The sequence below is a fragment of the Mustelus asterias genome, chromosome 6 (genome assembly GCF_964213995.1).
Source record: "Mustelus asterias chromosome 6, sMusAst1.hap1.1, whole genome shotgun sequence".
Classification (NCBI taxonomy): Eukaryota; Metazoa; Chordata; class Chondrichthyes; order Carcharhiniformes; family Triakidae; genus Mustelus; species Mustelus asterias.
In genome coordinates, this window is record NC_135806.1 from 40,766,407 (window position 1) to 40,910,585 (window position 144,179).

Below are 144,179 nucleotides of genomic sequence, written 5' to 3' on the forward strand. Positions count from 1 at the left end.
GGTGACTGACACCAGCTATAAAATCACTTACCACCTCAGTGCCAACAATCCAGTTCCTTCTTGCAAACAGATGGGTGTCTAAATATCTGACGAGAAAATAAAGAACCTGCTGAGTGTTCCTTATAACATGAGAAGCTGTCTTAGCCATTGCACTTTAGTGTACATTGAAATACTGTCATATAACAGAGAAAAATGCAACCAATCGAGAATGTGAAAACTCCTTTTTTGGGGACTTGGCTACAATGATCCCACAACCAGTGTACTGTATTTCAGCAATAATCATAGAGTCTTACAATTTTATAACAGAATGAGACCACTTGGTCTATCATGCTGATACCAGCTCTTTGAGCTATCCAATCACTCCTACTCCCCTACCACATCACCACAGGCCTACAACCTTTCCTTTTCCAAGTATACATCCATTGCTTTTAAAAGATTTATTGAATTTGCTTCCGCTATCTTTTCAGTAAATGCATTCCAGACCATAACATGCTGCATAAAACAAAACTTCTCTTCATCTTCCCCCTGGATATTTTACCAATCATCTCAAATGTATATCCTCTGGTTACTGGCCTCCTGAAGACAGTTTCTACCTATGAAAATACTTCTTAATTTTGAATAGCTCTATTAAATCTCCCTTTAGCCTTCTCTGCTCTACAGAGAAAACTCCAAGATAATTTACAGAGCATGATCAGAATCATAGAATGATACGGCACAGAAGGAAATCATTCAGCCCATAATTGCCTTTGCCAGCTGTTTGAAAACACTATCTAATTTGTCTTACTTTGCAGCTCTTTCCCCATAGACATTCAAATGTTTGATTTTCAAATAATTATCCAATTCCTCTTTGAAAGTTTTTACCAAATCTACTTTCAACACCTTTTTTGGCAGCGCATTCCAGGTCCAGAACAACTCATAGAAACCTCGAAACTGGAAGCAGGAGGAGGCCATTCAGCCCTTCGGGTCTGCTCCGCCATTAATTTTCATCGTGGCTGATCATCAAATTCAATATCCTGATCCCGCCTTCTCCCCATATCCCTTGATCCCTTTAGCCCCAAGAGCTGTATCTAATTTCTTCTTGAAATCAGACAACATTTTGGCCTCAGCTACATTCTGTGGTAGTGAATTCCACACATTCACCACCCTCTGGATGAAGAAATTTCTCCTCACCTAAGTCCGAAAATGTTTACCCCTTCTCCTCAAACTATGACCCCTAATTCTGAACTTCCCCACCACCGGGAACATTCTTTCTGAATCTACCCTGTTAGAATTTTCTAAGTTTCTATGAGATCCCATCTCAGTCTTCTAAACTCCAATGAATATAATCCTAACCGACTTAGTCTCTCCTCTTTTGACAGACCTGCCATCCCAAGAATCAGCCTGGTAAACCTTTGCTGTACTCCCTCTTTAGCAAAGCCATTACACAAAGGTTTTTTTCCTCATGTTGCCTCTGGTTCTTTTAACAATTATCCTAACTCTGTGTTCTCTGGTTACTAACTGTTCTGATGTGGAGATGCCGGCGTTGGACTGGGGTAAACACAGTAAGAAGTTTAACAACACCAGGTTAAAGTCCAACAGGTTTATTTGGTAGCAAAAGCCACACAAGCTTTCGGAGCTCTAAGCCCCTTCTTCAGGTGAATGGGAATTCTTTTCACAAACAGAGCTTATAAAGACACAGACTCAATTTACATGAATAATGGTTGGAATGCGACTACTTACAACTAATCAAGTCTTTCAGAAACAAAACAATGTGAGTGGAGAGAGCATCAAGACAGGCTAAAAAGATGTGTATTGTCTCCAGACAAGACAGCCAGTGAAACTCTGCAGGTCCACGCAACTGTGGGAGTTACAAATAGTGTGACATGAACCCAATATCCCGGTTGAGGCCATCCTCGTGTGTGCGGAACTTGGCTATCAGTTTCTGCTCAGCGACTCTGCGCTGTCGTGTGTCGCGAAGGCCGCCATGGAGAACGCTTACCCGAATATCAGAGGCCGAATGCCCGTGACCGCTGAAGTGCTCCCCCACAGGAAGAGAACAGTCTTGCCTGGTGATTGTCGAGCGGTGTTCATTCATACCGGTGTACATACCGGTACCAGGTACACGGTACATACTCTTGCAATTCGGCCAACGTTGTCTACCTGATACGCTGCAAGAAAGGATGTCCCGAGGCATGGTACATTGGGGAAACTATGCAGACGCTGCGACAACGGATGAATGAACACCGCTCGACAATCACCAGGCAAGACTGTTCTCTTCCTGTTGGGGAGCACTTCAGCGGTCACGGGCATTCGGCCTCTGATATTCGGGTAAGCGTTCTCCAAGGCGGCCTTCGCGACACACGACAGCGCAGAGTCGCTGAGCAGAAACTGATAGCCAAGTTTCGCACACACGAGGACGGCCTCAACCGGGATATTGGGTTCATGTCACACTATTTGTAACTCCCACAGTTGCGTGGACCTGCAGAGTTTCACTGGCTGTCTTGTCTGGAGACAATACACATCTTTTTAGCCTGTCTTGATGCTCTCTCCACTCACATTGTTTTGTTTCTGAAAGACTTGATTAGTTGTAAGTATTCGCATTCCAACCGTTATTCATGTAAATTGAGTCTGTGTCTTTATAAGCTCTGTTTGTGAACAGAATTCCCACTCACCTGAAGAAGGGGCTTAGAGCTCCGAAAGCTTGTGTGGCTTTTGCTACCAAATAAACCTGTTGGACTTTAACCTGGTGTTGTTAAACTTCTTACTGTACTAACTGTTCTGCCACTGGAGACAGTTTTCCCTATTTACTCTTCAGGAATTTAAACATCTCTATCAAATCTACTTTTGATGTTCTCTTCTTTAAGGAAAGACACCCCAGTTTCTCTAGCCTCTGCACATGGCTGAAATCTTTCAACCTTGGTACCATTCTACTAAATCTCCTCTGCACCTTCTTTAAGGCTTGACACCATCCTATATAAGATCAGAAGAAATAGGAGCAAGAATAGGTCAATTGGCCCTTCGAGCCTGCTCTACCGCTTGATCGTGATGATCTAATTGTGGTCACAACTCCACTTTCCTGTTGCAATCCCCCACCATTACTTTTGACTCCCTTGTAAATCAAAAATCTGTTGAACTCAGCCTTGAATATATTCAATGACTCAGCCCCCTCAGTCCTTTGGGCATGAGAATTCCAAAGATTAGCAACCCTTTGAAAAGAACGATTCCTCCTCACCTGCATCTTAAATGGGAGATCCCTTATTGTTAATTCCCTAGTTCTAGATTCCCCCACGAGGGGAAACACCCTCTCAGCATCTACCCTGTCAAGCTCCTTCAGACTCTTATACAACTTTCTTTCCCACATTTGTATCATCATAAATTTGGCTACAATACTGTAAATATTTGAGGCCTCTGCACTGAACCCTTGGCATTCCACTAGTTACATTTTGCCAACCTAAAAATTGATTCATTTATCTCAACTTTATGCTTCTTACTTGTTAGCCAATCCTCTATCCATGTAAATATTATCAAATACAAGGACATCTACCCTTTATCCACCCTGCTTCTTATACCCTCAAAGATCTCCTAAAGACGACCAACCATCTTCAGCTGCTTCATCAAATACCTTCCTTCCATCCCGGCTAGGAATACTACGGCGAGTAACTCCCTCTTGGCTCCCCAAAACCTATCCACCATCTACAAGGCACAAGTCAGGAGTGTGATGGAATACTTCCCACTTGCCTGGATGAGTGCAGCTCCAACAACACTCAAGAAGCTTGACACCATCCAGGACAAAGCAGCCCGCTTGATTGGCACCACATCCACAAACATCCACTCCCTCCTCCAAGGACGTTCAGTAGCAGCAATGTGTACTATCTACAAGATGCACTGCAACAATTCACCGAAGATCCTTAGACAGCACCTTCCAAACCCACAACCACTTCCATCAAGAAGGACAAGGGTAGCAGATACATGGGAACATCACCACCTGCAAATTCCCTTCCAAGTCACTCACCATCCTGACTTGGAAATATATCGCCATTCCTTCATAGTCTTTGGGTCAAAATCCTGGAATTCCCTCCCTAATGGCATTGTGGGTCAACCCACAGAACATGGATTGCAGCGATTCAAGAAGGCAGCTCACCACCACCTTCTCAAGGGCAACTAGGGATGGACGATAAATGCTGGCCAGCCAGTGACGCCCATGTCCCATGAATGAATATAGTCAGAAGTGTGAATGTTCACTGATGATTACACAATGTTCAGCACCACCGGTGACTCCTCAGATACTGAAGCAGTCCATGTCCAAATGAGCAAGACATGGACAATATCCGGGCTTGGTCTGACAAATGGCAAGTAACATTCATGCCACACAAGTTCCAGGCAATGACCATCTCTAACATCTAACCATCACCCTTCACATTCAATGGCATTACCATCTTGAATACTCCCTATTGATATCATAGGGGTTACCATTGATCAGAAGCTGAACTGGATTAGCCATATAAATACTATGGCTACAAGAGCAGGTCAAAGGCCATGAATCCTGCAATGAGTAACTCACCTCCTGACCCCACAAAGCCTGTCCATCATAAACAAGGCATAAGTCAGGAGTATGATGCATATTCTCCACTTGCTTGAGTGGGTGCAGCTCCAACAACACTCAAGAAGCTTGACAATATCCAGGACAAAGCAGCCCGTTTGATTGGCACCACATCCACAAACATTCATTCCCTCCACCACCGACAAACAGTGGCAGCAGTGTGTGCTATCTACAAGATGTACTGCAGAAACTCACCACAGCTCCTTAGACAGCACCTTCCAAACCCACAACCACTACCATCTAGAAGGACAAGAGCAGCAGATGTATGGAAACGCCACCACCTGGAGGTTCTCCTCCAAGTCACTCACCATCCTGACTTGGAAATATATCATCATTCCTTCAGTGTTGCTGGATCAAAATCCTGGAATTCCCTCCCTAACAGCACTGTGGATGTGCCTACACCACAAGGACTGCAGCAGTTCAAGAAGTCAGCTCGCCACCACCTTACCAAGGGCAATTAGGGATGGGCAATAAATGCTGGCCTTGCCAACGACACCCGCATTCTGTAAATGAGTATAAAATAAAGTGTGATGCTCAGACTGGCCACTGCTGAATCCTTACTAGTACTTCACAAAGTTTTAGCATAGCTGCATTGCTTTTGTACTCTATCCCTCTATTTATAAAACCAAATTCAAGGATGTGTAGACATACATCCCCAGTTCCTGGACCCCTTTTAAAATTGTTCTGTTTAGTTTATATTGACTCTTCTCATTCTTCCTATCAAAATGAATCACTTCACAATTCTCTGAGTTAAATTTCATCATGCCTATTTGGCAATCTGTCTACGTCCTCCTGAATTCTGTTACTATCCTCTTGCTTATTAAATTTCCACTCCATTAAAAGCATTTCCTTTCAGATCCATCCAACCAGCAAACTCATCCTGCAGCCCAAATGACCCACACAGACCTGAAACCTCACAATCCAGGAATCAAAATCTGTCGGATAAACACAGGTGACGAAGGCCATTTGGCCCATCTTTATTCATCCATCCAGAGAAATCCTACCCATTGTAATGTTCAATTGTTCCTCAAGACTTTTGGCTCCACCATTCTATCTGGAGAAGGTAGCATTGACACAGGGAGAGTGTTCCCACCCTAGGGTTGGATTCTGGAAGAGTAGAAATTTCCTCCAACTAAATATTGGGAAGACTGAAGGAAATGTGCAGAATTCTTACTGACCTGACCTAATCTGCAGGGGCAATGGGCGGAGGGGGACTTGCAATTTGGGATTTCCTACATGCTATGGGGGTTTAAACTTCAGAACCTGTCTCTGATGGCATGGATCGGTTCCCAGCCCAGAGGCCAGCCTGATTGACAGATTCAGCCTTCAGGTTATTGATGGCCACAACAAACGTGAAGTTTACGCTGGGAACTGAGAGTCAACAATGTGGGATCAACAGGAGTGGAGGAGGATTGGCCCTAGTCAGAGGGCAGTGATTGGTGAGGGGTGATCGTGGGAGCTGCCGGGCCCAGGGGGGGGTGGGGGTCTGCTCAGGATGTTACCAAACAATGTGGCTCCCTCAGGCAGGCACCTGCCAGGAAGGAAATGCCAGTTGAACTTGGAACTATCTGGTACCCGTCTGAAATGGTCTTGTATGTCTTAAGTATACTAGTACCAGTCATTTCCAAGTTCAACTGGGTGGAAACAGGAAGTAAGTGTGAAGGCACCTTCTCAATCCACCATCCTGACCTCAGTAAAGCTGCCAGGATCCCCCACACTCAGAAAATTGGGCTGATAGCAATTAAATTTCAAACGGTGCATGACAGTGAGGCTCATTTCATATTTAAAGTTCCAACCCACCTACCTAGATTGAGTTAGTCAGCCAGCCACCTTCCAGCCTCATTTAAAGCCAGAAATGAATGGGAGTTTGGTTGGAAAACAGATCTCTGAGGCCTTAACCCCTCACCCGACTCAAACATGTCCAATGTTTTGTGTTAACATTCAGGCCATTAGCCGGAATTTTACTGCCTTGCCCGCCTAAGGCTCGTAAGATTCCACCCGAGGCCAACGGAGAATGCAAGCTCGGGGTGGACATGCCGGTAAACTTCTGGCCATTGTCTTTGATCCTTGTCTTAAACTCTGTTCACTGGCACCCCCTGCTGTAAGTTGTGTGATGCTGAACCAGACCAATCACATCCTCAGTAAAGTATTTGACTTTTAAATGATCTTCTGATCATATATTTATGCCATTACTAAGACTGCCTATTTTTGTCTGGGTGACATTGCCCAACTCCATTGCCCAGCCGTACCCCTGCCTCACCTTGTCTGGTTATTTGCTGTTGAACCCCTCTCGTTACCACTAGACTTGACTATTCCAATGCATTTCTGGTTGGTCTATCACATTTGACTCTCCATGAACTTAAGCTCATCCAAGCTCTGTCGCCCGTATCCTAAATCACAGCAAGTTCTATTTGTCCATCCCTGCCTGTGCTTGCTGACTTCTATTGGCTCTCAGTTAAACGACACCTCAATTTTAGAGTTTTCATCCTTGATTTTAAATTCTTCCATGGTCAGACCCCGGCCCATCTTTGTAAACTCCTCTAGCCACACAAACCTCCCAGACATCTGCACTCTCCAATGCCAGCTTCCTGTGCGTAACCGATTTTACCCGTTCCACCATTGATGGCCGTACATTCAACAGCCTGGTGTCTAAGCCTGGAATTCCCTCCCCAAACCTCCCTGCCTCTCTTGCCCCCTTGAGATGCTTCTTAAAACCTACCTCTTTAGATCAGCTCTTGATCATCTGCTCAAATCGTAGGTCATAGAATCCTACAGTGCAGAAGGAGGCCATTCGGGCCATTGAGTCTGCACTGACCACAATCCCACCCAAACCCTTTCCCCAGAACCCCATAAATTTACCTTAACTAGTCCCCCTGACACTAAGGGGCAATTTAGCATGGCTAATCCACCTAACCTGTGGGAGGAAACTGGAGCACCCGGAGGAAACCCACTCAGACATGGGATGAATGTGCAAACCCCACACAGACAGTGACCCAAGCCGGGAATCGAACATGGGTCCCTGGCACTGTGAGGCAGCAGTGCTAACCACTGAGCAACCATGCCATCTAGCGGGATATTCCCAAATATCTCCTTACGTGGATCATTGTCAATTGCATTTGTTAACACTCCTGTGAAGCACCTTGTGCATTTGCTTTTTTAAAGTTGCTATAGAAATGCAAGTTGTTGATTGATGATTTGTATTGCAGTGTTAATGTAAGCCTACTTGTGACAATAATAAAATAAACTTTAAAGAAATCTCTCCCTCGGGGCATCTTGGATATGTTGAGCTTGGACTCTACCATGAGGGAAAGATCTATTTGAAGTTAATTTTATTATTTTCACAAGTAGGCTTACATTAACACTGCAATGAAGTTACGGTGAAAATCCCCTAGTCGCCACACTCCAGCGCCTATTTGGGTACACTGAGGGAGAATTTAGCATGGCCAATACATCTAACCAGCATGTCTTTCAGACTGTGGTAGGAAACCGGAGCACCCGGAGGAAACCCATGCTGACACGGGAGGACGTGCAAACTCCACACAGACAGTGACCCAAGCCAGGTTCCTGGTGCTGTGAGGCAGCAGTGTTAACCACTGTGCCACTGTGCTGCCCTATTCACGATTTATTCACAATTTATTCACATAGAACTTCTCCAAGTAGATTCAGCAGGGCAGGCAATGTCCTGAGCTGTTACCTACACAGTCCCAGAAGCATTCTCAGTGATATCAATGGAAAGTTCCTCCCACTAGCTTCTGCCAACTTCATCCTTAATTATTTCAACACTAATCATGAAGATTATGTGACATCTATTTTCCCTGTCTGTTTGTAGCCTGTTATGTTTGCCTGCATTGAATATATTTCTCACATGCAGGATTGGCCAATTTGAACTTTTAAGCCTTTACTTTTAAGGTTTGGAAAGGGTTTATTCTGAGCGATGCTACATCATTGATAGATTAATCCTGAATCAGAACACCAAGGTCTGTTGGTATCCCAAACTCCAGATCATAGAATTGAACATTTACATTGATCAGCTTTCCTTTGAAAAACTATTATGAATGCTGCCTCCAAGCTGGTTTTTAGTTGACATTCTTTGTGGCAGTATCTTTATAGTAAGAAGTTTAACAACACCAGGTTAAAGTCCAACAGGTTTATTTGGTAGTAAAAGCCACACAAGCTTTCGGAGCTCCAAGCCCCTTCTTCAGGTGAGTGGAAATTCTGTTCACAAACAGAGCATATAAAGACACAAACTCAATTTACATGAATAATGGTTGGAATGCGAATACTTACAACTAATCAAGTCTTTAAGAAACAAAAGAACATGAGTGGAGAGAGCATCAAGACAGGCTAAAAAGATGTGTATTGTCTGCAGACAAGACAGCCAGTGAAACTCTGCAGGTCCACGCAACTGTGGGGGTTACAAATAGTGTGACATGAACCCAATATCCCGGTTGAGGCCAAATAAACCTGTTGGACTTTAACCTGGTGTTGTTAAACTTCTTACTGTGTTTACCCCAGTCCAACGCTGGCATCTCCACATCACCAGTATCTTTATGCCAGTAAAATAATATTCTATCCCCTTGTTGGATGACGATCTTACTGCTTATCTTCTCTCAAAGTCAACCCTCTGAACAATGAAAATAGTTATTTACTTTATCAGAACATCTTCCCCTCAGTTCACCTCTTAACTTTCTCAACCCTAGGATCATCTTAATGAATCTCTCCTGCACCCAGGTCACAGGTGTGACATCCTTCCTGAAACAAGGCACAGATAACCGGCTTCAATCTGACTCCATTTCTGAGCATGTACTCCTAATCGTCTACAGTAGCCAGTGGCTGAACTGTGGATCTATCAGACATACTGGAGGTGATGCTCCACCTTGCCACATCTGGCACAGATCACACCCATCCCGGAGAATAGTGTGCAGGCCTAAAAATCAGTTTCGTGTCTGGGGCCAAACAGTTTGCGAATCTTCCGGCCCTTTTCCAATGGCGTGAACCAGATCGTGTGAGGCCGATTAGCATACGTAAAATAGCATTTAAATATGAATTGCCCAATCAACTCCCAGCGCACGGATTCTCCGGCCTTCGGGTGCGGCGCGATAATGGCAAGAACCAATACTAGTCTCCACCTGCGGAAACTTGGCGCGAGGCCACTAAAACCCCGGGTGGTTGGGGGCATGGCCAGGTCGTGCCCATCAGGCAGTGCCTACCTGGCAGTGCCCACCAGATACTCTGGCAGTGGCCACCAGGCACGCCAGCAATGCCAGTTGGGGACTGCCAATGTGCCAGAGGCAGTGCCAAGGGGTTGGGGCCTGAGTGGGGGTTATAATGGAGGGGCTATGACAGAGGGACTATGCAGGGGGGCGGTCATGATGGGGGGGATGATGGGGGTCATGATTGGGGGCATGACGAGGGTCATGATCAGGGACCTGTCATGAGGACGCTAATGCCTCGATAGCGGCGATCCAATCAGGGAGGGGAACATCTTGCCAATGAGGGGTGATGGAGAATCCCAATGTCAATTGGAGAGGGAGAGGGTCTCCCAGTGCTCTGTGAGATCGGGGTGCCCTCGCAAAATGGCGCTTGAGCGCTCTGCAGTCAGGCTTACCGGAGTGTTTAGAACCCCCACCCTCCCTGTGCGAACTTGGGAGAGTTCTGCCCACTCTTTTTGTCATTTTCTTGGATCTTCTTAGCAGTTCTGTTGAAGTTAGGGTGGGTGCGCAGAAATTCACCTGGAATATGCCAGCTGTGCCCTTACCAATGATGAGTGTCAGTGCTGCATTACCTCTCTGCTCTTGTATCGTTTGCCCCAATTTATAAAACAGTAAGAAGTTTAACAACACCAGGTTAAAGTCCAACAGGTTTATTTGGTAGCAAAAGCCACACAAGCTTTCGGAGCTCTTAGCCCCTTCAATTTATAAAACCCAGGATTCTATATGCATGTTTTACCATCATTAATCTGCCCTCCCAGTGCAGAGAATCACAGCTTACAACTTGCTGCCTAATATAATATTGTTTTAGTTCTTTTACCAATTCTTGTAAGCCTGTGTCCTCTGGTTACTGATCCTTCTACAATTAGAAATAATTTCTCTTGATTTACCCTATCACAATCCTTCATGATTTTGAACACCTCCATCATCATATCTTGACAGATTTATATATCTGAGCCTTAGGTTCCTCTGATTATCAACTCCTTTTAAACATGTAGGACCCTATTTTACCATTTTGATTCTAAGTGCTCAACGGACTTGAAACTGGGAGTGTTTCAGATCCGACTTTTAGACCCGTTCTCAGGCGCTCCCATACGCACTCTGCCTGAAAAAATATCAGCAATTCCGAATCACGCTGCAGAAGCCTGTGGGCGGGGCTTAACACACCCAAAACCCTGCAGCTCCAATTGGTGCCTCCAACTGCGCATGCGTAGAAAAATGATAGAATGCGCTCCCCTACCACATCGCTCCTGGGCCGGATAATGCCTCCCCCTGACCCCCACAGACATTGCCCCACCCCCACAACATTACTGACTCCCTTATCCCCCCACCCCCTCCGCCACCCAGACCGATCGCGGGTCCCTCCCTCCTCACTGATCACAGGCAGAGTGGCAGCGGAACCCCTTTCCCCCTCACTGATCACAGGCAGAGAGCAGCAGACACCCCCTTCCCCCTCACTGATCTGAGGCAGAGTGGCAGCGAACCCCCCCTTCCCCCCCGCACTGATCTCAGGCAGAGTGGCAGCAGACCCCACCTTCCACCCCACCAATCTCAAGCAGAGAGCCATCAGATGCTCGGCACTTACCTCCTCACTAGCTGATGTGTCCCAAATCGGACTTTTGTGGAGCATGTCTGTTTCACGCCAATTCTTGGTGGACGAATGCAGTGGTAACGGGGGACATGCAAATGCATTTAAATTGTTGTCTTGCCCATTTTGGGCACAGTCCCAATCACATCCATTTTCCAGCCTTAAAGGGGGAACTGGCACAGAGGCAGGTGCAGATCACACTACTCACCTCATGCCCAACTTTACCAAGTTTTTGTGCCCAAAAACAGGTGCAACTTGATGGTGAAATCAGGCCCATAATTTATATTTCCTCCCTTTAATCTGCTTCATAACAGGCATCACCTCATTTACCTCAGCATTAAATTGAATTTATATCTCGGCCTTTTGGCTAAGATCAAGTGTAGTATCGACATGCTGTGCTTGGTTGAAGTCATTAGGTTACATTTTAGCTTCCTTTGAAGCAATTTTTAAAAGCAGCATCTCGGCCTTTTGGCTAAGATGCAAATGAGATCAAGCCTTGGAGGAGGTGCAATGCCTACTCCAATCAGCTTGGATCATGTAGATCAAGTCCAAGACAAGAGGTGAGAGCCCTGTCTTGTCAGCTTGGACCAGGAATGTCTCAACTTGTTGAGACTCTGAATTGGACTTGATTTGATTGAATTGGAATAAAAATACAAAAAAAAATTTATATCTTTGTCCAACCTAATAACTTGTCCATGTCTTGTTGAAGCAACTCACAATCCTCTTCACAGTAAAACATGCTCTCTATTATACATCATCTACAAATGTTGACATTATGTGCCCCCATACCTCAACCCAGATCAGTTATATAGTTGAGAAGATCATTGGTCCCAACACTAGACCCTGGGGGAGACCATTGTTTAAATTCTTCCTGTTTGGAAAACATCCAGTAACTGCCACTCTCTATCTTCTATCCTTGAATTAATTTACTATCAATTCTACCACACTCCCTTTAACACAGGCAAATACATCTTAATTTTATCAATAAATCTCCTATATGTGGCACCTGCTGACTAAGATCGCAAGAATCTACGAAGAGTTGTGAATGAAGCCCAGTCTATCACGCAAACCAGCCTCCAATCCACTGACTCCGTCTATACTTCCCGCTGCCCCGGAAAAGCAGACAACATAATCAAGGACCCCTCGCACTCCGTACATACTCTCTTTCACCTTCTTGCGTCGGGAAAAAGAAAAGTCCAAAGTCACATACCAACCGACTCAAGAACAGCTTCTTCCCAGCTGCCATCAGACTTTCGAGTGGATTTACTATATATACTCTAGATCCTAGCTATGACTGTGACACTACATTCTGCACTCTTTCCTTTCCTTCTCCCCATGTACTCTATGAATGGTATGTTTTGTCTGTATAGCGTGCAAGAAACAATACTTTTCACTGTATCCCAATACATGTGACAAGAATAAATCAAATCAAATCACCTTATCAAATGACTTTAACAAAATCATTTATACATCTACTGTAAGGCGAGAGTAGAGCGAAGTGTTCGACATTATAGAGAGTTACGATGGAGTAAATAAGGAGAAACTGTTTCTAATGGCAGAAAAGTCAGTAACCAGAGGAACACAGAATTGTGAGTAATTGGCAAAGAATCCAAAACAATATTTTCATTCGCAGTGAGTTGTGATCTAGAATGCACTGTCCGATGGGAGAGGGGAGTGTGTGGGGGAGGTGGGAATGGTGGTAGGGAATGAAGGACTCAATGGTACATTTCAAAGGGCAATTGAATAAACACTTGAAAAAGAAGAATTTGCAAAGCCGCGGGGAGAGTGCTGGGACTAATTAGGTAACTTTTTCAAAGAGACAGCACAGACACAAGAGGGCCGAATGGCTTCCTACTGTTTCTCTGGTGTTGTCCTTTATAAATGTTTTAATTTCTCATTAAATTTGTCAGACACAGCTAATCTTTTATTGATCCATTGCTGTCATTAATTTGGGCATGTCTTTCTGGCTGAATATTAATCTTATCCCAACGTACACACATTAATCAGAACATTGCATTAATTAATTACAGACTAATACAAACTTTATATTCAGTGCTGAGAGGCCAAGAGATTATAGAAGGGACTGGGTGCCAGTATATTCTGGGCAGTTTAATTACCGGATCTGCCAGTCCCCTCCCACTTGGCATCAATAAAACTTTATCTTGCAAAGCTTAGTTTAACAGGCAATAAAGTGTTGATAACTCAACTTTATAGGACAGCAATTCTTAACAGTTAAATAAAGTATATAAAACTCATCAGTCATCAACTGGTTTAATTGCTGACGATGATAAGAGGTGACTGTGGGGAGAGCTGTAGCTAGGAGTAGGAAACCTTCTCTGCTCAATGTTGTCTGAGTTTATCTGTTCAGTAGATGGCGCTGGGTTATTTGAAATTGTTCTGAGAGTATTTGTCCAAACAGCAGGTGGGGTACTTTACTAAAGGGAGAAGCTGAAACATTGGCTGCTGTCCCCAGTCGGATAATGTGGCTCAGCTCCACAGAATCTATAGTAGGATCCTTGCACTCTTAACAGTTTCTTCCTATCTTAAAGGATCTGGATAGTTCCACCAACTCTGCGAGGCATTTATGTCTTTACTGGAACAGAGCCCGAGTATTAAAAAATCACAATGAAAATCGGAAAAGGTCAGAAGCGAGAGTTCAAGCAAAAGCTTTGTTTCAGAGATGGATCCTTCTACAAAATGGGTGCGCCGCCAATACATTCCAGCTGCTCTGTTCTCCCATTGATTTTGTATGTTACATGATAATGTGTTACATTAACAGAGCCATTCTCTTCATATACTTACTGACTGATGTTTTACCAGCACATTCTGTTCTGTTTTCAGATTTCTGCCACTTAGATTGTTTTGTTGTATTTTGTTTAATGAAAACTGAGAATTGAGATTTTATAAAAGCCAAAACATCCCAAAGTCATCCCAGGAGAGAAGGGGATGCTGGGCAGCAGGAGGAGCAAACAGAAAATACGATTGAAAAGTTTGGCAAATGTCAAAGAAACTCAGTGATGCTCAAGAGCCTTGGACGCTCATCGAGGCAAAGGTTCTTTCTACCTTTTTAAAATTCACTCATGGGATGTGGGCATTGCTGACTTTGCCAGTATTTATTACCCGTCCCAAACAGTTTGCTTTAAGAGTTAACCACAGCTGTGGATCTGGAATCACATGTAGGCCAGACGAGGTAAAGGTGGCAGATTTCCTCCCCTCAGGTTGTTTTTATTGATCATTGACCATAATTTCATGGTCATCATTAGATGTGATGAGAGTGACAGTCCTTGACATCAAGGCCGCATTCGACCAAGTGTGACATCAAGGAGCCCTGGCAAAACTGGAATCAATGAGTGTCGGGGGCAAACCCTCTGCTGGTTGGAGTCATACCTGGTACATAGGAAGATGGTTGTGGTTGTGGAGGGTCAGTCATCTCAGCTTCAGGATATCTCTGCAGGAGTCCCTGAGGGTAGTGTCCTAGGCCCAACCATACTTCATCAATGACGTTCCCTCCGTCATAAGGTCAGAAGTGGGGATGTTTGCCGATGATTGCACTATTTGTGACTCCTCAGATACTGAAGCAGATCAATGTTCAAATGCAACGAGATCTGGACAATATCCAGGCTTGGGCTGACAAGTGGCAAGTAACATTCAGACCACACAAATGCCAGGCAATGACCATCACCAATAAGAGACAATCCAACGGCCACCCCTTGACATTCAATGATATTACCATAACTGAATCCTTGGGGTTACCATTGACCAGAAACTCAACTGGACTCATCACATAAACACAGTGGCTACAAGAGCAAGTCAGAGCCTAGGAATACTGTGGTGAATAACTCATCTCCTGATTCCCCAAAGCCTGTCCACCATCTACAAGGAACAAGTCTGGAGGGTGATGGAATACTCCCCACTTGCTGGATGGGTTCAGCTCCAACAACACTCAAGAAACTTGACACCATCCAGAACAAAGCAGCCCGCTTGACTGGCACCACATCCACAAACATCCACTCCCTCCACCACCAACGCTCAGTAGCATGTGTACGATCTACAAGATGCACTGCAGCAATTCACCAAGGCTCCTTAGACAGCACCTTCCAAACCCACGACCACTTCCATCTAGAAGGACAAGGGCAGCAGACACATGGGGAACACCACCACCTGCAAGTTCCCCTCCAAGCCACTCATCATCCTGACTTGGAAATATATCGCCGTTCCTCCGCAGTTGCTGGATCAAAATCCTGGAATTCCATTTCAAATGACATTGTGGGTCAACCCATATCACGTGGATTGCAGCATTTCAGGAAGGCAGCTCACCACCACCTTCTCAAGGGCAATAAATGCTGGCCAGCGACACCCATGTCTCACAAGTGAATAAAAAAAGATAATTCCAGTTTGTTATTGAATTCAAAGTTCACTATCTGCAGTGGTGAGATTCAAACCCAGGTCCCCAGAGGATTACCTCGGGTCTCTGGATTACTAACCCAGTAACAATACCACAATGCCACCACCTCTTACTTGCTCCCATCATCTCTTGATTGCTGAAAATCGCAATGGTATAGCATCGACAACTCTCTGGAATAGAGAATTCCAAAGCTTCACAACCCTCTGAGTGAAGACATTTCTTAAATGATCGACCCGTTATCCTGAGGATGTTTCCCCCTGTTCTGATACCCCAGCCAGAGGAAACAATTAGTTTTCCTGCCCACCTGCAGCCTCCAGTTAATGCTGCACAAATAGCAAACTACATTTAAAAAAAACTTCCTTAATGTAATTCACTTCAATTGCTAAAGTGCCTTCTTGTAGACCCACCTCCCCCACCCACTGCCAGAAGGGACATCTCCTACATTTACCGTCAATTTAAAGCTCATTGCAGTTGACAATGGCAAGACCTTAAGGACAAGGCTGAGATTGTATTTTTTAAATCCCTTCATGCATTTAATTACTGATATGAACAATCATCCTCTTTGAGAATGTTTTTGTTATTCATTCATGAGATGTGGGTGTTGCTGGCTGGGTCAGCATTTATTTCCCACCCCTAATTGCTCTTGAGTGGCCTGCTGGGCCATTTCAGAGTTTACCACATTGATGTGGATCTGGAGTCACATGTAGTCCAGATCAGGTAAAGACACCAATTTTCTTCCCTTGGGTTTTTATGACAGTCAACAATTCAATTCCAGATTTCTATTGGATTCAAATTTCACTATCTGCTATGGTGGGATTTGAACCTGAGCCCCCAGAGCATTACTCTGGATCACTAATCCAGTGACAATACCCCACCGTCTCCTCCACATTATGATCCTGGTTAGATGTGCGCCGTCCTGTTGGCTCTGCTGCAGACTGAATGACGCCCAACGATCTAAGTAAACAAGCCTCCTTTGACACAACCTTCCAAATCCGCAACGTCTATCGCCTTGATGAAGAGGGTCAGCAGATGCATGAGAACACCACCACCTGCAAGTTCCCCATGACTTGGAACAATATCACTATTCCTTCACTGACACTGGATCAAAATCCTGGAACTCCCTCCCTAACAGCACTGTGGATGTATCTACACCACATGGACTGCAGCGGTTCAAGATGGCAGCTCACCACCATCTGCATAAGGGCAGTTACAGATGGACAACAGATGCTGGCGTAGCCAGCTACACCCACATCCTATGAAAGAATTAAAAGATTTTCCCTGAGTAACCGATGGTTTCCATAGCAATAAATGACATGCTTTGCTCATTCTCGCACTAATATTACATATTGGGATGAGTGAAGGCATTGTCCTTGAATCTGGTCAAAAACTCTGCTCCCTAATCATCGACTACATCCTTCCCCAGGCAACAGTCTGAGGATCAACCTTAGTGCCACATTTGACCCCGAGATGAGTTTTCGATCACCTATCCACACCATCACCATGCTGCCTATTTCCAGCTGCATAAAATCGCCTGATTCGTGCCTGCCTCAGTTTATCTGCTGCTGAAACCTCACCCATCTCTTTGTTATCCCCAGCCTTGATGAATCTAGCACACTCCTGACTGTCTCCTCACATTCATAAACTGAGGTTATCTAAAACTCTGCTGCCTATGTCCTAACTCACACCAAATCATGTTCATCCAACGCACTTATGCTTGCCAACCTACACCTATACTTTCAGCCCCATTTTCAAACCCCTGCAAAGGCTGGCCACTCCCTATCTCTATAATCTCCTCCCACCTTGCAACCTCCAAGATAGCTGTGCCCCTCTCAGCATCTCCAATTTTGTTCGACCATTCGTGGCCATGCCTTCAGCTGCCTCACTCTAAGCTCTGGAAATCCTTCCCTACACCTCTCTGCCTCTCTACTTTGCTTTCCTCCTTTAAGATACTATCACTTTGACCAAGCTTTTGGTCTCTTTTTGTGGCTCGATGTCATATTTTGTTTTATAATGCCTCTGTGAACAGCCTTAGGTCATTTTATACAAGTTCTTGTTGTAACAGGCACAGCAAACCTGATTTCCTACCCTTACCTCTGCAGGTACGAAGAATTTCTTCTTCTGGGAATGTAATCCACAGCCTCGCCTGAATCAGGCAGCCATTTTACAGAAGTGTCAACACCCACTCCAATGTGACCGTCTGCTCCTGAAGAGATCGGCATTTCAAGACAATTAAAATATATTCATATATAAAACTGCTAACCGTTCACATTTCAGCTCATATGGTTGATATCCACAAACTGTGGCACCCAATAGAATGGGTTCAGATTCCTTGGATATTCAGCCTGAATCCAAAGAGTTCTTCCAAACTATACACACATTCACAGAGTGTGGGACTTTCAGAAGGGATGATTAACCCAGCCTTACTCTAGTTTGTTATGGTCTCCATGGCAGCAGCTTTCTGAATCACTCACTTGCTGCAGTGTTACAATGTGACAAATCAACTCCAGCCAAAAATTCCATGCCCCCCTCCTTTCCATAAACATTGATTTGATTAAAAGTGTACAATGAAGGTTTGTTTTCTCAGCTACCAAGGTTACATTTTATATACTGTGGGATATTTTAGGTATGTATCTTATGTTGGGGAAGGGGATTCTGTCCATACTTGCAAGGGGATGGTCGAATGGGGGAACAAAAGACGCCCTAGCGCACATGACAATACAGTTCTCTTTTCTAACTTGAAGACTCAGTGCAGTATCATGGTCATACAGATGCGAGCAAGCAGAGCAGCTCACATAGCTCCTGTGCTGTCTGACATGAAACAGGAGTTTCATTTAACTGATTCAGTGCAATGGCCAAGGGTGCAGCTCCTTTACCTTTCCAGAAGCGTTTGAGGCCACAAGAATTAGAGATTAAACTCCAGGGAGATTTCAAGTTTGTCTACTGCATTTCTGGAGTGATCTATGAAAATGAGTGTAAGGATCATATATTCAGTCTCAAGTTGCCACAGTTCTGAAGATTTGTTTTAGTTTCTTTTCCATTCCTCTCTACCTCTGTAAATTAGTTGGATTTGAACATTGCTCAGTTAGTTTAGTTGGCTGGATAGCTGGCTCATGCCACAGAGTGATTCCAACAGGGTGGGTTCAATGCCCATACTGACTGAGGTTATTCATGAAGGCCCGTCTTCTCAATTTTGCCTCTCACCTGAGGTATTGCAATCTGCAGATTCAAATCACCACCAGCCTATGGTCATCTGGGACTATGGCAATTTTACCTTTTTTTAGGTCATTCAGCCCATTGTACCTGTGCCGCCAGCTATGCCCTTCATTGGAAATCACCAATGAGCAAAGAATAAAACGGAGTATACAAATCACTCCTTGTGCTAAACAGCCCTGGGAACAGCTGACCATCAGCTATGCAAATTCTTCCAGAGATGTAAACACTAACCGTATGTATAGCCCATTCCCATTGTTTCAGTTTCGGCATGGTTCGCACAGCGCCAGGAACCCAAGTTCAATTCCAGCCTTGGGTCACTGCCTGTGTGAGTTTGCACGTTCTCCCCGTGTCTGCGTGGGTTTCCTCCGTGTGCTCCAATTTCCTCCCACACTCCGAAGATGTGCAGGTTAGGTTGATTGGCCATGCAAAATTGCCCCTTAGTGTCAGGGGGACTAACAAGGTAAATAAGGGGTTACAGGGATAGGGCCAGGGTGAGATTGTTGTTGTTGCAAGCTCAATGGGCTGAATGGCCTACTTCTGCACTGTTGGGATTTTATGATGTCTGCAGATACCTCAAGTTGTTGATACTAACAGATCTCAGTGCTTTGATTTGAGCTATATCTACCAATGAGGCAACAGTGTTAAGAACTGACATTCTGGCCTTTCCAAACCCACAGAATTTACACAGCCATCCAGCAAATGAGAAATTTAAGCACAAATGGAATTAAATGACCTGATTTTGGGTGTCTGTTTGGTGGGTCTGGGCTGGGCCTTATGTGGCCCATGGGTCACAGGTTGGGACAACCTTTGTTTATATAGCACTTTTTACAATGGAAAACATTCCCAGGAGAAAGTAAATAGATGAAAGGAGAGAAACTGTGGCCATAAAAGTGTGCGATTTAGAAGAGATTACCAAACCCTGGTCCAAAAAATGCTTTTTATGAGGTTAGTAAAGAGGGAACAAAATAGAGAGATAACAAGAGATTGTGTCATTAGTGGGACAATGGGAAGGGGAGATGCAGAGAAGTTCAGAGGAAGAAGATAGAAGAGTGAGATTGGGGACAGATAGTGGAGGACAGTGATGCATTTGAAGATACTAAGGCTGAGGACAACCTTGACTCTAGCCACTGGAAGCTTTTTCCATTGATCTCAGTTGTGCTAGCAATTTACTGCCAGACTTGATCAAAAGCATCCTTGATATTCAGGACAGCAATTCCAACCTAACCTCTTGCATCCATGTCAGATTGAAGTGTGATGATCCAAGTGATTCTGGCATCAGTGAGCAGGTATTGCTTGATTGTTTGTTTAAAGATTTCTTGTCAACCTTAATTCAGTCGCATCACTATTACCTCTGAGATAGAAAGTAATGTGTTCAAGTCCCAGTCCTGAGACATGAGCACACAATCCAGGCTGATACTTGCAGTACAGTACTAAGAGAGTGTTGCACTTTGAGGGACTAATTTTTGGAGGTGACATTAAACCAAGCCTGCTCTCTGTATGTAAAATTCCTATGGCACCATTCAGAGAGAAACACAGGAGTTATTCACCATGTCCTGGCCAACATTTATCCATCAGTGAACATCATTAAAGAAACAGGTTGTCTGATTGTACTCTCATTGCTGTTCATAGAACATAGCTATTCACCAGTTGGCTGTTGCCTTTCATATATTACAGCAATAACAATGTATAATATGTATTTATATGGCTGTGAATGCATTCCACTATCTAGTGGATCATGAAAAGTGCTCTATAAATTCAAGCTTTTCCAGTTTTCCAACACTTTGCTTGTTAATTGGAGGAAGCCAGTTAGATTGAGGACGAGGGGATAGCTAAGGAGTTTTTCACATTTTTGGGTAAATGCTAGAGTCTTGGCTGCACAGCAACAGCTTGAGAAGGGTGATGGCAACCCTTAAGTCTTCACTCCCTCCATCACCAGCGCACACTGGTAGCAGTGCAGACCATCTACAAGATGCACTACAGGAACTCACCAAGCGTCTGTTAATAGCATCTTCCAAATTCACAAGATCTATCACCTAGAGACCAATGGCACATTGGGAACACTATCACCAGTTACAAATTCCCCTCCAAGTCACACACCATGTTGAGGTGTGGACAGGTATATCACCATTCCTTCACTGTTGCTGGGTCAAAATCATGGAACTCCCTCTCTAACAGCATTGTGGATGTCCCTACACCATGAGGATTGCAGGAGGCCATTTGGCCCATCATGTCTGCACCATTCGCCGATTGAGCAACTCACCTAGTGCCATTCCCCCACTTTCTCCCCATAACCCTGCACATTCTTCCTTTTCAGATAACGGTCTAATTCCCTTTTAAACATACAATTGAATCTGCCTCCACCACACTCTCAGGCAGTGCATTCCAGACCCTAACCACTCATTGCATTCAAAAAAATCTCATATCATGCTGTGCTTAATGTTGGAGGAATGTTAGGAATGTATTGATTCGAAATCCATAATCATTAACAAGAATGTTCACATTTTAACAGAATTATCTCCTGCTATTTTACAACTCACCCTTCTCAAGGACAAAGCATATATCACAGAAAATGACAAGGGCTTTGACATCAGTATTAACACGCACATGTGAGTGGTCGTGACAGGTTTTCCTCATCATTTGTTTTTCACAAGTCTATGCTGGCAATCCCTGTTTCAGGCCACTTTAAGCATCTTCTGGATTCTTCCATTGCTGTAACATTGGCTGGAATTTTACCAGCCCTTTAACTACAGGCTGGGAGGCAGGAAGGCTGAAAAAATGGTGTGGGATGATGTTGGGGGGCGGGGGGCGGGGGGAGGGGCACCCATCCTGCTACCAATGCCATTTTGTAAATGGGCATCCTTGGTTGGAAGATGCCACCACAATTCTACAACCAGTCAAAGCAGGGCGGCCTCCCACTTTCAGCTCCAGTGGTGAAACCTCTGCAGTCCCAGTAAAATTCAGCCCATCTCCTCTGTACAACACTCAGTATTGCTTTTGTCCAGTTATGTTTATACTTGGGAAATTTGAAAAGTCTTTCCTTCACAATGAAAAACACTGCTGGTGCAGGGTCAGTGAGATCATTGGTACCGGCCTTTGTACCACCCAAGCTGAAATAGGCATGGGCAAAAGTTAGTGCTAAATTCATTAACACTAATAAACTTATTACAAATGTGTACACTCAATAATAAAAACAGAACTGAATATAGACCTGAATAGCTAAGATTTGCAGGGCAGTAGAGGAAGAGCAGGGGAGTGGGACTCATTGGATCACTCTTTCAAAGTACCAGTACTGGCATAATGGGCTGAATGGCCTCCTTCTGTGCAGAAGTAGTCCATGGTTTGATGATCTAATGTTTGATTTAGCTAGAGCAACCAGAAACAACTAAAAGAAAAACAGAAAATGTTGAAAAGCATTTGTAAAGAGATTTGGGGCAGCACAATGCCAAGCACTGCTGCCTCACAGTTCGGGTTCGATTCCCGGCTTGGGTCACTGTCTGTGTGGAGTTTGCACATTCTCCCCATGTCTGTGTGTGTTTCCTCTGGGTGCTCCGGTTTCTTTCCACAGTCCAATGACATGCCATGCTAAATTGCCCCGTAGAGTCAGGGGACTAGCAGGGTAAATACGTGGGGCTACGGGGATAGGGGTTGGGTGGGATTGTGGTCGGTGCAGACTCGATGGGCCAAATGGCCTATGATTCTATGAGATAAAGGTAAAGTCCAGAACACATTAAAGATTAACAGGATTAAATCGACAGTGTCAACAAAGCTACTAAAACAGCAAACACTGGGAATACACAGGAGATCCACCAGCATCTGTAAAAAGCTAAGAAATTGTTTCTGGTTTGCCACCAATTGCAGAAGTCCTTGTCATGTGAAAAAAGGAGCACCAATACATACAATGAGCAAATAGCAAAAAGGAGAAACAGTTACAGCAACAAACTGAGCAACGCAAGAGGGAAGTCAGCTTAATCACAGGCACATCTCTTTGTCAAGGGATATCGTTAATGATGTTAAGGCCTGGATTAAGTACCTGGTGATGAGTAAATCAGATTATCATGAAGGTTTAACTAACTCACCAATGTCCTTTAGGGAAAGAAAGCTACTGGCCTTTGCCAGTCTGGTCAATGTGTGGCCACAGATCCTCGTCAGTTTAGCTACCTCTTAACTGTCCTCTGAAGTGGCCCAGCCAACAGTTCAGTTGAGTCAAACCTCGACCAGCACTTCAAAACGACAGCTACCCACACCTTCTGAGGGTATCTCTAGGAAAGGACAATAGATGTTGGCCAGGCTAATGACACCCACTCACTGGATATTAAAACATAAAATCAGGTTTAGTGCCAGCCATGACTGGGTTGCAGTGGGGAAGCTTCAATTGGTAGAACTATTATTTGAAATATTGGTTTGTGCCCCATGTTGTAGTCAGGGAGCATGCTGGCATTACACATAAATGCTTTGTGGTGTCCATCATGCATTTATGAAGATTTGCTGATACCCGCTTCCCACTTCTCAAGGAGGCAAACTTATCATTTGATAAATGGTCAGCTAGTGACTAAACTCATTATAAAGGGTGGAAAGCAAGGACAATATTGTGATTTAGGTGGGATCATAGAATTACAGTGATATTTCAACATAGAAATAGGTTGTTTGGCCGTGTTGGGCAGTGCAGATGCCAGGAGTGGGTTGTTGCTGCTTAGTGCACACTTATCTCTCACCTTTTTGGGCCAAAGCTGTTGATTAAAACAGCATGTTGTCCAATACACTGGTTTTCAGGTCCCATGGACAAAAGGGCATTAGCAGCCAGGGACTTCCATCTGTTGGGCCATGGTTATGCTTGGCAAGGTTTGCCGTTATATTCTGCAGGTTCTAGCTGACTGGGAAACATTCCTCTTCTTGCCATTTGCCAGAGGCAAATTGGAAAGATTTGCTGGTTGAAAAATCAGCCTGTTTAGCCACATAATGAACGCACCTTCCTTGACCATCAAGTTATGGAGTATATACATGTTCTGAACCAATTTACACTCTATTCTCACTACCAATTCCTACATGGGGAGGAGGGTGAAAGAACACACTACAGCATATTCCATAGCCTTCTTCATTCATGTGTCTTGCCAACAACATCTTAAAATGGGGACAACATTCAATTTACCAAATCCGTGATTTGTGAACTGGCATCAGAGGATAAGAATGCCCTTGCAAAAAACTGATGTAAAAACCCAACAACCTCACGAATGTTACTCAATCTGGCCTATATGAGATAAATAACTTTGGTGACTCAAGGTCCTATTAAGTGGCCTTACAAAGTACCTCAGTTGTAAAAACAACGGCTTCACAGTAACTAGGCATGGGTAAGAAATGTTGCCTTCTGAGACTCATTACATCCGTGGAACAAATGTTTAAAACAATATTTACCAAAGCAACTTCCTACAGCACTGGAAAACTTATAAACTTGATTCAATCGTTGCACATAGTGTAGCAAGGATTACAAAACGGAAGCAGGAAAATTTTCCACGATCCTTTTAATAAGTGTCATTTATCCAAGAGGAGTCGATGTGCAAATGTTTTAGTTCCATCACAATACACTTTTTTTTCACAACACGTTAGAAAAAGGATATTTGTAAGCTGCGCTGCTTTTCCTCCTTTTCAGATGTATTCTTTATTTTTTTTAAAAATGTTTTTGAAGATGCACAACTTCAAAAATGCCTTTGCATCAGAAAGCATGTGTCTTTCTAAATTGTCTGATCATGTTCAAAGTCCCAAATGGTTCACATTCAACAGAATACCTTCTGAAACGTAGTCACTGCCTTGAGTGCAAAAACAGTCAATATTTATCACACAGCAAGATCCCACAATTAAAAGACCGACAGGTTGTTATTATTTCTTTTGATGGTGTTGATTCAGCAATGAATGTTGTCCAGAACAGCAAGGAAACACTCCTGCTCTTCTTCAACTAGTGCTTTTGGATCTTTTCAACAGGGAGGGCAGATCGGGTCTCAGTTTTAAAATCTCATTTGTAAGACAAACCAACAGTGTAGTCCTCCCTCGACACTACACTGAAGTGTCAGTCTGGATTATGTGCTCAATGTCTGCAGTGAGGCTCAAACACACAACCTACTGACTCAGGAATGAGAGTGCTCCCACAGAGAAAGGCAGAACATACACTGACAGCTGGGCTGAAAGAATGATGTAGATTTTGTATGCATTATTTGAGATATATTTTTTGTAAAAAAAAAATGCATCTTCCAAACAGCTCTTGTTCCCCAGGATCCTATTTTAATGAATACCCCAGATAAATATATAGAAACAATGGGACCTTGCAGTTCTAACCCAATTCTTCATCCGTAGGGCGATCTGGCAGATATATCAGGATCAATTGGAGGTCTGGCTCAACTGTGATTCAGAAGAAGGATGAATATAACAAAGTGAATAGGATTGCTTTGTCACACTGAGTATTGCACATACAGTTCCTGGAAAGCTTGAAATTAAATCTTTCAGTGGGTTTAAAAAAACAAAATAGCGCTGATGTGCTTACATAGACTCTGTGACATCTGTGTTCCAGACTCGAGGGCAGAACAATCATATTTGGCATTTCATTCCTATAGCCTTTAGACAACACTGAAAGTATGGCTTTAGTAAAACACTGCAAAAGAAAATCCCTGAGGAGCCACGCGTTCCAAAAATGAGTGGTGGAACACCCTACATCTGCACTGTTCGCTGGAAGAATGGGTGTATTCAGGTCAACTTGCTTTCAAATGATGAAATCTCTTGCTACACATCCAAATGACGGCTGCTTAGAATGGACGGGAAAACCGCTCCCCATGTTTTGTTCGACAATTAGTCGTTTAGTCAATCAGGTGCAATACTTCCAATGTCCTGTGCCCATCCTGGAACCGCTTTGATACCAAAGTCAAAGAGCGTCTGCAGGTTAGCTCTTTCCTTCCATATTTCCAGGGAAATAAACATTCCACGACTGGTCACAAACACTTCAGCTCAATATCAACCTAATAAAGAGAACAAAAAAGAAATGAACAGTCTTGACGTAAACCTGCACTTATAACACAGGTGTAGCATTGATACAAAATAATTATGGAGGAGGAAGGTCATTCGGCCATCTCAGTTCATCTATGCAAAAAGATGTTAAAGTCCTCTAACTACTGCATCCAGTTGGGTTTTTTTTCCCCCAAGGTTTTTGCCTTCATTATTTTCTTCGGAGGTCCAATCAAAGCAGCTCTTCTCTGCACTGCCGCACTGTGGTCAGAATTGGATGCAGTGTCCAAAGCAATCAGAGAAGTGGTACAGTTTGATTACTACTCCCTATGACTGATACCAATGCGAGACTGCAGGAGGAAGCCTTGCTCAGATGACATCAGGTCAGGCCTCAACTCTTGACTTATACAATCTGAAACCTTTAACATTTGCTAACTACTTTGCACTAACGTTTAACCTCTGCAAGAAGGTAATTGGATACTGTAGAAAAAGTGATAAATAGCATTTACATGCCAGTCTAATGGAAGCTCATTTACCCCACACACAATTTTCATTGCAGCAGTTAAAGCATAGAAAGTTTCATATACCTTTAAAACGCTGATTTCATGCTAAGCTAAAATGAGGACTGACTGCTCTCACCAGGATGCATCCACTTGGCTGGGATTTAAAAGAATTAAAAGTAAAAATCCTTTTCATAGCTGAAGCTCTCTGATGCACAGTCATGGTCGACAGAGACTCTGGGGTGTCTATCCACCCAATCTGAGTCAGTGGGACATTACAACCTGTAAACAGGTGCAAGAAGAATAAACTTGCATTTACATGGCACCTTTCACATCATTAGAATATTCAAAATATTTCACAGCCAATTAAGTGTTTGAAATGTAGTCACTATGTTTTATAGGCAGTGATAGCAAATTGAACTCAAAAGATACCAATGAGAAAAATAACTAATTAAGATTGAAAAGGAAAAGATTTGGAAAGGCTTCAAGGAAAAAGGTGAGTGGAGCAAATTGGATAACTCTTTTCAATAAGCTGTACATATAAATAGTTCCTGAAGACAGAAACTTGAGATACCTCTACTTTGAAGGAGCTTGTGCCCTTTCTAGTCCATGATACACTGTAAGGTAGGGATAGTTAGCTCAGTTTGCTGGATGCCTGGTTTATGATTCAGAGCAATGCCAACAGCATGAGTTCAATTCCTGCACCAGCTGAGGTTATTCACGAAGACCCGTCTTCTCAACCTTGCCCCTTGCCTGAGGTGTGGTGATCCTCAGGTTAAATTGCCACCAGTCAGCTCTCCCCCTCAAAGGGGAGAATAGCCGATATAGTCATCTGGGACACTGCAAGGTGTAGCATATTGGACCACCAATCTGCATACACTTTCAATCAGCCAAGCACTGCATCTATTAAACTTTGGCCAAATGATTTAGAATTGATTGGGCAATTCTGTGGAGATTGAGTCTTTGGAATTGGGGGACTTGGGGGACTTGAAAAAGGTTGTAGCTTCAAACACCAACTGATGCAACATGAGCTTTACTATTTAGGTTTTCTTTGCTGTTTCACTTTAAATTGAAAATAAACTTCAGAAAAGATAATTTGTAGCACCAGACACGATATTTGCATATCATGGTCATTGTGTACTCTGTACACACAGTTTATGATAGGATAGCCTGCAAGATACATTTGCACAGTTGTATATAGTGGAGTGTACAATGTCAAAGTAAGGAATTTAGTCAGTGTGGAACCACTGTGAGTCACTGAGGTATCGTTGACAAGGTAAGCTCAAAGTCCAAGCTTACAGCAACACCCAGTATGTTCATAGATACAAAACCTAGGTTATTGAATCAGTCACAAAGGCGATAAGTATGTTTACTGAATAAATGAACAGATCCTAAAAATTACACTCCAACCAAGAATAATTACTAGCTATCCACATAATCAGATGGTGATAAAGGATGGTGATAAAGTTGTCTCACAGTTACACCCATACTAATGAACTCTTCTGGTACCTCTTTAAAGACTCTGGGGCAGAGCTAAGGGCCAGTCTATGGAGTAAATGCCAATATAGTACAATACAATGGGGCAGAACATACCTTCACCCCAGAGTGGAGTCTTCAGTTTGGAATGTTTCAGTGGGGGAGCATTTTGGGCTTAGTGACCATAATTCCATAAGATTTTGCGTAGTCATGGATAAGGACAAGAGTGGCCCTTGGGCGAGTGCCAATTACATCCAAATTAGATAGGAACTGGGGAATGTGGATTGGGAACGGCAATTTGAGAGTAGATCCACATCTGGCATGTGGGAGGCTTTTAAAAGCCAGTTGATTGAAGTGCAGGACAGGCATGTCCCAGCAAACATTAAGGATAGAAATGGCAGGATTCGGGAACCATGGATGGCGAGGGAAATTGTAAACTTAGTCAAAAGGAAAAAGGAAGCATACGATAGGTCTAAGCATCTAAAAACTGACGAAGTCATTGAGAAGTAAAGTGAAAGTAGGAAGGAGCTTAAACGTGGAATTAGGAGACCTAAAAGGGGCCATGAAATGTCTTTAGCAAACAGGGTCATGGAGAATCCCAAGGTTTTTTATGCATATATTAGGAGCAAGAGGGCAGCAAGAGAAAGAGTAGGCCCACTCAAGGATAATGGAGGGAAGTCATGCGTGGAGCCACTAGAGTGGGTGAGGTCCTTAATAAGTACTTTGTATTGGTATTCACCAAGGAGAAGGACCTGACGAATGTTGAGGTCAGGGATAGTGTGTGAACGCTCTAGAGAATGTCAATATATCGAAGGAGGAAGTGTTGAGTATCTTAAATTGCATTAAGGTAGACAAGTCCCTGGGGCCAGATGTGATCTATCCCAGGTTACTGCGGGAGGCAAGGAAAGAAATTGCTGGGGCTTAACAGATATCTTCACATCCTCTTTGGCCACTGGCAAGGTTCTAGAGGACTGGAAAGTAGCCAATGGTGTTTCCCTTGTATAAGAAAGGAAGCAGGGATAACCCAGGAAATTATAGGCCGGTGAGTCTGACATCAGGGGGGAAGCTTTTGGAGAAGATACTGAGGGACAGGATATATGCATATTTGGAAGAAAATGGACTAATTAGTGACAGGTTTTGTACGGGGAAGGTTTTGTCTCCCAACTTGATTAAATTTTTTGTAGAGGTGACAAAGATAATTGATGAGGGAAGGGCTGTGGATGTAGTTTATATGGACTTTAGTAAGGCGTTTGACAAGGTCCCACATGGCAGACCAGTACAAAAACTAAAATCACATGGGATTCGGGGTGGACTGGCTAGATGGATACAGAACTGCCTTGGTTATAGAAGACAGAGAGCAGCGGTGGAAGGGTGTTTTTCAGAATGGAGATCTGTAGCTAGTGGTGTTCCACAGGGATCAGTGCTGGGACCTTGTTTGTAGTATATATAAATGATCTGGAGGAAAATGTGGGTGGTCTGATTAGTAAGTTTGCGGATGACACAAAGATTGGCGGAGCTGCTGATAGTGCCGGGGATTGTCAAAGGATATAGATAGATTGGAGACTTAGGCACAGAAATGGCAGATAGAGTTTAATCCGGAGAAATGCGAGGCAATGCATTTTGGAGGATCAAATTTAGGTATGAATTACGCTGTAAATGGTAGAATCCTTAGGAACATTAACATACAGAGGGATCTGGGCGTGCAGGTCCACAGTTCTTTAAAAGTGGCAACACAGGTGGCCATGGTGATTAAGAAAGCATATGGCATGCATGCCTTCATCAGCCAGGGCACTGAGTACAAGAGCTGAGAAATCATGCTGCAGCTATATAAAACCTTGGTTAGGCCGCATTTGGAGTATTGTGTACAGTTCTGGTCACCATATTACCGGAAGGACTTGGAAGCTTTGGAGAGAGTGCAAAGAAGGTTCACCAGGATGTTGCCTGGTCTTGAACGTGTTGGCTATGAGAAGAGGTTGAATAAACTAGGATTATTTTCACTGGAAAGACGGAGGCCTGATAGAGGTCTACAATATTACGAGAGGCATAGACAGGATAGTCAGAGGCTTTTTCCAAGGGTGGAAGTGTCAATTATAAGGGAGCACAGGTTCAAGGTGAGAGGAGGAAAGTTTAAGGGAGATGTGCGGGGGACGTTTTTCATGCAGAGTGGTGGGTGCCTGGAATGTGCTGTCAAAGGAGGTGGTGGAAGCAGTAACATTTAAGAGGCATCTGGATGGGTACATGAATAGGGAGGAAATAGAGGGATACGGACTGAGTAAGGGCAGAGGTTTTTTTAGTTTAGTTAGGGCATCATGATCGGCACAGGCTTGGAGCGCCGAAGGGCCTGTTCCTTAGCTGTACTTTTCTTCATTCTTCTTTGTTCTTCTTCTACTGACACAAGCCTGTAATATAAAAACTAATCAACTGAAATACCTATCATTTGAAAGCAAACAAAGTAATTTTCCTACATCCAGAAAACCCAAAGTATTCTCCAATGAAATAATCTAAAGTGGTCATGACATCCGGGGGTATAAGGAATCAGCCTCATCACCCGTGCACCAATATCTATTTATGGTTGTTCCCTGCAGAACCTAGAGACATTACATTTTATTCTTACCAATAACCAGCTGAGAGAAAGGTGGGCTATGTTATGGGAATCACTGATTCGGACTGCACAACTCACTCAGTTCTAGGAATCTTCCCACAGACTGAAGAAAAGTGTACTTGGCTCCTAGATTTCAAAAGGATAGTAAGTCAGAACAAGGAACCCAAAGTCCTATTTGTTTAACTTCAGTTATTGGCCAGTTGTTAGAAGGGATCATAAGATAATTAGAAATCGGAACAGAGTCTAATTGGCCCATTGGGCCTTCCCTCCACTTTCATGTCTGTCCCCCATGATCCTTCACTCCCTTGTCAATCAAAAATCGAACCCAACCTTAAATATATTCGATAACCAAAATTCCACAGCTCTTTGGAGAGAATTCCAAATATTAACAACCCTCTGAGAAGAGAAATTCTTCCTCATCTCTGTTCTGAATGGGAGATCCCTTACTTTTAAACTGGGTCCCTTAATTCCAGATTCTCCCACAAAGGGAAACATGCTCCTAGCATCCATCCCGTCAAGCATTCTCTGAATCTTACGTTTCAATAAAATCATCTCCCATTCTTCTAAACTCCAGTGATTATAGGTCCGGATTGCTCAACCTTTCATAAGACAACCCCTTCATCCCAGGAATCAGCCATGTGAACCTTCACTGAACTTTCCCCAAGGTAAAGATATCCCTCCTTAAGTAGGGTGCAACCCAATACATTTGCAACAAGGTTTTCCTATTTTTATACACTACTCCCCCTGAAATAGAGGCCAACAGTGCAATGATCTTCCTAATTATTTGCTGTACCTGTATGCTAACTTTGTGATTCATGTAGGACACGCAGATCCCTCTGCAATGCAATATTCTGCAGTGTCCATTTAAATAAAATTCTGCTTTTCTACTCAAAGTGGTCAACTTCAAACATTATACTCCATCTGCCAAATTTTTGCCCACTCATTTAACTTTTCAAAAGCTCTTTGCTGACTCTTTGTATCCTTGTCAGAAGCTGCTTTACTACCTATCTTTGCATCATCAGCAAATTTGGCTACAATGTCGTCAGTCAGTCCCTTCATCCAAGTCATTAATGATGTGGAGATGCCGGTGTTGGACTGGGCGCAGTAAGAAGTCTCACAACACCAGATTAAAGTCCAATAGGTTTATTTGGAATCACGAGCTTTCAAAGTGCTGCCCCTTCCTCAGGTGATCGGGCCACCAAGTCATTAATGTAGTTCATAAATATTTGAGCCCCAGCACTGATCCCTATGGAGCCTCATTAGTTACATACTGCTAACCTAAACATGACCTATTTATCCACCTCTGATTCCTGTTAACTAGCCAATCCTTTATCTATGCTAATATATCAGCCCTAACACTATGAGCTCTAATCTTGTGCTGAAATCTTTCATATGGCACCTTATTGAATACCTTTAGAAAACACCATATCTACTGGTTCCTTTTTACATATCCTGCTTGTTACATCCTCAAAGAACTCTAATTAATTAGTCAAACAGCAATGTGGTTGACTCCTAAATACCTGCTGAAATAGCCTAGCAAACAACTCAGTTCAAGGGCAATTAGAGATGGCCAATAAATGCTGGGCCAGCCAGTGACACCCACATCCATGAACAAATATATTTTAAAAATTCATGCAAAGTTACAGATGTAAGGCTGCTGAGTGGGAGAAGGACCAGGGTCAGAGTTCTGGAACTCATGTTCAGGAATCATTGAAGAATCATGACCAGTGCTACTGAAAGCTAATTGGGTGGCTAGAACAATTAAATAATAAAATCAGAAATTAATAATACAATTCCTGTTAAGAATGTAAACAGATTCCAATTTAAGTACCAATTTAATTTTTCTTATGATGCCAGTGGACCAGTATAACCTGTATCTCCTGAGACATTTATGCTCCATTACTTAGAGTGAACAGTGATCAAACCAAGGAGATTAAATCAATACAAGCATCAATTGGAAGCATCTTCTCTCTGGTGGATTCATTAAAAAAACCCATCCAAAACCACAGATTTAAGATAACTGGCAAAAGAACAAGTAGGGAGATAAGAATTTTTGATGCAGTGAGTTGTGCTGATCTAGATTACGTTGCCTGACAGAATGGTGGAAGAACATTCAATAGTAATTTTCAAAAGGAGAATGGGATTTAGACTCGAGAAGGGAAAATTTGCAGCGAATTTGCGGGGGGGGGGGGGGGAGAGAGAGAGAGAGAGAGAGAGAGAATTGGGACTAATTGGAGAATGTTTCCAGAGAGAGAAACACCAGTTAGATGAGGTGGTGATTTCCTTCTGTGTTGTATGATCCTATGGTTCCTAAATAAAATTATTTCCTTGCAACTTTTAGAATAGTGCCATGTTCTTATTACCTCCATGCTTGTTGATATTGAGGCCTTGAAGAGGATTGTTTGATAGATACATAACTGGAAAGCTTTTAATAGCAAGACAGAATTTCCCAAACTCGTAAACTCCATGATCTAGAAGGACAAGGCAGCAAGCGAACAAGAACACCACTACTTGCAAGATCCCTTTTAAGTCATACTCCAACCCGAATTAGAAATATATCGCCATTCATTCATCATTACTGAATTAAAATCTTGGAACTTTGTACTTGACAGTTAACTATTAATGAATATAAAAATGCTTATAGACCAGGCTTTTGACCTTGGAAAGGCAGACTTACATTAAGTCTGTGTTTCAGTGTTTGAAAACAATGCAGGTATTATATCCTGTCTGAGTGGATATTTGGGCTAGGTGGGCAGGTGGAACTAGAGGCATCAGTAAAAGTTATTGAAGCAGGAAGTTAACATAGAAATACAAATCACTGACCACTAGTTGGCCTGAAATGGAGTGACTTAATGCAAATGTTCATAAGGTAGCTGGATGTGTTTGTGCAAGTCATTGAAGTGGTGAGAGCTAACTGGACTGGCATCACCAGGAACTGTGCAACCCTTGATTTTTGTTTGATTACTTCTGGGAAGTCCAAAGGGGACTTGCCTGAAATTTTATTTTTCTAAGATGGCACTTTTCGCTCTTTGTTTTGCCTCTGCAAGGGGATTTGAACTGAATGACAGCAGGTGAGGAGGGAGCTTCGATGGTGCTTGTACTATAAGACAGATTTGACCAGTTGTTCTGTTGTCCTTTTTCAAATATTTGCTTGCTCTCAAATTCATCTGGTACATGATAAATCAAATCATTTGATTATGTTTCAATTGGAAAATCAACTTAAATAAAACCCCAAATCAATTTTGTTTGTGATTTAGACTCAAGATCCTTGGGAATTGCCACACTGAATCTTTAAGGGGGATTGGACAGCACGCTACAAAATCCATAATTTTAAGCGCGCATACCCTACCTTATTCTGGCCAAAACCTTGTTGTCTGCCAAATATTTGAACAGAATTTTAAAGGTATTGTTTCTGATGAGCACTAGCAGGGAGGCCCACTGCTCACTTACAGCAGGGACTGATCACAGTGGGGGTCGGGGGATAAACCAGAGCCACGTCCACTCGCTCACTCCCGTTTTTGGGACAGATGATCTCAGTCACTCCTTCCGGCCTGGACTGGGTCAAAAGCTCCCCTGTTGGTAAAAGAAAGAAAGAGGTTCATTAGTTAAAGTGATTTAATCCCTCCATTTTAGACTCACATTAGCATTTTCATTTGAAAGATTAATAAATAAGTAATCCCGAAGTTGGGCAGGTACAATACATGAAGCTCCTACTGATTGACAGCATTGTGGCTATAAGCAAGACACCTCAATTCCCAAGCTCCTTTCATAGACAGCTCGGGAAAGCAAACCTTCAAAAGGCTGAAAAAATGTTTCTGAATTTGGATGGAGATTCCCATTTTGGGAGTAACTTCGGATTGTGTAAAAGAGGAACTATTGGGTTGACTGACCACTATACATCCTGCTCGATTTTCCTTTTCATATATCCTGCTTGCTCTCTGCCAAAGGTGAACGTTAAAAGTACCCCCTTTGGGAAAGGTAATTGCCAATGAATAGGAAAATTAGTGTCTTATGGGGTATTTACAGTTGAAGACATCTTGAAGTAAATTGATTTCTTTCCTTGTTACATTATTGAATTATAGCACCAACAACCCAGGTAACGGGCTTTTCAGATATCATAGCTGACAAAATAGTTATATGTTTGCACTTAAATCTCAATGAGAGAATCCCCTGTGAAAAGCTGTCAGTTGGGCAAGGGAGAGAGTGCACAAAACTTTCCAATAGACATTGCCAAAATCCAGCCCAGCATTATTAAAGGAATTCAGATGATAATCGAACAAAATTGTTTCTCTAGGTTGGCAAATGCCAAGTACCAGACATTAAATCTCTTCTCTAACCAGTCAAGCAATCATACTGACAATTTGTAGCACTGGCCTGGATTTGATCAGCAGGTTCAATACTCAAGTTTCCTTCCCTTCACACGATGGACAGAGAGAAGAAATTATCTAAGATTGCAGACAAGACCCACATTCAATTTTTAATAAACTTCAACCTTCTTCATTGTCCCTCATCCAATAAAAATGCATAAAACTCTAAGATTTGTATGTATATGTTTCCTAGATTAAGACACTGAATGCCTCAATGATTGCAAAGCATTTTGGGACTTCCTGAAATCGTGAAAGGCAACTATATAAAGGAAAGGCTTTTATTCATGTGAGCAGTCTTTAATTAAGCAGATTATATGCAATGACTGTTCTAATGCAAGAATATGTTTGCTCTATGTCCATGAGTTGACTTTGTTCCTCTCTTGTCAAGAAGGATGGACAAGCACAGCGATATCATGAGAACAACCATCACCCAATTCACAAACACTCTGCTGGGCATATTTAAGTTTTTAAGTTTATTTATTAGTGCCACAAGTAGGCTTACATTAACACTGCAATGAAGTTACTGTGAAAATCCCCTAGTCGCCACACTCCGGCAATTGTATCTTCGTTCCTTTGTTGTTAAAGGTTATAATCCTGGAATTTTTTACTGAACACCATTGTGTGAGCACCATCGCCACAAGGACTCATGGAGAAGGCACATCACCTTCTCAGGCCAACTGGTAATGATCAATGAAGGTAAGCTACAATGGTGCCGCATTCGAAGAACATAAGAACATAAGAAATAGGAGCAGGAGTAGGCCATCTAGCCCCTCGAGCCTGCCCCACCATTCAATAAGATCATGGCTGATCTGACGTGGATCAGTACCACTTACCCGCCTGATCCCCATAACCCTTAATTCCCTTACCGATCAGGAATCCATCCATCCGCGCTTTAAACATATTCAGCGAGGTAGCCTCCACCACCTCAGTGGGCAGAGAATTCCAGAGATTCACCACCCTCTGGGAGAAGAAGTTCCTCCTCAACTCTGTCTTAAACCGACCCCCCTTTATTTTGAGGCGGTGTCCTCTAGTTTTAACTTCCTTACTAAGTGGAAAGAATCTCTCCGCCTCCACCCTATCCAGCCCCTGCATTATCTTATAAGTCTCCATAAGATCCCCCCTCATCCTTCTAAACTCCAACGAGTACAAACCCAATCTCCTCAGCTTCTCCTCATAATCCAAACCCCTCATCTCCGGTATCAACCTGGTGAACCTTCTCTGCACTCCCTCCAATGCCAATATATCCTTCCTCATATAAGGGGACCAATACTGCACACAGTATTCCAGCTGCGGCCTCACCAATGCCCTGTACAGGTGCATCAAGACATCCCTGCTTTTATATTCTATCCCCCTCGCAATATAGGCCAACATCCCATTTGCCTTCTTGATCACCTGTTGTACCTGCAGACTGGGCTTTTGCGTCTCATGCACAAGGACCCCTAGGTCCCTTTGCACGGTAGCATGTTTTAATTTGTTTCCACTGAGATAGTAATCCCATTTGTTATTATTTCCTCCAAAGTGTATAACCTCGCATTTATACAAGAGACTCGGCTCAATGAACCTCTTCTCTGACCAAATGGTCAATCATTTTAGCGTTTTCCTGGCCCCGTCCCTCTGAAGTTGATCATCAGGTTAAATATTCAACTCAGGTTTTTCCCTCCTTCACACCATGGATAGAGGGAACAAAGACCTGCATCAATATAGCAACTTCCCCATTTTCAAGAAATTCTAGAGCACATCTCAACCAATCAATTGCTTTAGAAGTACAGTCACAATTGTACACAGCATGGTTCCACAAATAGGAAACAAGATGAATGATACTTTGGTTTGGTAGTGTTGAACTGGGGATGAATGTTGACCAGTACATTGGGAGAACTAGCATACTCTTCAGAGGATAGTGTGATGCCACATTTTACACAAGCCTGCTCAGAGAGGTGCTGGTCTTGGCTTAATGAGCATATGAAAGACAGCACTCCCACATATGGTACCAAGACGTCAGCCTGGAATGAAGCTCAGTCAGTAGGAGCAGGGAGGAAACAAGACAACAGGAAAGCTAGGAAAAACGGTTAGGACAAAAAGACAAGGTTAGACTTGGTACTATTGGGTAAAACTTGGGTGATTGTGGCTATTCATGAAGGAAATCATGTTGAAAATCACATTGTTCTAGAAGGGCAGCAGGGATAATCCAGGAAATTATAGGCCAGTGAGCTTTATGTCAGTGGTAGGAAAATTGGAAAAGATTCTTAGGGACAGGATTTACTCACATTTGGAAACAAATGGATTTATTAGTGAGAGGCAGCACGGTTTTGTGAAGGGGAGGTCGTGCCCCACTAACTTGATCGAGTTTTTCGAGGAAGTGATGAAGATGATAGATGAGGGAACGGCAGTGGATGTTGTATACATGGACTTCAGTAAAGCCTTTGACAAGGTACCTCATGGTAGACTGGTATGAAAGGTGAAGTCACACGGGATCAGAGGAGAGCTGGCAAGATGGATACAGAACTGACTTTGCCATAGAAGATAGCGGGGAGCAGTAAAGGGATGCTTTTCTGAATGGAAGGTTGTAACTAGCGGTGTTCCACAGGCCAGTTCTGGGACCTTTGTTGTTCATAGTACTATAAATGATTTGGAGAAAAATGTAACTGGTCCGATTAGTAAGTTCACAGACTAAACAAAAATTGGTGGAGTTGCAGATAGTGAAGAGGATTGTCAGAGGATACAGCAAGATATAGACCGGTTGGAGATTTGGGCGGAGAAATGGCAGATGGAGTTTAATCTGGACAAGTGTGAGATAATACATTTTGGAAGGTCCGATGCATGTACGAATTACATAGTAAATGATAGAACCCTTAGGAGTATTGACAGGCAGAGGGATCTGGGTGTACATGTCCACCGATCACTGCAGGTAGATAAAGTACTCAAGAAAGCACATAGCATGCTTGCCTTCATCAGTCTGGGCACTGAGTATAAAAACTGGCAGATCATGCTGCAGCTGTACAGGACCTTAGTTAGGCCTCATTTAGAATATTGTGCACAATTCTGGTCGCCACACTACCAGAAGGATGTGGATGCTTTGGAGAGGGTGAAGAAGAGGTTTACCAGGATGTTGCCTGATCTGGAGGGTATTAGCTATGAGGAGAGGTTGGATAAACTTGGTTTATTCTCAATGGAACGACAGAGGTTGAGGGGTGACCTGATAGAAGTTTACAAGATTATGAGTGGCATGGACAAGAGTGGATAATCAGATACTCTTTCCTAGGGTAGAAAAGTCAAGTACTGGGGGACATAGGTTTAAGGTGTGTGGGGAAAAGTTTAAAGGAGATGTGCGAGGCAAGTTTTTTTTTTACACAGAGGGTGGTGAATGTCTGGAATGCGCTGCCCAGGGAGGTGGTGGGAGCAGGTACGATAGCAGCATTTAAGGGGCAACGAGATGAATACATGAATAGGATGGGAATGGAAGGATACGGACTTTGCAAGTGCATACGGTTTTAGTTTAGGCAGCATCATGATCGGCACAGGCTTGGAGGGCTGAAGGGCCTGTTCCTGTGCTGTACTTTTCTTTGTTGTTTGTTTTTTTTTTGAAATGTGTATTTTGGATTTAAAGGCTTTTTCTTGCTCCCAAAACAATCCAACTGTAATGTTACAACTACAAAGCAAATCCCTTTTTTCATGCCATGGTGAAAGCTTAAAAGTTGGTCAGCCTGGCAAGATGTTCCTTTCCCTGGATATGCTCAGCAGACGCAGGGTTAGGTATTTAGGGTATAATTTGTCAAATTTACACTAGACAGGGAACCCCATCACTAAATGTAGCACCCTACCCGAATATTTTAACATTTGTTTTGCTATAATGTTCTTGCTAATAAGCTAAACTGTTAGAAATCTTCAGTCAGGTTGGATTCCATTGCTTTACAATTAGATTTCAGTGCAATTTTAGAAACATAGAAAACTACAGCACAAAAACAGGCCCTTCGGCCCCACAAGTTGTGCCGAACATATCCTTACCTTTTAGGCCTACCTATAACCCTCCATCCTATTAAGTCCCATGTACTCATCCAGAAGTCTCTTAAAAGACCCTATTGAGTTTGCCTCCACCACCACTGACGGCAGCCGATTCCACTTGCCCACCACCCTCTGTGTGAAAAACTTCCCCCTAACATTTCCCCTGTACCTACACCCCAGCACCTTAAACCTGTGTCCTCTCGTAGCAGCCATTTCCACCCTGGGAAAAAGCCTCTGAGAGTCCACCCGATCTATGCCTCTCAACATCTTATATACCTCTATTAGGTCTCCTCTCATCCTACGTCTCTCCAAGGAGAAAAGACCGAGCTCCCTCAGCCTATCCTCATAAGGCATGCCACTCAATCCAGGCAACGTCCTTGTAAATCTCCTTTGCACCCTTTCAATCTTTTCCACATCCTTCCTGTAATGAGGTGACCAGAACTGAGCACAGTACTCCAAGTGGGATCTGACGAGGGTCTTATATAGCTGCATCATTATCCCTGGACTCCTAACCTCAATCCCTCGATTGATAAAGGCCAGCACACCATACGCCTTCTTAACCACCTCCTCCACCTGCGGGGCCGATTTCAGAGTCCTATGGACCTGGACCCCAAGGTCCTTCTGATCCTCTACCATACTAAGAGTCTTTCCCTTTGCTTAACAAAATCTTAGCAGTTAATTTTCAGGGGCCTCATCTGCATAAATCACAATGTTTGGAGCCAAACATTTCAAACTAACCAATGTCAACTAAATGATGCAGATGTAAAGACGGCACGGTAGCACAGTGGTTAGCACTGCTGCTTCACAGCTCCAGGGACCTGGGTTCGATTCCCGGCTTGGGTCACTGTCTGTGTGGAGTTTGCACATTCTCCTCGTGTCTGCGTGGGTTTTCTCCGAGTGCTCCGGTTTCCTCCCACAGTCCAAAGATGTGCGGGTTAGGTTGATTGGCCATGCTAAAATTGCCCTTAGTGTCCTGGGATGCGTAGATTAGTGGGTAAATATCTAGGGATATGGGGGTAGCGCCTGGGTGGGATTGTGGTCGGTGCAGACTCGATGGGCTGAATGGCCTCTTTCTGTGCTGTAGAGTTTCTAAGATTTCTTTTCTAAGATTCTAAAGGCAATAGAACAGAAGTTACCCACTTACTGAGAGCCTGATTCAATAATGGTCCCATAACTCTCAATACTGTGTCTCTGTTTAGAGATAGCAAGGAGCTACTGTATTATTTCACTACCATAAAACCAAGGATCTAACTAGTGATTGCAATGGACAATTCTGAACCTAACCAGTGATCCCAATATGGAATGACATTGTGACAGAAACTATTTACGTGGAAAATTCTCCATTACAAGCTGTTGGCATATGGAATCCCATTATAACTATTTACATATGCAGTTTTCATTATAAATACTGACATGGTTCCAGGAAGTCAAGTTTGTGGAGAGGAAGTGAACAAGTACACAATAAAAATAATATGAAGATTTCCTTAGATTTCACAGAAGTTAAGGTCTTCATAAAATGACTAAGACCTTGGGTACCAAGGCAAAACCCTCTCCAAATGGGGGGATTAATGAGGAATGTGGAAAACCAGTTGGCTGACAGCTGTGATGGAAATCACTAATTAGTTCCCATCCTCAGTGTGGGGGTGAGAGTTCACACCACCCAAGTACTTCATTGGTCAAGGCTGTCCATGAGACCAGCATACAATGATTTAAACCAACTTTCTATTGAGCTTGGGATGCACCGTGTAAGTGGGCCTAAGACAACGATACCTTTGCATTAAAGGAGAGAGCACTCAACTATGTCTATGATGAACTGGAATATGTTAATTTAGTTGCTTGTGTTTATGGTAATTAAATGATAGGAAGAGTTTAAGAGGGCAATATAACCATGGTAGTGAAATAATTAGAAAAGATCGTGGAGGGCTTAAAGAGTAAATAGTCACATAAGTTTAAAAATCACACAGGCTGAAAAACAAAGGTCTTTGTATAAGAGCCTTCACAGGCAGACACCAAAGCCATTAGTCTGGCAAGGCACATAAATCAGATATCTGTAACTGGAAAATGGAAGTGATCCAGAGATACAGAAACGAGCTGTACGATGAAGGTTTCACGCTGATTGGATATTATAATGAAGTAAGCGGAAAGTGATTGTGATTGGTTTATCTAATTACTTGCGATTGATTTTGAAAACTTGAATTGTCTTTGTACCTTGGAATACGCCACTCGGGCTAGCTACAGGGATGTGAACTGTAACTTCCCCATGTCCTTGCTATAGCTTGTATTAAAACCGCTGTTTAAGAGAACTCTGTGGCTTGTCTGATTACCCAAAGGGTAAATTTGTGATCAATTAAAAGGCTGACATCAAAGCCCACAACAAGGGTTAAGTGCAGTGACTGGCTCCATGATGTTATTCTGTTGTCAGTTTTATGTATTTTTTGATATACTATGATTTACTGCAGTATGTATCGAATTCAAAGATCAACGGTAACATTGGATAAGAAGTGAGTGAGACTCTGTATTTTGCACTCATACTGGAGTTGCGAAGTGCAAAGACCCATTTCAGTAAAGTCCTAATCTTGTACGTTTATAACAGCACATGTGTTTACTCTGGAGATTAATGCAACAAGATGAGCTAGAATAAGAAAGTAGGCCAGCAGCTGAGATAGGTAATTAGCGATCTTCGACCTTCTGCAAAAGGAGCTTCCTAATGGGCCCATATCATTAATGCAGGATCTTAAGCAAATGAAAACTAATAATTCTCAGTAGGGCAAGAGGATTGAAGCAAAATTGATACGTTACAGCTCAAGTTACCGGGAGGTTAATAAGAGCATTTCCTGTACAGGGAATAATAAAATCAAACTGGCCTCAGCAGCAGAACTCCATTCCCATTCAGGGTGAAGGTGTCTTCTCCGATTAGAACAGGACATCAGATAGATACATTATTCCCACTTATCCCAGGAGCCATACAGTTATTACGGCACAGAAGATGACCATTCAGCCCACCAAGTCCATGCCGGATTCCAGTAAACTGTGGAATATTTGTCTTATCCCTAGTCGGCCTCCCCACCTAGATATTATGGAGTCTATATCAGGTTACTCCTCAGAGCTTGAATGTAATAACTTGCAAAGCCAGATTGATTATTTCTCATTAGGAAGGTTTAAGCTGTAGTGAAAGATATAATTCAAATCTAAATATTTACTGCAAGAACTTTCTAGTAATTTGACAATTAAGTGGTCAGTCAACCATGTTGGTGTGGGACTGAAATCGGATACAGTCACATCAGAGAAGAATGGTCGGTTTTATTTCTTTCTGCTAAAGAGAAGAACAAGAGCATGCTTGCTTAAAAGAAAAAAATCTATATAATACTGTTAACACAAATATTTCATCACTTAACAGCGATCTGCCCGTCACCTCAGGTTTCCCAGCCAGAGAAGGAGGACCCCTCTGTGATCCATGGGAGGGTCTGTCAGAATGCTGTGCTCACTGTTTGAAAAAAAGAACTTGCATTCATATGGAGCCTTTCATAATCTCAGGCATCCTAAAGCCCTTCACAGCCTAGCAAACATTTTTATTAAAGTGTAGCAACTGTACAGAAAGCCATTAGTTGACTTTTTCACTGCAAAGTCCCAGCAAACAAATATTCTGTTTAGTGATGGCAGCACGGTGACACAGTGGTTAGCACTGCTGCCTCTCAGCGCCAGGCGACTGTCTGTGTGGAGTCTGCACGTTCTCCTCATGTCTGCGTGGGTTTCCTCCGGGTGCTCCGGTTTCCTCCCACACTTCAAAGGTGTGGGTTAGGTTGATTGGCCATGTTAACTTGTCCCTTATGTCATTGGGATTAGCAGGGTAAATATGAGAGGTTACAGGGGATAGGGCCTGGGTGGGATTGTTGTCGGTACAGGTTTGATGGGCCAAATGGCCTCCTTCTGCACTGTAGGGATTCTTTCATTTTTTGACAATTAAGGAAAAGATGTTGGCTAGGAGGGCAGGATAACTCCCAGCTCTTCAAATAGTACCCTGAAATCTAAAAGGGCAAAATGAATCTCCACTGAAGGATGGCACTTCTGCCAGTGCAGCACTCCTTCAGCACTGCAAAGTTCATATCGATCACTGCTTCTGTGACGAGGACATAATTTCAACCAAAGCCTGTGTTATCCCTATTTTCATAAATCCAATGCCTTAATCTTGCTTCGTGTCAGCCTAGGTCATTTGCTCATGTCCAGAGTGGGGCTTGAACTCGCAACTTTCTGATTTAAGAGGCAGAAGTCACAGTTGATGACTAACACCCTTATTTCTAATAGTAGGAAAGTACATTGTCAGTTAGAATCATCCCTGATCCTGCACCAAGTAATGACAGCAATCACTGACATACCCACCTCACTCACTAATGGAGAATGTCTGGAGCAGACTATGTGTAATTACTCCAAGTGGAATTTCTCCAAACGGTGAAGTATTTTGTCAGGGCATACACTTAGCAGAACGAATAATGAGTACTTCCTCCACCCCCATGTTCTTTCCCTATAAGTTAACCAACATCATAAACCACAGCTTATATCACAATGGCAATTGGTTTTAAAGTAAATTTCCCTTTAATAATGGGTGTGTTCCGTAGAGCATATCACATCTCCACATCTACAAACAGAGAGCCAGAAATTATGGGATTCAGTGCATGAAAGCTTTAAACATTTCTGATTTATCAACACTGATTAAGGTCAGTAGAAATGCTTTGTTACACGTAGACAGGACAAGTTCCAACTGGCTGAGGTCTGACATTTTTCCAAACCAATTATGCTGCAGTCAAAGGGACCGGCATCCAAATAACCAAACCATCACTAAATCGCTGACAACTGAATAGCACTGAGATGAGGAATGTCAGCAACTTGAGCACACAATTCATACTGACACTTCAGTGCCGTATTGAGGGAGTGCTGAACTGTTGGAGATGCCATCTTTCTGATAGATCATTAAACTGAGAACCCGTCTGCCCTATCAGGTGAATGTAAAAGATTTCATAGCACTATTGCTGGAACCACAGGATTGCTCCTGGCTTCCTGAGCAAGGCTTCAACCAATATCATTAATACATGTTCTTTAGGCACTTTATAACCTCAGAACACCTCAAGCCAAATAATTACCTTTGAAGCATGGTCACTATTGTAAAGTAGGAAATATCACAGCCAATTTTCACACAAGATCCCACAAACAGCAGAAGTGAAAATGTCATCCATTTTAGGTGCTGGTTGAGGGATCAATATTGATCAATACACCGGCCAAACTTCTCAGCTCTTTTTTGGAGGGCACCGTGGAAACTTTTCCCTTCATCTAGGAGGGCACACTTGTGTTTCTCGCCTCAACAGAAAGATGGCACCTCTGACAGTGCAGCACTCCCTCTGTGCGGAACTGTAATTAGGTTATGTGCTCAAATCTCTGGAATGGAGCTGGAACCTACAAACTTCAGACTCCGATGAGGGTGCAAATACTGAGCCTTAGCCTGTCCCCACCAATCAAAAACTTCACAACATTCTGCTTGGGTAATGTAGCCTGAGTTCATTGATCATTCCTCTGTAATCTGTACAACTTCAGCACAGACCTTTTAACAGAAGTTAACTCCTGAAGTCACTCACCAGTCCTCAGCCAGATTAGAGTTTAGGTGACTAGCTCCCAGAAACACACACTACAACTGTACTGAGCACAGGATCAACCCTCTGTGGGTTGGAAACCCTCCCGGATACTGCTGCAAGCAACCCAGGAGAAAAACCCTTGAGGTATCAAACAAAATCGTATTTTCCTTTTTGAACAGCTCCATTTATTATTTACACAACCATTGTTGATAGAGAAAAAAAGACTGTTTTACTAACAAGTCAAGATTAATACAATTAGATAACAAAGAGGGTGTGCCCTTTCAAATTGCTGTGGAAAGGCTTAGCCTCTGGAGGATGGAGAGTAATAGAGGGATGGCAGGGATGGGATAGTTTAAGGTGGGAAGTCATGTGATGAAACTTCCAGGAAAACACCCAACTAGAGTTGGCACCTGAACCCCATTGTGTAACAGTGGCATCTTCACCTGTGTTCCCAGCTAGCAGTTTTCCAGTAGGAGTGGACTCTCGCAACATCCTCCCCACATTGGTGCAACATTCACAATGCAAGGCAACAGAAACACCGATTGAAAAACCTCTGCATGAAATACAGCGCAAAGCGTGCTGCAACAGAGGACTGCAGCCAATCAGCTCTGGGCATTCACAAGATACATTTTACCTGAAGAAAACTTGGATTCCTCATCTTTAAAATGGAGGCAGCCAATTCTTCCAAATGATGTCATAAGAATAGGCATTTGGGTCCCATGGCCAATGACACCAAGCACTGTCATGGTCACGTGCAGCTTAAGGGAGGCACTGAAAATGGTCAAAATGCCATTGCTCCAACTTCCCATTCCTAACTTCATTACAAGGATTACAACCGAGACACGTCTTGCCCAATTATAGGATGTGGGTGAGGGCCATGGTTCAATGGGCCATATAAGCAGTATGTGAGGCAGGGAGTTGTGGTCCGAACTCTGTTCTCAAGAGCATTGAACATGTAATCTAGAGTGGGTGGCACAATAGCACAGTGGTTAGCACCGCTGCCTCACAGCGCCAGGGACCCAGGTTCAATTTCAGCCTTGGGTCACTGTCTGTGTGGAGTTTGCACATTCTCCCCGTGTCTGCGTGGGATTCCTCTGGGTGCTCCGGTTTCCTCCCACACTACAAAGATGTGTGGGCTAGGTGGATTGGCTATGCTAAATTAACCCTAGTATCAGGGGGATTAACAGGGTAAATAGGACGGGTTATGGGAATGGGGCCTGGGTGGGATTGTGGGCGATGCAGACTCAATGGGCCGAATGGCCTCCTTCTGCACTGTAGATTCTATGATGATATGTCCGTGTATTAGTGAGATGTACTGTCAATGACCTGCTTGCCATTGTTCTATAGCAAGTTCTCAAGCTTGCTAAATACCTGCTGATCATTTGAATCTGAGCTTTAAACTCTAGATTCCAGCAAATTCAAGTGGCAGTTAAGTGGCTCTCCTGAAGTCTTTTGATCCTCTGTTTATCAACAAGCTACCAGCACATTAGTTTGGCTGGAATGAAACATAACCCAAACAAGCTGGGGCTTGCTCAACCTACTGTGTGTGTATGGTCAGCCTTACTGTAATGAACTGGTGCAGTTTTATTAACTTCTTGTTGCTAAGTTCATTGGCCCATATTCCAGTAAAATGACAACTGTGTTGATCAGCAGAATTTAGTAAATTCAGTTCCAGTGAGTGCCTCGATACAACTGATCTTTGTTTTCAGTAAAACAATCACCAGGTTATCGGTGGGAGAAGTGCCAGAGCAGCTAAAGGCACCGCTGCCGGTGGACACGAGGCCAGAATTGGAGGAATGTTAACATTTTGAAAGGCTGAAGGACTGAAGCAGGTTACAAGGAAGGGAGAGGTGAGACCTTGGAAAGATTTGAACACTAGGTTAGAATTTAAAATTCAAATCGTTGCCAGATCGGAAGTCAATCGGTCAGTGAGTAACTAGGGAAACGGGTGAATGAGACATTGTGCAAGTTAGGATACTCACCCGACCTTTAAACTTTATAACCTTACCTGCAAACTCCACTCAGACAGTCACCCAAGGCTGGAATCGAACCTGGGTTCTTGGCACTACAAGGCAGCGATGCTAACCACTGTGAACAGGAGAGTTCTTCCTGGTACCTTAGCCAATATGTATTACTCAATGAACACCAATGACCTGTTTTTGCTTGGTCATTTGTCTCATTGCTGTTTGTGGAACTATGTGTTTAAATTGGCTGCCATGTTTCCTGTATGACAGGTGACTATAGTTAATAATTGCTTGTGAAGTACTTTGGAACATCCAAAAGTCACAAAAGGCACTGTAGAAATGCAATTTTTTCTTTCTACAAATAGACCTGTCTCAAGGTCAATCTGTCTCCCTCTCAGGGCAAACTTTTTCAAAGAGCTGGCACATACACAATGGACAAAATGACCTTTCTCTTATGCTGTAAGATTCGATGAACTTTGGTAGTTATTCCACAGCCCATTTCAGAATTTGAAGATGAGCTTCTTCTTATCCCTGATCAACAGCACCATGCATACTTAGAAATGAGATGCCAACCTGGCCAGACAACAACAAACAGGGGAAGCAGTATACGATAGACAGAACAAAGTAATCCCACAACCAACAGATCAGATCTAAGCTCTTCAGTCCTGCAATATCTAATCATGAATGGTGGTGGTCAATTGGTAAACAAGATATATCCATCCCCATCAATGGGGAAACTCAACACGTCAGTACAAAGGACAGAACTGAAGCGTTTGCCACTATCTTCCGCCTCCTTCGGAGATGTCAACCATCACAGATATCAATTCAATTCACGCTATGTGATATCAAGACAGGCTCAGCGCCCTGAAAACATCACTTTCGCACTTTAATTACCAGAGAATATTCCCATTATAGAATCATTTATTGGTTACAGCACAGATGATGACTATTCGGCCCATTTAGCCTGTACTGGCTCTCTGCCGGAGCAATTAACTTCATCCCACTTCCAATCCCTTCCCCCGTAGACCTGTAATTTTTTTCTCTTTAGGTGCATATCCAATTTCCTTTGGAAAGTAATGATGAATGTGCCTCAACCACCATTTCAGACAGTGCACTGCAGATCATAACTACTCATTATGTAAAAGGTTTTCTTCATGTCAACTTTGGTTCTTTTTTGTAACTCTTTATCACTACTCACTATCTCATTCAAACTTTCTTGAAGCTTGGAAGAGTAACACTGTGCCTTTATCTTCTTGGGTCACTGTCTGTGTGGAGTTTGCACAGTCTCCTCGTGTCTGCGTGGGTTTCCTCCGGGTGCTCCGGTTTCCTCCCACAGTCCAAAGATGTGCGGGTTAGGTTGATTGGCTATGCTAAAAAAATTGCCCCTTAGTGTCCTGAGATGCGTAGGTTAGAGGGATTAGCGGATAAATGTGTAGGGATATGGGAGTAGGGCCTTGGTGGGATTGTGGTCGGTGCAGACTCGATGGGCCGAATGGCCTCTTTCTGTACTGTAGGGTTTCTATGTTTTATGGGTGGGAGTGCTATGTAAAGGGAGCCACAATCCCAAAAGATCACACCAGCTCCTGAGCGAAATTATGCTTTTAAAGATTTTTTCACCCATATCCCAAGATCTCTTTACTCTTCAAATAGATTCAGATTCTTCTTTTCTCAGGTATAGGCATCTTTCCTATCTTCCTATCAAAGTGCATCACCTCACATTCATCTATGTTAAAAGTTAACTAGCCACTTAAATGCAGTCTGCAAATTTCTAACCACTTGTAGTGTGTTGTGCCCTTCCTCAGTGTTAGCTGTACCTCCCAACTGGGTATGATTTGTACATCTTGATATTCAGTTACTCGTTCCTAAATCCAGATCATTAATAGAAATTATGAATGAGTGGTCCCAACACTGATTCTAATGTTGTACCACTTTCTACCTTCCTCCAATCTGCATAACTACATTTCACCTTTTCTCTGCTTCCTATTTTTTTAAAAGCTTATTTTCTACCCATTTAGCTATCCATCTCCTAACTCTACATACCTTTGTCATGGGCGTATCGTGTCATTATCTTAGCAAAGGCCTTTTAAAAATTCAAGCAGGCAACATCTGCTGTATTACCCACGTCTGTTCTTCTTTCTGTTATCTCTTTAAAGAATTCTATCAGGTTACCAAAGCATGACTTAATTTTTTGGAATCCACACATATTTTGAGTTATATTTTCTGTTGTCTCCAGGCTTGGGGTTTTAATTTTGCTCGTTTGTGAATTATTTCCTCTAGTTCTTTCTCAACTGTATTCACATATTTTTTAAGTCCATCCTCTAGCAAAGAGGCCATTTTGTTTTCTCTGGTTAAAAAGTAATTTCGTTATCATGTCCCAACAGTTTATCTTATTCATCCTTTAGTAGCCACATGCTTATTTTCATTTTCTTATTCATATCCATAGAACATTTTTTTTCTTCTATTCTTTCATAATTTGATTTTGTATTTTCTCTTTGTATAATTCCCAATGGTTTTATCCAACTTCTTTGTATTTCATTTTTTTTTCCCCTTTTAGTATCTAAGTATTTTTATACATGCTTTTTCCTTTTAAATTAACGTGTTCCATTTAGTTCTTTATTTGTTCACAAGTCCTAGCTTGCTTGGTTTTGCTTTTAGTGGAATCCATAGAATAAATTCTGAAAAGGGAGAATGTGTAGGGGAGAAGATAGGGGAATGGAATCAGTAAATTGCACCTTCAGAGAGCCAGAACAGACGCAATGGGCTAAATGGCTTCCTATTGTGCTGTAACAATTCTGTGATTCATTTCTTTTGAACACTGCTGATTATCTTCGTAAAAATTTCCATTTAAAAAAAATATTTTTCAAGATTTCTTCCAGTTTACCTTCTTTAGTTCTAGCCTTATTTCCTCATAATTTGTTTCCATCTATTACCTTAATCTTTGTCCTATTTAAGTCACTTTCATTCCTAACCTTGAACTTTACGATGCACTGATCACGATGACTTAGGTGCCCTTCTATTGTGTTCTGGTTCATAACCCATTATAGAATCCAGCATTGTTCGACTTCCATACTAAGTGAGAAAGGAGTCCTAAATGCACTGTAAAAACCTGATTTCCCTTTTCTCCTTTTGCTACAATGCTCTTCCAATTTATTTGCAAGTAATTGAAATCTCCCACGGTTGCTATTCTATGCCTACTATTCACCTTGTTGATTTGTTGACATATTTCTCCATTTCCCTTCCATTATTTAGTCTAAAGTAATTCAATCCATATGGATTCCATATTGATTTTACTGATAGTTACATCAGTTCTCTTTAACTAGTGCAACTATTCCACCTTCCCTCCTTGCTAAATATGCTACATTAGCAATGTTTAGTTGTCAATCCCCTTCTTGATGTAGCCATGTTCCAGTCATTCCCACAATATCCTGATCCTCTCTATAAACTACTGTATCCATTTTGTTCTAAATATAACATACAATTCTGTAAACTTAATTCCTATTTGTTATTTTACCTTTACATAATATGACTTAATCTGATCTCTAGTCATTAAAGTAATCCTTATCCCTTTAATTTGTTTGTTACTCTCTTTTAATTCTTTTGTTAGCTTTTTGTAATTTCTAGTAGTTCCTTCCCACTCATTTGTTTAAATTTTTATTTAAGTCCTAGTTATCTTTTCCACTAGGATCTTGATGCCAGCCTGATTCAGGTGCAATCCGCCCCTATGGTACAGCTTCTTTCTGTCTCAGTATTGTGCTGGTGTAAATGTAGAATCCATCTATCCCATGCCATGCTCGTTGCCACATGTTGACTTTCCCTATGTCAAGTTCAGTATGTGGATGGCCCGACCAGAAAGCAGGCAAAACTTGACCTCCTCTTGGGAAATAAGGAAGGGCAGGTGACAGAAGTGTTAATGAGGGATTACTTTGGAACCAGTGACCACAATTCCGTTAGTTTTAAGATAGCTATGGAGAATGATAGGTCTGGCCCAAAAGTTAAAATTCTAAATTGGGGCAAGGCCAATTACGATGGTATCAGGCAGGAACTTTCAACAGTAAATTGGAGGAGTCTGTGAGAAGACAAAGGTAAGTGGGAGGTTTTCAAAAATGTGTTAACCTGGGTTCAGGGCAAGCACATTGCTCTTAGAGTGAAGGGCAAGGCTGGTAGAAGTAGGGAACCCTGGATGACTCGGGATATTGAGACCCTGGTCAAGAAGAAGGAGGAGGCTTACTACATGCATAGGCAGCTGGGATCAAGTGGATCCCTTGAAGAATATAGAGGACGTAGGAGTAGAGTTGAGAGAGAAATCAGGAGGGCAAAAGGGGGTCATGAGATTGTTTTGGCAGATAAGGCAAAGGAGAATCCAAAGAGCTTCTACAAACACAAAGGGCAAAAAAGTAATTAGGGAGAGAGTAGGACCTCTTAAGGATCAACAAGGTAATCTCTGTGCGGATGCACAAGAAATGGATGAGATCCTAAATGAACATTTCTCATCAGTATTCAGTGTTGAGAAAAGCAAGAGTGTTACGGAACTTGGGGAAATAAATAGTGTTGTCTTGAGGAGTGTACATATAATAGAGAAGGAAGTCTTAAAAGTGCATCAAGGTAGATAAATCCCCAGGATCTGATGAAATGTATCCCAGGACATTGTGGGAGGCTAGGGAGGAAATTGTGGGTACCCTGGCAGAGATATTTGAATCATGGATAGTCACAGGTGAGGTGCCTTAAGATTGGAAGGTGGCAAATATGTTGTGCCTTTGTTTAAGAAGGGCTACAGGGAAATGCCTGGGAATTACAGGCCAGTGAGCCTCACATCTGTAGTGGGTAAGTTGTGAGAAGGTATTTTGAGAGACAGGATCTACAGGCATTTAGATGCAAGGACTGATTAGGGACAGTCAGCATGGCTTTGTGAGTGGAAAATCATGTCTCACAAATTTGATTGAGTTTTTTGAAGGAGTAACCAAGAAGGTAGATGAGGGCAATGCAGTTGATGTTGTCTACATGGACTTTAGCAAGGCCTTTGACAAGGTACCACATGGTAGGTTGTTACACAAGGTTAAATCTCATGGGATGCAGGGTGAGGTAGCCAAATGGATACAAAATTGGCTTGATGACAGAAGACAGAGAGTGGTTGTAGAGGGTTGTTTTTCAAACTGGAGGCCTGTGACCACCAGTGTGCCTCAGGGATCAGTGCTGGGTCCACTGTTATTTGTCATTTTTATTAATGATTTGGATGAGAATTTAGTAAGCATGGTTAGTAAGTTTGCAGATGACACAAAAATTGGTGGCATAGTGGACAGTGAAGAAGGTTATATGGATTGCAACAGGATCTTGATCAATTGGGCTGTGGGCTGACAAATGGTAGATGGAGTTTAAATTAGATAAATGCGAGGTGATACATTTTGGTAAATCGAACCAGGGCAGGACTTACTCAGTTAATGGTAGGGTGTTGGGGAGAGTTATAGAACAAAGAGATCTAAGGGTACAGGTTCATAGCTCCTTGAAAGTGGAATCACAGGTGGAGAGTGGTGAAGAAGGCATTTGGCTTGGTTTCATTGGTCAGAACATTGAATACAGGAGTTGGGATGTCTTGTTGAAGTTGTACAAGACATTGGTAAGGCCACACTTGGAATACTGTGTACAATTCTGGTCACCCTATTATAGAAAGAATATTATTAAACTAGAAAGAATGCAGAAAAGATTTACTAGGATGCTACCAGGACTTGATGGTTTGAGTTATAAGGAGAGGCTGGATAGACTGGGACTTTTTTCTCTGGAGCGTAGGAGGCTGAGGGGTGATCTTATAGAGTCTGTAAAATAATGAGGGGCACAGATTAGCTAGATAGTCAATATCTTTTCCCAAAGGTAGGGGAGTCTAAAACTAGAGGGCACAGGTTTAAGGTGAGAGGGGAGATACACAGAAGGGTCCAGAGAGGCAATTTTTTCACACCGAGGGTGGTGAGTGTCTGGAACAAGCTGCCACAGGTAGTAGTAGAGGCGGGTACAATTTTGTCTTTTAAAAAGCATTTAGATAGTTACATGGGTCAGATGGGTATAGAGAGATATGGGCCAAATGCGGGCAATTGGGACTAGCTTAGGGGTTGAAAAAAGGGCCGGCATGGACAAGTTGGGCTGAAGGGCCTGTTTCCATGCTTGAGTAATCGTACCAAGATTATTACCTGCTAAATCCTGCTTTTCAATTTAGCCCCTAAGCAAGATGATCGCTTGTCTAATTCCACTCTACTCTTTACACCTACTTTTTAAATATTTTAGCTGGTCTGATTCCACTCTCCTCCTCACTGACAATACTCTTTAATATTCCACCCAGTTTAATTCCACTCTCCTATTCAATCACAGTACTGTTCCACATTTTTTTTTCAAGCTACCCACTTTAATTGCAATTTCGTGATTACACTCAATTCTATTAATATTCCATTCAGTCTATACCTCACTCTCCCGCTCATCCCCAGCACTGTTTAATATTATTCCTTTGGCAAGCCACCCAATTTCTTTTTAAAAGGAATGAATTATTGACTGTTTCAGCAACAATTTGATAGAGAATTCCAGTCTAACCATCCTGTGTATATAGAATGTTTTCTAGCCTCCCTTTAATGTTCTTCCTCGGATTATTTTAAGTGTGCTCCTTCTCATTCCCATCTCAGTGAGCAGCGGAAACAATTGCCCGTGGTTTACTTCATCAACTCAAAAAACCTCCATCAGATCACCCCTCAACTCAAAATAACTCTTCCTAATTCCTGTTTAGTTAATGTCTTGTATGTCAAAAACTGCAGCAATTCATATTTTGGAAGATAATAACACTTCATTTATGCACACTGGACAAACATTATGAGCAAGTACATTTAATGTCAAACAGATGTTGCTGTTAAACGAAAAACACTAACTGGGATTTTCCACTCCCAATATCGTGTCAGTCAGGTTTGGTGACGAGATTGGAAAATAGTGGAAACCTCCATTCCATGTCGGAAAAACCATTCACATTGGCATCACAGCAGAACGGCAAGAGTCACGACTGGTATCCCAAGGTATGCACCCAGGGGAGCTCAGGTGAGTATATTGCTCAGGGGGGAGGGGTTCATCTGCTGGCACTGCCAGAGATCAGTGCCCGGGGCAATGCCTGTGGGCAGTGTTGTGTGTGTGTGTCCGTTCCAGGGCGAAGCCCTCTGCGCTGGGGCAGCCTTTAATGACAGCCTGATCCTCGAGTTACTAATGTGCTAGTGGGGCAGGTGAATCAGAGGCCGCTCTGCTAGTGATATGCTGTGGGACACTCCCCCCTGCCCATGTATTTCCCCCAATTCCTGCACTGTGCAGCAGAGAAAGCTGCCATTGTTGTCGGCTGCTTCAATATCGCTTTCCCCGCACACCATCGGCGATTTCCAGGAAAATCTCACCCTTTGAAGCAAATCAAAACATCTACAAATCATTAGACAATCAATTCCAAATTAGAGTCCACTCTGCCAGTTCCCTTTTTTCAACAATTTGCACTCAACATCCATTCATCAACAAATTAATCACTTAGGCCGCAGAGCTGAGGCCTGTGAGAGACACGGGTTCATTCACAGCTTTCATCTTTTTAATGGGTTATCAGAGTAAAAAACAAAGTGGCTGACAGCCCACAGCACTTCCCCTCATTGTGCACTAAACGTAGAAAAAACAAACTTCATTTCCCACATCCTGCAGTGACAGGAGAATGGGCCTGTCCTGTATCAGTTATTACAGCTGAACATGCTGCTGGAACAATACACACGAGCCCAGCCTCTGGACTGATGGCCTGCTCTATTCCGTGCCTCAGCTGCGTTGGCGGCAGCTTTACTGCCTGTCAGCTGTGTCTTTAATTGACATTTTCCCCACAGTCGCCAAGTTTGGGCAGCAGGGGGTTGTCCACTGAGGCAGAGAGAGAGACAGAGAAACAGAGACAAATAGCAACGTTAAAGGCCTTCCTCTTTGAGATCAGGTAAATGCCTTTCTTTTAACTGTTGCTAAATGGTGTTAAGGTAGCACAGAATTAGTTAGTTGTTGAATTATTGTATTGAAAAGAACGAGCTGCGTCAGATGAAGCGATGTCGCTCTCCAGTAACATGCTGCCATTATTAGTGGCCAGGCTGCTCAGGGAAAAAAAAAGTGAAACATGAAGTCACACCACCATTAGAGAGGGGCGGGGGGGGGGAGCGGGCCGAGTTGGGGGGGGGGGGGGGGGGGGGGAGAGAGCAGGCCGAGTGGGAGGGGGAGGGGGGGCGGGCCGAGTGGGGTGGGGGGGCGGCGGGCGGGCTGAGTTTGGGGGGGGGGGGGGGAGAGAGCGGGCCAAGTGGAGGGGGGGGGGGAGGCCGAGTGGGAGGGGAGCCGAGTTGGGGGGGGGGGGGGGGGGGGGGGGAGGAGAGCAGGCCGAGTTTTTGGGGGGGGGGGGGGGGGGGGGGCGGCGAGCCGAGTGGAGGCGGGCCGTGTGGGGGGGGGGGGGGGGGGGGGGGTGGGGGGGGGGGCGGGCTGAGTGAGGCGGGGGGGGGGAGGGCGGGCTGAGTGGGGGGGGTGGGGCAGGCCGAGTGGGAAGGGGGAGCGGGACGAGAGAGCAAGGGGTTGGGGTGAGGTGGGGGTGAGAGGGGGCGAAGCAAGTGTGTAAGATGGAGGAGCGAGTGTGTGAGGAGTGGGAGCATGTGTGTGTGCACGAGAGGGGTGAGTAGAAGGGGAGTGGGGTGTATGTGCCTATCTCACTCCTAGTCTCAGGTTTGCACTCACCATCACCCCCACACACTGCGCGTGAGGGGGAGTGAATGCACAGCTGAGACTGGGAGTGAGCTGGACACAAACAAAGACACACATTCCAATGGTCGTGTTTATTTATTTATTTTAAAAATTATCAATTCATTTGTGCCGAATGGTGGCACAGTGGTTACCACTGCTGTGGACCCGGGTTCGATTCTCGACTTGGGTCACTGTCTGTGTGGAGTTTGCACGTTCTCCCTGTGTCTGTGTGGGTTTCCTCCGGGTGCTCCAGCTTCCTCCCACATTCCAAACATGCATGGGTTAGGTGGGTTGTCCATGCTAAAATGCCCCTTAGTGGACTGGGATGTGTAAATTAGAGGGATTAGCAGGGTAAATGTGTGGGGTTGCAGGGATGGGGCCTGGGTGGGATTGTGATCAGTGCAGACCCGATGGGCCAAATGGCCTCCTTCTGCACCGTAGGGATTCTCTGATTGTTTGACATTCTTTTGCTCAGCGAGTAATTTCTTTTCATGTGTCAGCTTTTTAAAAAATTCCTGTTTAATCTTGTGCCAAATTTTACTTTTCCGATGCAGTTCAAAGATGTGCGGGTTAGGTTGATTGGCCATGCTAAAAATTGCCCCTTAGAGTCCTGAGACGTGTAGGTTAGAGGGATTAGTGGGTAAATATGTAGGGATATGGGGGTAGGGCCTGGGTGGGATTGTGGTCGGTGCAGACCCGATGGGCCAAATGGCCTCTTTCTGCACTGTAGGGTTTCTATGATTTATCCTCATTGGTCCCTGGAACATGGCCCCCACATGAAATGATTGGACAAGCCTTCTCTGTGCAATATTCTAGTTGGAGACGAAACAGCATGTTATTTCAGATTTAAATAGAACATGAGAAGTGCATGAGGAAACATACAGAGCCTGCATTGGGAACTGATTATAGGATCTCTCCCCATGAATTACACAGATACGCTGAAATGATTAGAAGGCCACAATCTGACCGAGAGATTCATAGAAAACCACAAGAGCAATTAATATCTATTCTTCCTAATCACAAAGTTAAATTGCAGCTCAGAAATATTTCCTTTTAAGGTGATACTGCAAAGAGGGAAGTTAGATGATTCTTGATTTCTGATGTTCCAACACTGAATGTCTGACCGGAAACATTGGTTGCAGCAAAATCCTTGGTCATTTTCAGTAAGGGAAGTGGGTAGATATTTGAGAGAGAACTTGAGAGACTATGGAGAAGGGACAGTGAAAATGGAGCTAAACACAGAGGGGATGGATCTCTAGCTAAGTATCAGCTCAGGTGGGAAAAGCAGCGAGTAGCTCGCCGGCTGCCTGTCAGCTTTTTCCACCATTTTTTTCGACACAGTCAAAAATAAAGTAAGGGGCGAGTTTCACGACATCATGCTGACAGGAGAAACTTCGGTTTTTGAAATATCACCCTGCCATTTTAAAAATAAAATGTAAAAAATGAACACCTGATGAACATGAACCCCTCCCAACCTGGACACAGAACCTCCACCCTGACACTCCCCCCAGTGTTCACCTGTGCGCCTCTGACAGGCTCTGTTTGTCATGTGCAGGCTGTGGGGGGGGGGGGTTTGTCATTATTACAGAATCCCTACAGTGCAGAAGGAAGCCATTCGGCCTATTCAGCCTGCGCTGACAACAATCCCACCCAGGCCCTGTAACCCCATACACTTACCCTGCTAATCTCCCTGACAAAGGGGAAATTTAGCATGGCCAATCCACCTAACCTACACATTTTTTTGGACTGGAGGAGGAAACCGGAGCACCCGGAGGAAACCCACGCAGACACGGGGAGAATGTACAGACTCCACACAGAGTGTCCCGAGACCGGAATTGAACCCAAGTCCCTGCGAGGCAGCAGTGCTAACCACTGTGCCGGCATGAATGGACAGTCCAACGTGGGAGGGGACAACCAGGGGTAAACGCCTGATCGCATTGTAAATTAGACGCAAATGGGGATCCTGACTGCATTACATCATTGTGGAAGGGCAGGACAATCAAGGGCAAATCCTGCCAGCGTAAAATAAATTTTGGATCTCCTTCTGGAATCTCTACTCCCTCTCCGCTGCACCCCTCCCAAAAAAAAGCAGGGGCGAAAGTCACCCTCAGAGAAACTGAATGAGTTCTGAAGCTCTATGGAAATTCTATACTTACAATAGCAAACAAGGATACAAGCTCAATGCATTCGGTTTATGGAGAAATAGCTTGCTTGGGGGGTGGGGGTGTGGTTGCTGTGGAGAATTTCCCTGATATCAGGATTCCCTTTTCTAACTTGATGTTAGGCTACCCAGCCTAACGTTTTGGGTCATGGAATCTCAGTCCTGATTAATTTGGGTGACATTGGTCCACAATGATTAAGCCCTTACTGTGTCCATGATCGAGCTCCAGTATCCAATAGTACATATCACCTGTAAACTAGCGGGGGTGAAAGTTGCTAAATCATTTACTTCTGAACTATGAACAGATCATGATGACCTTTATTCACAGTACTGTCCTGTTTCTTGTGTACATGGCCTGGGCAATTTTCCACATTTCCAGGTAGATGCCAGTGTTGTCACTGTTCTGGAACAGCTTAGCTAGGGGTGCGCTAGTTGTGCAATACAAATCTTCAGTATTATTGCCAGAATGTTGCCAGGGTCCACGGCATTTACAGTATCCTTTGCCTTCAGTCGGTTCTTGATATCACAGGGAGTAAATCAAATTGGCTGGAGACTGGCGTCAGTGATGCTGGGGACCTCCAGAGGAGGCCAAGGTGGTTTGTCCACACAGCATTTCTGGCTGAAGATTGTAGTAAATGCACTAACTGGGCTCCCCCATCGTTGAGGAGGATATTTGGGGAGTTGTTAGTTGTGGGATCACTTAGCTCTGTCTATTGCAAGCTGCTTCTACCAGTTGGAATACAAGTAGTCCCATGTTGTAGCTTCACAAGGTTGGCACCCCATTTTTAGATATGCCTGCTGCTGCCCTCCTGTGGCTTTCCAGAATTCCTGGAAGCTCCCAGTGAAAGCAAGGCAGCGGCAATTGAGGGTGCTGAAGAAATGACAGGAAAATATTTCAATTTATACTAAAAGCACAGCGCCTTTGATTCCTAATTGTGCGAAAGGGTTTTGACCACAGTCCTATACTGAGAGGTTACTTTGGGGGTTTTCTACATCTGATTTTCATTCTGAGCTGTGCTCTTTCAAAGCACACTGTGTACCACTTACCCCATTTAACTATGGACCACAGATAAGGGCCAAGATGACTACCGTCAGCCCCGGCAACAACAACAGGAACAATTTGTTCCTCAGAAACCTGTCACTCTACGGGAGTGAGGGGATGAGCAGAAAGACAGAGCTCACAGGAGACTCAACATAAGGTGTAGCGGCTGAGGATCAGTCCCCTGATACATCGCAATGATGTCTCAGGAGGCTCAGGTCTGGTGACAGACATTTGCAGGTTGCTGGAGGACAATCTGATAACTTCACCAGTAACTCTCAATCCCACCAAACCTCTCAACCTCTTTGCCTTTGGTTTCTTCCAGGGCTGTTGGAGACATTTGCAGGATTTCGGCAGAGTCACTGGCACACAAATGCAAAAGACACGTGGCTGGTGCCATGTTTGCCTGGGCAGACGATGATGTGCGTTTTGCCACTGAGGATACCAGTCAGAATGAGCTGGCGCTTCCCACAGGTGCAGGCATCACCATCTGCATGGATGGAACAATTAAGACAGTCCTCAGATTACTCAGGAGTATTCATTACCCTCAAATGTTTCCACTCCATCAGTGTGCTGTTGGCTCGAAGCCACAATGAAGATGTTTAGGTCAAAGCAGAAATCTGAAATAAAGACAGAAAATGCTGGACATACTCAGGAGGTTTGCGAGCATCCCTGGAGACAGAAACAATGTTAAAGTGAAAAGGTCTGTGATCTTTTACCAGGATGTGGAGATGCCGGCGTTGGACTGGGGTAAACACAGTAAGAAGTTTAACAACACCAGGTTAAAGTCCAACAGGTTTATTTGGTAGCAAAAGCCACACAAGCTTTCGAGGCTCTGAGCCGCTTCTTGGAACAGAATTCCCACTCACCTGAAGAAGCGGCTCAGAGCCTCGAAAGCTTGTGTGGCTTTTGCTACCAAATAAACCTGTTGGACTTTAACCTGGTGTTGTTAAACTTCTTACCATCTTTTACCAGAACTGGGGGAAATGAGAAGCATCAGGCCTTAAGCAAGCACAGATGCAGTGAAAGGTGGAGGGGAGGAAAAGAACAAAAGAGATGTGTCGGGAGGAAGACAGAAATTAGAGAGGCAGCTGCCATGGTGCTCACACCTTGCAATGCAACCCCCCCGCCCCCAAACAATCTGGTCAGATATCGAACCAGACTTAACACTGGCTGCTCAGAGACAAGGAAGACTAAAACCAGGAGACACTTGACGGATCCAATCAATGAAACCCAGGAGCGATACAGTAACATCCATCCGACTACCAGATGTCGCTCAGCATGCTGTTTCAGGTACTGAATAGATCTGGAGGCTCTTCAGTACAAACTAGCCAGGGTCTTCAGAAAGGTCATACGGTTCAGCTCAATCTTGGCCAGCAGAAAGGAGCGAGACACAGAGTAATCTTCTTCATCATCTTCTGAAGTGTGGCAGCCAATACATCAGCAGCAGTATACACTGCTTTTTGCGATGCCCATTTAATTGCAAAATTCTTACATTTATTTACAGAGTGAAACATTAAAGCAAAAACCTCCGAACTCAATCACACCACAGTTTCAATGGCCAGAATTTTCCGTTCTGGAATCTAAGTTCAGTTGCGGGAGCAGAAGTTGGAGTGATTGGATGGGGTAGGGTGGGACAGCTGACCACACGCAATTTTGCTCTGGCTAGGTCATTACCTATACATCCACATGAATCTCCTCCCTCGCTTGGTCATTCTCCAAGTAACTTGCACTGCCAGCACCCCCTCTCAAGCAGAGGCTGGCATTTACAAACGCTCTCCAAAGAGGACAATGCAGCAGCAACTCACTGTTAATTGTAGAAGTAGTTCACCTTGCCAGGTACATGCAACTTATGTGCAGGCGTGAATGTGAACATTCTAATTTCTGACATTGGGGAACTTAATTCTATCAAGCTGGCCTTTTAATGAGCATGTATAACGTGCTAATGCATACAAAATAACTTCCCAACAGTGTTCATTGGGAAGTGTGACCCACCTTTGAAGCCGAGAGAACTTAATCACTAAAGTTAATCCTGCCTCCGGGAAACTGATTCTTTGGCTTCCCGACCAATTACGTTTCCCCGCCCGCCAAGCTTCCTGCTGCTGGTGGGACTGGAAGATTGTGCCTTATCGAACCCTTTTAATCACCTTTTGCTTTGATGTTTTAAGTTTCATTTGTGATTTGTTTTTATTTTGGGCAGTTCCCCTTTAAGGGGCTGTCCCTTTTACTTTGTGCCTCAGTCTGTTTAATTTAATAGTTTAACAACAAGAATGGGACTGGAAGATTCTGCCCAGTCAGTGTTTCTTTATATGTACTCCAGTCAATACCCACCACTTAGAGAAATAAACTGGCATGATCGGGGGAGAAGATTTTGAACTAGCAGACACAGGCCGCTCAAACCAGCGCTCAACTTTGAACGTGGGCTAAAATGCACCCACTGTTAGAGTCAAGGGGATTTAAACAATGGAAGGGGAGACTGGGTGAGAGAGGGAAAAACAGGCAGTGAATAACAGCAGATAGATGTGCACAGTGAGGAGCTGCCAAGGAAACTGACTGCCCAGCAGCCATCTTGAAATCTAGAACCCCCTCCGCACATCACCATTGCTCCATGTTAACGCTCATCTTAATATTAATCATAAATGAAAAGGCCTTGTACCAAGCAACGGACAAGATTGGGCAAGTTGGGAAAGTGTAAAATGTAAACATTTACATGGTTCAATAATTGATCAGAAACCTAACCTTCTAACATTGTGTAACCCACCCATATACAAATTCAAGTCCCTCTCTGGAAACATGAACACAGACTGATGTTAGTATACAAATCTTTACTGTTCTTCTTCCTAGCACTGTGACATGGTTAAAACACAAGATAAGGCTCTTGGGTTAATGCATAAGCATGAATAGAGGATTTAGCTAACAGACAGAAAGCAGAGAGTAGGCAACAGTCAGGGTATTTTTCAAGTCGTCAGGCTGTAGTGGAGTGGTACAAGGTTCAGCAGTATGGATTCAGCTATTTATTATCCAGATTAATCACTTAGATGATGGGTCCAGGAGTAATGTGTAATTCTTTTTGACAATACAAAGCTCATTGAGGCTGTGAGAAACTTGCAATCTTGTAATAGTGAGTTGGTAAGAAAGTGACAGATGGAGTATAGACAGGTGAGAATAAAACGTGGGAAAACGTGAGGTTATTGACTTTGATAGAAAGAATTTCAAAAATCAGAATATTTATTAAAAGGTGGGGAACTTCTATATGTTGATGTTGAAAGAGGCTGGATTAACTCGTGCAAGTAACACAAAGTTAGCCTGCAGACACAGCAAGCAATTAGGAAGGCAAATGGTAAATTGGCCTTTATTGTCAGGGATTGGAGTACAAGACTAAAAAAGTATTAATACAATTGTATGGGCCTTTGGTGATAAGACGCCGGTATACTGTGCACAGTTTTGATCTCCTCAGCTAAGGAAGATGTACTTACCTTGTAGGGAGTGTAATGAAGGCTTATCACATTGATTCCTGAGATGAGAAGCTTGGCCTAATTGTGAGAGGCTGAGTAAACTGAACACTCTGGAGTTCAGAAAAATGAGGTGATCTCATCGAAAAGTAGAAGGTTCTGAGGGGGGTTGACAGGATAGATGCAGAGAAGCTGTTTCTCCTGGTTGGAGAATCTAGAAACAGGAGTCACAGTCCCATGACAAAAGGTCAATCATTTAATGTTGAGGAAGAGGAATTTCTTCACTAAAAGGGTGGTGAATCTTTGGAATTCTCTATCAGAGGACTGTGGATGCTCATTGTGCATGTTCAAGATTTTTGGACACTGGGAATCAAAGAATACTGGAATTCAAAAATAAAGTGGAATTGAGATCCAAGATCAGTCAGAATCTTACTGAATGGCAGAAAAGGCTTGGGGAGCCATATGGCTTAATTCTGCTCCTCATCTTCATGTTCTTATCACACCAGCAGGAAGTAGCTGCATTGGGCCAGAAAAGGGAGCTGGAACAAAGTCAACCCAAATTTGTGGCAACCTGTCAAATTTGTTTTGTCATATTTCGATAAAGGCTGAAGAACTTCCAGAAGATTCCTGCTTCATCTGAATTCCCAGGCAGCGCCGGATGAGGGAGCAGTTAGGAAAGGTGATCCCAAGCTTGGGCCAAGTTTATGGCTTTTGAAAACTTTCCGTGCGAGGGGAAGAGGCACATTGTTTGAATTACAGTGAACTTGTTCTTACAGTTGACTGGAATGTTCCATTCGCGATGCCAGATCTGAGATTGTAGATGAGATGCTGGGCTCCACTACTGTAACCATGAGCTCCACTAACATCCTGCCCTGCCTGGGAATTCAGCCAGAGAATTTGGAATATGCAAGAATCTTCTGGAAGCGCCTTGGGCTTTTACTGTAAATGTACGTGACCGGGTTGCCGGGGAGCCTGGTTACGTGATCTATCACAGTGGGACTGCTTCTCTGAAGCATTAAATTCATGAAAGCAGTAAAGAGTTAGCAGCTTCAGGGTGATGTGTTTATTGAAAATAGTAAACTTTACAAAAACTGCACAACCCCTAACTAAGTCACAGACAGAATTAATAGGCAACATTAAAGTCACCATAGTCCCAGATGACCATAACCTGCTCTCCCCATAAGGGGGAACAAAGAACAGGACAGCACAAGAACAGGCCCTTCAGCCCACTAGGTCTGTGCCGACACAGATGCATCTCGAATCTAATATTAGAGATCACTAGTGGCGATTTAACCTGAACATCACCACACCTCAGGCGAGGAGCAAGGTTGAGAAGACAGCTGGAGCTGGAGAACTAAAGCTCTTAGGCTATGGATGCCCTAATATGGCTGGTATTTATTACCCTTCTCTAATTGCCCTCAAGAACATGGTGGTGGACGGCCTTCTTCAGCAACTTGATACAACACAATGGTCACTTCAAAGGGTAGTTCAGAGTCAATCACGTTGACCTGGGACCGGAGTCATATACCTAATAGGAAAAGAAGAACAGGTTTCCTTCTTCCGAAGACATTGGGCAGAATTTTCCCATGCCACTCGCCACGGGACTCGTAGAGAGTGGGCGCAGACCATGCAAAGGTCCGTTGATCTCAGGTGGGATTTTCCGGTCTTGGGGCGAGTGTGGCCAGAAAATCTCACCCATTGGGTTTTTATATCAATCTGACAGTTTCATGATCCCTTTTTGGATGTTTTTATTTCCAGAGTTTCAGAAAACCAAATTCAACTTCTCAAACTGTCACAAGAGGATACGATCTCTCATTTTATGGATTTGGCCAGTCCTCTTGGAATTACTAGCTCAGTAATATACCATATCCCTAAAAGCCAAGTTATATTGAAATTTACCAAGAAAAATGGCACATAAATGAAGCTAGTCCCATCCACTCCTACCACCTCACTTTAGCCTCTCACTCCGGCTGCAACACAATGCTTCTCGGCTCCAACCAGCTCTTCTTAGCTCCTCAAAGTGATACAAGTGAACTTTCACGACTCAAAAGTATTCTAGAAAAGTCAGGCTGTGAGCAGAATCTTGCACATTCTCCATAGATCTATAATCCCACTTAACAAGCTCTAACGCTTGGTGCGCATTCCCCTGTGGAATACTATAGGAAACTGACTAGGAATAAACTTTTGGAAAATGTCGCACTTGTCAGTCACTTGTAGTCCTTGTCTGATTTATCGCAACTATCCCAACCTTTCCAATTCTCTTCAATTTATCTGTCTGTGCACTATTCTCAAAAACTGCAAGCTACAGACTAAGTTAAAATAAATCAAAAATAATGGAACAACTTTAAGCAAGCTGTAAATATAGGAAAAGTTTTAAATTGTCAACACTGATTCTTACAGTTAGGAGAAGCTATACTTTCTAGCTCCTGTGACGATACTCTTTATAGTTGTAAAACAATCTTCAAACACTGCTGCTTCAACTCCCTCTCTAATGTATCTGTTCCACAGTTACTGCCAGTTTCAACCTGTCAATCCAATATGCCAAGCTCTGTCCTGCACTGACCTGCCACGATGCATTAGAAGAATACAAAGCTTTAAAGCAATACACAGTTCAGTCATTATACCTCAAGTATTTGGATTAATAATAGCAATGCCTAATATCCAGGAAAATATTGGCACTTGGCATATCTGCACACAGAGACTTTCACAATGAAACAAGCCATCCTTTTTCAATCAGGGGAACGGCGATACAATGGTGCATTGATGTGAATGAGAAATAGTTCTCTGCTGTACAGAGAAAATAACCCAACTGAGATTAATTCTGCCTAAATAGCTGCAATGGCCACTGTTCATCTCCACTTGAAGCATGTTAAATTACCAAAGGTAGACTGACACCGTAGCTTCCAATAAGGAGAGCTCGGAGATTATACACCACTCGTGTATCAGTGTAAAACCAGCATACAAATACTCAAAGCTTTCTTAAAGAAATATTGATTATTGGACTGTTACTCATTACATTCTAAGCAGCTTTCTTATTTCAACTGGCCGCGCCAGTCTGCATATAAATCATAGAAGATCAGAGAATTCCGACAGTTCAGAAGGCGGCCATTCGACTCATTGAGTCTGCGCCGACTCTCTGACAGAGCATCTTACCCAGACTCTATCCCCGAAACCACACACATTTACCCCACTAACTTATACATCTTGGAACACCCTGTAACCCCACATATTTACTGGTTGTGCATGTTTTTCTCCTGTGGGGAGATCCTACACATCTTGGGACACTAAGGGGCAATTTAGCATGGCCAATGCACCTAATCTGCGCATCCTTGGATGCGCTGCATAATTGTACGGTCTCTTCACCTAGATTATCTCCATATAATGCAACAGTTGTCCAGATATAAATGCACACACTCCAATTTCATTATTTTGTGCATTAATCTGGCTATTTGTTCTTCATCTTGTACCACGTTAATCTTTGATCTCACAACACAGACATTGGAAGATCTGCATTTCATGCATGTTCTGAAAAGTCATGGAAATTATTTTTTTCTTCATTCTTTCATGGGATGTGGGCTCTGCTGGAAAGGCCGGCTTTGTTACCCATTCCTACTGACCCTTGAACAGGACATTTGAAGGCAGTTAAAAGTCAACCACATTGCTGTGGGTAGTCCTGGTAGATATGTAATCATATCTAGGCCAGACTAGGTAAAGGTGGCAGATTTCCTTCCCTCAAGGACATTAGTAAACCCAGATGGGTTTTTTAAATAGCTATCACGGTCACTGTTATAGAAGCTAGCTTTATATTCCAAATTTATTAACTGAATTTAAATTCCCCAGCTTCCAGGATTTGAACCGACGTCTGGGCCTCTGGATTGCTAGTCCAATAATTTTGCTTATCAATGCAGCTCAGTATTGCTTCAATATTAATTGTGGGGGTAAATAAAACATTGATTTGATTGATTGTGGTAACACTGGCTAGTGCCAGTCTCCTGTGTTTGAAACAAAATTAGGTGATCCCAACTTCCGCTCACACCCAGTGCACTTGGACTAACACTCAACTCGCGCCTGATCCCTCATTGAAATTCAAACCCCACCAATTCCATTGCAGCCTGCTAAAGTCCCAGCCAATCGGGAGTTCTCCTGGCTTTCCTTTCGGTTTAAGGTTTAAATTTGATTGGGCAGTTCAGTCCTGGATGTGATGTCACTGAGTGGCAATGCTTCATGATGGGAGTTGTAGTTTCTTCCCCTTCTGGATGGTTGCTGATGAATTTTGGGATTGATTTAAAACATTTTAACATCTCCTGGAATGCTTTCTTTGGCCTCTGGGAAAATGGTGCCAATCTTGATAAACTCTAGGCCATTTTGGGAAGGTTGACAACAGAGTACTGAATGCAGTTCTGGTCATCATATTATACAAAGGATATAAAGACACCACTGAGGTTGCAGAGAAGATTTACAAGAATTATACCTGAAGTGAGTAGCTATACATATTAGGAAAGGATTGACAGGTTGGGTCTCTGTCATTTTGACAAAAGGCTGAGGAGTGAGTCAATGAGATCTTCACAAATATAAAAGATTGGTTTTAGAATGGATACAGAGAGAATGTCTCCTCTTATGGGGGAAAGCATAACTAGAAGCTCTAAGAGTCACCAAAAATCCTTTAGGCAATTGAAAAGAAACTTCTTTACCCAAAGGGAAAGCTAGTAAGCCTATGAGGGAGAAGGACATGGAGAATTACAATAATAGATTTAGATGAGGACAGATGGGAGAAAACTCAAGCGGGGCATAAACCCTGCCACGGAGTTGGGCTGAATGGCCTGCTTCTGTACTGCATATCCTACATAATTCAATATAAGCAACTGCCCATTTTAAACTAGGGACATTTTATGTTGTGGATACTGTATGGGCTGGATTTTGAAAATACCAGACACCTTTAGAGTAGGCTATAACCCCCTAAACCTTATATTGCATATTGGGTTCTGTTAATTTTACAGGGTCTAAGCAAAAAGCAACTAATTCAAAGTGCTACAAATCCTGTTCTCAAGTGGGGAAGACAGTGGAGAACCTATACTCCTTCAGCCATATTAGATTATTTGCAGCCACCAGCACCATTCGAGGTCAGATCTTTCCGAAAGGCCCGAAAATGGGCCCACATTACTGGAAAAGTGCTTGGCAGTGGGTATCTTCACCCTCCTCCAGACTGGACATACAGATCAACATTCCCAAAGCACCTTCCTTGGGAGGGCAAAGGTCATGTTTGATTGACATTTGGCAGGAAAAACTCCTAACAACAAACTTTCTGGCAATTATCGAATTAGTACAAGATGCAAGTTGGGAGGGAATCTTTCAGTTGAGAAAATAAATCCAACTACTGCTTCTTAGTCTTCCAAGCAGTTTGACCAGAACAGTACACTGCAGTCCGAGAATCACAAAAACTCACGATGACTTGGATCGAACACAGTCAACAGATTTATAAGCACATGGACAAAATGCTGAAAATAAGTGCTACCAAGAGAGATGACACTGCTACAACTAGAGACAGGATTTGGGAGAAGTCTTGGGTTCCTGTGTGTGTCAGAAGGATTGCTGTCGTTGGATGTTTCCCTGACAATTTCAACACAGGACTTTCTGCCTCCAACAACTGTAGCCCACCATTGGCTGCTAGTCACATCAATCTCTCAGCCCACCACCTTCCCACACTCACTGCTACTCAATTGAATGACTGCTGATTGTGAGTCAAACATTAGATATCAAAGATGTGCGGGTTAAGTTGATTGGCCATGGTAAATTAGCAGGTTACATGGGGTTACTGGGATAGGACATAAGTGGAATTGTTGGTGCAGGCTCAATGGGCTGAATGACATCCTTCTGCACTGTAGGGATTCTATGATCCTATTCCATGATCAGTACTCATCTCCAGCATTGCCTTCAATATTCTTATAATAATAAACAAAAGTGCTTACTGAAATGTAAAGTCTATGATTTTCCATTCAGCTTTCTCACTGTAATATCCTGGAGATTAAGCCTCGCTTCACATAGATGATTGTTGTGGCCCAAACTGGCTGCTGCATTTCCTACATCATAGAATTATTATGGCGCAGGAGGCCGCCATTTGGTCCGTCATGACTACACCGGCTTAGAGCCATTTCCCCATACACCACAATTCTGATAACATTTCACATGTACATCATTGGCTTAAAGCACTTTCGGACATTCGAAAGTCATGAAAGGTGCTATATAAATGCAAGTTCTTTTACAATATTAAAACAAAACTTGAAAAAGCACAATGACACCATTATAATAAATGCAAGAAACATTGCAGTAAGCGTAAATCCCATCCAGAATGTCTTAACAACAGTAATTAGAAATTCCCAACTGGCATCTAAAATCACAAATATTGCCCATTAACTGGGAATGTAGGTAAAAAGTCACATTAAATTAACATGTGCAAGGAGCCAGCGAGTGCATTAAGGAACTCTGCACTGCTGCCAATTTCTGATTTAATTGGATGCAGAATTGAGGAAATTTCCATTGCTGATGTTCCCCGAGAGAGGAAAAATAGCAAATGAGCCCAGGAACATATGCTCCAGTGTTATTCAAATTAATGTTTCAATAAAAAATGCTTTTTGATGTCCGTGTTGTATTGTTAAAAGTCAAATACATAAGCAATGAATACTCTTAAATTGTCAATGGCATTTTAAGTAGGGTACAAGAGCATTGTGGTTATAGTGCCAGATTAGTTTTCCACGTGTGAGCTCAAATCCCACCACAGGTAAGTAGTGAAGCTGTACTCAATAAATGTGGTCATTTGTGACTGGTACTAGAAAGGAAAATGGCCGTTTTAACTGCTGGATTGTTATAAAAACCTTATTGGTTCATTAGCGTTCTTCAAAGAGAACCTTCAGAGAAGAGACAGCTCTACCCAATTGGGCCTTCATTGAACTCACTGGCCAAGGAGAAAAATACAATAACAGAATGCAATGAACTACTATTTTCACACTCACTCTCACACGTGCAGCACTGTAAAACTACCAGACTTATTAGAAACCCAACTGGCTCATTAATGTCCCTTGAGGAAGAGAATCTGCACTGTATCCAGGTTGGGCCGACATGTGACCCCATTCCCATGCAACACTTATCTTAATGCCCTCAGAACAAGCAACAAGCATTAATACAGCCTCGCCAGTACCACCCATATCCAGAAAAGTTATTTTAAAGTAAAACTTAAAAAAACACAATTATACTATTCTAGTAAATGCAAGAAACACTGCAGTAAATTTAAATCCCATGCCGAATGTCTCGACATTGGCAATTGGAAATGGTTGAATTGTTTTGCACCTACCCACTTTGCAGTAGAAGTTGCTGGATAGTCACTAAAAGTAGAATACGGGCTTAACTTCCTCACCCTGACCTCAGGATGCTGACACCAACTGCAGCATCAAAGAAGCCTCCTCTCCCCTCATCCAGCACCAACTAAGGCTGGAACTGAAGATGATCTTCGCTCTTGTGGTTCAGTATTCAAGGAGGCCCGGTTGGGATCTTGGCCCTATTCCTTATCCTAGCTCCACTATCTCCCTGACATAAAAAACAAAATGGTGGACTGGAACTAATCTCTTCGAAGCGTAAATCTAAAATAGAAGCAATCCTTTCATATCTTTCCTCACCCACACCAGCCCAGGCACAACCTGCTGCAAAGACAAAGGTTTCAAAGCCTACCAACTGCCACTCAGACCTAGGGATGAGATATTCTGGACCCGATTTTACCATTTTGATTCTAAGTGCTGAATCTGGGAGTGTTTCAGATCCGACTTTTAGACCTGTTCTCCGGTGCCTCCATATGCACTCTGCCTGCAAAAATACCAGCAAGTCCGAATCACGCTGTAGAAGCCTGTGGTGGAGCTTATCGTGCCTGAAACACTGCTGCTCCGATCAGAGCCTTCAATTGCTCATGCACAGTAAAAAAATAGAAAAATGCTCCCTGGCTGGATAATGCCTCCCCACTGGCCCCCACAACATAACTATCCTCCTTATCCCCCCCACCCCCTCCCGCCTCCCAGACTGATCACGGCCCCCTCCCCCACCGATCGCACGCACAGTAGCAGCGGACCCCCCCTTTCCCCCCACCTAGCGCATTCAGAGTGACATTGGTCCCCCCTTCCCCACCAGAGAGCCATCTGACCCGCCTCCCCCTTTCCCCCACCAGAGAGCCATCTGCAGAACTTACCTCCTCAGAAGCTGGAGCGCCTGAATCAGACCTTTGCGGACCATGTCTGTTTCACGCTGAATCCGGATGAGCGAATACGGTGGTAAAGGGGGAAATGCCGGTCAGTTCGGGTGTCTGGCCCATTAAGTCAATTTAAATGCTTGCAAATGCATTTAAATTGATGTCACGCCCGTTAAGGCAGCCATTTTCGGTGATTGGTAAAGAGGGAACCGGCACGGAGGCGGGTGCAGATCGCACTGTTCACCTCACGCCCACTTTACCAAGTTTCTGCACCCAAAAACAGGCGCAACTTGATGGTAAAATCAGGCCCTCTGTTTTCACTCCCTCCACCTTTCATATGTCGATGCAGCGAATGGGGCTTGAACTTGTGCCCAGATACCAGTGTGTCACCTCCACCTTCCGTTATGGAATTGAATTAGTTGTCTGACAACCCTCCTTTTTTAGGGTTCTGGGAGAGCGATGTCCTGATGAGGGCCGCTCTAGATTTGACATTGTCACAACACAATGCAGCTGACACCATGTTGAAAGTGCAATAAAATAGAGCACCCCATTCTCTGCACCATCCACATCTGCTTTTCGAAGGAGTTGAGAATCCAGAACCTCTTGCCCATTAGTAATGACAATACTGCACCTCTTCCATCCAAGACAAATAGTTTTTACAATCACGCAATCATCGTTTAACACAAATCCACCCCATCTTAACCACCGATGACTTAGTCCAGTTTTTTGATTTTGACGTCATTACAAATCTTTCACCCTGGCATGAATCTCTTGACCTCCAGCATAAAGATGGTCAGCTCTCAAAGCTTTCAACACGTTGCGCACCTTTGTCTATTGGGTCAGTAGTGTCTCTCCCTCCTTCTCCCCCACCATACCATCAGTTTCAACTGCGACTACATCACATTTTTCCACACTGGTTTTTGTACACGTCGGGAGCAACCAGTGATGGCAGTGAATTTGAAACCTGCAGTCGATGAGTCCATTCACCTCATGTCTATTTCCCCTTTTGATTTTATTCTTTTTGACCCAAATTAAGTACTGGGAGAATTCAATACTTGCATTCTGAATGTATTCTTTTTGCTATTTAAAGTAAATTATTACAGCTAATCAGGCTCAAAGGGCCGAATGGCCTATTCCTGATCCTATTTTCTATGCTTTTTTTCCTTTATAAAGAGATGCAAATATTTAGCCTCACACAATGATTCCATTAGGATCTATATGATTTATTTGGCAGAATTTACAAACTGCAATATCAGTTTCATTTGAACCCAGCCCTTTATAATCATTAAAAAGAGCTCCAACCAGAATGTCTGACAGGAACAATTATTAACTTGTACTGGAAGGTTCCTTCCAATGTTAAAGTACTACATTCTTTGGCTTAGTGTTAGTGTTCCTGAATCAGAATGTGAAGGGGTTCAAATCCAACTCTGGTCTCCATTCACTGGGACTGCAGAGTTTCAGCTCTGAATCCTTGGTTTACAGCCAGCATGATAATGCACATGCACCCACCAGGTGCAGGGTGTGTGGGCTGTTGGAACCCATACAACCCTCCTGCCATATAGGACCAACAAGCCTACTGACTGGTAAAAGATGGTTACAGCTATGCAAAAAACATACAGGTCTGATCAGCTACAAATCTTTCCACGAATGTCACACTCCTCCTTTACAAAAAAAGATACAAAAACAACACCATTAATAGCAAGATTCTCAGTTATAAAGCAATTGAAGACTTTAATTGCCAAAGTAGTGTTTTAATTTGATTTATTTTTGTCACATGTATTAACATAGTTTCTTGCGCACTATACAGACAAGGCATACGGTACATAGAGAAGGAAAGGAGAGAATGCAGAATGTAGTATTAGTCATAGTCATAGCTAGGGTGTAAAGAAAGATCAACTTAATACAAGGTAGGTCCATTCAAAAGTCTGATGGCAGCAGGGAAGAAGCTGTTCTTGAGTCAGTTGGTACATGTCCTCAGACTGGAAGGGAAAATGGAAGGAAAAACTATTCACCAACAAATCCTCCAGGATTCTCCCACCATTTCCAGGAATTAATCACTTGGACACTGCTGGGGGCAATTTTACCCCCACTTTCTTTGATCATTTCTGTGTATATTGCAGATGGATCCCCATTTAAAAAAGCTGTCTGACTGGGTGAGGCAGTTGGAAGTGGAAGGTCATATGGTAAAATCTGCAGGAACATGGCCAACCAGAATTCATAAGAAACCTTGTTAAGTCTTGTAAATGACTCAACTTTCCAAAAGGAAATTTTGTGACATGTCAAAATATCTCTCAATGTACAAGATCCTCCGAGACCACAATATCCAGAAGCCAGGCTCCAACAATAATTTACTTAGTCAGATATGTATACAGGTAGGAAGACCAAAGTCAACCTGGTTAATTAAAGAAGAAACAAGTGAATTCTACAATGCTGGGACTGAAGGTACCCCCTAGAGGGATGAACCTAGATGGACTTCATGGTCTACCTTGTCCGAGTCTGGTTTGGTCTAGATGTGGTGTTTTGTCAGGATTTAAAAAAAATCTAATCTTGATTACTCACAGCCCAATCCTATTCACCTCCTCCCAATCCTATTCACCTTCTCCCAATCCTATTCACCTTCTCCCAATCCTATTCACCTTCTCCCAATCCTATTCCCAATCCTATTCACCTTCTCCCAATCCTATTCACCATCTATTAAGATAGTCAGCTATCCTCCTACTTCCACTGCTGCTCCCCAACCAGAGATGTGGAAGTCTCTCATAGGAAGTGTGGAATAGCTCTTTTTGCTCTAGTGGTGCACTAGCAGAAAAATCCATTTAATGGCAAGGAAATAAATGAAAAACAAATTGGCCTTGTATGTTCCTTATATTGTACTCGTTACAAAGACTGCTCTGTCAGCAAAGTCTGACAGGAAATAATATTCGTCCAAAGATTAACCCAAAGCAAAAGCTTTCAGCTTTGGCACATGATACACAGCATGAGCTTGCAACAAGACAGGCTACACTGTCAGGCTGCAAATTAAAGTGAGAGAGCTATTAGCTTAAGTGAGAAACTGGACACTCCATTAATCGGAGGCTTGGCTCCTGGAGTCATCTACAAATGGACAGCAATTTTCTGCGTCAGGTTTCCAAGAGTACAGCATTGTAATAAAAATGCTTTGGAAAGGTTTTGAGTTGCTGCAACTTGTTGTTAGTGGATCAGGTTTACTCGGGGCATCCAATATAACGAGGCACTGGCCACCAGTGTTTTCAGCACACTGTTCTACCAAGAGATAAATGGAGGAAGTTCTGCCAGACACACACACTTCAAAAAAAAAGGATCGCTTGCCATCAAGGCTATTTATCAATATCAGTGACAGAAGAAATCTAATTGACATTAGCTTATTTTTGTTACACCCAGTTATAAAGTTGCCTTTTTGTTAAAGCATGCTGCTGGTAAAATAGCTGGGAGAACTATCAGCGAATAACTAACCTCAATTCTCCCTGCAAGGAGACTGAATAGCCCCATTCTAAAATCTGGTGCAAACTGGGTTGTCCTGGTAACAGGTCAATGTTAACGTGACTCACTCATCATGTCAAAAAACTGTAAACTCTTCCATCCAACAATGTCTCAAAAAGTAATTGTTTAAAACAGAAAGGAACAAATTGGCGTTCAAATTTATTACAATTCTTCAGGGGATTTTTCCCTCAACTATAAGCCAGTTCGTGCCCAGTCACACTCCAGGATCCAAGTACTTAATTTTGGATGTAGGTCATAGAATTCTACAAAATTAGAAACAATTTGGACAGCAGGGAAAGGGGGGGAAACGTCATCAGAATATAAATATTTTTAGAAAGCAAAGAACACATTTGTGTTTACAGCTATTTAAGTGTTTTTGGTGAGTATTCACTGCTGTAGTGTAGGGAAACAGAATAGCCAATTTGTGCAGAGCTAGGGCCCACAATCGGCAATGAGATAAATGACCAGGTAGTCTGTACCTAGCCACATTAGCAAAGTGTTAAACTTGGACAGGACAGAAATCCTCTGCACCTCTTCGAACCTATTTCCACCGGCAATATCTTTTGCCGGCAAGCCCCCCCGCTGCGGATTCCCCAGTCTTGAGAGGTGGCTTCTAAATCTCAATAGTGCTCATATCACCACCAATGGGCCGGAGATCTTTACAAAAGGCTATGGACAGGGTTTTCAGGCCTTGCGCGCTGGCAGGATCTTCCGGTCCTGCTGAAGGAAACCTGCCCACAGCGTTGTGGAATGGACGAGCCACCAATGGAGAGCTACCGGAAAACATGCCGGGGAATAGAAAATCTCGCCCTATATTCTAAAAATATTAGAGAAAAAAAACCTTTTAAAATATCCTACCTCTTATTTCCTGTTGCTGGGTCAAATTCCTGGAACTCCCTCCCTCACAGCACTGTGGGTGTACCTACAGCACATGGACTGCAGGTCAAAGAGACAGCAGCTCACCACCACCTTCTCGAGGGCAATTAATGGTGGGCAATAAATACTGGCCTCCAGTGATGCTCACATCCCATGAATGGAGATATATTAAAAGTAATTTTAGATATGATCATGGTCCTACCAGTTATAAAGCTGCCTTTTTATTAAAACATGGTGCTCATCAATTAACTCAGAGAACTATCAGCGAATAACTAATCTCAACGCTCCCTGCAAGGAAACCGAATAGTCACTTTGCTGTGGATCTGCCAGGCTAGAAGGCAGATTTATTTCCCCAAAGGATGTTAGTGAATCAGAGAGTTTTTACAACACTGATATTTCATGGTCACCATTGCGGAGGCAAGCTTTCAATTTTTATTGAATTTATAATACCACCAGCTGCCATAGTGGAGATCGAACCCATGTCCCAGAGCATCAGCTTGGGACTCTGGATTTCTAATCCAGTAACATTACTGCCACACCACCATCTCCCCACAGCATAAATGTGTGGTCTAGTCTTTGGGTTGTCAACCCTCCAGGATTGGCCTGGTGTCTCCAGGAATCGAAAATCAATCTTCAGGACATTGCTTTGTGCAACAATGGAGAGAAATCATCAGGGCATTAGATTTTCTTTGAATATTTTTCTTTACCAGAAATAAATATATTTTTAAAATGAGAAATGAGGGTTTGGGGGCGGGGGGGAAGAGGGTGTCTGGCTGACAGTCAAGCATCATCCAGTTGAGTAGAGTCTTGCTTTCTAATCAGCGTAGGAAGGCAGTGTGTCATAAGGATGGGTGTGTTGATGAACTAATGGCTGGAGCATGAGGGCAAGTTCAGGAATGTACTTAATTACAGTTGACAACCTCATCAAGACCTGTCATGGGACTTGAACTCACAAATTTCTGACTCAGAGACAGGAGTGCTACCACTGAACCAAGCTGACCGATTCTAGTTAGTGTGTATTTCCTTCTTTGATTAGATTTCACAATATCATGAGGAGGTTCACCAGAGATGAGCAACTTGTGAACAATTTATTTTTTGACTCAGAGGCAAGGGTGCCACCACTGAGCCACAAACATACAGACACCTAAAAAAATGCCTTATCAAATCTGCCGGTGTTAAACTGTTTTTGCTTCAGTTTTGGTATACCATACTCAGCAATCTGCCTTGGCAACGTAGGTGGGGAGTCAAGATCAATCTTCAGATGAAATGGGTACAAAAGGTTGGGTGGAATTAGTCCAGACCTCCAAGACATAATTCAGTTTCCATTTTAATGCCTTACAACTGTCCTTGTCATACCTTTGTTATAAATTTCTCTTTTCCCAATTTACAACATATACTGCCTCAGTAAATTGATCATGCTGTAATTAAACCCTCCTGCCAGTGATGACACTATAGCAGTGTTCTGGTAGAAGGGGTTACAGCATGATCAGCTTACACAGTTTTCATTATAAATGGAGATGGGAATTTATTGGGGGAACTATTGAAAGAGCATATTGAGGTGAGATTTTTTTGAAAATAGTATAGATAGATGTAAATATAAAAAATTATAAATAAAATGTACTGATTTGAAACACGGCACCCATCCAAAAAACATTAGAAAAGATCTTGTAGCTGGCACTGTTGACTGGATTTATATTTAGCTGCCCAATTCTGCCAATGCTTACAAGCAGCAAGTCTCATCAGTTTGCAAAGGTTAATAAAAAGGAGCCCTGCAACTTCCTATAAAAGGAAGAAATAACTCGGTCTGTAACACATCACAGAACTATTACACATGGCCAATAGCTGCATTGCAACAGTCTGCCATGTCCCCATGAGAGAAACACATCTAATTCAGACAGGCACATACAGCAATTCTATTATATTCAACTGTTTTAAAATTCACAGCAGTTGCTTGCCTAATAATATGACCTCAGACACCCAAGCAGCTGTATTTTTTTCCAGTTAGAATGCATGACCCAACCCATTTGTCTAGAATGATTCCTTTCTGTCTCATCTGGCTTCCTCTCCTCAGACTTCTCCCCTGTGCTTGCTTTTGATGCTGATCCTCTACCCTGGAATCCTGCCCTTCCTGCTCTCCATTCTCTTTTCTCTGAAATACTCTTCACAACTGCAGCAGCTCCGAGTCCCTCAGGGATGAAGCAATGCTGGCGACAGTCAGCTGAAACTGGAGCATCTGAAGCAACAGAAGTAGCAAGGCCTGCAGCGAGCTGGCTTCATTCCAGCTGCTAGCACCCTCTTTTTTCCCTCGGAACAGGTCGCTGTTTCACAGTAACCTCATTGCAGTGTTAATGCAAGCTTACTTGCGACAAATAAATAAACTTTAAATTGTTGTCAGAGATTTATATAGCTGGAGCAGTGTGCCACTTCACATCAATCCAGGGGCTCTCATTCTCTTACTGTGTGTGTTGGAATAATTTTGCAGGTTGATACTTAACCTGTTTGGCTGCGTTATGAACGCACCTTCCTTGGCCATGAATTCCTGGGATGGGACTGGAATGATGTGGAGATGCCGGCGTTGGACTGGGGTAAACACAGTAAAAAGTCTCACAACACCAGGTTAAAGTCCAACAGGTTTATTTGGTAGCAAAAGCCACTAGCTTTCGGAGCGCTGCCCCTTCGTCAGGTGAGTGATGAAGGAGCAGCGCTTCGAAAGCTAGTGGCTTTTGCTACCAAATAAATCTGTTGGACTTTAACCTGGTGTTGTGAGACTTCTTACTATGGGACTGGAACCCAGAGCTTCTGGCTCAGAGACCGTGACATTACCCACTGTGCCACAAGACCTCCCACACCAACACATTGCTAAAAAGATTTGATGCTAATTACAAAAATGATCCCTCACTGATCTGACTTGATGTAGCCAACTACCCACAGAAAGAAGCACTTACTGGCAGTACATTCCCGTTAACTTAAAAAATTGCTTAACAAACAACTTGCATTGATAATGTACCCGCAATACAAATAAAACTAAGTTGCAAACAATCAGAGTGTAAAAAGAAACAGAACACTGAACCAAAGATGATATTTAATTCCTCTGATTGCCAAAAATTTGCACTGAATATTTCTCATGCTTTACCTTCCACGGTGATTTGGTAACATTTCTTTAAGACACAAATACCTTATTGTTTCTCCCTTCCTAAAGATAACATTTCCTTTTCTCAGTTTATATGCATGATTATAAAAATATACATCCTTCCTCCTCAAAAGCAAAACATGGTCAATGCTGGACATCTGGAATAAAAACAAAAGATTCTGGAAATACTCGGCAGGTCCGGAGAGAGAAACAGAGTTAAATGTTTCAGCTCAACAACCTTTCACCGGTTGTAATGCTGTTTCTCTCTCCACAGATGCTGTCAGACCTGCTGAGTATTTCTAACATTTTCAGTTATTTCCTTCCTCCCTCCTTCACTCCCAACAGTGAGGATGTAAATCTTCCTGAAGCACTGATCAGAGAAAGCTGCTGCTGTCCTTGATTAAAGATTCAGCAGCTTGTACAAAGGGTCATTAGCCACACTTCAGGCAGTAACTGAACTCGGCATCAAAGCAACTCCCTTTATCATTTAGAGAAAAACATCATTCTTGGAATGTGGGTGATGCTGGCATTTATTACTCACCCATATAGTTCGAGGTGATGGTGATAAACCTTCTCGTTAAACCGCTACAGTCTGTGTGGAAAATGTGTTCCCAGTCCTGTTAGGTGGAGTTTTTCGCGATTTTGACCCAGTGACAGCACAAAAATACGGTCCCCCCCCGCAATAAAGTTAGCTTAGCATTTTTATTCAGATAAAATGTTGATTAAAGCATAGGGAAGAAAACGTAGTGATGTCTTACTGCAGCTGAACAAGGTCTTGGTGAGACCACATCTGGAATATTGTGTGGAGTATTGCGTGCAGTTTTGGTCTCCCTACTTACAAAAGGATTATACTTGTCCATAGAGGGAGTGCAGGGGAGGTTCACCATGCTGATATCGGGGTTGACGGGACTCTCCCATGGAGGAGAGATTGGTTTGACTGGGCCAATATTCACTGGAGTTTGGAAGGATGAAAGGAGATGTAATTGAAATGTAAAAAATTCAAACAGGGCTGGAGAGACTAGATACAGGAAGGATGTTTTCCCTGGTTGGGGAATCTAGATGTGGAGATGCTGGCGTTGGACTGGGGTAAACAGTAAAAAGTCTAACAACACCAGGTTAAAGTCCAACAGGTTTATTTGGTAGCAAATGCCACTAGCTTTCGGAGCGTGCTGCTCCTTCGTCAGGTGGAGTGGGAGATGTGCTCACAAACAGGGCATACAGAGACACAAACTCAATTTACAGAATAATGATTGGAATGCTAATCAAGCTAATCAAGTCTTAAAGGTACAGACAATGTGAGTGGAGAGAGCGTTAAGCAGAGGTTTAAAGAGATGTGTATTGTCTCCAGACAGGACAGCTAGTGAGGTTTTGCAAGTCCAGGCAAGTTGTGGGGGTTACAGATAGTATGACATGAACCCAAGATCCCAGTTGAGGCCATCCTCATGTGCGCGGAACTTGGCTATCAGTCTCTGCTCAGCGACTCTGCGGTGTCGTGTGTCGTGAAGGCCGCCTTGGAAAACGCTTACCCAAAGATCAGAGGCTGAATGCCCGTGACCGCTGAAGTTCTCCCCAACAGGAAGAGAACAGTCTTGCCTGGTGATTGTAGAGCAGTGTTCATTCATCCGTTGTCGTAGCGTCTGCATTGTTTCCCCAATGTACCAAGGCCAGTACATCCTTCCTTAGATACAGGGCCCAAAACTGTTCACAATACTCCAAATGTGGTCTGACCAGAGCCTTATACAGCCTCAGAAGTACATCCCTGCTCTTGTATTCTAGCCCTCTCGATATGGATGCTAACATTGCCTGCCTAACTGCTGACTGAACCTGCATGTTAATCTTAAGAGAATCGTGTACAAGGACTCCCAAGTCCCTTTGTGTTTGATTTCCTAAGCATTTTCCCCATTTAGAAAATAGTCTAAATTCTTCCTTCTGAAGTGCATAACCCCTCACTTTTCCACATTGTATTCCATTTGCCACTTCTTTGCCCACTCTCCTAACCTGTCCAAGTCCTTCTGCAGGCCCCCTGCTTCCTCAGTATTATCTGTCCCTTTATATATCTTTGTATCATCTGCAAACTTAGCAACAGTGCCTTCAGTTCCTTCTTAAAAATCGTTAATGTACATTGTGAAAAGTTGTGGTCCCAGCACCGACCCCTGAGGCACACCACTAGTCACCGGCTGCCATCCTGAAAAAGACCCTTTTATCCCCACTCTTTGCCAGTCAGCCAATCCTCTATCCATGCCAGGATCTTACCATTAACACCATGGGCTCTTAACTTATTTAGATGTCTCCTATATGGCACCTGTCTGCCTGGTTTGCATCGGATTAAATTTTTACAAAGGAATTTGGTTACGATAACCCCACGGATGCAGACGGTCACTCCCACAATGGTCCTCTCACAGGGGACCTGTCAACTGGAGTTAGAACTTCACCAACATCCTGCACTCAGCTTCTCCCAATCAAAAATCAGAAGACCTTGCCTGATTGGTCTGCAATGCTGAGGACACTCACCAGTGACACTAATAGTCTGAGATAATGAGACCATGTGTGAAATTGTAGAACTGACCAAAGATGATTGAAACATTGCTTTCTAGATGAGGTCCATTCTTGCAGAGTCATTGTGCAGCTGCACAGATCACAAATCAGGAGAGGCAATCGGACTATTGTGAGCACAGGCGCAATAAAACACTAGACAGAGGCCTGACCAGCTCTAAGGCCTAAATCAGCAGGAAATAGACAGCTGCACAGCCTGCTACATTCCTGCTGTGGTTCCATCTCTCAGAGACAAAGCTGATCTTGACAGCTTCTTGAGTTGACTGCTTGGAAGTCCGGACCAGTTAATCATGCAGGCACTGAGTCCCTGTAGCCATCCCCTCAGAGACCCAGGATGCAATGTTTGGCTATGTCGAGTTTGTAGCACAAAGATGTGCTCCATGGAGAAAGCGACCTTTCCATACCCACATATTCCAACAACCTGTGCTGCAAGGTATTTGTGCGGCCTCCATTGCTGCCCTCTCTGTAGGCTGCAACGTTGACAGGGTGCATGAATGGATGCATGCTACTCAACGAGTCACTTCTGGCCTATTATGGCACCAGTGTCGATATCCCCTGCCCAGTTAACACAATGAGGGGAAAATAAGGTATAGCACTCATGGTGCCATGGAGCTATTGGTGAAGGGACATTTGTTTGATCAGTGTATGACAACCATTCTTTTTCAGACACAACTGCCACACCATTGGCTGATGACCCTTTCATTTCTGGTGGGGCAGACTCCGCTGTTGACCAGTTTGAAAGGTCCAGTGTGGACTCATGGAACTGTGCAAGCACAAAATGAAAAAGAAATGCGTTGCTTCCCCAGGTTATCACCTCGCTTCCTCATTAATACATCAAAATGTTCAGCTTTCTTGATGCACATTTTTAAAATGTTGATCTTGGAATGTATTTATTGCAACCATACTATATGCATCCAGTCGTTTATACAAGGGCTAGGATTTTCTGCTCCTGTTTGCATCAGGAAGCTTGGCAACAGGAGTGGAAGTATCACAAGGCGGCCAGAGTAGTGTATTAAGTCGGCATGAAAGCTTGCCGTGTTTGTTCCCTCCCAGTCAGTGGGTGAACCGCATTTCCTGCCACTAAACCCAATTTGAATACATTTGCATCTCATCAGGCCCATACACCAGAATCAAAGCCCTCCGCCGAAAAGCCATCCAACACGGCGTAATGTCAGAATGCTGCAAATCACCACGAGCTTGAAAAGGCATACATCTGGCGAGCATACCTCTGAGGGGAGCTTGGAGGGGACTGCCGTGCTCACGGAGTGGCTCCACATATTAAAGGGGCTGCCTCGGTGTACCAGCCTTTCACTTGGAGATGCCAGTTCTGACTGGGGGTGACCCAGCCTTTGACTAGGTCAGTCCCTTCATCCAATTCGTTTATATAAATTACAACAAGTTGAGGCCACAGCACTGATCCCTGTGGCACATCACTTGTCACATCCTGCCAACCAGAAAAAGACCCATTTATGCCAACTGTTTCCAGTTAGCTAGCCGATCTCCAATCCACACCAATACGTTATCCCCTAGATTATGAACTTTTATTTCCTGCAATAACCACGCAGTCACAACCACTGCTGCTGTCGGCCTTGCTGGGTTGGTGACCTTGCTGGCTGGTTTTCCTCCTGTACACAGGTAGAGGACACCATGTCAGGCCTCTGCGCATCAAGCAGTGGGGAGGCGCCCGAAAACTTGGAGGCGGAATTCTTGGCAGCCATCACTTTCCCGCAACCAAAGCGTGGCTGGTCTTCATTGGGGCAGCCTTTAAATTTGGCGCCCTGACGATAGCAGCGCTAAGGCGATGGCGGGACGGGTCAGAGGCTGCCCTGCCAGCAATACGGCGCAGAACCCGTGACTGAAATGTTCTGGCAAAGTGCCGCACTTTAAACAGGAAAAGAATCGCCAATGCCATTGGCAGGCACAACATCGCTTTTCCCACCTGCCATCTGCCTTTGCCAATTTCAGGGAAAACCTCACCCGAGGTGGTTAAAGATAAGATAGGCACGTAAAAGTGATCATCTTTAATGGACTAAACTTGCCTGGGGTAGAAAGCAGGGACAGGCTGCCACCGTTACAATATATTTATTGATCTTTGGCTACAATCTGGAACAGATTCAAGTCAACATTCAAAGATGAGTAATTAGAGACTCGGGCTCCAGTACACCCTGTGCCTGCAAAGCAGCCAGAATATTTGCACAGAAAATGTCAGAAAACTACCAAAAATGGTTAAAACACAATCCCTGGTGTAGCATGCCAATATTATCACTATCACTCAAGAAATTGGGACTTGCACTCTCTCACTTCCACCTGCAGGCATTAATCATCACTGATAAAACCAAATATGGGCTATAACACAACCATGTTTACTTAGACTCCACACTAGAGCTTGAATTGCTTATCAGAGCAGAACTCAAAGAATTCAACACAAAATGAAAACGTTTCTTACTTGGAATGAAGGATAAACACGGCTCCTTACAGTCAACACACTGGAGTCTGTAACACTGCTTTTCATTAACAATTCACAACTGCGGGCAGGGGGTGGGGGGGGGGGGGGGGGGATGATTGAATCAATATCTTTAACAATGATAAAAGGGTATAAATATGGTACACGGAGAACCCATTTATCCTAATGGAGGAATCCAGAACAAGGGGGCACAATCTTAAAATCTGATCTAGGCCATTTAGGAGTGAAATTAGTCAGCGCACTCTCATGCAAAGGGGAGTGTAAATGTGAAGATTTCTCCTGCAAAAGGCTATGGGTGCAAAGCAAACTTAAAAGCAAAAACAATAGATTTTTATTAATTAAGGATATAAAATGAAATGGAGCAATGGTGGAGCTGCTGAGTCATGATCTAATTGAATGGTGAAAATGATTGGAGGGATTAAATGGTTTATTCCTGTGTTCCTGAGAAAGAACCAATTAAACTGTAGCAATATCTCAATTACATTGTGTGTTGCAATGTGTTCATTTCGAAGCACCATCATCCATAAATAAATCAAAGAGGAAGAAGAAATAGAACCTTGTACCTTGATTCACAAGGAACAATGCTTTCTTACCAAGTTGCTCCATGAACCAAGATGGGGAAACACTCTCCTAGGCCGGCCCTGAATACCAACAGTATTTGGCTTCAAACTCCCCAATTAGCATCTCTCCCAATTTCCTGATTTTTTAAAAATGGAGCAAGTAATGAAATTTTTCCACAGTTGGAAGAACAGCAGTACTGAGGAATCACGTGATTACTAACTTCAGGTATCAAGATTTCTGAGCTGACTAGGGTCACTAGAATCAACTCTATATTCTGTGCCTCAGTGTACCTAAATATTAATCGCGGAAGATTGCCTCACTCCACAAGTGTAAGATTTCTGTTCCCCACACATGGGAGTGAACATTACAGGGCTGTGGAGGGGGAAAAATATATTACTTGCCCTTCCTGCTCAGAAAGTCAGATGGCACCATGACAACTATAAATCCAGATGCCCCACGCCAATATTGCGTGGGAACAGCCTTAATGAGGCAAGAATGAGTCTTCTAGCAGCTAGTGGTGGTAGTACACGTTGGTACAAGCGACATAGGTAAAAAAAGGGATGAGGTCCTAAAAGCAGAATACAGGGAACTTGGAAGAAAGTTAAGAAATCAGACCTCAAAGATAGTGATCTCAGGATTACTACTGGTGCCACGTGCTAGTCAGAGTAGAAATGAGAGGATATATCGGATAAATACGTGGCTGAAGAGATGGTGTCAGGGGGAGGGTTTCAGATTCCTGGGGCATTGGGACCGGTTCTGGGGGAGGTGGGACCTGTACAAATTGGACAGGTTACACCTGGGCAGGACGGGGACTGATGTCCTAGGGGGAGTGTTTGCTAGAGCGGTTGGGGAGGGTTTAAACTCATATGCCAGGGGGATGGGAACCTATGTAAGGAGTCCGAGAAGAAGGGAGCAAGGACAAAATGTGGCGAGAAGGTTCCAACAACATCAAAAATCAGGAAGAAAGTTTAAAGGAAGGCGAACTCAGGAGATGTTATTAATGGAAGTGTTAGAATTCAAAAAGGTACAAAAACTAGCATAAGGGCACTTTAGCTGAATGCTCGTAGCATTCGAAACAAGGTAAATGAGTTGACGGCACAAATCATTGCGAACGAGTATGATTTGGTGGCCATTCCAGAGACATGGTTGCAGGATTGTCACGACTGGGAGTTGAATATCCAGGTGTATCAAACTGTTCGGAGGGACCGACAGGAAGGTAAAGAAGGTGGTGTATCTCTGATATTTAAGGATATCAGGGCGGTAGTGAGAGATGATATAGGTTCTATGGAAAAAAGGTTGAATCTATTTGGGTGGAAATTAGAAATAGTGAGGAGAAAAAGGTCACTGATAGGCGTAGTCTATAGGCCACCAAATAATGACATCATGGTGGGGCGAGAAATAAACAAAGAAATAACTGATGCATGTAAAAATGGTACAGCAATTATCATGGGGGATTTTAATCTACATATCAATTGGTCAAACCAGGTCGGTCAAGGCAGCCTTGAGGAGGAGTTCATAGAATGTATCCGCGATAGCTTCCTTGAACAGTATGTAATGGAACCGACAAGGGAGCAAGCTATCCTAGACCTGGTCCTGTGTAATGAGACGGGAATAATTAATGATCTTACAATTAGGGATCCTCTCGGAAGAAGCGATCACAGTACAGTTGAATTTGAAATACAGATGGAGTGTGAGAAGGTAAAATCCAATACCAGTGTCTTGTGCTTAAACAAAGGAGGCTATAAAGGGATGAGGGAGGAATTGGCTAAGGTAGATTAGGAGCAAAAACATTATGGTGGGACAATTGAGGGACAGTGGAGGTCTTTCAAAACGATCTTTCACAGTGCTCAGCAAAAGTATATACCAGTGATAAGGAAGGACTGCAGAAAAAGAGATAATCAGCCATGGATATCTAAGGAAATAAAGGAGGGCATCAAATTGAAAGAAAAGGCATACAAAGTGGCAAAGATTAGTGGGAAACCAGAGGATTGGGAAATCTTTAAAAGTCAGCAGAAAGCCACGAAAAAAGCTATAAAGAAAAGTAAGATGGATTACGAGAGTAAACTAGCTCAGAATATAAAAACAGATAGCAAAGGTTTCTACAAATATATAAATATTTTGTGTCGGTCTTCACAGTGGAAGACACAAATAACATGCCAAAAATTGATGACAGGAAGGCTATGGCAGGTGAGGACCTAGAAACTATGAAAGAGGTAGTGTTGGGCAAGTTAGTGGGGCTAAAGGTAGACAAGTCTCTTGGTCCTGATGGAATGCATCCCAGGGTACTAAAAGAGATGGCGGGAGAAATAGCAAATGCACTAGTGGTAATTTACCAAAATTCGCTGGACTCTGCGGTGGTTCCCGCAGATTGGAAAACAGCAAATGTGATGCTTAAAAAAGGTAGACAAAAGGCAGGTAACTATAGCTTAACTTCTGTAGTAGGGAAAATGCTTGAATCTATCAAGGAAGAAATAGCGAGACATCTGGATATAAATTGTCCCATTGGTAAGACGCAGCATGGGTTCATGAAGGGATGGTCATGTTTGACTAATTTGGTGGAATTCTTTGAGAACATTACATGTGCAGTGGACAATGGGGGAACCTGTGGATGTGGTGTCTCTGGATTTCCAGAAGGCATTTGACAAGGTGCCACACCAAAGACTGCTACATAAGATAAAGCTGCACGGTGTTACAGGTAATGTATTAGCATGGATAGAGGATTGGTTAACTAACAGAAAGCAAAGAGTGGGGGTAAATGAGTGTTTTTCTGGTTGGCGATCAGTGACTAGTGGTGTGCCTCAGGGATCAGTGTTGGGACCACAATTGTTTACAATTTACATAGACGACTTGGAGTTGGGGACCAAGTGTAGTGTGTCAAAATTTGCAGATGACACTAAGATAGATGGAAGAGCGAAGTGTGCAGAGGACGCTGAAAGTCTGCAAGGGGATATAGATAATCTAAGTGAGTGGGCGAGGGTCTGGCAGATGGAGCACAATGTTGGTAAATGTGAGGTCATCCATTTTGGTAGGAATAACAGCAAAATGGACTATTATTTAAATGGTAAAAAATTGCAGCATGCTGCTGTGCAGAGAGACCTGGGTGTCCTTGTGCAGGAATCTTAAGGAGTTGGTTTGCAGGTGCAGCAGGTAATTAAGGCGGCAAATGGAATTTTGTCCTTCATTGCCAGAGGGATGGAGTTTAAAAACAGCGAGATTATGTTGCAGCTGTATAAGGTGCTGGTGAGGCCACACCTGGGGTACTGTGTACAGTTTTGGTCTCCTTACTTGGGAAAGGATATACTGGCACTGGAGGGGGTGCAGAGGAGATTCACTAGGTTGATTCCGGAGTTGAGAGGGTTGGCTTATGAGGAGAGACCGAGTAGAGTGGGACTATACTCATTGGAATTCAGAAGAATGAGGGGAGATCTTATGGAAACATATAAGATTATGAAGGGAATGGTTAAGATAGAAGCAGGGAAGTTGTTTCCACTAGTGGGTGAAACTAGAACTAGGGGGCATAGCCTCAAAATAAAGGGAAGCAGATTTAGGACTGAGTTGAGGAGGAACTTCTTCACACAAAGGGTTGTGAATCTGTGGAATTCCCTGCCCAGTGAAGCAGTTGAGGCTACCTCATCGAATGTTTTTAAGGCAAGGATAGTTACATTTTTGAACAGTAAAGGAATTAAGGGTTATGGTGAGCGGGCGGGTAAGTGGAGCTGAGCCCACAAAAAGATTAGCCATGGTCTTATTGAATGGCGGAGCAGGCTCGAGGGGCCAGATGGCCAATTCCTGCTCCTAGTTCTTATGTTCTACACTCGGGGGCAATTGGTTCCACTCACCAGCAGTGCCAGAACACAGAGGCCACTGCTTAGACTACAGGGAGTCCTGAGAATATCTGAAGGTGTCTCCTGAATTAAGTCCAGGATTTTGATTGGACATATTTACGTGACCCCCAGCAGCAGGGGTGGGGTGGTGGGAGGAAAGCACAGAGGATGCCATCTTGGAAAGTTGCCTTGATGGGCACAGGAGACCCCATCCATAAAAGACATACCCCACCCTTCCTGTCACATTTCGCCCCCTTCAGGTGAAATTGTCTGAGCTCATTGCCTTCCCCTGAACAAGAACAAAGAACAATTCAGCACAGGAATAGGCCCTTCGGCCCTCCAAGCCCACGCCGTTCCCTGGCCCAACTAGACCATTCTTTTGTATCCCTCCATTCCCACTCCATTCATGTGGCTATCTAGATAAGTCTTAAACGTTCCCAGTGTGTCCACCTCCACCACCCTGCCCGGCAGCGCATTCCAGGCCCCCACCACCCTCTGTGTAAAAAAACGTCCTTCTGATATCCGTGTTAAACCTCCCCCCCTTCACCTTGAACCTATGACCCCTCGTGAACGTCACCACCGACCTGGGAAAAAGCTATCTATGCCTTTCATAATTTTATACACCTCTATTAGGTCACCCCTCATCCTCCGTCTTTCCAGTGAGAACAACCCCAGTTTACCTAATCTCTCCTCATAACTAAGCCCTTCCATACCAGGCAACATCCTGGTAAACCTCCCCTGCACTTTCTCTAAAGCCTCCTTCTGGTAGTGTGGCGACCAGAACTGGGCGCAGTATTCCAAATGCGGCCGAACCAACGTTCTATACAACTGCAACATCAGACCCCAACTTTTATACTCTATGCCCCGTCCCATAAAGGCAAGCATGCCATATGCCTTTTTCACTACCTTCTCCACCTGTGATGTCACCTTCAAGGATCTGTGGACTTGCCCACCCAGGTCCCTCTGCGTATCTACACCCTTTATGGTTCTGCCATTTATCGTATAGCTCCCCCCTACGTTAGTTCTACCAAAATGCATCACTTCGCATTCATCTGGATTGAACTCCATCTGCCATTTCTTTGCCCAAATTTCCAGCCTATCTATATCCTTCTGTAGCCTCTGACAATGTTCCTCACTATCTGCAAGTCCAGCCAGTTTCGTGTCGTCCACAAACTTACTGATCACCCCAGTTACACCTTCTTCCAGATAGTTTATATAAATCACAAACAGCAGAGGTCCCAATACAGAGCCCTGCTGCACATATTAAAATGGCAAAGGTGGAATCAGATCCTTAAGTGGCCTTAATTCAACATTTGAAGGGCTCAATAGTCCCAAGGGCTGGCAGGCTGCCTGTTACCTTAGCCGTCCCTATAACATGAGGGACAAGTCGAGGGTGGGTAGGGAGTCAGTGAGTTGACCCCTCGATTTATTGTACATAGTTCCTTTGAATAAGTCAACAGCAGGCTGTAAAATTCACCCCTTGATTTCTTCACAGTATTAACAATTTAACATCAGTTTTGGACTGTGCACCAATGTTCAATAGGAACCTTGATCAGGTGCTATGGGTGCTATTTGCCCAGTAGCCCTTCATCGATACTCTGCTGAAATTCTAGTCCCAAATGGTTTTCTAATTGTAGCATCCTCTCCCTGCAGATAAATAAATGCCCGTTAACGCTGCTTTCACAATGTCAAATTGCTCACGCCAGGAAATGCAGCCATAGAAACCTCCAAACCACTGCTGAAGTAACTACATTCCATTGTGTTTAACCTGACACTCCCACTTCCTTACGGGACCATAGAAACTGAAAGGTGCACAGAAGGTTGTTCCAAAGCATGAATGACTCCCTGAAGATTGAGTCATTGAAACTAGGTCATAAACTGGCAACATCAGGTACAAAATCAGAGTACGCAGCAAGCAATGTTCCACGTTGTTCAAAGTGCCTGTATAGTACCATCTCTGGTGTCCCACGTACAGACAGAATGGGAACTGTGCACCATGTGAAAAGCACAAGGATTTGTTGCACCTTTTAAAGGAGAGAGACACATTTGATTAAAAATAGTACCTTTCACCATCTCAGGACGTCCCAGAGAACTTTACAAACAACGAGGCAGTTTGGGAGTGTTGTATCAGCTGATCTGCAAACAGCAAACTTCCACCATCAACATGACAATGACCAGACCATCTGTTTGACATATTGACTGAGGGACAAATGTTGGCCAAGACACCAGAGAGAATTCCCTTGCTCTTCTTCAAAATAGTGGCATGGGACTGTGTCCTTCCAGTCAAGAGGACAGACCAATTTAATACCTGTGGAATTGTACCTCAGCATCAGCCACTGCTTTGAGAATGGAAGTCAAGGAGAAAAGATCCAAAATTAGATGTGATGGCCACCAGCTTGAATTTATTGGCCATCAGCTAGAAAGAATACTCAGCATTCTTGATCAAATCCCAGTCTGGGTTTGAGGAATTCATCTGCCTTTGGTGGGGAAATGTTGAAAATGACTGGGTCAGAAATGACTGAGTTATTATGGTTTGACTTAGGAGTAAAAAGACTGCTGGTGTTAAAAGGAACTGCTGAATACCAAAGTTCGAAAGGCATTGAAGGAAATGGTGGGAATTTTAAAAGGTCAAGGAGGAGGCTTGACCAATGTTGGGAAGCAGGTTTGAACCAATCCAATGAAAAGCTCCTCCAGCCTAGAGGACAATAACTCCTTTGAGTCATCCAGGAAGTAACGAACCTTACTGCAGCTAGGCCTGCAAATCCAGCCCCTTCTTCAACCAGGCTTTAACATGGAGGAGTGTGCAAAAGAGGGGAGAAGAGGAGGGAGAACAGCAGGGGGAGTGTAAAATGAAGTGCCCATAGAGGAAGAAAGACTGTCAACTGATTCCTGTCGTGATTCCTGTCACAGAGAAGCTAATCAAGTTGGCCTTCAAGTTAGTAAAACTGCAGTGTGCAATCAGTCAAAGTGCTAGGATGCAGTCTTAAGGGCTCCAAAAAAAAGAGATCTCCATTTATACATTACTCATGCATTTAAAAGTTGTCAGACTCGTCATAACCCTAATTAGTAAAACCTTTCCTTCATGTGGACAAACCCTGGATTTAAACCTCTGAAAGCAAAGCTATTGTCAAATTATTTGATGTTGACAGCTCTAAAATTTAAACATGGGATCCTTTACTCATACTTGGATCTTGGTTTAACGTCTCATCCAAAAGCCAGTGCCTCTCAGAGTCATGCTTCCTTCCCTTGGTACTGCAGTGAGGTGTCAGCCTAGATTATGTCACTGGCTAGAGTGAGATTTGAACACACAATCTTCAGGCACAAAGGTGAGAGCGTGATATGTGGGAGGAATTAGTCACTGTGTACATGACACCAAATAGCTGAATAATTAGGTATAAATTTAATGATAACAATGGACTAGATGAGAAAACCGTGTCCCCTGCACTGCCCAGTAAGGTAGTAATTTCTGTGAAAAGCGTACGGCTTTACTTGTTTTCAGTAAAGTTGGCAACCTGCCCATCACACACACCATTCACTTATCTATACGTAGCTCAGATACACCAAGCCTTCTTTGCAGTTTTACCTAACTGGCCCTGTGGCTAGTGTGCTGCTTTTTGCCCAGGGTAATCCTTTGCTGGTGCCGGGCTTTTGCCCTCTTCAAAAAAACCACCCAACGTCACAGCCCATCATCCCTCAGTTCAATGAACATAAAAAGTGGAGTGGGAGGGAAGCAATTTATAGAGAGAGTAACACCTAGATAAAAATGAATATATATTTTCTTTCAATAAATGCCTCTAATTTTGAGTAGGGAATCAGCTATATGGGAAGAGTGGAACATTGGTCATTTCTATCTATCCTCCACATTCTCTGCACAGGGTTTGTGCTGCATTTGTATTAGGGCTCTTAACAGTCCCAATTTAGAAACAGCCAAAGGTATGCAAGGTGGGGTATTTGCAAGATATCAAACAGATACTGCAGTTTCATGGCTCAGTGATATCTTTCTTGTCTCAATTCAAAGTTGTTGGCTGAAGGTCTAGTGCAGGGGCAAAAGAACATAACTTAGGTTGATGTTCAAAAGTATCATTCAGATGAGATGTTCAAGATGAGTCCCAGCTCAACCTGCAAGTTAACCTTAAGAAAATCCTGAACCAGAATTCCAAAGCCCTTTTGTGCTTTTGATTTTCTGAATCCTGTCCCCCCCATTCATAGTCTTCTATCCATGCTAGTACCTTGCCTCTAACACATGGGTTCTTGTCTTGCTTAGCAACTTCCTGTGCAGCACCTTATCAAAGGCCTACTGGAAATCCAAGTAGATAACATCCACTAGCTTGCCTTTTTCGGGCCCCTGAACTCTCCTTCAATGTCATCCCTCCACCCCCTAGCCTCTTAGACAGCTGTAAAAGATCCTGTGCCAATATTATTCAGTGAGCAGGGGCTATTATTTATCCCTCAGCCAATGCTATATTAAAAAAAAGAGTATCATTTTATCTCATTGGTGTTTGTGGGACATTACTGTGCACTAATTGGCTGCCATATTTCCTACATTGCAGCAGTGACTACACAAAGTATTTCATTGGTTCCAGGGTGCTGTAGGGTATCCTGAGGTTTGTGAATAACACAAATAAATGAAAACCTCTCTTTCTTTTGTGCAATAGCAGCAATCGAGACAGGGAAATCATCTGAAATCTTGGCCTCTAAGAGCAAGCTTTGGTTTATAACTTCGAAATCATCACTCAGTCACATTGTTGCCTTGGACATGGGTCAGAGACACAGTGCATGCTCAATAAAAGTAAATCCCACTAAAATCCAAGGTGCTGTAGAGGATCCGTTCAGCTTTGTGCAGCTGTATCGGAGGAAGGAGTCATGCCGCCGCCCCCCCTTTCCCTCCACCCCCGATGGCAAGAAATGCAGCTTAAACCATGACAACAGGGACAGGTGAATGAGATTTGATAACACAGCTGTTCAATCTGCGTAATATTGCAGTCGATATACTGATCAGCCTTACTCACCCCGTGTCAGAAGACTGTGGTTTTAAGTCCCACTCCAGAGATTTGAGCACATAATCCAGGTTGGTGTGTCAACATTACTGGGGGAGTGCGGTACTTGTCAGAAGCAGCATTTTTTTGAACGATTTGAGAATCAAAGCATTGTCTACCTTCTTGAGAGGATGCAAAAGATCCTATGGCGCACTATTGCAGAACACGGTGACTTCCCAGTGCCCTGACCAACTGTATCACTCAACCAAGCCTGGTCATTTATCTCATTGCTGTTTCTGGGATCTTGCTGTGTGCAAATCAGCTGCCATAATTTCCACAGTACAACAGTGGTTGGAATGCAGGAAAAAACAGCTCATTATCTACGAAGAGTTGTAGGACAAGTTGAGGTCACCATATAAATGCTAGAGCTTTTTTTTCTTTTTAAACAATTTAATAATTGACAAACCAATAGCAGCGTGCAGCATTGACTATTTTAATTTAGGCAGTGTATATGGTAACAAAGTACAGCTTCAAAAGTCAATCATGAAATCCTCTCAAATAATGGTTCTTAACAACTCCATACCCATTAAAGATTAATAAAGAACGAGACTCTCACCAACAGAGAACAAAATTCTTAAATGCCTTCATGACCGGCACTAATTCAATAAGCACTTTGCTCTTGGAATTTCAGAGATTCAGTGGGAAGAAATACTGAACAGAACTAAAAGGCGGCACATTTCCGACAAGGGAGATCTTACAGCAATGTTTACTTTGGAGATTCATGGAATAATCATTCTTGGAGACAGTAATTATGGTCATGAGATTTTAAAAAGATAAAACATACAATCTTTACAGTTTAACAGAATGCGTTCAAGGAATTTAGAAAAGAAATTACTGTCCAATTCTGTTCAGCGATTACCCAGTTAAGAAAACACCAATTATGGTAAAGACAAACACTTAAAAATAGACAACCTATACTTACTGGAATAATAGAATCTTAAATTTCAGCAGGCCATTTGGCCCACTGTGTCTGTGCCAGTCCTTTGAAAGACCTATCCAGTTAGTCCCACTTCCTCCTCCTTTCCCCATAACTTGTGTTGCCTTTACATACATCTATCCAATTTAATTTTGATTGCCATTATATGACGTGCTCCTTTCAGGCAGTGCATTCCAGATCAACATAATTCATTTCCTGTGATTGGCCAGGGGAGCCATAGCTGGAATACTGGAGCTCTGATTTTCTCCAGAGAGGAGACACTTACAGCAAGGGGTGTGACTGGCTCCTCATTTGTAGAGTTGCCAGAGGACGAGTCAGCCTCATGCACAACTTGTACCCTCTGATTATCAGCACCACCACCATGACGAGGGTAGGATTTATGACTTGATTTCATGCCTTATTTAAAAAACAGACAAGATCAACATTCAAGTTGCCCTATCTTCACTGAATTATAAAAAATAATAGACAGAATTCCAGTCTCCAGGAAGATAAAAAAAACGTTTTTGATGGATAAGACAACAGCTTTAAGAGGTATTAATGTCCACAGCTCGGGAATTCTCTGGTGTTTCAATTTGTGTGCGAGTGTGTGCGAGTATTAGTGGAAGAGTGTGTGTATTTGTGTGAGAATGTCAGTCTTTGTGCAAGACCGCGTGCTTGAGAGTGCGCCAACGTGTGCTGGAGAGATCACAGTATTGGAGTCTGGGGTGAGATTTTCTAGTCCTGCCACTCCCACCCAAAGTCAACAGACGTTTTGACTGCTCTCCAAATTTTCCATTGTTAACTGTGACAATTCCCGCCATTGGCAGGACCAGAAAATCCCAGCCTAGGTGTCAATGTGAGCGTTAGTGTCAGAGAATAAATGTGCACACACCTGTATGCAAATGCATGTGTGTATATGTGAGACTGTTGGTATGCAAGTGTGAATATTAACAAGAGCCTGAGTATAATGAAGTAAAGCAAAGTTTATTTATTAGTCACAAGTAGGCTTACATTAACACAGCAATGAAGTTACTGTGAAAATTCCCTAGTCGCCGCATTCTGGTGCCGGTTCGGGTATACGGAGGGAGAATTTAGCATGGCCATTACACCTAACCAGCACGTCTTTCGGACTGTGGGAGGAAAACGGGAGCACCCAGAGGAAACCCAAGCAGACAGTGCCGAAAGGGGCCAGTCTGTTGAGTCTGCACCAACTCTCTAAAAGAGCATCCTAACCTGGCCCTCCCCTCCACCCTGTCCCCATAACCCTGCGCATTTACCTGGGCTAATCCACAACATCTACACATCTTTGGACACCAAGGGGCAATTTACCATGGCCAATCCATCTAACCTGGACATCTTTAGACTGTGGGAGGAAGCCGGAGCACCTGGAGGAACCTCATGCAGATAAGGGGAGACTGTGCAAACTCCACGCAGTCACCCAAGGCCAGAATCGAACCTGGGTCCCTGGTGCTGAGACAGCAATGCAAACCACTATAGTTCTGGTGTCCCCAAGCATCTATCTTTGATCTTCTGCCATTTCTCATCTAAATGCTGCCCCTCACTGACATCATGCAAAGGTTTTCACATGTACACTGATGACACAGCTCTATCGCACCACCAACTCCTCCACTGTTGCCAAGTTATCACACTGTTCAGCCAACTTCCAGTACTGAATAAGCAGAAATTGCCTCTAATTAAATATTGCAGAGACTGTAGCCATTGTTTACAGTCCCCACTTCAAACTCAATTCTCTAGCTACTGACTCCATCACTCTATCAGCAGCCTAAAATTAAAACAGACTGTTTTCAATCTTGGTGTCATATTTGACCTGGAGTTAAACTCCTGACATATCTGCATCGTGACCAAGATCACCTATTTCCACCTCCGTAACATCTCCTGACTTGGTTTCTGTCTCGGTTCATCATCTGCTGAAACTGCAGAAAAGCCTTTATTAGACTGGACTATTGCAACATTGTGCTGGCTGATCTCCCACATTCTACCCTCCATAACTTTGAGCTTCTGTCAAACTCTGATGTCAGTCTTAACTTGCGGCAAGTCCCGTTCATCACCCACTCGTGCCTGCTGACGTACACTAGTTCCTGCTCAAGCATTGTCTTGATTTTAAAATTTTGTTTTTCAAATCCCTCCATGGCCTTGCTCCTCCCCAACTCTGCAATCCCCTCCAACCCCACATGCTTCTGAAATATCTGCCCCCCTCTAATCCTGGTGGCCCAAGTATATTATTTTGCTTCATAATTCTCCTGTGAAGTGCCGTGCAAAGTTTATTACATGAAAGTATTGTATAAATACAAGCTGCTGTTGGAAGTGTGGCCACTTCATAATTGCTAAGCAAATTAGGGAATCCACTGTAAAATGTGATTTAAGATTAGCATTACCATCATGGGATAGGATTTCATTGTTGCTTTAGTGGCTAATTCATGTCAGTTCAATGCAATGACATAAACTGGCTTCAATCTCTCAACTGAGATTCAACATGAGAGTTAGGACTTGAGTTTGCCCGGCATTATGGCCCCTGTACTCATAGAATCATAGAATCCCTACAGTACAGAAAGAGGCTATTCGGCCCATCGAGTCTGCACCGACCACAATCCCACCCAGGCCCTACCCCCATATCCCTACATATTTTTACCCACTAATCCCTCTAACCTACACATCTCAGGACACTAAGGGCAATTTTTTTTTTTCAGCATGGCCAATCAACCTAACCTGCACATCTTTGGACTGTGGGAAGAAACCGGAGTACCCGGAGGAAACCCATGCAGACACGAGGAGAATGTGCAAACTCCATACAGACAGTGACCCAAGCCAGGAATCGAACCCACGTCCCTGGAGCTGTGAAGCAGCAGTGCTAACCACTGTGCTATACTCCTGGCTAAAAAAGTCAGGGGAGTCCAACCACAATCCCAATGGCAGCCTCACAATAACTTAACGCTGGGAGCAGCATTGAGAGCTTTTCTCAGGAAGAGGTCCTGGCTTGGTTAGCTGCCAGCCAACCGGATGCCCAGCAGCTCTATAGTCCCAGCAGCACCAACTGGGAGCAGTGGCCATGGCTGGGACTGCAGGCAGTCCCACCATAAAAAATCCAGCAAGGTCAGGGATTCTCAACAAACAGAATGGGGGGGGAAGAGGCCAGGCTCAAAGAGGCTAGGGGGTGGAGGGATGACATTGAAGGAGAGTTCAGGGGCCCGAAAAAGGCGAGCTAGTGGATGTTATCTACTTGGATTTCCAGTAGGCCTTTGATAAGGTGCTGCACAGGAAGTTGCTAAGCAAGACAAGAACACATGTGTTAGAGGCAAGGTACTAGCATGGATAGAAGACTGAGTGGGGGGGCAGGATTCAGAAAATCAAAAGCACAAAAGGGCTTTGGAATCCTAGTTCAGGATTTTAAGGTTAACTTGCAGGTTGAGCTGGAAGTTAGGAAGGCTATCAACCTTCATTTTGAGTATTTAAGAGAGATAGATAGGTTCTTGATTAGTAAGGGGATCAAAGGTTACAGGGAAAAGGCGGGAGAATGGGAGTGAGAAACTTAGTAAGAAGTCTCACAACACCAGGTTAAAGTCCAACAGGTTTATTTGGTAGCATTATGGTATTATGGTATTTGCTACCAAATAAACCTGTTGGACTTTAACCTGGTGTTGTGAGACTTCTTACTGTGCCCACCCCAGTCCAACGCCGGCATCTCCATATAGTGAGAAACTTAGCCATGATTGAATAGCGGAGCAGTCCTGATGGGCCAAACGATTTAATTTTGCTCCTATATCTTATGGTCTACTCCCTACACATTTCCCATGCAACTACAGATGCCGGGCTTTCCGCATGACATGTGTGAGGATTTAAGGTTATCTAAGTCAATGGAAGTTATGACAGTGAGGAAATAGTCAATCAACTATTGTGTTCTCAATGTACAAAGGTACGGCTGTCACCAGTCACATGGCTTCTTTTAGTCATCAGGTATTGAGCACAGGTAAACTAAAGAACGTTAAGGTGCATTCACACTGCACTCATCCAACTCAAACCTGCAGCTATAGTATGGGTTCCAGTTGGGCTGGAGCTTGTGTATGTTGGTGGCTCCTGCTTGGCTTGAACTAACCTTCCTGTTGTGGAGAGCAGTGTGTGTAAAGTTGTATCCACAAACGGGCAGGGGTCTCTCCCAAAATGTTTAGCAACTACGGATGAGTAACAACCCTATAAACAATTTACATGACGGTCAGGTTGACTAAAATAAGTACCCAGAAGTCTAAGGGACAACTGATCAGTTCATACACCAGGTTTAGCAGGGAATTAGATTATAGTGTTAAACCAAAGTGCACTCAGCTTCACTCTGGAGGCAGATCAGATCCTCACATACATGAGAATCACTTCATAACGCTGCCACATAGCCAATGAAAAATGCGAAAACAAAAGAGCCACCTCCAACCCAGAAAACGGAATAGAAGCCAAAAAGAATTGAGGATAATGGTTGTAAGCAACTTTGAGTCATCACTGCATAGAAAGGATATAACCGCTATTAAAAAGATTACCCAGAAATGATTGAGGATATGAAGGGATTGGAGTGAGATACAATTATGTAAATTTGACATGTTCCCATTTGAAAGGTGATTTTATGGTTCTATATTAGGATTCTAAAGAGACTAAAGGGCAATAATAATGCAACTAAGCTGTTTCAGTTTGCCCAGAACAACAGAACTAGATGGCATGGTCTGTGCTCGAAACAGGGTAAATTTAAAATTAATGCACAGAACATTTTAGTGGGCGGCTGGTTAATGTACAGAACAGGCATCTGAGGGAAATGGTCAAAGCATTTTGCATTAATTCATTCATATTCAAATTAGATAATTGCTTTCAAAAGATAATACTTTGGATTTAAGTATCGGAGTAATTTGAGACATGACATATGACATGGTGCACGCAACTTTGGACAAATCATTTCAAAAGCTCGCCACTATCAGGATTTTCCTCACCTCATGTCTAGGTTTATTGTAGATTAACCGATTGAGATTGTCATAATGAGCCAACAACTCTATTATCATTGTATCGTGTGACTGCCAAGATGGTCAAAGACTAAATGGAAAATGGTCTTTTTCTGGCCCAGCAATTGCTATGTTCTGACCTAGTGAGCTGCCTGGAACCATTTGGACCAATGTAATTAGAAAATCACTCGACCTAAACTAAAAGATTAATGATCCTCACAGGGAGTCTCCCTGAAAACAATTCATTGTTTTTATAGATTGGAAGGTGTACTGGGTGAAAACTGCACATGCTACTGAGCCACACAAATCAGTAAGGTCTCAGTTCAGTCTCACACTATACTGAGTTAGCTAGTCTCAACCAGGCTACATTTGACCTCAGTTTCCTTGCACCTGGGAGTGAAGGAGTACAAAAAGCAAACAATTTTTTTTTTTAAAAGGCTGCTAACACCCAAAGTGCCCATACATTATATAATTAATTTGGCTGGCTTGTGCAGATAGGATGTTCCACTAAAGAGCCAATTCTGCTGGCCCATCCTAATCCCCAATAATTCCAAGGTATCAGTAACACGCAAAGCCTCATTCCCTCTCCTCATCCTCATGCAGAGCTTTTTCTTTGCTGACAGGCTACAGTTCTTTCACACATGTTGATTCAAAGTCTAGTTCCTGGTTTGCACCTGTGGTACCACATCCGGTTGCCAGCTGCATAAAAGAGAAGAGGACATCTGGAATATAGCCGTTCACTAATGGCAGTTGGCTAGCATTCAATATACTGCAAACGTACTCAACTGTAGTGTCGTCAGGACTGTTCTGGACTTCAGACACGTCATTTTGGTGCTATATTGCTGGATATAGTTTTATGGAGAGCACAATGCTGGAATACTACACTGTGTAAGGGAGAGGTATGACCTTTACTTCAGTACTTACAGTGCTCTCATTAAACAGGTTTTTAGCTTTGTATGAATGCTTCATTTGCCCATTGTAAAGTTCAACTTTACAGCCTCATTCCACTTCTCCCCGGACTCATTCTCCAGACAGTCTCCCCCAACTTTGCGTGAGTGTCAGCTCAGAGTGGTTCCTGTTGTGAACTGCATCTACATTGCAACTGTATTGCATTTAATTCTTTGGAGGGATGTGGGCGTCATTGGGGAGGTCAACATTTGTTACCCATTCTTAATTGTCCTTAAATTGAGTGGCTTGCCGCACCATTTCAGAGAGCAGTTAAGAGTCAATCACATTCCTGTGGGGCTGGAGTCATATGTAGACCACACAAGGATGGCAGATTTCCTTCCCTAAAGGACACTTGTGAACCAGGTGGGTTTTTACAGCAATTAATAGTTTCATGATCACCATTGTTGAAACTAGCATTCAATTCCAGATGTGTCAACTGAAATCAACTTCCACCAGCTGCCTTGGTAGGATTTGAACCCATGTCCCAGAGCATTAGCATTACTAGACAAGTGATATTACCACAACACCACCTCCCCCCACCCTCTTCTGTAGTGTTGGCATGGATCAGAGCAGCTTTGCACTGCTGCTACAATTGGAAAAGGACTTAGTTAAAAGCAAATTTCTGCAAATGTTGGAATCTGAAACAAAAACAGAAAATGCTGGAAACTTTCAGCAGGTCTAACTGCATCTGTAGAGAGAGAATAGAGCCAATGAGAACACAAGATAAAAACAAATTACTGTGGATGCCAGAATCTGAAACAAAAACGAAGAGTCTACAAGCGTCACCCAGATTTGACACAGTAGCTCTGTTCTCACTCAGAGATTTTCCAGCATTTTCTGTTTTTGTTGCAGATTTAGTTGTCACCCAAGCAATAAATATCGCTGACAACTTCCACATATATAACATGGTTAACAACCCACGGTTTCAGTGGCAGAGAGTAAAATCAGCTTAAAGTTCAGGCACGAACAGGAATAAAAATTAGTCAATCTCTACATCGTGAATCAATGTAAATTAGACTTAAAATGTGGATAGCCTCCCTTGGATCTTTGCACCAAGGTTGATAACCAATACGTTCAGTAGAAGGGAGTAATTATTCGCAATGGAATACTTGCTCTGTTACTATTGTAACACACTGAGCTCACTCGAAACTTTGCTGTCTCTAAATCCCACTGACTCATCACATTGGCTCCCAGTCAACCAATGCCTTGATTTAAAAATTCTAATCTCAGGTATTCTAATTCCTTAATGGTCTCATCCAGCCCTAGGAGGACTCCGCATGCCTCAACTCCGCTCGTGTTCAGCCCCCTTTCTCTTGGCTTTACCATTGGTGGCCAAGCCTTCAGTTATCTACACCTTAATATTTGCTCACTGAATCTTTTTACCTCTCCTCTTTTAGGCTTTTCCCTAGCTCAAGCCTGGCTCTGTGGATTACCAGAGCAGTGATATTGACACCAAGCCATCATCCACCTCCCCGCCTTCAGCCTTGCACCCCACTCCCAATAGCCAAGTGCTGCATTGGTCAGAGCTGCTTTCCACATTCCAGGAAATAATTTTTTTTAAATGTATGCGTCAAGATTTTGGCTCAGATGCTGTTGGAGCAGGTGACATGGCCCCATTACCTGTTAGACTCATTCATGTACGTTTCAGAAATCAAAATAGAATACAAGAGCAGGGATGTACTTGAGGCTGTATAAGGCTCTGGTCAGACTCTATTTGGAGTACTGAGAGCAGTTTTAGGCCCCATGTCTAAGGAAGGATGTGCTGGCCTTGGAAAGAGTCTAGAGGAGGTTCACAAGAATGATCCCTGGAATGAAGAGCTTGTTTTTGAGGAATAGTTGAGGATTCTGGGTTTGTACTCGTTGGAGTTTAGAAGGATAGGGGTGGGGGGTGATCTTATTGAAACTTACAGGATACTGCGAGGCCTGGATAGAATGGATGTGGAGAGGATGTTTCCACTAGTAGGGAAAACTAGAACCAGAGGGCACAACCTCAGGCTAAAGGGACGATCCTTTAAAACAGAGATGAGGAGGAATTTCTTCAGCCAGAGAGTGGTGAATCTGTGGAACTCTTTGCCGGAGAAGGCTCAGTGGAGGCCAGGTCATTGAGTGTCTTTAAGGCAGAGATAAATAGGTTGTTGATTAATAAGGGGATCGGGGTTATGGGGAAAAGGCAGGAGAATGGGGATGAGAAAAATATCAGCCCTGATTGAATGGCGGAGCAGACTCGATGGGCCGAGTGGCCTAATTCTGCTCCTGTCTCTTATGGTTTGCTAACAAAGTGTTGGAAGCGTGAGCTGATAATGATGCAGTGAGGGAAACAGGGCACCTGGGATCTCGGTGAACAAAGATTATATATACTTAACGAGATTTATAAATTGAGAAATAAACCAAGGAAGGACTAAGAAGGTGAAGATGTCAAAATAGGTGACAGAAAGAGGGAAAGGCAGAAAAGAACAAACTTTTAAAAATTTGATGTTTTTAAAAATCTAAAATCACTCATAACTCAAAAGAATGAGACTGCTTAAAATTGTTGATTTTCTAGGCAAGAGAAGTTAATTTGTCAATCAAGAATATCATTATGATTCTTGCTGTTATTACAAGATTTTGCTCCATAAGTTTAATGGCCAGTTTATTAGCAACTGCAAGCTGATGGCTGAGAGATGTGGTGATTCACATTTCAGTGTCCTTTCCTCACTGCAGTTCGCTGCCCAATTTACATATTAATAACAGTGTGCATCCTTCAAACATCTTTATCTTTTCAATAAAACCTGAAGCTATGCATTCAAGTCTCTGGAGTGGGGCTTGAACACACGACCTTCAGAAATGTCACTGTTTTGTAATTTACAGCCTTTTTAAAAGCCTTGCGACTCTGCACCTGGCTCTGAACTCAGAGACACAAAGAATAAAGTCCTGATCAAAGCTTTCAATGAAGACCAACATTTATTTGGAAAACTCTGATCCTTAAATTGAATGCAGCAAGCCCCCTGATCATTTTCCAAACGAATGTCTGCTTAGTCAGTGCCTCCCTAATAAATTCCTCAGTAGAAGACAAAGCCAGACACCAAAAAGAACAATATAGCAAACTAATGGATGTTGGCAGCAGTGCAGTGGGGGAGGGGAAAACAAAACTGGCTCTACAGCCCAGGAGCAAAGTAGGCTTGAAATGAGGCAGTTTAAGGAATGACATACTGAGTATAGTACGTTACAGGCAGAACTTGCAGCAAGGCTAACTTGCCAAATACAGTTTGACATTCACAACATGGTCACTTGAACATCACTGGGAGGCCTCTGGACAGTGACAGCTCATTGGGCCCATTGCAATTCACAATAGCAAAGGTCAAACATTAAAAAGGAAAAACACTGCAGCTTATAGGACTCAGTTTTGGGCGAGTGGCTGTAATACACACCATTGCAGAACAATGAGACACAGCAAGACTAAAACAGAAACTATCAACCAGCACAAGATGTGCTCTATCTGGATCAGTTAGCCATTAAACTCAAGTCATGGGGTGAAATACCTGAAAAAGCTTATCCTTTTGGCTTTGCCAAAGTGGGACATTAGGCCAATAAAACTCCCTTCCTGCAGACGCCAATTACATTGGGTCAGGTAATAATAACTTAGAGGTGGGGAGGGCTATAAACAAGCAAATAATGGAAGCGTGCAAAAGTGGAACGGCAATAATCATGGGGGATTTTAACCTACATATTGATTGGTCGACTCAAATTGGACGTGGAGGGCTTGAGGAAGAGTTCTTGGAATGCTGTCGGGATTGTTTCATTGAACAGTATGTTACAGAACCTACGAGAGCGCGAGCTATCTTGGATCTGGTTCTGTGCAATGAGACAGGTAGGATTAAGGATCTTCTTGTGAAGGATCCTCTTGGGATGAGTGATCATAATATGGTGGAATTTCTGATACAGATGGAGGGTGAGAAAGTAGGGTCCCAAACCAGTGTCCTCTGCTTGAACAGAGGGGAGTACGATAGGATGAGGGTGGAATTGGCTAATGTAGACTGGGCGAGCAGACTGGTAGGTAGGACAGCTGAGGAACAGTGGAGGATTTTTAAGGAGATTTTTTTAAAGTACTCAGCAAAAATATATTCCGGTGATAAAGAAGGACTGTAAGAAAAAGGATAACCAGATGTGGATAACGAAGGAAATAAAGGAGAGTATTAAAATAAAATCAGATGCGTACGGAGTGGCCAAAAATAGTGGAGAATTAGTGGATTAGGAAAGCTTTAAAGAAAAACAAAGAACGACTAAGAAAGCGATTAAGAAAGGAAAGATAGATTATGAAACTAAACTAGCTCAAAATATAAAAAATGATAGTAAAAGTTTTTACAAGTATATAAAAAGGAATAGAGTGACTAGAGTGAATGTTGGACCCTTGGAAGATGAGAGGGGGGATTTAATAGTGGAAAACGAAGAAATGGCTGAGACTTTAAATAAGTTCTTTGTGTCAGTCTTCACGGTGGAAGACACAAATAGTTTGCCGAATATTAGAGATCGAGAGTTGGAGGGAGGGGAGGTCCTTAATACAATTACTGTTACTAAGGAGGTGGTGCTTGGTAGACTAATAGGACTGAAGGTAGACAAGTCCCCGGGCCTGGATGGAATGCATCCCAGGGTACTGAAAGAAATGGCTGAGGTAATAGCAGATGCGTTAGTAGTAATTTATCAAAATTCGCTGGACTCTGGGGTAGTGCCGGCTGACTGGAAAACAGCTACTGTTACGCCACTGTTTAAAAAAGGAAGTAGACAAAAGGCGGGTAACTACAGGCCGGTTAGCTTAACGTCCGTAGTTGGGAAGATGCTAGAGTCCATTATTAAAGAGGAAATAACAGAGCACCTGAATAAGAATGGTTCGATCAAGCAGAGGCAGCATGGATTCATGAAGGGAAAGTCGTGTTTGACGAATCTACTGGACTTTTATGAAGATGTCACTAGTGCGGTTGACAGAGGGGAACCGGTGGATGTGGTGTTTTTAGATTTCCAGAAGGCGTTCGATAAGGTGCCTCACAAAAGGTTGCTGCAGAAGATTGGGGTACATGGAGTTAGGGGTAAGGTGTTGGCGTGTATTGGGGATTGGCTATCTAACAGGAAGCAGAGAGTTGGGATAAATGGGTGCTTTTCTGGTTGGCAGTTGGTGACCAGTGGCGTGCCGCAGGGATCGGTGCTGGGGCCTCAATTGTTTACCATTTACGTAGATGATCTGGAGGAGGGGACTGAATGTAGGGTATTCAAGTTTGCTGATGACACGAAGGTGAGTGGGAAAGCAAATTGCGTGGAGGACGCGGAAAGTCTGCAGAGAGATTTGGATAGGCTGAGCGAGTGGGCGAGGATCTGGCAGATGGAATATAACGTTAGCAAATGTGAGGTTATCCACTTTGGAAGAAATAATAGTAAATTGGAATATTATTTAAATGGAGAAAAATTACATCGTGCGACTGTGCAGAGGGACCTGGGGGTCCTTGTGCACGAATCGCAAAAACTCAGTCTGCAGGTGCAGCAGGTGATCAAGAAGGCGAATGGAATGTTGGCCTTTATCGCGAGGGGGATAGAATATAAAAGCAGGGAGGTCTTGCTGCAACTGTACAAGGCACTGGTGAGGCCGTAACTGGAGTACTGTGTGCAGTTTTGGTCCCCTTATTTGCGAAAGGATGTGTTGGCCTTGGAGGGAGTGCAGAGAAGGTTCACCAGGTTGATACCGGAGATGAGGGGTGTGGCTTATGAGGAGAGATTAAACAGATTGGGTCTGTACTCGTTGGAGTTTAGAAGGATGAGGGGTGATCTTATAGAGACATATAAGATAATGAAGGGGCTGGATAGGGTAGAGGTGGAGAGATTCTTTCCACTTAGAAGGGAAACCAGAACTAGAGGGCACAGCCTCAAAATAAGGGGGGGGGGCCGGTTCAGAACAGAGTTGAGGGGGAACTTCTCTCAGAGGGTAGCGAATCTCTGGAATTCTCTGCCCATTGAAGTGGTGGAGGCTTCCTCGTTGAATATGTTTAAATCACGGGTAGATAGTTTTCTGATCGATAAGGGAATTAGGGGTTATGGGGAGCAGGCGGGTAAGTGGAACTGATTCGCTTCAGATCAGCCATGATCTTGTTGAATGGCGGGTCGGGCTCAAAGGGCCAGATGGCCTACTCCTGCTCCTATTTCTTATGTTATGTTCTTATGTAACAGGCACCTGTCCATGCCAGGCCAAGCAACGGGCACCCGTCCTGGGACCAGCAAAAAGCAGTGCTTGTATGTGTTGGGATGAATAGGAAGTTAGTGTCTAGCTATAATGGAAAACTTAAGACCTTTTTCTACTGCCTTCCTTAATCATATCGAATGTATAATCCACCCGGTGTGCACAGGTGCTGCCACCCATTCTACTTGCAAATGTGCTACAGCTCAGATAGATGTCTGCAACATCATGTATCAGGACGAGAAAGACTGTAGCTTGGATGAAGTCATTCTGCAACTTTGATGAGCAAAACTCCACTACCCTTTAAATAACATTGCCTTCTTCGCTCTCTTTCAACCTTCAGTACAGCACACAAATTCATCCATCCTCCACACAGCTTATATTTTTCATGCGTTTCTAATTGAACTGCAGGTTCTTTTCTAGAGATTGGGCAGGGAGCAACTAAACTTGTACACAGAAGAACCTATGCCCATGTGCCTGTATCTTCAGATCAGAGCAGCACCCCTGCATCGGTAACACACACACACCGGAGTCAGGGAGTTACGGGTTGAAGCCCCCACTTTCGGGCTTAGTCACATTATTACAGCTGACACATCAGTAAAGTGTTGAGATAATGCTGTACTGGCAGGAGGTGCTGTCTTTTGTTTGACATTGAAACAAGGTTCCAACTTTCCTACCAGGAGTATATGTACAGGTTGTGAGTCAACATTGTTCCCTGATCAACTGATCATTCTTCTCATTGCAGTTCGTGGGGTCGAACTGCAGTTGCTTTAATTCATTATGTGCAATGGCTGCACTTAAACCCTTTGGGACATCAGGAGAAGAATGATGTTGTAAAATTGCATACTCAGACATACATATATACAAACATACACACATACATAGAATCGCTACCGTACAGAAGGAAGCTATTTAGCCAATTATGTCTGCACTGACTCTCCAAAAGAGTATCTGACTCGGGCCCTTTCCCCATTACCCCATGTATTAACCCTGCTAATACCCTAACCTACACACCTTGGGACACTAAGGGGCAATTTAGCATGGCCAATCCACCTAACCTGCACATCTTTGGACTGTGGGACGAAACCGGAGCATCCGGAGTAAACCCATGCAGACACGGGGAGAATGTGCAAACTCCACACAGTGACCAGAAGTCAGAGTTGAACACAGGTCCCTGGCGCTGTGAGGTAGCAGTGCTAACTACTGCCATTGTGCCGCCCATGCATGCATATACACAAACATACATAAAACAGATGAGCTGCAAAGAAAATCACCAAGCAGAAGACTGTGCGCGGGTGTTCTTCACCAGGCCACCTGTGTTCGCTGGAACAGGTGGAAAGCACCCATGTACACCAAGCTTTGCGACAACTATCCAAGCACAGCAGGTAGGATCTGAGCTTGTATCATGGTTTAAAACGGTTGCAATTCTGACAGCTGGAATTTTACACACAGGAGAAAAAAATCCCAAAGCAGATGAATCATCAGAGCTGCTTCCAGATTTCCTGGAATCAGGATGACAGTCAGATCTGGAAAAGTATCCTCTTCCTGTATCCAGCCTGGGGAATTTCTGCATTGGGCAGAGATGAAAATAAGGATGGCTACAAAGCTGAAGCACAGACAAAGGTTTTCAAATCATTGCAGTTTGAAACGGTCCCAGCCCCACCCCAAATATTCCAGTCTACACTCTACAACCATTTCACCAGCTCCCTTTCCTTATCCGAGACTGCATCGTGATTAGAAATGGGGAGTGCCCTGATCTCGTCTTCCCTAAAAGTACTGGGACTCATCTTAATTCGGCCCCTCCCCACAGCCAGCTGGTTGAGCAGCAGCTGTCAGATACAGGATTTTGCTCTCTCTAAAGGACAGACCACAATCGAGCTCCATCTCTCACTATTACCAGAGCAGGTAATTCTTCTCTCTATAGGGACTGAGGTAAACTGTAAGCACCTTGCCTCAGCCACTATGGAATCAGCAATCTTTCTGATCAGGATTCAGCAATTCTCTGGATAAACTCAATGAGCCATCGGGGAGACTTAGTAACTGTAGATCGCGTCAAATTCTAGGGCTTGGGATAAATGCAGTGCTTACTTTAATCTTTCAGTATGGTCAACCTAAACAGAGTTGGTGTACTTGGTGACTGCTTTCTTACCTTTCAGTACAAAGACACAAAAGGAGCAGCTGCTCCCAATTATTGCCAATCAATCCGATCTGTGCATATGGAACTCCTTTTAACCATGAATAATAAAAGAGCAATCAAGAATCTGATGCCACTAATGTTTATAATCCAATGAGTGAAGCAACGAAGCTATGTAGTTGAATCTCACACCCCACTTTTATCAAAAGGTTGATTAGGAAATGGACAATGCACCATTACTATAGAGTATAGGAGTAGTGCACACCATTAGCAAACTACACCAACACAATGAGAATACTAGGTATAGAAAGGACTGCAAAGCAAGGAGCTTAGAGCGTAGTTGTTGCCAGAGATATGAGAGATTTGAAATTAAGGAAGTAAAGACTCAGCAGGTCTATGTGGAGAGAGAAAAAGTGAATGCTTCAGGTTGTGATGATCCTTTCACGGAACACTTTTGCTTTAGTAGGTGTGTGTGTCAGATAAAGGGACTATTTCCACTCAGGTAGGAAAGCGCAAGAGATGATTTGATAGAAATTAAAAGTTTTGACAAAATGACTAATTTCACCTGGTTGAGGTGGCATTGATGAGTCATTAATTTAAAAAGGCCCCATGAGTGTAAGGAGTGAGGTTAGGGGGTATTGTTTAGACCTGCTGGAGCATGGCATATTTTACCACATGGAATGGCTAGAGTCCATTGAATCTTGAAGGAAAATTGGATAAATATTTGACGTGCAAAAGGACACTGGGCTGTGGTAGGAGAACAGACCATTGGGCTTAGTTTTGGATTGCGGGAACAACAAACTGGCAGACAACATGGACCGAATGGTAAAGATCTATGAGTTACTACTGCAGATATCCTCCAGTTCAAACCTCACAAATATGTTCTACCTGCAAAAATATCTTCAGTATGACAGACTAGAGTTAGAAAGTTCCACTCAAAAACAGCTCAATGCAAGTCCCTTCACCCTATATGCCCAACACTACATCTTTCTTCACTCCTTCTAACCTTTAATTCTCCTCCATCACAGTAGATGATACCATGCAAGCAATATCCTATCACTTCCCAAGCCACTGCAAAGTCTCTTAGTGCAACTCCTGTGTTGTAATTATGATAGCTGGGATCTTACCAATATGCCAACCAAGTACAGGCCAAATGTGAGGTCATGGGCATTCACAGTTGAATGACAGAACTGCACAAGGAATGTTACAGATGGCAGCCAATTCTTAGACCTCTGGTATCCCTGGTGTCAATGGCCTCCCTGCAGCTCCAGTGCTACTGTTGGCTGGACTCTTCCAATCCCCGAGGCTGAGCTGCTGGGCCAGAGGGCCAAGCTTGGCAGTCTCAGCAGTGCCACTGACAGCTGTGGCCACCGCTGAGGCTGCAGGGAGGAGAGGGGGCTAGGGTTGATATTTTTAATGGCTAGGCCCAGGCAGATTGGAAGGGCCCACCTAGCAGTAGCACTGGGGCTGCGGAGAGGCCATTGGCACCAGGAATAGCCAGCCCATCGTGAACCAAGGAGCATCATTAATGAAAGACATTCCTGGAAAGCTGCCTTGATGTACCAAGTGACCTACCCGACAATGGGCAGCTGGCAGAGACATAGAAATGCCCATTAATAAAAGTTACCTTAATTGGTAATTCACATCCCTCCTAATGCCATCCGCTACCATTTAACAGCTTCCTGCCTCCCAGCCTGTATCTCAAGGACTGGTAAAATCACAGCATAGAATTTCAAACTCCTTGCTAAATCCCAGGATTCTGCCTTAAAAATATTGATTGATCCTGCCTCCACTGATGTCTGGAGAAGGGACTTCCAAAGATTCGCGAATCTCAGAAGAAATTTCTCCTCATCTCCATCTTAAGGGCAGCAAGACGGCACAATGGTTAGCACTGTTGTGTCACAGCGCCAGGGACCTAGGTTCGATTCCAGCCTTAGTGACTGTGTGTGGAATTTGCGCACACACCCAGTATCTGCGTGGGTTTCTTCCGGATGCTCCGGTTTCCCCTCTGTCCAAAGGTGCACTGGCCATGCTAAATTGACCCTAGTGTCAGGGAGATTAGCAGGGTAAATGTGTGGGGTTACAGGAATAGGGCCTGGGTGGGATTGTGGTTGGTGCAGACTTGGTGGGCCGAATGGCCTCCTTCTGTACTGTAGGGATTCTATGATTAAGAGAGACCCCTCCCTTATTTTAAAACTGTGCCCCCAGTTCTAGTCTCTCCCTCAGGTGGGGAAACATCCTTTCAGCATCCATAATCATAAGACCATAAGACATAGGAGCAGAATTAGGCCACTCAGTCCATCGAGTCCGCTCCACCATTCAATCATGGCTGATATTTTTCTCATCCCCATTCTCCTGCCTTTTCCCTATAACTCTTGATCCTCTTATTGATCAAGAACCTCTCTCTGTCTCAAAGACACTCAATGACCTGGCCTCCACAACCTTCTGTGGCAAAGAGTTCCACAGATTCACCACTCTGGCTGAAGACATTCCTCTTCATCACTGTTTTAAAGGATCATCCCTTTAGCCTGAGGTTGTGCCCTCTGGTTCTAGTTTTTCCTACTAGTGGAACCATCCTCTTCACGCCCACTCGATCCAGGCCTCGCAGTATTCTGTAAGTTTCAATAAGATCTCCCCTCATCTTCTAAACTCCAACGAGTACAGACCCAGAGTCCTCAACCATTCCTCATACGACAAGCTTTTCATTCCAGGGATCATTCTTGTGAACCTCCTCTGGACCTTTTCTAAGGCCAGCACATCCTTCCTTAGATACGGGGCCTAAAACTGCTCACAATACTCCAAATGGAGTCTGACCAGAGCCTTATACAGCCTCAGAAGTACATCTGCTCTTGTATTCTAGTCCTCGACACCCTAATCCACCATAAAGTACCCTCAAAATCTAATATGTTTCAATAAGATCAACTCTCAAGGATACAAGCCCAGCCAGTCCAACCTTTACTCACCCCTTGCACCTCTCCAATACCAGTTTCAGTCCAGTGAACCTTCCCTGAAATGATTCCAAACCCATTTATAGCCTCTCTTAATTGAGACCAAAATTCTACACAGTACTGAAATCGCACGAATGCCCTGTACAACTGTAGCTAAACATCTTTTACTTTTATATCCCACTCCCTCTTCAATGGATAACATTCCATTTGTCTTCCTAATCACTTGCTGTACTTGCATATTAACTTTGTGATTCATGTACCAGATTCCTCTGTACCACAAGAGTTCTGCAATCTCTCGCCACTTAATTAATACGCTGCTGCTTCCTGTCAGAGTGGGCAAGTTCACATTTCCCCACATTATGATCCATCTGCCAAAGATTTGCACGTAACCTGTTCGGCTTTGCATGCTCCTTATGCCCTCTGCACAAATTATTCTACCTATTGTGGTGTTATCAGCAATTTAACCATACATTTGGTCCCTTCATCCTGGAGAACCTCCGTCTCATTTTGGACTCCATGTTTAGCTGGTCACTCAACAGTACCATAAATCTTGCTTATAAAACTACATTGCTGTTGCTTTCGCTCATTCTGCAGTCGTCGCTCTAGTTGTGTGTCATCACCCGGGTGGTGGGGATGAGGGTTCTTCCCCCCTCTTACGGCTTCAGCTGTGACATCACTCAAAAGTAACTGGCATTTTGGAGCGGCCCATCTGCAGCAACCTAGTGGGCCACCAACGATCCATAGACCACACTTTGAGAATCATTGACTGTCATTAGGTGTGGTTTTGTGGCTCTAAAAACAGAGGGGTTCCACAGCTACAACTTTCACAATTTGAAGTATGAATTTCTACTTTTGAATATAAAATGGAACAGCCTAATGAAGTTAAAGCACAAATAAAAACATGCAAGTGAAAGCTTAATGAATCACATATAGATGCGAGGTGTTGAGACAGTTGCATCTAATTATTGGAAGCTCTTACCTGGAAAGGTGTGAGGATTTGAGGACCCTCTTTTAAGGCACTTTGAGCACAGGACATGCACAGTAAAGTATAACCCCGGCCATTCCTGGAGGAGCACGTTTAGTTCTTCCACCAGAGGGATTATGGCTTGCCATGCTGTCCAAATATTTGGCAATGAAGCATGACTAGCAATGGATAAGGTGTCTGCTTGCAGACTACTTTGGGTTGGTCTATAACTGATCACCACTGGAACTTTGCCTCTGTAAGCAAAGATCTGGTACTTGCCATCTGACCGGTGCACAACGTGAGAGTTGATCTGGACGCTATATCTGGCAAATAAGCCTGGTGGGAACAAAAAGGGGAAACTATATTCCACTTGGAGTTGTTCAATTGCAAATGGTTGCCCAGAGAGGTTAGACCCATTGATCCAGGCTTCCGCATGGGGAACTTCATTTTTCACATAACAGGGGAATTTGAACCAAACTGCCGCACCATTTAGAGGTGTAATTTTGGGTTTGTTGAGGCAGTAACATAGTCCCATCTTCTCTAATAGTTCCAGAATCAGATGGAGATCCTGCTGAGTTTTGATATGCGGCTTCAGAAGCAGTCGAATAATGTGCAGAGGGAGCAGCCCATGGAGCAGGAACCCCTCCACATAATGATGGAGTTGTGTTGCCCTCAGCTCATCGATATTGGCATCTGCCAAGAGTTTCTGGAGCAGAATGGAGGCATCACGCTGGAAGAAGACATTCAGGATGTCGATGAGCTTGGTCAAGTTGTGAAAGACGCACTCTTTGAGAGTCAGACTATCCTCAAAATACAGCAGCTTACCACTTTCATGCAGGTATGACAGGGCGCTTTGGAGTCGGTCTTCAGTAAGACCAGCTTGTAATCCCAGCCTGGCTGAGTCCCACCAGGAAAGCCAGAGCTCTTGAGGTTTATAATGCAGCTCTTCCAACCTTTGCCAGGATTTGGGTAAGACTCGGTGTAGATTGGGGAAAATCTCCCGGTGTTCAGCCACAGAGAGCAACTTGTCCTTCAACCGGTTAATTCCAATGTGGTCTTCCTGACAGCTCACAGTGATGACCGGGGACAGTATCTGAAGGCGGTTGTTCAATAGGTACTGTACCTGAGCTTTCTTCCTCCTCAAGTTCTTATCAGAAACTCCATAAAAGGGTGCGTGTGGACTAGTAGCTCGCAGGTCAAACTCCTGCCCCAGGGCCCCGTCCACCTTCTCGGCCACAGCCTGCATGACCTCAACGTCTCGCTTCTCTTGGAGGGCAATTTGATGATGGATGTCCAGACATTTTTCCTCCACCTCTTTCTCATTGCACTGGTCCACATGGGCACCCACCACACACACAACGCCATGAGGGACCCTCGCCCCAAGTAGGTGCAAGTACCACCCAACCAATTCATAAAAGCGACCAGAGATGTAAGCTTTCAGACTGACTACCAGGACATAAAGAGCACCAGGAGAGAGGAAGAAGGGCTGGATAAGATCATAGTTCTGGTCCCCAGCCAAATCATAGACAATGAAGGTTAAATTCTTTTCTGCATCGGCCACCCACTGAGTCACCTCGATTCCTTTGCCATGGATGGCAGGGAGACTCGACATGTTTCCGACCAGGCACTGCCTCAGGGATGTCTTGCCAGCGCATTTGGAGCCCATCAGTACAAGTTTCAACCTGGGTTTGACTGCAGGCTGGGACAGGGCCAGCTCTTTCTGGTAGGCCGCTATGTAGGGGATCCCCTTCATGCAGACTTCGTAGGGCGGCTGGATCAAAGGGTTGTCCTTGATTTTCCAGAGGCTGACCTTGGAGAGCTTGCCAAAGGAGTCGGGGAGGATGGCGATCTGGTTGCCCTGCAGCACCAGCTCCTCCAGGTTGACCAGCTCCACGATGGAGTCGGGCAGGTACCTCAGGCGGTTGTTGTCCAGCCAGAGGGTGGCCAGCTTGCCGAGGGCCGAGATGCTGGGCGGGATGACGGACAGCAGGTTGCGGCTCAGGTACAGCTCCTCCAGGTTGGCCAGCTCCAGCAGCGCGGCCGGAAACTCCTCGAAGCGGTTGGAGGACAGGTTGATCATCTTGAGGCGCTCCAGGTGGCCGAAGCTGGGCGGCAGCGAGCGCAGGCCGTTGTTGTCCAGCATCAGGCTCTCGAGGGCGGCCAGGCGGCAGAAGGAGTCGGGCAGGCCGGGCAGCCGCAGGCTGCTGAGCCACAGGATCTTGACGGAGCGCAGCAGGCGGATGTCCTGCGGCAGGGCTTGGAGCTGGTTCCCGGAGAAGTCCAGCTCCTCCAGCTGGCCGAGCTGCAGGATCTGCGGCGGGAAGTGGCTCAGCTTGTTGTGGTCCAGGTCCAGGGTGCGGAGGGCCTGCAGCTGCCCGAAGGTGCTGGGCAGGCCGCCCAGCTCGTTGAAGCTGAGGTCGAGCTCCTCCAGGCTGGCCAGCAGGCCCAGCTCGGGGGGCAGCAGGCGCAGCTTGTTGTGGCTGAGGCCCAGCTTGCGGAGGCGGCGCAGGCAGGCCAGCAGCTCCCCCCGGAGCTGGGCCAGGCAGTTGTGGGCCAGGTCGAGCTCGTCCAGCTGGCCCAGCGCCGACAGCGGCGCCGGCAGGCGGCAGAAGCGGTTCCTCCGCAGGATGAGGGCCCGCAGGCCGCGCAGCGAGGCCGGCTCCAGCCCCTCGGGCAGCTCCTGCAGCGAGTTGTTGGCCAGGTTGAGGATGTGAACCTGGCTCAGGTTGTCCGGGAGGGCGAGGGGCTGCCCGCCGCCGGCCTGGCTGCACAGGCTCAGCTGCCGCAGGTTGCTGCGGAGTTTCCTGCAGCGCAGCGCGGCCTCTCGCCACACCTTGGCCGACTTCAGGCTGCCGGCGCTCTCGGCCATGTCGCGGGCGGGCGGGGGGGCCGGCTACATGTTCAGCCGCTCCCTCCCCCTCTCCACTGCAGCCTCCGAGTACCGAGTCCCGGCCATCTGACACCGGGAGTCATGGGCTCCTGTACCGAGAGACAGAGAGGGGCAGCCCTCCGCCTCCTCTCGCCGACTGTCCCCGGGAGCAGAGGCTCAGCCTCCCGCTGCTGCAACCGCCCCTCCTCCCGGCTCTGACACCGGCTCCCAGCCGCAGCCAATAGCACAGCGGCCCGGCCCGGCCCCCGCCCAGGGGAGGAGCCGCCCCGCACCGGCCCGGCCCCGGGGAGGAGAGACCCGGCCCCCGCCCCCGCCCCCGCCCCGGGGAGGAGAGACCCGGCCCCCGCCCCGGGGAGGAGAGACCCGGCCCCCGCCCCGGGGAGGAGAGACCCGGCCCCCGCCCCGGGGAGGAGCCCCAGCTGGCCTGGGGATCCTCTTCATTACCGTTTTACTCCTTTGTTGTTCCACCTTCATCTTCAATGCCTTCGTCCCCATTAAAACCACTCCTCTTTCTGACCTTAGCCCCTAACCCTGGCACAGCCCTCATCTCTGCTTCCCCCAAGTCCAAGTACCACATACCATGGACTTCAGGAAGCATAAAGGAGAACATGCCCCTGTCTACATCAATAGGGACGAAGTAGAAAGGGTTGAGAGCTTCAGATTTTTAGGTGTCCAGATCACTAACAACCTGTCCTGGTCCCCCCATGCCGACACTATAGTTAAGAAAGCCCACCAACGCCTCTACTTTCTCAGAAGACTAAGGAAATTTGGCATGTCAACTACATCAACTTTTATAGATGCACCTTAAAAAGCATTATTTCTGGTTGTATCACAGCTTGGTATGACTCCTGCTCTGTCCAAGACCGCAAGGAACTACAAAAGGTCGCGAATGTAGCCCAATCCATCACACGAACCAGCCTCCCAACCATTGACTCTGTTTACACTTCCCGCTGTCTCGGCAAAGCAGCCAGCATAATTAAGGACCCCACGCACCCCGGACATTCTCTTCCACCTTTTTCGGGAAAAAGATACAAAAGTCTGAGGTCACGTATCAACCGACTCAAGAACAGCTTCTTCCCTGCTGCTGTCAGATTTTTGAATGGACTTATCTTGCATTAAGTTGATCTTTCTCTATACCCAAGCTATGACTGTAACACTACCTTCTGTACTCTCTTGTTTCCTTCTCCATGAATGGTATGTTTTGTCTGTATAGCGCGCAAGAAACAATACTTTTCACTGTATGTTAATACATGTGACAATAATAAATCAAATCAAATCAAAATCAACTTGAACAGATATAGTCATTCACTGCCAGATCTGTCTGAACCACATAAAGCACTTGCGGTTCCTGCTCTTGCCTACTGCTCCTTATTCCAGGATGGGCAGCACAGTGGCACTGAGGTTAGCACTGCTGCCTCACAGCACCAGGGACCCAAGTTCAATTCCGGCCTCGGGTCACTGTGTGTGGAGCTTGAACATTCTCCCCGTGTCTGCATGGGTTTCCTCCGGGTGCTCCAGTTTCCTCCCACATTCCAAACATGTGTGGGTTAGGTTGATTGGCCATGCTAAATTGACCCTAGTGTCAGAGGGATTAGTATGGTGAATACGTGGGGTTACAGGAATAGGGCCTGGGTGGGATTGTGGTCGATGCAGACATGATGGGCCAAATGGCCTCCTTCTACACTGTCGGGATTCTATGATTCTATGATCCTGGAATACAAGTATCCATATTCACGCCATCATTAAGACTGCCTATTTTCACCTCTGTAATGTCACCCGACTTCACCCTCATCTCCGCTCATCTGCTGCTGAAACCGTTACTTAGAGTCATAGAGATTTACAGCATGGAAACAGGCCCTTCGGCCCAACTTGTCCATGCCGCCCTTTTTTTAAAAACCCCTAAGCTAATCCCAATTGCCCGCATTTGGCACATATCCCTCTATACCCAGCGTACCCATGTAACTATCTAAATGCTTTTTAAAAGACAAAATTGTACCCGCCTCTACTACTACCTCTGGTAGCTTGCTCCAGACACTCACCACTCTCTGTGTGACAAAATTGCCACTCTGGACATTTTTGTGTCTCTCCCCTCTCACTTTAAACCCATGCCCTCTAGTTTTAGACTCCCCTACCTTTGGGAAAAGATATTGACTATCTAGCTGATCTGTGCCACTCATTATTTTATAGAGCTCTATAAGATCACCCCTCAGCCTCCTACGCTCCAGAGAAAAAAGTCCCAGTCTATCCAGCCTCTCCTTGTAACTCAATCCATCAAGTCCTGGTAGCATCCTAGTAAATCTTTTTTGCACTCTTTTTAGTTTAATAATATCCTTTCTATAATAGGGTGACCAGAATTGCACACAGTATTCCAAGTGTGGCCTTACCAATGTCTTGTACAACTTCAACTTCAACATTGAATACTCCTTTATTCAATGTTCTGACCGATGAAACCAAGCATGCTGAATGCCTTCTTCACCACTCTGTCCACCTGTGACTCCACTTTCAAGGAGCTATGAGCATGTACCCCTCAATCTCTTTGTTCTGTAACTCTCCCCAATGCCCTACCATTAACTGAGTAAGTCCTGCCCTGGTTCAATCTACCAAAATGCATCACCTCGCATTTGTCTAAATTAAACTCCATCTGCCATTCGTCAGCCCACTTGCCCCTTTATTACCTCTAGACTCGACTATCCCAACGCACTCCGAGCTGGTCTCCCACAATCTACCCTGCATAAACTTGAGGTCATCCAAAACTCTGCTGCCCACTTCATAATCACCCCTGTGCTGACTGACCCACATTGCCTCCCGGTCAAGCAAAACCTGGATTTTAAAATTCACATCCTTGTTTTCAAATCCCTCCATGACCTCACCCTCTCCATATCTCTATAATCTCCTATAACCCTTCGAGATCACAGAATCACTGAATTGTTACAGTGCAGAAAAGACCATTTGGCCCATCGTTTCTACACCGGCTCTCCAAATGTGCATTATGAATTAGTGCCATTCTCCTGTCTTTTCCCCATAGCCCTGCATATTATTTCTATTCAGGTAATGCCCTCTTGAATGCCTCGACTGAATCTACCTCCACCACACTTCCAGCTGTGACCTCTTGGGAGTTCCTGACCTTAATCGCTACACTATTAGTAGCTGTGCCTTCAGTTGCCTAGATTCCAAGCTCTGGAATTCCTTCCCTTTACCACTCTGCCTCACTATCTTGCTTTCCTCCTTTAAGACGTTTCATAAACTTTACCTTTTTGACCAACTTTTTTGCCATTAGACCTAATGGACAGAATTTTCTCAAAAAAATTCTAAGTGTAAAATGGGTGAGAAAACGAGGGGTTTTCTTGCACTTTTTTCAGTGAGATAAATAATGGTAATTTATGGCATTCTGTGCAATACAGAGGCCGTAATGTGATTCTCGCCGGGGGGGGGGGGATTGGAGTCTCAGAACGCCCATAAGGCCGGCTGCTGAACTCTAAGGGCACCATTGCACAGCGTACACAGTGCATTGAGAGATCTGTCACCCCCCCACCCCATCGACTCCCCATAGACATCACCCCTCCCCCTCCAGATCACAGCCGATTGTCCCCCTGACCAATCGCCCCTCCGATCATGGCTCAGCCAGTCAACCCCCCCCCCCATCATGGAGCTCCCCACACCTCCACCATCAGGCACTACCCCATGGGTTCTGCCCAGCCCTGTCCCTGACCATCCGGGGGCTTCAATGGTCCCTGTTGGTGGGATCCATCTGTGATCCTCACTGGTGAGGACCTTGACCGGCAGGGAACTAAGGTAAGTGAACAATTGTGTCCTGAACAATTGCATCCTGGGCTCGTTAATGACATGCTTAACATGTCATTAACGAGTACATATGCAGAGATATTGGGCGGGATCTCACTGGCTTGCCATGCTGATCAAGATAGGACGAGAGGCAAATAATTGGGTTCACACAAGATCACGAGAGGCGAGACATTGGGTGTGAACCTGATTTTTGCGCCTCGTCCTATCTTGATCAGCATGGCAGGCCAGTGAGATCCCCCGCCCGATATCTCTGTATATTCTCCGTGTCAGAGTTTGTTTTATATGACTCTTCTGAAGTGCCTTCAGTTGTTTTACTACATTAAAAGGCTATGTAAATATAAATTATTGTTGTTATCATATTCGGTCTTCACAATGTTTTTGTAAAGCATCTTAGGCCATTTTATAGTGTTAAAATTTTATATAAATGTAAGTTTTGAATGTTGTTGTCGGAATGCAAAGGTAATCCTAAGCTTCTTTTCTGTCAGACAACCCATCTTCTTAAACCCCACTCCCTTGCCTCCTGCAATGACAGATGTGAAGTGCTCATGGATTTGTCACCAAGACTGGGGTGGCATGGTGGCACAGTGGTTAGCACTACTGATTCACAGTGCCAGGAACCCGGGTTCAATTCTTGACTTGGGTCACTGTCTGTGTGGAGTTTGCACATTCTCTCCATGTCTGCGTGGGTTTCCTCCGGGTGCTCCAGTTTCCTCCCACAGTCCAAAAGATGTGCTGCTTAGTTGCATTGGCCATGCTAAATTCTGCCTCAGTGTATCCGAAGAGGCACCGGAGTGTGGCAACTAGTTGATTTTCACAGTAACTTCATTGCAGTGCTAATGTAAGCCTACTTGTGACTAATAAATAAGCTTTACTTTAACTTTTTAAAGACTAAGACATAGCATCCCTATAGTGCAGAAGGAGGCCAAAAGAGCACATTCAGGCTCCCCCCCCCCTCAATCCCTTGACCCCATGCATTTACCATGGCCAGTCCACCTAACCTACACAGCCCAGGGCACTAAGGAGCAACTTAACATGACCAATTCACCTAATCTGCACATCTTTGGACTGTGGGCAGAAATCCACGCAGACACAGGGAGAATGTGCAAACTCATCGCCACACAGACAGTCACCCAAGGCTGGAATCAAACCTGGGCCACTGGCGCTATAAGGCAGCAATGCTAACCACTGAGACCACATAATATTTTGCCTCTGCCACTTCCTTCCCTTTCTCAAGCCCACCGGGCCAAACTTCTACCAGCCCTAAAGTAAACTACTAACAACCTAGCTTTCCTTCCTGACTGCCATGTTAGCTGACATTGTTAACAATTCTCTCTCCTCAGGTTTTGTCTCATTCTCCTCCAATACTGCCTTCACCAACTCTCTCCTTAAAAAAAAACCATTGACCCCACCATCCTTCCAAACTACTGCCCTATCTCCAATGTCCTATCCTCTCCAAATTCCTTGAAAGTGTTGTCACCTCCTAAACATTCATACCTATTTTACCCGGAACTCTCTGTTTGAATCATTTCAATCAGGTTTCTATCCTGCCACATCAATGAAACAAATTACATCCTATGTGACTGTAACAAAGGCAAACTATAGCATACCATTCTATTACTTCTCCCTCATGTATTTACCTAACTTCCTCCTAAATGCATCAATGCAATTTGCCGCAACTATTCCTGTGGTAGCACATTGCACATTCTCACCATTCTTTGGGTAAACACTACTCTAGACAAAGGACTGCATGTGGTGCTCTGCATGTAGTATTCAAGATGATTATTTTGAAATAATAAATTAAGTTACTAGTCAGACATATTGCTGTCAAAAACTATTCAGATCTGTTATTAAAAAGGATAAAGAAAAAGTTCTCCAAGTATCTGTAATTACTTACTAAAAACAGTTTCAAAATATTTAGTAGGTTTTAAAGTTTATTTATTAGTGTCATGAGTAGACTTGCATTAGCACTGCAATGAAGTTACTGTGTAAATCCCCTAGTCGCCACATTCTAGCACCTGTTTGGGTACACTGAGGCAGAATTTAGCATGGCCAATGCAGCTAACCAGTATGTCTTTCTAACTGTGGGAGGAAACTGGAGAACCCGGGGGAAACCCACGCAGACACAGGGAGAACGTGCAAATTCCACACAGACAGTGATCCAAGCTGGGAATCAATCCCAGGTCCTTGGCACTGTGAGGCAGCAGTGCTAACCATTGTGCCACCGCGCCATTGATTCACTCTATGGAATTTCTCATATATGTACGTAAGAATTACTAGTTTGTTTATAAAACCTGTTTGTTTCTAATTTTCTCCAGTTTTGAAAAAGATCATAAACCCAAAATGTTAATACTGAATCTATCTCCACAGATGCTATCGGACATGCTGAGTGTTTCCAGTATTGTCGTTTTTAGATTGTGTGCAAGGTATTAGTCATGCTGTTACACCTTTATGTTCACTGCCAGGTATTCTAATTGTTTTTTCAGCAAATTGAAATATGAATTTGCCACTGAATGAATGGTGAGCACAACTGATAGTGTTTGTCACTAAGATCACTATTGCAGAAGATTCTGGGCCTTTGAGTTAATTCAGTGTGATAACAGGAGGGAGAAAGAAGTTTCTTGCTTAGGAAGAATCCTATCTTGAATTACTATTATGCCCAGAGCAAGTTAAAATGGGACTGGGGAGTGAAATCAACAACAGAGGATCCAAGGGACCGTGCTGACATGGAAGCAAAGTCAAGTGGCTAAAGACAAAAGAGGATGAGAGTGGCTGCACTTTAATGGGTTTTTAATAGAAATTTGACCATGTGTGATAAAGATCACAAAAAAAAAATCCCGAAGGCTACATTATCAAAAGACTCATTCACATTCAACATTTGAATATAACGACACAATGTGGGAGGGTCCTTTCCATCAGTGAAGGTAAAATAATCATGGACCACTGCACCTTCGAGGATAAGCATCAGAGAGGAGAAATAAAGCGAATAAATTATTGGAGAACATAAGAATATAAAAACGAGCAAGAGTAGGCCATAAGGTTCCCTCGAGCCTGTTCCACCAGTCTTTAAAATCAGATGATCTTCAATCTCAACTCTGCTTTCTAATTTGATCCCCATTTCCCTTGAAGCCCTTAGAATCCAAAAATCTATCAATCTTAGCTTTCAATGTACTCAACAACTGAGCATACACAACGCTCTGGGTAGAAAATTCCAAAGATTCACAGTTCCTAAGAGAAGAAATGTTTTCTCATCTCAATACGAAATGGCTGACGCAGGAGTGGATTTACAATGAAACACACTATACTTAGGCACAGGAACCCTCAAAATTATGAGGGAGTCTCTCGCAGCCAATCAGGGACAGAACTACTTTGAGGCTCGTTCCAGACTGCTGTCAGTCACTATGCTGAGCCAATCATAGAGGAGGGGGCTGCTCTTTCCAAGCACAATCACTGGTCAGAACAATGTTACCCATGCAGCTTGTATGTCTGTGCAGTGAGGAGCAGCAGTATGCATCCAGAGACCCAGCCTGCAGTGCCTGATTGAAGCTGTAGTTCTGATGTGTGGAGCAACAGTTGGCACCCAGCGTTTGGGAGTTTGGATTTGAGAAAGCATGAGCCCCAGCGGCTGTTACATGGGCTGGGCTGCAATTAGAGGTGCTCATCTGTTAGTCCCAGGCCTGAGTGGTGGGAACCAGGTTCACAACTGATTAACCCCCCTCTACCCCATCCCCTCTCCCCCATCCCCTCTCCCCCAGCTCCTCAACCCCCGTCCTTCACCCTTCCCATTGAACATCCCCCCCCACCCACACACATCTTTCAGCCCCAAACACTATCATTCACTCCCCATCCCCCAGTAGGAAAAGGCTGATTGTGTGGGGTTAAGAGCGTGGGAGATCCATTTGTCTCCAGGTTCCTTCAGGAGTGAGCCATTCCTGACCATAGCTTCCACCCAGGAAGATGCCTCCTCGCATTGTAATGCCATTCGCTACTGGAAGTGTCCAAGGGGCAGCAGCCTGCACAGCAGGATGTGGCGTACAGGAGTGCAGCACCAGCTCATTTCAAAAATGGAGATTGGTTGTGTTGGTTGATAGAAATAAGTTACAAAAAAAGAGAAATAAAGTTATTTACATAAATAGCAAGTAGCATCAAAAATAAAAAAATCACCAAGTATAAAACATTGGCAACATTGCATGTATAGGTATTAGATACAGCTAAAATTAAGCAAAGCTACAGTTGAATGCCAAAAATGCATTGGAAAAAACCCCAACTGATCAGGTTGTATTTCCATAGTCAAACTTTATAAGTTTTGTTAGTGGTCAGAAAAATTACATGGGTGCTTTGAAAGATTTAGCATGAGGAGTAGGACATGGCTGAAATATGAATATATATGTTTTGTATTCATTTTCATTGTTGAAGATGACACAGCAATAGTTATAAATGCTTTAAATATTGACTCCTTGAATGTAAATGCATAAATTGCCTTAACTTGGCTTGAGGCACTGAAGATTGATCATGTTGCTGGGCCTGATAGCATTTAACCTCAAATGCTGTAGAAAATTGGAGAGGTACTATGCCAGCCATTAATTTAGCTGACTTATCAAATTTTAGTCATCCTTTGCGAGTTTCTAAAACTCTCCCAATCCTCAGGCTTATTATTCTTCTAGGCAATATTTTAAATCTCTTCTTTTAATCAAATACTATCCTTCACCTATTTTATTAGCCTATTTAGTACCATAGAATCCCGACAGTGTAGAAGGCTCATCTAGTCTGCACCAACTCTCCAAAAGAGCATCATACCCAGGCCCACCCCCCACCTTATCCCCATAGCCCCATACATTTACAATGGCCAATCCACCTACCTGCACATGTTTGGACTGTGGAAGAAACCAGAGCATCCGGAGGAAACCCACACAGATACGGGGGGGGGCATACAAAATCCACACAGACAGTCACCCAAGGCCAGAATTGAACCAGGATCCCTGGCGCCGAGAGGTAGCAGTGCCAAGCATTGCCACGGTGCCACTCCTTTATCCACAGAAATTTTAATTTCTCAATGGAGTGTTGACCACCCCCCTCACTCCCCACAGTGCCAACCCCTCCAGCAGGCTGACCGCCCCCCTCAGCCCAACCCAGCTGACCCCCACTCCTCCAGCCCACTCGATTGCTGGCCTCCCTGCTTCCTCCACCGATCCCTATGCAGAGTGGCAGTGGGACCCCTCACCTCCACAGATTGCCCTTTAGGCCACATCCCCATCATGCCCTGCTCCCCCTTATCCCTGTTCCCCATATGCCCCCCTTGGCACTGCCCATGCCTGGTGGGCAGTCAATGTGCCCCTGGGCATTGGCACTTTGCCCCTTGGGCAGCCCCAGGAGGCATAGGCTGGCACTTCCAGGGTGCCAATGCCCAGGGGGCACCACCCTGCCACCCAACCTTCTGGGGGTCCCAATTGCCTCCCTTTATTCAGCGGGGTCAGGCTGTTAACTCCCCGAAACTTGAGAGCTACTGTAATCCCCGTTGGAGTGAAATACTCTGGCAGAGTGGGAGATGCTAGCAAGCCCGGAGGCTTAAGTCCTGGGCCCGCTAATCACATTTCAATTATATTACAATGACCATGTAAATGGTCTTTGCGCCTCCCTACTGATTTCCAGTGCAGAGCAGACGCCGCTGGAAATCTGGCACTGGGAGATGGAAGTGGAGCGCGAACGCTCGTGTGAACCCCATGAATCAGCCGTTGTCAGAATCTCCCAGCCTGCTGTGCTAAAATATTAGCGCAGCGGGATGGGAGAATCACGGCCCTATTCTTTCAAGCTAAGATCCTGCCTCAAGATTTTCCTCATGGCCAAGATTTTGTGGGTGGTGGGGTTTCCTGCACCATCACCTAAACAGTCTATGGGGAATGCACTCACACTCACACCCCCAACTCCCTGCAGGAGGTCTCAACTTCTCTTCCTGCCCTAAGACCACCTGCACTTACCTGGTCTTGGACTCCAGGACTTAGATACTGGGGCCTGCTTGTAGTCCCAGTAGTGGCCACTACTGCTTCTGGCACTGCGGGAACTACATTGCTACCTGCCAATGAGATTGGGTGGCAGCTGCCTTAAGTGAAACTTCCTCCCGAGTGAGGGGCAAAAGTCCTGCCTCCAGCGAATTCATGGCCAATATTTATCAAAAAGTAACCCATTGGATGCCTCAAAGAGGTGGTATATTCTGTCTTTCACATAGCATAAGAAAGTGAAATTGATACTTTGGACCCATAAAAATGCCCTTTTAAAATCAAACTCAGGGTCTTTTTTAGTGTCCTCGCTCATACTTATTCCTTGCAAAATGCAAATGCAAAACCAAACTTGAGTGGTGTGTCAGGATTGTTTTCTGTCACAAAAGCCTAAAGAATACTTACCCTGGGGTAGAAACATTCTGCAAAATAATGCATTTCAAAAGAATTAGCTTACAGATCGCGGATCTGACAGTGAGCTACAAAAGCAGAGGCCATGCTCCCAGCAGTTTGTTTAAAATCTCACCATTCAGAGTTACTCACTCTATTTCACAATTAAGGTGCAATTTTAACTCGCTCTACTTGGCAGAAATTGGATGGTGGTCAGTTAAAAGTGAGAGTACAGGTTACTTACCCATATGACCCTTCCTTGGTATTGATGATTTTGTCAAAATGTGTTAAATTACTGGGAGGTGATTGGGAGGGAGGGTGGAGATAAAGAGGGAGGGAAGAGTTGGGAAAGGAAGTGGGAGCTAGCAATGATCTTCAGCCTTGGAGGAACATTTCTCCTCCACATAGACTACTGGGTAGACCACATGTAGACCACATTTTCCTGAATGCAGATGACCTGGCATTAGCTTTAATGAGTGTTAGACTTTGATTTGGATCTGCAAAGTACCAAATGTCTCTATCAAACACAGGCTGTGAACGTTTCTCTTCTGCCTTTACCAAAATGGAATGCTTTGGTGCTCATTTTAATTTTGGCATCATCCACTTTCCAAACTGAGCTATGGCAGTGTTACACAGGCAATCAGTCAGGCTTTAACCAAGAGACTGCGAGGTTCATGTCCGAACCTGGAGTTGGCAGGTAAGATAAAGAGTCCAGTTTTTGTATTTAGAAGTTGTTCCGAAAGATTGGCAAAATGTCAAAAAACATAAAAGCAAGCTGAGAAAAGTGACAGAGTGTGTAGGTTATTTCTTTTCCTCATGTTTCAAGGAGAAAAGTAAATATTGGATGAAGTGGGGTTTTATTACAACTGTTGCTCTGTATGTTCACTGCTGCCTGAGAAATAAAGCAGTTTAATGGTTTACATCATGCTTCAAACCAGTAATATGATAAGAAAGGACAAAAAGGCACATGTGAGGACCTGGGGAAAAATGCAATAACTTGTTTCGATCACAAGTTGGTCCTGTTGGTAACTGTATTGTACAATACAGGTACACTCTGGAACATGCTCAGATCACTTGTGGAAGTGACCAGCATTGTGTCCAAGAGAGTATAAAAGCACACATTGAATATTGTATCAGTGCTATTTCCTGCTTCCAATTTCCAAACTTCTCAGCTTCACCATAAGACTGTAAGAAATAGGAACAGGAGTAGACCGTTCAGCCCCTTAAGCCTCCTCTGCCATTCAATAGGATCATGGCTGATCCAACATTCCTCATGTCCACTTTCCTGCCCTTTCCCTGTAACTCTTGATTCCCTTCCTGATCAAAAATCTATCTATCTAAGCCTTAACTACACACAAAGATCCTGCCCCACAGCTTTCTGTGGCAAGGAGTTCCAAAGACTCACAACCCTCTGAGAGAAGAAATTGCTCCTCATCTCAGTCTTAAATTTGGTGCCCCTTTGTTTTGAGACTACGGGCAGGCTTTTCCTGATGTGGCGATGCCGGCGTTGGACTGGGGTGAACACAGTAAGAGTTTTAACAACACCAGGTTAAAGTCCACCAGGTTTATTTGGTAGCAAATACCATTAGCTTTCGGAGTGCTGCTCCTTCGTCAGATGGAGTGGAAATGTGCTCTCAAACAGGGCACAGAGACACAAAATCAAGTTACAGAATACTGATTAGAATGCGAACCCCTACAACCAACCAGATCTTAAAGATACAGACAATGTGGGTGGAGGGAGCATTAAGCACAGGTTAAAGAGATGTGTATTGTCTCCAGACAGGATGATCCGGATCATCGACACGGATGCCATTATCTCACGTGAGAACACCATCTACCAGGTACACGGTACCTACTCTTGCAACTCGGCCAACCTTGTCTACCTGATACGCTGCAGGAAAGGATGTCCTGAGGCATGGTACATTGGGGAAACCATGCAGACGCTACGACAACGGATGAATGAACACCGCTCGACAATCACCAGGCAAGACTGTTCTCTTCCTGTGGGGGAGCACTTCAGCAGTCACAGGCATTCAGCCTCTGACCTTCAGGTAAGCGTTCTCCAAGGCGGCCTTCACGACACACGACAGCACAGAGTCGCTGAGCAGAAACTGATAGCCAAGTTCCGCACACATGAGGACGGCCTAAACCGGGATGTTGGATTTATGTCACATTATCAGTAACCCCCACAGCTTGCCTCCTGGACTTGCGGGCTGTCCTGTCTGGAGACAATAGACATCTCTTTAACCTGTGCTTAATGCTCCCTCCACTCACATTGTCTGTATCTTTAAGATCTGGTTGGTTGTAGAGATTCGCATTCTAATCAGTATTCTGTAACTTGATTTTGTGTCTCTGTGCCCTGTTTGAGAGCAGATTTCCACTCCATCTGACGAAGGAGCAGCGCTCCGAAAGCTAATGGCATTTGCTACCAAATAAACCTGTTGGACTTTAACCTGGTGTTGTTAAAACTCTTACAGGATTTTCCTGCCATGCTCGCCCCAAAACCAGAAAATCCTGCCCGAGGTCAGCGGACCTTTCCATGGTCCGTCCACCCACCTGCTACAATTCCCATGGAGGGCAGGACAAGAGAATTCCCCCCATGCCCTTTGGCCCTAGACTCTCCCATGAGGGAAAACATCCTCTCAGCATTTACCCTGTCAAGCCCCTTAAGAATCCTATATGTTTCAATGAGATCACCTCTCATTCTTCTAAATTCCAATGAATAGAGTCCCAACTCGTTTAACCTTTCCTCATAAGTCAATCTCGCCTTACTGAGGATCATCCTAGTGAACATTCTTTGAACTGCCTTCAATGAAATAATATCTTTCCTTAAATAAGGGGACCAAAACTGCTCACAGTGCTCCAGATGTGTTCTCACCAATACCTTGTACAGTTGCAGCAAGACTTCCTTACTCTTATCCTCCAGCCCCCTTGAAATAAGGGCCAACATTCTGTTAGCCTTCCTGATTAATTGCTGCACTTGTGTGCCAGCTTTGTGTTTCGTGCACAAGTTCCCCCAAGTCTCTCTCCATTGCAACTTTCTGCAGTTTTTCAGCATTTAAAAAATACTCTGTTCTTTTGTTCTTCCTTCCAGAACAAACAACTTCACATTTTCCCACATTATTCTCCATTTGCCAACTTTTTGCCCATGAACCTAACCTATCAATATCTCTTTGTAAACTGTTTGTATCCCTCTTGCAACTTGCCTTTCCATCTGTTTTTATGTTGTCTGCAAACCTAGCTACAGTACATTTGCTTCCTCCCCTAAGTCATTAATATATTTGGAAACAGTTGTGATCCCAGCATTGATCCCTGTGGAACTTCACTGGTTACTGGTCACCAACCTGAAAAAAACTCTTTATCCCAACTCGCTGTTTCCTGCCCATTAGTCAATTTTCTATCAATGCCAATATACTACCTCCAACACCATGGGCTCTTATCTTACGACTTAACCTTTTGTGAGGTACCTTGTTGAATGCCTTCTGGAAGCCCAAATACACATCTATTAGTTCCCCTCTATCCACTCTGGTTGAGACTTTCTCAAAAATCTCCAATAAATTAGTCAGACAGAATTTCCCTTTAATGAAGCCATGGTGGACTCAGCTTGATTTGATTATGATTTTCCAAATGTGCTGCTATCACTTCCTTAATAATTGGTTCCAACATTTTTTCAAAAATGGAAGTTAGGCTAATCAGCCTACAGTAACCAGCTTTTTGCCTCCCTCCTTTTTTGAATAGGGGTGTCACATTGGCAGTTTTCCAAGCCTCTGGTATTTCTCCAGAAACAAAGCATTTTTCAAAAATTACAACCAATGCATCCACTATCTCTGTAGCTATTTCTTTTAGGATCCGTGGATGCAAGCTATCAGGGCCTGGGGACTATCTGCCTTTAGTCCATTAGTTTGTCTAATACTAATTCTCTCATGATGGTGATGGTACTTATTTCCCCCCCAATATTCTTTAGTATCAATGGGATGTTCGAAGTATCTTCCATCATAAAGACTAATGCAAAATATCTGCTTAGCTCCTCTGCCATTTCCCGGTTCCTCAGATTCATTTTCTAAAGAGTCTATGTTCACTTTGACCTCTCTCTTCCTTTTGATATATTTAAAGAAGCTCTTATTGTCAGTTTTTATATTCTTTGCTAGTTTGCTCTCATAGTTTATTTTCTCTCTCTTTATTATCTCTTCAGCCTTCCTTTGCTGGATTTTGAATTTATCCGTCTTCAGGCCTATCACCGACTTTTGCCTCCTGATATGCTTTTTCTTTCAACTTAATACTCTCCTTAGCTTCTTTGGTTAGCCATGCTTGGTTATCCCTCTCTTAAAATCTTTCCCTTTTACTGGGATATATTTTTGCTGAGAGTAATGAATTAATTCCTTAAACATCTACCTGCTGCTTGCTGTCTTTCCTGCTAATTTATTCACCCAGTCCACTTTAGCTAACCCTATCCTCATTTAATTGTAATTCCCTTTAATCTCTGCTACATCCTGGTCCTTTTCTAAATCACCCCTGATACCCTCTCCCTTTTCCACAGCGCTATTCTACGTATGTGCAGGAGATGCAACACCCATTTTTATCTCCTCCCTTCTCAATCTCCAAGGCCCCAAACTCTCTTCAAGGTAAGGAGTGATTTACTTGTGCTTGTTTCAGTTTAGTATATTGTATTATTCACTGCTGGCAATGCAGTCTGATGTGATTTGATTTGATTTGATTTATTATTATCACATGTATTCGTATACAGTGAAAAGTATTGTTTCTTGCGCGCTAGACAGAGCATACTGTATATAGGGAAGGAAAGCGCAGAATGTGGTGTTACAGTCATAGCTAGGGTGTAGATAAAGATCAACCTAATGCGAGGTGAGTCATTCAAAAGTCTGATAGCAGAGAAGAAGCTGTTCTTGAGTCAGTTGGTACGTGCCCTCAGACTTTTGTATCTTTTTCCCGACGGAGGAAGGTGAAAGAGGGTATGTCCGGGGAGCGTGGGGTCCTTGATTATGCTGGCTACTTTTCCGAGGCAGTGGGAAGTATAGACAATGTCAGTGGATGGGAGGCAGGTTTGAGTGATGGACTGGGCTTCGTTCATGACCCTTTGTAATTTATTGCAGTCTTGGACAGAGCAGGAGCCATACCAAGCTGTGATACAACTGGAAAGAATGCTTTTTATGTTGCATCTGTCAAAGTTGGTGAGAGTTGTAGCAGGGATGCCAAATTTCCTTGGCCTCATGAGAAAGTAGAGGTGTTGGTGGGCTTTCTTAACTATAGCGTCCGCATGGAGGGACCAGGACAAGTTGTTGGTGATCTAGACACCTAAAAACTTGAAGCTCTCAACCATTTTTACTTCATCCCCATTGATGTCGACAGGGGCATGACTATCTTCTTTGTTTGTTGACTTTGAGAGAGTGATTATTGCCATCACATCAGTTCACCAGATTCTCTATCTCTTTCCTGTACTGTGTCTCATCATTGTTTGAGATCCAACCCACAATGGTGGTGTCATCAGCAAACTCAAAAATCGAATTGGAGGGGAATTTGGCCATACAGTCAAAGGTCTATAAGGAGTATAGTAAAGGACTGAGGATACAGCCTTGCGGAGCACTGGTGTTGAGGATGATCCTGGAGGAGATATTGTTACCTATCTTTACTGACTGTGGTCTGTGGGTTAGGAAGTCTAGGATCCAGTTGCAGAGGGAAGAGCCGAGCCCCAGCCTACAAAGTTTGGAGATGAGTCTTGGAGGAATAATGGTGTTAAAGGCTGAGCTGTAGTCTATGAATAGGAGCTGACATAGGTATCTTTGTTATCTAGGTGTTCCAGGCTTGAGAGTAGGGTCAGGGAGATGGCATCTGCTGTGGACCTGTTGCGGTGTTAGGCGAACTGTATTGGATCCAGGCAGTCTGGGAGGCAGGAATTGGTTTGTGCCATGACTAACCTTTCGAAGCTGTTCTACATTGGGGAGATTGAACATGGCTTGGGTGCCTGTTCCGTGGGATACTCTGTTTAGTCTTCTAGCTTGACCCCAAGTTTCTGGTCATTTTAAATTCCCCAACTTGCTCTCACGCTGACCTCTCTGTCCTCAGCATCTTGCAGTTTTCCAGTAAAGTTCAATGTAAATCCAAGGGACAGCATCTCAAATTTCAAATAGGCACTTTACAGCCTTCCGGACTCAACACTGGTTCAACAGTTTCAGACTATACCCTCTGCCCTCACTTTTTTCCCCTTCTCTTTGCAGATTTTGATTTTACTAATTTATCTTATTTTGCTTTTGCATAGCAGCTGTTCATCCTTCTGCAATTCTCCTTTGGACACATTTTTTGTTTCTTTACTTGTCCTGTAAACATTCCCCTTGGCTCTGCACCACCAACTCTTCCATCATTCAGCCTCTCATTCATCTAGCTGATCACAGACCTTCCCTTTTGTTCTTCTTCCATGCTCCCCCTTTCCATTTGTTTAAAGCATATTAAGTCTCTAACTTTTCCCAATTCTGATAAAAGGTCAACAACTTGAAATGTTAACTCTGTTTCCCTCTCCATAGATGCTGCCCGACCTGCTGAGCATTTTCTGTTTATAGCCAAGAGAATATCTAAGGCAGACATGAAACTGGGCAGATATTACTACATTTGTTGGAGAAGGTGAGGAATCTCACAGATTTATACCCCTGGAACTCTTATTTCTTGATCGGAATCTGCGAGACAGCCCCAATCTTTTGCTGTTAAATCCAATTTCCATAGACCAAAAGCAGCCTGGTAGATTAAACTTTGTGCCTACATGTCTGATCCTGAACTGCAAATAAAATGTACACAGAGCCAAACCTTTGTGGCTACGATGCATTATGTTGCCACGTGGGATTAGCTTGTGTTTTCAATTAATATTTCAAATTTGTGAACCACTAATAAGATAAACAAGTAATCACATCACAGATTGTATTGTTGCACATTCAAACATTTTCAAAATGGATGGAATAACTGGCCTGGGGGAGGCAATACCACTTCAAATACTTCTTTGGGTAGGATGTGGTTAAGAGTCCTTTTTTCTTGTTTGACTCAGTGATAATCTGAGGCTTACGTAATGAAACATCACAATTAACATCAGCTATAAGAAAGAAAACCAAAAGGAGAACCTTCTTACAGAATGATGATGTTTAAATAGTCAATATTGAGCCAAAATAATGAGGTCATCCTGCCACTTAATAACCTACTGGTGCTGCAGTTATAAAGTTTTGTATATTTCTAGTCACTACAGTACCCAAAGATATTGAAAGGATGTGAATGACGGGATGGAGGGTTTGGTTTGGATGGAGGTACAATTAGTAAAATTGGCCATATACTCATGGTAAAAGAGGTGATGATTGCTGTTTTTAAGACTGTGAAGGGACTAGATAATGGCAAACTATTTCACCTTGTCTGGATCAGTAGAATAAAAGGACACAATCTACACTGGAAGAGGGTTCAATCCAAAACTGAATCATTGTGAGAATTTTTACAAACAAAGGAAGGCAGGTTTGAGGACATGTAGGTTGATTTTCCTAAATTCTCTAAGTTGATATTGGGTTGCGATCCCGACATCATTCATCCTCTTTCAGGTTTCACCATTTCATCAGGAAGGTGAATAGATTATGCAGACCATTCACTGTCTTTTTAACTCTGCATTCTGGCTTTAGCAGCCAGTGGACCTATTTCCTGAACTGTCAGCAATTTGCCAGGGTTAATCGGGTGAGTGCACAGTGGGTATGTTTCTTCAGTAAACCTGACAAGCTGGGAAGGTTTTGATAAGTGAAACTGAAGAGCTGCAGCCACGGCTAAGTGAGACACTGCTGCTTAGAGCACTCTTTTCAGATAGTGCTTTCGCTGCTTGATGGTCATTGTCAATGCCTTTGAAATCACCTCACCTGCCTTGTATTTCAGGTACCTTCAGCTGCATTTAAACATAGAACATAGAACATTACAGTGCAGTACAGGCCCTTCGGCCCTTGATGTTGCGCTGACCAGTGAAACCAATCTAAAGCCCATCTAACCTACACTATTCCAATATCATCCATATGTTTATCCAATGACCATTTAAATGCCCTTAATGTTGGCGAGTCCACTACTGCTGCAGGCAGGGCATTCCACGCCCTTACTACTCTCTGAGTGAAGAACCTACCTCTGACATCTGTCCATTCCTTGCTGCCAGTCTTCCCCACGGTATGGGAACAACTTATGTTCATCCAAAGATGTGTGGGTTAGGTTGATTGGCCGTGCTAAAATTGCCCCTTAGTGTCTTGAGATGTGTAGGTTCGAGGGATTAGCGGGTAAATATGTAGGGATATGGGGGTAGGGCCTGGGTGGGATTGTGGTCGGTGTAGACTCGATGGGCCGAATGGCCTCTTTCTACACTGTAGGGTTTCTATAATATGATTCTATGTTGAACTGAATTGAATGAAATTGATTTATTGTCACATATATTGGGGTACAGTGAAAAGTATTGTTTCTTGTAAGCTATACAGACAAAGCATACTGTTCATAGAATACATAGGGGAGAAGAAAAGGAGAGGGTGCAGAATGTAGTGTTACAGTTACCCTCGGGTAAGGATAAAGATCAGCTTAATATGTGATAGGATTGTTCAAAAGTCTGATGGCAGCAGAGAAGAAGCTATTCTTGAATCTGTTGGTACGTGTTTCAGACTTTTGTATCTTTTTCCCAACGGAAGAAGGCAGAACAGAGTATGCCTGGGGTGCGTGGGATCCTTGATTAGGCTGATTGCTTTTCCGAGGCAGCGGGAAGTGTAGATCGAGTCAAAGGGCCTGATTTTACCATCAAGTTGCGCCTGTTTTTGGACGCGAAAACTTGGTAAAGTTGGGTGTAAGGCGAGTAGCGTGATCCGCGCGCGCCTCCACGCCAGTTCCCCCTTTACCAAGTACAATGGCTGCTGTCAGGACTACGCCTGAAACGGATGTGATGTTAATTTAAATGCATTTGCATGCATTTAAATTGACTTAATGGGTTGCATGCCCAAACTTATCGGCACGTCCCCCTTTACCACTGCATTCGCCCAACCAGATTCGGCACAAACATGGTTCGCAAAGAGCTGATTCGGGTGCTCCAGCTTCTGAGGAGGTAAGTTCCGAGCTTCCAGCACTCTCTGCTTCAAATCGGTGGCAGGGTGTGGGGGGAGTTGGGGGGGTGGTGGGGGGGGGCGGAGGGAGGTGGGTCAGATGGCTCCACTCAGATTGGTGTGGGGGGGAGGGGTCCGCTGCCACTCTGCCTCTGTTCAGTGAGGGGGAAGGAGAGTGCACTGCCACTCTGCATGTGATCAGTGTGGGGGAAAGGGGGAGACCGCTGCCACTCTGCGTGTGATTGGTGGGCACGATTCAGAATCGCCGCTATTTTTTCAGGCAGAATGTGTAGGGGGGTGCCTGAGAACGGGTCTAAAAGTTGGATCTGAAACACTTCCAGTTTCAAGTCCACCCAGCACTTAGAATGAAAATGGTAAAATAGAGCCCAATGGATGGGAGGTTGGTTTACATGATAGACTGGGCGACATTCACAACCCTTTGGAGTTTCTTGCGGTCTTGGTCAGAGCAGGAGCCATACCAAGCTGTGATGCATCTGGAAAGGATGCTTTCTATTGTGAATCTGTAAAAATTGGTGAATGTCATAGTGGACCTGCCGAATTTCCTTCGCCTTTTGAGAAAGTAGAGGTGTTGATGGGCTTTCTTAACTATAACGTTGGCATGGAGTTACCAAGACAGATTGTTGGTGATCTGGACACTTAGAAACTTGAAGCTCTTGACTATCTCCACTTCATCACTTTTGATGTAGACAGGGACATGTCCTCCACGTTTCCTGAAGTCCATGATTATCTCCTTCGTTTTACTGACATTGAGGGAGAGATTTTTGTCGTCGCACCAGTTCACCAGATTCTCTACCTCCTTCCTGTACTCTATCTCATCATTGTTTGAGATCTGACCCACTACAGGGGTGTCATCAGTAAACCTGAAAATCGAGTTGGAAGGGAATTTGACCATACAGTCATGGATGTTTAAGGAGTATAGTAAAGGACTGAGGACACAGCCTTGTGAGGCACTGGTGTTGAGGATAATCACGGAGGAGGTGTCGTTGCCTATCCTTACTGATTCTGGTCTGTGGGTTAGGAAGTCTAAGATCCAGTCACAGAGGGAGGAGCCAAGCCCTAGACCATGGAGTTTGGAGATGAGTCTTGTAGGAATAATGGTGTTAAAGGCTGAGCTGTAGTCTATGAATAGGAGTCTGACATAGGTGTCTTTGTTATCTAGGTGTTCCAGGCTTAAGTATAGGGCCAGGGAGATGGCGTCTGCTGTGGACCTATTGTGGTGATAGGCGAACTGTAGTGGATATATGCAGTCTGGGAGGCCGGAGTTGATGTGTGCCAATTGTGTGGGTGGATACCCAATGTCCATGGCTCCCAAGGTCACAGTTACAGTTAACTTCAATGCCTCTGGATCTTCCCAGGGCTCAATGGGTGATCTTTCGGGAGTCTCCCAGTCAGCTGGTGATTGACATTCTGTTCAGTGGGTGGGAACATTCATCCCTCTAGGACACATCAAATCATCCAGGCTGAGTGGCCAGAGGCTTTGCACCAATTGCAGGGTTCTCCCCTATCCAGGGCGCTATTGATCACACCCATGTAGCCATCAAGCTGCCAGCCAGCCAGCCAGCCAGGCACCTTTGTCATTAGGAAGGGGTTTTACTCCATGAATGTTGAGAAAGTTTGTGACCACAAGACCCAGACTCTGCAGATCTGTGCAAGGTATCCTGGCAGCTCCCATGACACCTACAGACTGCGCCTCTCACAAATGTCAAGGCTGTTCGCAGCTTTAGCTTGCTTCGACAGATTGTTGCTTGGTGAGAAGGGGTATGTATCTCTTGAAAATATGGATGATGGCACCTCTCCAGCATCTAGGACCGAGGCGGAGGAGAGATACCATCCCTGCTGTGTCCACAAAGTAGTGGAAAGGGCCATCAGCCTGCTGAAGATGAGGATCCGATGCCTGGACCATTCCTGGGGTTCTCTGTAATATCCCTCAGAGCGTGTGTCACTCCTTGTCATTATCTGTTGTGCTCTGCATAAACTTGCTGTGTCTAGGTGGGAAGGAGGGCACTGGAGCAGGAGGACACTGGAGCAGGAGGGCACTGGAGCAGGAGGGCACTGGAGCAGGAGGACAGTGGAGCAAGAGGACACTGAGGTAGGTGCACCTCTCCCAGAGGAGGAATCCAATGAAGACTCAGATGCGGAGCCCGAGCAGGTAGATTGTGAAGACAAAGAAGCTGAGATGAGGAACATTCAGGGAGGCAGGGACACCAGGGAGGCCTTGATTCAGCATTCATTCAGCTAAGCTGCCAGGACATGCCTTCTCACTGAGTCTATTGGCACCACCTCATTCCCAAACACCCCACACATGACCATGCCATGAGCCCAATGCCATATCACTGCCTTAATAATCAAGTTTACTGCCCCAAATGTTTTTTCACCAGCACTGATGAGACAGACACCCATTGAATGGAGGACACTCGAGGCTTGTGAGCAAGTAGTCATTTTCTTTATAACAATAACGTGAAACAAACCAAAAGCATCCAATCGGAACTGATTTAAACACTTGTGATATTAGAAATATATAAGCCTCCAGTGCAAACCCATTGCTCAGTTCACTGTATCTTAAGCTTACATTTGCTATGTCTCATTGACAGCAGCATTAGAGGCAGGTTGCTGACAGTGACGTGTTGTTGTCCCGAGAGGGTGGAACCTGCTCAGACCCCACCAGCCAGAGGACAACTGCCAAGGTTTAGGCCACCAGCACATCACAGTCAGCAACCTGCCTCTAATGCTGCTGTCAATGAGACGTAACAAATGTAAGCTTAAGACATAGTGAGCTGAGCAATGGGTTTGCACCAAAGGCTCAGTGACATGGCTGGGCACTCCTCAGTCGCCGCAGATCTGAGGATGGTGTGGTGACTGGCAGAGAGGTGGAGAAGATGCTGCCCTTGTCCTGGGCGCTGTTAGAGGAGCTCACAGTTACGACAGCTGGCTTGTCTGCCATTGTGAGCTTTGTCTGGACACTGCTGTCCACCGAAGGAAGGGCATACGTTTGAGAGACTGGGTGCCGCATCCTTCTCCCCTCAATGACCTCCTGAGGTTATTGCCCTTGTGAGGGCTTGCAGATCTGAATGCTACCCCAGGAACCCCTCATTCTGTCCCTGGAGCTGTTCCTCTCGCTCAATGGATGAAGCTGTGCACTGAGAGCTCAGGATTAACGCAGCACTCATGCTCCACAAGGACTCCTCAATAAAGAGACCATGGCATGCACACCCTCAGGGATTGCCGCAGATCTCCCCACACATCCCACTGGACATTTAGCATTTGCTGCCTAACTGCCAATTCCACAGTTGGGGGAGGCAATGGTGTAGTGGTATTGTCACTGAACTAGTAATCTAGAGACCCATGGAAATGTTCTGGGGACCCGGGTTTGAATCCCATCGCAGCAAATGTTGAAATTTGAATTCAATAAAAAATCTGGAATGAGAAGTTGAATGATGAGCATGGAACCATTTTCGATCGTCATAAAAATCCCTCTGGTTCACCAATGCCTTTTAGGGAAGGGAAATTTATTGTTCTTAGTTGATCTACAGCAATGTGGTTGATTCTTAACTGCCCTCTGAAATGGCCTAGCAAGCCATTTAGCCCAAAGACAATAAATGCTGGCCATGAAGGAATGAAAAAAAGGCTCATCATCTGCCTTGGACTCAGCACAGCGCTGGGCACTCCCTCCCTCCACCATCTGCTCCACTGAATGTGATGTGCCCTTACCCGTGTGCACCACCAACTGAGCCAACGGGCTGTTGGCCACTGAGGTGCCAGTATCTGCGCTGATGTTTGGTGCAGAGAGAGGGTATGCTTCCATCAACACCAGTGTCAGTGGAGGGTTGTCAGCCTCCTGGCTGCTTCTGGTAAATGGCTCATCTGAGGGGTGAAAACCATTAGTCGTATCACAGAGTCCGTTTCCATCACATGCTGCCTGCCCAGTGTGATTAGTTTCAATGGCATCATAGTGGCTCAGTGATCGGTGCATCACTGAAGTCCTTATGAAGGATGAGACACCCATGTATTCTTTTCCCTCTCCGCCTGTTTCGCTTCCAGGCAGGTTTCATGTTGGCTGCCAGATAGCATAACATCCCAATGGATAATTGAACATCAGGCGGGACTGGGAAACGCAGCCGCTTCCAGTCCCACGTGATGTGCATGGGTCCTATGTAAAATTCAGGCCTCTGTATGCACGATATATTGTCTTAATGTCAAACAATTGGGCTCAACTACGAATTAGCAGAAGTTAATTTAGAACTGATATCAGGAAATCTTTCCTCACACACAGTGCAGGATTAAATTTCCAGTTACAGCAACAACTCATGAACCTCAACGCTACTCAGGACTGAGGAATCATTTAATCAGTGTCGTTTAAATGTCTTAAATTCTCTTCCCTTTTCCCTCACCATATGATTCCTTGGTGTTATAAGTGTGACTGACTGCATTATGAATTAGCAGACAGTGCCACCTAGAGTATTAATCTAACTACAGGACCAAAGGAACATTTGTTACTCGTGTCTGCTTTGTCATTCAATTAGATCATGACTGATCTTAACTTCATTTATCTTTGCTCAATATGTCTTGATATGTTTATCCAACAAAAATCTATTAATCTCGATCATGAAAGTTCAATTATTCCAGCATCCAGAGCCATTCAGGGAGACAATTTCAGATTTCTATTATTCTTTGTGTAGAAAACTGCTTCCTCATTTCATTCTGGATGGCCTAGCTCTAATTTTCATAGAGTCACAAGGCAGAATTTTCCGAAAAATTTCTAAATGCCAAACAAGTGTGAAAACGGGAGTGAATTGCTCCGATTTCTGGGTGAGTTCCCAGGCGCAATCATATGGCACTTAGTTAAAATAAAGCTCATGTGTGCTTGTTGTCAGTGAGGGGAGGGGGTCAGAGCCTAATCTCACTGGCTGCTGAGCTCTTGGGGCACCATTGCGCAGGTGCCCTGATCTCCCAGTAAACTGGGAGATCTCCTGTCATCCACCACCCCCCACGGGACCCACTGCCGATCACTCCCTGTGCTGGTCTCCCCCCATAACCCCCCAGACATCACCCAACCCCAGACTGGCAGTACCCAAGGGGCACTAAATGGCTCTGCCCCCAACCACCTGGGGGGCCTCAATGGCCTCTGGTCCCATTGGCGAGGCCATATATGTAGTCTCATTGACTCACTAATAACATGCTAAATATGTCATGCACATTTAAATTGGCTTCACACTCTTTCTGGGCACTAAACTGGTTTCACTAGCATACGAGTGGCAGTAAGATCGTGAGAGGCGAGAAACTGTGCGCGATCTGATTTTTCGGCTCTTGCCCTATCTTACCGGCACTGATTTTCAGCGGGATGAACCAGTAAGATCGCGCCCACAGAGGTTTACAGCACAAAAATTGAAGTTATTTTCTCTCATATCTGACTCTCCCACCAGAGGAAGTAATTTCTCTTCATCTATCTTAAACACCTCATTGAGATCTCACCTCAATCTTCTTTATTCAAGGGATGATGAGTCAATTTTATGCAACCTGTCCTCATAATTTCATTCCCTAAGTCCCAGTATCATTTTGAAATACAGAATAAAGTTCCCTTTAAACATTGTGCTATTCGCTCAACGTCCAACGCGCCCTCTGCTGCATCAATTTGAGATTAGTAATTGGATTGATCTCGGTCAAAAAATAATTTAATAATTCATAGAATCATAGAGTGCAGAAGCGTCACTTCGGCCCATTGAGTCTTCTTTATAATACCATATAACCAGGAGACAAGAGAAGACTCTCTTTTCAGTGGTCTGAACACAGTAAAAGGTCATTCAAATCTACTAAAGGTAAAGTTGCCATAGTCCCAGATGACCATAGGCTGCTCTCCCTCTCAAAGGGGAGAAGGGGGTGGAGATTTAACCTGAAGATCACCACACATCAGGCGAGACGCAAGGTTGAGAAAGTGGGTCTTCATGAATAACCTCAGCCAGTATGGGAATTGAACCCGTGCTATTGGCATCACTCTGCAGCCTAAGCCAATTGTCCAGCCAACTGAGCTAACCGGCCCCCTAACCCTTGTCAGATTATTCTTCAAATGGTTCTCCAGGGTTTATTCCCAAAGTTTGTCTTGACACTTGCATGAATATCCCAAAGCTCTAGCACAAGAACTTTGACTGAAATTCACTTCACAGATTACACTTTAATGCAATTCTGGCTCCGCCACATCCTGACGTGCCAAATGCTAAAATCAACAGGCTAGAAATGAAAATGTCATAAGATTCAGCTGAGTAATGATGATCTTTATGACCTGCTTTTGAGTGAAGGTAACTGTGCCCTGAAAATATGGCTGATTCCTCCCTATTGCATTGCGAACATTCAAGAAATGGCCAACAGCAAAAAGCCCACGGCTCCATTCAACTTGTCCAACACTGTTGTGATGTCTTGTGCACCATGATGCATCCATACCCCACCCTACTTTGCAACTTCCCAAGACTAACAAAAAAAAGAATAAAACCATGTCAAAGAGGGAAAAATAGTGGAAAATTCCTTTCTGAATCTGTTAGTTGATCAAAACTAGTCCAAGAAACCTCCCTGGGGTGAAGTTCCATGCAGGGTAGGTTTCTCCCAAATCAGCAGAGGAAATCCCCTGTGGAAGTTAACCCTCCATCACATTAGAGTGTCAGTGAATAAATACTTCACATGTATTGACATGTCTGCTACTCCATCGAAATGTGCCTGAGAATATTCACCAGATCTTTGTGCATTACACAACTTCATCATTCAGCCTGCTATCATTGTGCATCTTCCAGAAGTCAGACATTGGGGGTGAAAGTGTTTTGGGTGACAGCACGAGATGATAAAATAGGAAGTTGGTGATGGAGGGTAGGTGGCTGATTTGCCAAGACCTGTTTTCACTGAAGCCCAATTTCAAACCCCGCCCCCTATCACTGCACTTTAATTATGTAATTTGAATAACTCCCTGATTTGCATCTGAAATGGGTTGGCTCTAATTTTAGGATTATGGCTTCATTCAGGGCCAATAGTAAATAGGCCTACTGCCACCACCCAGGTCCCCACACATCTCTGATGTTGCACCTACTAATATTTCCATATCTTCTTTACACCCTTCCTTGTTTTTCTGTATCATCCAGCAAGGGGCCTGGGTGAAACAGTTCTTCTTGGGTTCACAGAATCCCTACAGTGCAGAAGGAGGCCATTTGGCCCATCAAGTATGCACTGACCACAATCCCACCCAGGCCCTTTTCCTGTAACCCCACACATTTACCCTGCTGATCCCCTGACACTCGGGTCAATTTAGCGTGGCCAATCAACCTTTGGACATCTTTGGACTGTAGGAGGAAACCGGAGCACCCAGAGGAAACCCACACAGACACGGGGAGAATGTTCAAACTCTACAGAGACAGTGACCTGAGGCCGGAATTGAACCCAGGTCCTTTTCGCTGTGAGGCAGCAGTGCTAACCACTGTGCCACCGTGCCGCCCCAAGCTGCTGGACTGCTCCCCCCCATTCTCCCATCCCTCTGTAAATAACACAAGGAAAACAGACAGAAAAGCAGAGAGTTAGAGGCAGAGGTACGAATCTAACTATAAACTTTAGGGTGAGGTCTAATTTCTCATTCATTACAAAATTATCTATATGATATTGTGAAGTAAACATCTGGTATTCTTTGAAGTGGTAGGATGTGCTTATTGAGAAAATAATTAGCCTATCGAGTGAATAGTCTAGAAACCAGTGCAAAGAATGATTAGAATCATTAGGTCTATGCTGAGCCATTAATGACAATAACAAGTTCAGGATCTGTTGCCTAAGCTCCAATTTCTAACCACCTTGTCATTAATGTGTTTTTTTATTCATTCATGGGACCTGGACGTTGCTGGCTGGCCAGCATTTATTGGCCATCCCTATTTGCCCTTGTTCAGAGGACAGTTGAGAGTCAACCACATTGCTATGGCTCTGTAGTCACATGTAAGTCAGACCAAGTAAGGATGGCAGATTTCCTTCTTTAAAGGACACTAGTGAACCAGATGGGTTTTTTCGACAATCGTTCATGGTCATCAGTAGATTCTTAATTCTAGATATTTTTTATCGATTTCAAATTCTACCGTCTACTGAGGTGGGGTTCGAACCCGGGTCCCCAGAACATTAGTTGAGTTTCTGGATAAATAGTCTAGTGATATTACCATTAGGCATTGCCTTCGCTGTGCCTCGTAATAAGCAATACCAAGAGTGTAACAAAACTAACAGGTAGAAGCCACCAGCAGTTCAAAAGGCATTTCACAGGATTTGAGTATCCCGGTAATGGGATTAGCAGCTTCAGACAGGCCAGAAGAATACATCGTCATGTTAACAGGAAACGCCTTAGTTAGATGACTGAGCCACCAAGGGGAGGCATACCTATGTTAATTTTATAGAGCGTAGTAAGAAGTTTAACAACACCAGGTTAAAGTCCAACAGGTTTATTTGGTAGCAAAAGCCACACAAGCTTTCGAAGCTCTAAGCCCCTTCTTCAGGTGAGTGGGAATTCTGTTCACAAACAGAGTTTATAAAGACACAGACTCAATTTACATGAATAATGGTTGGAATGCGAATACTTACAACTAACCAAGTCTTTAAGAAACAAAACAATGGGAGTGGAGAGAGCATCAAGACAGGCTAAAAAGATGTGTATTGTCTCCAGACAAGACAGCCAGTGAGACTCTGCAGGTCCACGCAACTGTGGGCATTACAAATAGTGTGACATGAACCCAATATCCCGGTTGAGGCCGTCCGCGTGTGTGCGGAACTTGGCTATCAGTTTCTGCTCAGCGACTCTGCGCTGTCGTGTGTCGCGAAGGCCGCCTTGGAGACAATTTTATAGAGCCACAGAAGCTGAGGGGACAGACAGCAAATACACAGACAGAACAATCAAAAGGAAAAATAGTATAATCGCCAACACTTGGGAAGCAGGGGAACAGCTTCCACCAGCAGATTGGGAGCCGGGTCTAGCTAGCAGACAAGAAGCAAGAGTGCAGAACTCTTCGTGGAGGCAGTAAAAAACATATTTTCGCTGAACCGAGAAGATACGTTTCTGAGAATAACTCAATCATGTATAGTCTGGTGACTGTAAGATGGCCTTTATTTATAGATCTATTGAAGTGGATGTTGTTTGGGATTAGGGAAGTCCTGAAAGAGTTCAGATCTCCTAAATATACTTGAATCAAAAAGGGTAATTTCTGCATCAACTGTGTGTGTGTTTTTTGTGGTTCCCATATGTAACTGACTTAGATCATTATAGTCCTGTTTGTGTATATATGTTTCTCTTTATAGTAATGAATGGTCAAAGAACAAAGAAAGTTACAGCACAGGAACAGGCCTTTCGGTCCTCCAAGCCTGCACCAACCATGCTGCCTGACTGAACTAAAGCTCCCTACCCTTCCGGGGACCACATCCCTCTTTTCCCATCCTATTCATGTATTTGTCAAGATGCCCACTATCATATCTGCTTCCACTACCTCCCCCAGCAGCGAGTTCCAGGCACCCACCACCCTCTGTGTAAAAACATCTCCTTTAAACCTTGTCCCTCGCAACTTAAACCTATGCCCCCGAGTAATTGCCTCTTCCACCCTAGGAAAAAGCTTCTGACTATCCACTCTATCCATGCCCCTCATAATCTTGTAGACTTCTATCAGGTCATCCCTCAACCTCCATCGTTCCAGTGAGAACAAACCAAGTTTCTCCAACCTTTCCTCATAGCTAATGCCCTCATGCTAGGCAACATCCTGGTAAATCTTTTCTATACCCTCTCCAAAGCCTCCACATCCTTCTGGTAGTGTGACGACCAGAATTGAACACTATATTCCAAGTACGGCCTAACTAAGGTTCTATAAAGCTGCAACATGACTTGCCAATTTTTAAACTCAATGCCCCGGCCGATGAAGGGAATCATGTTGTGTGCCTTCTTGACTACCTTCTCCACCTGCATTGCCACTTTCAGTGACCTGTGTACCTGTACACCCAGATCCCTGTGCATATCAATACTCTTAAGGGTTCTGCCATTTACTGTATTAGACCTTCCAAAATGCAATACCTCACATTTGTCTGGATTAACCTCCATCTGCCATCTCTCCGCCCAAGTCTCCAACCGATCTATATCCTGCTGTATCCTTTGATGGTCCTCATCGCTATCCACAAATCCACCAACCTTTGTGTCATCCGCAAACTTACTAATCAAACCAGTTACATTTTCCTCCAAATCATTTATATATATTACAAACAGCAAAGGTCCCAGCACTGATCCCTGAGGAACACCACTTGTCACAGCCCTCCATTCAGAAATGCACCCTTCCACTGTTATCTTCTGTCTTCTATAACTGAGCCAGTTCTGTATCCACCTTGCCAGCTCACCTTTGATCCCATGCGACTTCACCTTCTGCACCAGTCTGCTATGAGGGACCTTGTCAAAGGGCTTACTGAAGCGCATGTAGACAACAACAACTGCCCTACCCTCATCAATCATCTTTGTCATTTCCTTGAAAAACCTCTCCTTCACAAAACCATGTTGCCTCTCGCTAAAACATCCACTAATTTCGAAGTGGGAATAAATCCTGTCTCAAAGAATCCTCTCCAATAATTTCCCTACCACCTACATAAGGCTCACCAGCCTGTAATTACCTGGATTATTCTTGCTACCCTTCTTAAACAAAGGAACAACATTGGCTATTCTCCAATCCTCTGGGGCCTCCCCTGTAGTCAGTGAGGATACAAAGATTTCTCTCAAGGCCCCAGCAATTTCCTCCCTCGCCTTTCTCAGTATTCTGGGGTATATCCCATCAGGTCATGTTATACTAGACT

The 144,179-nt window shown here is 44.1% G+C and overlaps 1 protein-coding gene and 1 non-coding gene across 7 annotated transcripts; one reads left to right on the forward strand and one right to left on the reverse strand.

Annotated features, from left to right (window-relative positions):
- The first annotated feature begins 11,723 nt into the window (after window positions 1-11,723).
- Window positions 11,724-11,923, forward strand: LOC144495446 (U2 spliceosomal RNA). Its single transcript, XR_013498277.1, has one exon. It is a non-coding gene; the product is annotated as a U2 spliceosomal RNA (small nuclear RNA).
- Window positions 11,924-24,494: 12,571 nt separating this feature from the next.
- Window positions 24,495-114,292, reverse strand: mfhas1 (multifunctional ROCO family signaling regulator 1). 6 transcript variants are annotated; one of them, XR_013498154.1, is made up of 4 exons: window positions 111,193-114,263; window positions 34,008-34,130; window positions 28,073-30,354; window positions 24,495-25,993 (listed from the first exon to the last, which is right to left on the reverse strand). XR_013498154.1 is itself a non-coding variant. In XM_078214208.1 (3 exons), exons 1-3 carry the CDS (start codon window positions 114,044-114,046, stop codon window positions 25,989-25,991), a joined length of 2,982 nt encoding a protein of 993 aa, XP_078070334.1. In that variant the 5' UTR covers window positions 114,047-114,263; the 3' UTR covers window positions 24,495-25,988. The 6 variants fall into 6 exon arrangements, 3 of the variants coding, with proteins under 3 accessions (XP_078070334.1, XP_078070335.1, XP_078070336.1); XR_013498155.1 differs by lacking the exon at window positions 28,073-30,354 and having other exon boundaries at window positions 33,907-34,130; window positions 111,193-114,292; XM_078214208.1 differs by lacking the exon at window positions 28,073-30,354.
- Window positions 114,293-144,179: the final 29,887 nt, after the last annotated feature.

What these genes read in the sequence shown, in the direction of transcription:
- mfhas1 (XM_078214208.1), bottom strand. Translation starts at nt 114,046, where the DNA reads ATGGCCGAGAGCGCCGGCAGCCTGAAGTCGGCCAAGGTGTGGCGAGAG. An exon ending in AAATCCTCACACCTTTCCAG is followed by an intron (nt 34,131 to 111,192) that starts GTAAGAGCTTCC and finishes TTTTACCAACAG; the next exon opens with GGGAGCTTTTGACCCAGTCC.